Below are 144,179 nucleotides of genomic sequence, written 5' to 3'. Positions count from 1 at the left end.
ATTAAGTGAGTGTGGATATGTGAAATATATATGAATACGTGTGTGTATAACTTTTGTTAAATCAATTCTTGATAAATGTGTTCCATGTTTTTTATTTTCACAGCTTTCAGTACATATTAATAGATAACCTATTCACTGGATAGACTGGAAATCTAGCTCTATAGGGATTTATTTGATCCACAACTTTATGGGAGTTCAAATGTGTGAGCATTACTGAACTACACTGTAGCCATGAGAGATAGCCTAGAGACAGCACCATGGGAGACTATCAGAGACTAAGGTTGGCTTTAATAGGACTGATACAGTGTTAAGTAGACAATGAGAAAAGGCTGATGACAGAGAGAACACTGGGAAGACAATCAACATTCCTAAAGTCTGTATCTGTGAGTCTTTGCCTTGTGGCAACAGAGTCTAGCCTGAAAATGAGGTAGGTGGGCATAGCAATTGAGACTGTGAGGCTTGATGGAGTCTAAATTAAATGGATGAGGTTTAGCTGATTACATGCACATTTTAAATTCCTGAACACATATCCTTAGTGATCATGAAGGACAGCTTAGAGCTAAAGCACGTCGTGGTTTCTGGGGACCTAGGCCAAAAGGGCTGAAATGACATAAGAAATGGGCCTGAGAACTCACTCCATGGATATAAACTAAAGGAATCACAGTACTGGATTTAACTGGGTTACCCTACTGTTACTGCCCTGAGGAAATGTGGAGGCTAGTTTTACCCTCCGTTTGCCAAGCAAGGAGGATGTGAGAGGATAGTATGGTCATCTAGAAGAGAGCACTCTAGAGCCCATAGTCTCCCTAGCATACCAGGAAGTCGACATTGAGCTGTCGTGAATGTGTAGTTTTCTTTCCCAACCACTCTCCAACCCTTGGCCAAGTCTTATCAGGAGAGTAAAACACAAGATAAAAAATAAAAGATTTTATGTATTATTTATCTTCAAGATTGCAAAGCAGGAACTATACCAAAAAAAGCCTGAAATGGGGGGAAGAAAACGGATGAAGGAAGATGGAAAATCATAACAGCAAGTCTGATGCAGGACTGTGAAGCAAGTACAGCCTTGTCATGTACATCCCTTGTCACGGTGACCTTCATGATAAACTCAGGATGCTGCGGGTCTACTGCTTGAACTTGCAGACAAAAGGTAATTCCACATCACAGTGATGGTCTCCCCACTTCAGAAACTCTGGAGAGAGAGGAGACACCTTGGCTCTTAGGACTATCACATTGGGGCACCTTAGAATGTGTCCTAGGCTCAGAGCCTTTCATTCAGCTTCAGTCATTCTCTAGGTAGAAACTGGAACGTTAGAAAGACACAAATCCATACTGCTTTCCCTAGTTCCAGAGTATAATCATAAGGTCAGACTCTGTGGTAGAGGAGAGAACTGAATATATTGGGCAAAAATGGTGTTTATTCCATTTCTTACCCGAGGTAGCTGTTAGACTGCCACAGTTACCACGGTTGACAGTAGAGGAAGGATCCCCATCCCAGTTGAGATAATTCAGTACGTCAGAGTTACTCCACTCCCATCCACCTCCATTGGGTTGTTGACCCTGCACAGTAGAGGTATGAAGAGAGCTTCATGGAACTTTATCCATTTCACCAGGCTACTTTTCCCTTAGAAATTCTGACTTAAAGTTTATCTCATAAGACTCCTCCTTGCCAATAATCACAAGAACAAGAATAATGCACCCACATACATTTAGAGAAAACTTACATACAAAATAAATAAGCCTAATATTTAATAAATAAATATAAATCTTATCTTAATTTAAAATGATCTCAAAATTTTTTGTGAAAGTTACTTGAAGATAAAAGAAGTCATCAATTGACTTTCTTAAATAAAAGAAAAATGCAAAAGTTGAAAATAGGAAAATAAATTAAGCTGAATAATAGGAACCTCCATAGAACTCAGCCTTTCACTCTGGTATTGAGGATGTTCCTTACCCTAATGTCACCCACTATGAGTGCTAGGACATTATACACAGACAGGAGACAAGAAAAATTGTGCTTGGGAGACATTAGCTCCTGGAGATAAAACAGGAAATAATTAGAATCTCACCATTGTTGGATCATGGAGCCCAATCCAGATGTCTTGGTTGTTGTTCACTCTGCCTGTCACCAGGGAAGACACAAAGGAAGCCTCACCTCCACTAAGAATAGACACAAGGTGTCCTGAAGGTCTCTTCTGGCAGGCCAGCTATTTAAGGAAGAGAATGAGAGAGAGACTGAGAGTCCATTGTCTAGTGGTGGGGTAGATGTGTAGAAAGATTACATGAAAAAAGAACAGTTATTCTGACCCCACCACCATGGAGCCATGGGAACAGGAAATCTCTTCTCCTGTCACCAATTTGCACTTTATGTTGGTATCTTCAGCCCCACCCTTCATCACTCACATCTGCTTGAAACCAGGATTTGAGTGTCGTGACCAAGGTATAGCAGTAAGAACGATAAGCCTTGGAGCCCATGGGGCAGCTGGTTCGTGTAGAGGGCACTGCCTTCTGGGAGTCTTCACCTGGATGGAGAGAGATAAAGAGATGGATGGCATGAGATAGAGAGTGGGAGCTGGACAGGGAGAAAAACTCAAGGGAATGTTTACAAAGGCCGTTTTGTGCAGTGGGTGGCTACAATCAAGACAGTGACAGCCCCACTAAACTTCCCTTCTCATGATACTGTTGTTTGGTTTTTTTTATTTGTTTGTTTTTGCTCTCTTTGTGACAAATTCTCTCTGTAGCCTTGGATGTCCTGTAATTTACTATGCAGAAGAAGTTGGCCTTGAACTCACAGATACCCTCCTGCATCTCCCTCCTGAATGCTAGTTTTCAAGGTACCTACCACTATACCTAACTAGGTGCCTCATATTTTTTTTAAAAAAAATGATTTTCGGTGTAGAAGAGCTTCTTTTTTTCGTTTTATACTTTATACACATTCCCCTGTGACACTGTATTCTCTGCAGGGTCCAGCTGTATGCCTCATTAGTGGCCCTCATACTTCCCTACTCCAACATACATACTATCATAATTGAGAGCCTCCTGACAAAATGGAAACCCTCTCACTCCAGTGCTGATGCAACACTGACACTTTTCACTGCCAGCAGCATGGAAGAAGGCAAGCAGATGCATGAGGTGATATTCCTGTGCAGAGACCCCTCCCAATTACCACATGAGACTTCTAAGAACACTCCTTTGCTCCTTTTCTCTTAACACTCACAGATAATTCAGTGCCGGAGTCAGAGAAGACTTACCTCGTACCTGAAATATGAACAGGTAGTAGAGCAGCGTCCAGGACACATTGTTGAAGGACAGACGAGGCAGCATCTTGTCTTCAAGGAAGCAGCAAACAGGGCACAGAGAGTGTAGTCAACGAGAACAAGCAAACGAGGGCCCTCTCTCCCTTTGCCTAGGTCTTCAGGGATACACTAGTCTTAGCCCCATCTCTGCTTTGCTAAGGTCTGGAAGGAAATGGAGAATCTAATATTTCCCCTTGCACAGAAAATCACCCAGGAAGACTTTGCTAATTCTCAGAGTCCTACTTTCCATTAGGACAGAGATTCTCTTGTATCTTTTCTCTATAGTATGAGGGATGATCCCCTGCTAGGCTCTCAGCATCATTCGACTCCCACTTACCTGCCTTGCAGTGATCTGGGATGTTCGTCAGGACAAAACTGACTGCTTTTATGATAGGATTCGAAGGAGGGGCATCAAAGTGAATAAGTGAATGCTTATGTAAGTCAGGATAATGGGTAGTGCTTGGCATACATTCAGAGAGCTTCCCAGCAAAAATTGCAGGAGACTTCCTGGCAAAGACAGAAACTAACACACAAATGTTAGCAAATATGCTCTATCCACAGGTGCAGGTGATGTTTGAAATTCTGCAATTGATTGTAAAATGGCAACATTTAAACTATTTTCTACTTCACAAGCATTATCACTATGGAACATCTGACCATATTTCCTATATATAAATCACTGAAGTTTCTTTGCTTAATTTTTTAAATGCATGAAAATCATGAGTTACAACCCAACTGAACAACATTTTTGTCTTAGACATTGTAACCACTGAGTTTCAATTTTATACTTCCTACACAGCCACACAGACTGTGAAAAGAGATGCTTATAAGCAGGTCTTTACTTCAGTTATAGATTCCATGAAGTCACCAAGTACAAGAGCACTTAGAAAATTGTCTTTTGCTGAACCCCCAGTGAACTAGATTGTTGCGGGGAGGGCGGCAATGGGGGGAGGATGGGGAGGAGAACACCCATAAAGAAGGGGAGGGGGAGAGATTAGGGGGATGTTTGCCTGGAAACCGGGAAAGGGAATAACACTCGAAATGTATATAAGAAATACTCAAGTTAATAAAAAAAAAAGAAGAAAACTATCTTTTGCCAAATGCAAATGCATAGATGTAATTTACCCATGCTGATGATACTAACCCAGTTAACATTAAACAATTACATGTTTAGCCATCTTTCCTTTTCCTCTATGTGTATAAATGTCAGCACAGTGAATAGCTAGTAACATTTAACATATATACTATAGAAATTAGGAGGCTGGAGAGATGGGTCAACAGTTAATAGCACAAAGTGCTCTTCCAGAGGACTGGTTTGGTTCCTAGCATCCAAATCAGGTACTTTATAACCATCTGTATCCAGCCCCAGAAGGTATAATGTCCTCTTTCAATCTAAATGAGCATTTATACTCTCAAACAATGATAAACATTCACATAGACACATGCATGGGCATATTTAAAAGAATAAATCTAGAATAATTTCTGAATGATGCTTGAAGTCCCTATGAATATGTGATCATAGGAAATGAATTAGGGAAATGGAGCAGCTCTGATGGACTAGTAACCTCTCTGTTGCTGCAGAACTCAACTACCGTGTGACTTTGAGTCTCAGGTAGGACAGAGAACAGCCACCTCTGGCTAAGCCAGGTGTGCTATTCTGAAGTATAACTCAGAGCTGACCACGAACTAGCATACTCTCTCTTAGTGTTCACACATGGAGATAGCTAAGAAGCAAATCTATTCAGTTCCTTAAAGTCCTGGCTAAAATGTTCTCTCACTGATTGCTTCACAGTTTATGTCCTGCTAACAGAAAGTTGAAGCAGTCATTGAACAGCTAATTCTACTTTGTATTATATACTTGCTCTCCAGCACTCAATAAATCAAGTTTTAGCACACAAAATTCAGCACTTTTGATGTACCTAAAATTTTATTAGCTAGGCACAAAAATGCACATATATATACAGAAGTCAGTTGATTCTTCAATATAAGTGAAGATGAGTTCTTTGTTTTATACAACTATACACATTTCTTTAAAAATCAAGCATTGTAATGTTTATAAATTGTGATTGTTTATATAAAACTGCATAATTGGTATCAAGAGAATGCCTGTTATTACTTAAATTTCCCAGAACTTGACACCTGGTAGAGGGTAGCAGTTTTGAAACATGATCAGGTTCTGAGGTCAGAGCTGGATTAACAGGAAAGGAACATGTGTAGCAGTTCTCACACTCTGCCATGAATAGTCCTGAATTCTTACTGGAAACTCCTGGCACCCTTGCCAACCACTACCCACCACAGAGAACTGCATGAGCTATACTTATTCATTTGGACACCCTTCCATCAGTTCTTTTTTTAAAAGTGAATTCACCTTTGTCCTGTCAAACCATCCTAGATCTTTGTAAATATAGGTAAGTGGAGCTAAAAGATAATGAAAGGCTGACAGGTATCTGCCTCCCACACTGCAGAAAGAGATGTAGAACTTTTTCTGACCTCACAAGACACATCTCTAAAACTCAGAAGAATTAGGAACTGAAGGGTGAACATGTCCCTACCAGTTTGCTCTGGAACCAGAGAAAACAGTGGGATTAGACTCAAATTAGGTTCTCCTTGCAAAGCTGCATAAATAGGAGTGAAACTCGTTGTGTTCTCCTTTTATTTCACTTCTGACCACACTCTCTTCAGGGACTTATTCCTGATACCTCACAAATATTGTGATATCTTGCATGACCCTCCATAACATGTCCTGGTTGCTGCTGGCTTGCCTGTTGCTCCTGTCTTGGGTACAAGGTTAAGTTCTTCTGTGTCTAGCACTGGATTCCCTGTGAATATGCAGAGCAGAAGAGAAATGAGGACTCTGAAGAGTCTTGTGTGTAAGGTACAAGGAGAATCCACACAGAAAAGTCTTCCACATCCTTCCTTCCTCTGGATCATTGGAGGAGGGGGGATATGCCACAGTGCTTCATTATTATAGATGAAACTTTCCCCATGTTATCAGAAAACTCATGTTGGAAGGTTGAAAAAAGAAAGCTTAAAGGTCTGTAGTGATATCTAAGGAAGGAGAGAGAGGACAGAAGATGAAGTTCCAAACCTGTTATCCCAGAGAAGAAAGAACAAATGACAATGATGACAGGGTAAAATAAAAAAATCATCATGCTTCTCCACATTAAAATGTCTTGTTAAATTAAGAACCTAATGTTGTTGGGCATACAGTATTTCAGCCAGTGAAGTACTTGTTAAGCAAGTATGAGAAGCCAAGTTGAATACCTTGACCCCAGGTAAATTAAACTTGACATGGTGGTGGTTGGTTTTAATCCAAATGCTGGGGAGGAGGGGAGAAGAATTTCTATGGGGATCACTGGATGGCCAATCTAGCAAAATCTATAAACTGGGCTATGTTGGTGAGAACCCCTTTTTAATACAATAGAAATACAGACCAAGAAATCACCTATGGTATCATGTCTACATGCTGTTGCATAGCCCAGCACATATACCATCCCCTACAACATACACACACATAGAAAAATCAGCAACTAGGAAAGTACTAAGTCATTCAGTATTACAATCGTAATTTCAAAGAAGGCTTCAGAATCATTTTCTATGTTGACCTCCTTCTCTACACTCTCCTATTCACTCCATCACTGTCTATATCCCTCTCTAAGCCAGGTGAACAATCACAAATGAATCTGCCTTCTCCACACATCAGCTGCCCCAAGAATCCCAAGCCTGTGGTTCCTATTGCTATTTACTGTTTCTGAAACCACAGACCTGGGCTAATGCAGAAATAAGTGCCAACAAACAGTGTTGGGAGCAATAGAAGAAAGTACTTGTGAGTCAAAAGGGAGTTGTATTTCAATCTCTATGGCAAAGCTGACTGAGAGGCACACAATACCTTACGTATTATCTATCATTTTCTAGGAAGGTTTCATTCACTCTCTCATTCTGTTCTTCACACAGGTGTACTTCCAGAAGCATTTCTCAGGATACCTGGCATTTCTGCTCACTTATGGTGAAATTATCTTTGTGTCCTCCCTGGTGAAAAGGAGTTTTACCCACCACCCATACATCTCGAATGGACTCCATTGTCTTTCACATATGTGATCCTATCTTTGCCTTGATTATTCCCCTTAGTGCCTTTTGTCCCTGTGGAAGAGTACCTGAGACTCGCCCTGAAGAACCAAATAGGCCTTAGAGCTGCAGTGCTGGGTAACATTAGAACAAGCGAAATAACAGCTCAAGAGCTTTGTAGAAGTCTGAGACTTCACACAAAATTCATATGCTGTTGTTGACTTTTCCTAAGTTCTTACTAAAACTTTAGATGACTTTTTCATCAGCCTCAGAGAGTCAGCACATAACAATTGTCAGGAAATGCTGGACAAAGAAATGTTCTGTATTTGTAATTTCTTCATAGAATAGGTTTTGTCCACATGTTTCTGAAGAACTCTCAAATGTAGCACCAATTGTGCTTATGAAGAAGACATACATTTCAGTTTCCCTAATTTCATCCCACAGTTTCTGGAGTTTGTAAATAGGATTGAGGGATTCTCAAATATTATTCTACCCCAATGCAACTGTGTATGATCATAACAAATTTGGGGAGACTAGGCAGAGAATCAGTGAAGATGTCATGGAAAGTGTTAATGAACCTTTGCCACACACTGTTTACAACTTACAGGGCACAATGCCCAATAAACGTAGATGGAGGAGGAGTAACTCTGACCCTCTGACCTACTAAGTGTAGAGGAGAGGAACGCCTCTGTGTGTACAGATGGAGGCTACTGTGAAGCTTTGTCTCAGGCCTCAGGTAAGATAGTGAAGAGTTTTCTCTTACTAAACCCATTTTCCCACATCCAGTTTGACCTCCAGGATACAGCCCGGAGTTGACAAATTCGGTGTAGGCCAGTGACTACCCATTTCTTATGGTTCCTTCTGTGTCTCCTTTCTTTGAAGATGCAAACATGATGAGTATACAGAAGTGGTATCCAAGTCCAGAGCAGAAGATTGAGTTGTCCTTTCTTTATAATCACAAATTTACCAGACTCATTCCTTTTCACCTCTTGTCTCTCTGCAGTTTATCAGAAGTGGAGAGATTATTATTGTGGCACAATATTTACCTATGTCTTCAAATTCAAGTGTTAGGGAAGTTCTGATTTCAAATGCCTAAAAATATTTTGAAGCTCCCATCGACAAAGGAGTGAATATGATGGCTCATCCAGAAAGAGCGGGTCCTTTCCACACTCCCTCACCAAATTCTTCATCCCATCTCTGCTGCTTTTCACCAGTACATTCTCTGGGGATTGTGGTCTTAGGATTCAGAGACCAATAATAAGATGTAGTCAATACTTTTTGATATTGTGCTCCATTTTTACAATAAAGCACAAAGTCATGCAGAGCAGTTACCAAAGGAACCTCTGGAAAGTGCTAAGGGAAATCCTAGTTCTAAGCATTGTTCTGTGAAACAGTGTCTATGATGCATCTACTGGCATACTATGATAAATCTGTAGACAGAGCTTGTCAATGATAATGTTACACTGACTGTCTGTACATGTCCTTCATGCTGGGACACATAGAGTCTGATATTACTTAAGCCCTTCTCTGCAAATATCATCTTTGAAGAATAATATTTGGCAAAATGCAATCTACTTGAACAATCAACCTGTTATAAATTATTGCTTAAACAATTTCTTCCATGTAATTACCATAATGGTACAGATAAACAGTTTTGAACTTTCTTAAACCAGAAAAAAAATCTCAAAATTTAAATGGAAAAGAATGATATCAGGAGAAAGGTAAAAGAAATAAAAAGAAAATAATAGTGAGAACAAGTTCATCCTAAACTAAGTTGGCCATCACAATTGCAGTCACACAAGAAATTCTGCACAACAAGAAGCTACTGTATATATGAAATTCCGTCTAGATTCTCCTCATGTTTTGTGTTTCACATTCCCAGGGCAAGTATCATAAAAGACGGCTTTGTTCAGTGTTCCAAGGTTAAAGATTTCACCATGTCACAGGACAAAGATTAGGCTCTTAGCAATATTTCCTCCATAATCCTGATAGTCCTACATTTGGCTCCAATGCAAAATTAAGTATCACTAATCAGTCCTTTATACCAGGAAATTTAGAATAGCAGACTGTCAGTCTTAGAGTAAATACTTTACATTCTCCTACCAATGATAGTTTGCATTCTCACATATAATTCCTGGTAGATTTGTGTTTATCTTTCCCTGGTCCAAATGACTCTAAAGGAGCCCCCTCTATGCCAGTGCAGGGATTTGATCAGATCTGATCATACCATTCAACCAAGGCATTGTGAACTCAGACAAGGTCACCCCCTCATACAAGTGAACATGCACACTAAAACACAAAAATAAATAAAATATGAATATCAGCATTTATGTGGTCCTACATAACAAGTCAAAACTTGCAAAGTGGTTTCTTAGGTTTCTCCATTTTAGAAAAAGGAGAAAGTATAAAGAATGGAGAAACTGTGTATATATTTTGCTCAAGCTATGGCAAGACTTAAGTGTTTTAAGGTTGACTTCAAAGTCTTCTTTTTCTCTTTGTCTGACCGGGTCTTGATTACTTTTGCCTTTTATCACAAGACTCTGATGTGGGATGTGAGGGAAAATATCCTATAGGAATATTAGTGTCTCCCTAGAAATAGAACCTACAGGAGTACCTTCCTCTGCCTAAGGACCCACACAGAGAGAGCGTTGAGCCTTTCTCCATACAGCTTATAGGTATAGAGAGAAGGAGCTATACCGTTTATTCTTATGAAAACACCAGGAAAGAGATGTTCCCTTCTCCTTTAATTCTCTCATTAGTCCAAAGAGAATATGTTCTAACACTGTCAAATTTTCTTTTTGTCTCATTGTAAAGGGAATAAGAAGGTTCTAGAGTCTTTATGTCTGCACTGCTCTGGTAATTTATTTTTCCCCATTGCCAACAAATCTTAATATCATATAGATTGCATTTTAATATCAAATGTCAAGGATGATAATAACTGAACTGATAAAAATGTCAACAATTTGCCTCCACCTTCAGTAATGACTTGAGAAAACACAATGTCTTTATGTATTACAAGACAACACTCAATGAGATCAATCACAATCTTAGTTACAGTGGAGTGATAAACACATGCCATAAGGCATTGTCTATACACAAGGAACTGAGAAGCAATTGTCATGTCTCCTCTCTCATCTTGACAATCTTTGCCATTGGTCATTTGCTTTAATATTTTTGTTTCAATTTTCATATCTTTGCAAGGGTTGTATCTGGTTTGTGTTGTTTGTTTTTTCAAGTGAGCAAGAAATAAGGGGCGTAGAATTGGGTGGGTAAGAATGAGGGAAGAACTTAAGTTGGGGAAGGAGAAACTGTGATCAGAGTATATCTGATTCACATTTACAAATGCAATTTAAAGAATGGTGCACAGGGCTAGAAGATGGATTGGTAGGTAAAAATATTCTTTCTCAAGCCAGAAGCATTGAGTCCATTTGCTCTCAGGAAACTCGCTTAAAATTAATTGAATGTAGTTATACCTATTGACAAATTCATTACTGATATGGAAAAATGGAGAGGAGATAAGACAATTTCTTTGATGATTGTTAGTTTACTGTGCAACGAATATAATAGTCCCTTTCTCAATAGATAGAAAGCAACAACTGATTTCTTAAAGTTATCCTCTGATCTTCTTGGTCACTCTGTGACATTCAGACACATTTATGTGTGCTCATAACACTAATAGTGATAATATTAATGGAACACAAAATTCGAAGAGAGACTGAGGTTTATTACTGCTTTCCAAGACATGAGGACACAACTTATACAAAATTGGCTAAAGAATGATTAGAGCTCCAATGTGGACTGTAGATAGAATACACTTTTTCTACGCAAGTCTTCATATTTTGCCCCTTGACAGGATGTGCTTCAGGACAAACTAAAGCTGTTTGCTGTCTGGTAATTTTAACCTGTAAATTTGCAGACGTAGGGCAACTTCACTTCACATGTGGTATCTCTCCATCTTAGAAATCCTGGGAAGAAAAACAGGTTGTGTTACTGAGGACCATGAATCTTGGGAAATGTAATAACATACACCTCAATGTGTGGCCTGAATTTGATGATGAAAATGTGGATGCTTCACTCCTTCTTTAAAAGGGAAACAAGAATACCCTTAGGAGGGGATAGGGAAGCAAAGTTTAGAACAGAGACTGAAGGAACACCCATTCAGAGTCTGCCCCACATGTGGCCCATACATATACAGTCACTAAACTAGATAAGATGGATGAAGTAAAGAGGTGCTGGCTGACAGGAACCGGATGTTTATCTCTCCTGAGAAACATAGCCAAAATATGGCAAATACATAGGCGAATGCCAGCAACAAACCACTGAACTGAGAACGGGACCCCCGTTGAAGGAATCAGAGAAAGGACTGAAAGAGCTGGAGGGGCTTGAGATCCCATATGAACAACAATGCCAACCAATCAGAGCTTCCAGGACTAAGCCACTACCCAAAGACTATACATGGACTGACCCTGGGCTCCAAATTCATAGGTAGTAATGAATAGCCTAGTAGGGGCAACAGAGGAAGGAGAAGCCCTTGGCCCTGCCAAGACTGGAAACCAAGTGAATGGGATGGTTGGTGGGAGGGAGGTAATAGAGTGAGGATGGGGAGGGGAACACTCACATAGAAGGGGAGGGAAAGGGGTTGTGGGATGTTGGCTTGGGAACTTGGAAATGGAATAACATTTGAAATGTAAATAAGAAATACCCAATTTAATAAATATGGAGAAAAAAATAAAGAAAGTCACTCCTTCATGCCCACCAGTGTTACAGTCTTGGCCAGGAAGCCAAGAAAGAAGATGAGAGAGAGCAAGAACACATTTCACTTCCTAGCTCAGGGATTTGAGAATAGGAGCATGATTTAGGCATCATGGCTTTCTTTTTGCTTTCTTACCAGAAGATCTTGACAAGCTGCCACAGAATCCGCGGTCTAAGGCAGTAGATGGGTTCCTCTCCCAGTTGACATAATTCATTATGTCATTGTTACTCCACTCCCATCCACCTCCATTGGGTTCTCCACCCTAGTGAGGAGGTATGCAGATAAAAAGAAGGGTCCTGTAAGCTCCGCAGTTGTGAAATCATCAATGAAATCCTACATTCCCTCCCAACCTCTCAGAAATTGGTTTAATATATGTAGCTTTCAAAGCACACCAATAGAAATTGTTGTTGTCTTCACTTCTATTTATAAACACAGAAACTACTGATGGAATTAATACCCATTGATGTGTATTCAAGATATAATTGGTGCTAAATCAGCAATTTAATCTAAAATGGAAGAAAGGTGGCTATTCTATCAAGAGAAAATATAAGTTGTCTCTTTATTCTGTGTGTATTGATCCTGCAGTGTGTAGACTTTCTAAAACTGACAGAGAGTAATTCCAGTGCCTTGTGCAGACCTCTCCAAATGTCAATAATAGGCACATGATCTTCATCTGAAGTCTAGGGCTCCCATAGCACACAACTCTACAACTGTCCATGACAGTTTCCCTGGTCCTGATGTTATGCAGTGTCTGATTCCTGTCTTTTAGGGTTCTTTCTGGGGAGGCATAGACATGATAATAGCATTGAGGGGAAACAGAGAAGAGGGTGTCATACAAGAGTGGGGTCATGGAGTCCAATCCAGGTATATTGGTAGCTGTTTCCAGTGTTCTTGACCATGGATGCCAAGAATGAAGCTTCAGCTACATTGAGCACAGATACAAGGTGTCCTTCAGGTCTCTTCTGGCAGGCCAGCTATGTGAGGAACAAAATGAAAGAGGATTTAGACTTCACTGGAAGACAGAAGTAGGTAAGAGGAGAGGTTAACTTTAAAGTCAGCTCTTCATCTCAGACAGAAGGAACTAGGGAGAATGAAACCTAACATTGCCCCATGATCCACATGTATCTTCCTCTTCCCAGCACTTACTTCTGCATCAAACCAGGTCTGTGGTATCTGAAACAGGGCATAGCAGTAGGAGCCATATGCCTGGGAGCCTTTGGGGCAACTAATGCGTGCAGAGGGTATTTTCTTCGGAGAGTCTTCTCCTGGGGTGGAGTAAGATAAATAAAGCAATGGGTGAGATGAAAAGTGAGATTTAGATGGAAGGTCAAAAGAGGGATATTTTTGTAGATAATTTTTTGGAAGAAAATCAATATCAAGTTTTCCAACAGTTTTTGAAAAAAGTTTTCTAGGATGAACAGACATAGTAAGTGGTGCAGCAGTCTATTTCTCTCCTTTCCTATACATTAATTCATGACTCTACCAGTTCTGGGCAGAGAGTCTTAAATTCAGTTGTTCATAACTTCTCCCATAGAGTTCATTATTAATCATCATATTTTCCCTTTTTATCCTAGCAACATAAATTACAGCATCCTGAAGAAATGAGAAACCCTGTCTTTCCACAGTGACAGACCAACCACTTTGATACCTTCTACAACAATGGCCTGGAGGAAGACAGTATAGTAGAACAGTTGCATGCAGTTTACCTGTGTATATTTTCCTCCTAACTGCCACATGAGACTTTCTAGTCTCAATAAACTTGCAAGACTTATTGTTTCTGACAGAGATGTCTTACCTTGCACCTGTGATAAGAGCATCAGGCAGGAGAGCAGCATCCAGGACATGACTGGGAAGGCCAAGCGATGCAACATCTTAACTGTGAGGGAGGAACAGACAGAGTAACTCCAGGTACTGTGGTTAGTGAGGACATTCAGAGAGAACCAATCCTCCTGTTCTTTGATTAACTCTCAATGGAAAATTATATCACCCTGTCTCTCTCCTGTGATATAGAAATTAAGTGGAAATCAATTTTATTTCCTTCCCCTGAGATCTTCCTAAAAAGCCAGTTACAAAGCTCTGTGTTGTCTGAGGACACAGACACCTGCCCTGTGTGTGAGAGATGAACCAATGCCTACCTCTCATCATCTTTCTGCTCCTCCTTAGCTGTCTTGCAGAGATCTGGATGGTTTGTGAGGACAGAGATGGCTGTGTTTTTATAACGGGACATGAGGGAGGGGCATCATAGTAAATAACTGGAATGCGTATGCAGCCTAGGATGATGGGAAGCACTTGGCATTGGCTCAAAGAGTTTCCAAGAAAGAGCAGGTGACTTTTCTGGTAACAACTGATAATTGTCATAAATATTACCTCTTTCCTGTTAGCAGCCCTGCTTTACCTCAGGTGTGAGTGAAGTTTGAACCCTCCACACCCTTTTCCAGATACTCTGTTCTGGGAAACACAAGGAAAAAATGGTGGCATTGGGAAACACATTTTTCTGTGACATAGTTTTAAAGTTTTATTACCTGATAAGTTAAGAAAAATAAATCTGAGTGCATTTAGAATCAATTTAAAAAGTCTCACTTTTATACAGATTGCTTGAAATTCATCTGGAAGTCTAAAAATTAGTAAGAATTGAGTGGATTAAAAATTGTAGGTGTAATTTAAATGATTCAAAGTTATATATTCATACTAAAGAAAGAAATGATGATTTTAGATATGTTGATAAAGCTTCATATCATTTTGTAAAGTTAGCTTTTATTAAGTAAACATTCTTGCACAAACCTTAAGAAAAATCATATCAACCAACTTACCTTACATACATTTCTCTGAGGTTAAGAATAAGTCTCATTCATTGTCCTCTGTCCAGCTTGGTAATTTTCTGCCTTGGATATCATGTACAGACTGAGATCTCATAGGACCAGTAATCTTCTGGACCCTTTTACAATAACTGTGTATGTCTACCCTTCATTTCATAGTGAGTGTTCCTTTTCTGTTTTCACACTGTGACATTTGTACTCATGGTACCAAAAAAGGTTCCATAGCTTTCCAGGTCACCAGCCTGTGTTCTTCTTGTATACTTATAAATAGCAAATAGCCATTGTCTGGTTCTGGAGCACAGATTTGCAATCCAAACTACTCAGGATGCTGAAGTAGAAGGGTTGCAATGTAGGCACGACCTGTCTATGTGGAAGAATAAGTTCAAGGCCAATCTGGGTATCTTATTAGCAGCCTATCTCAAAGCAAGATCAGAGAGAAGTCTGAGGACAGAAACCCTGCTGTGGGCAAAACCTTGGGATGCTTCCACATTAGCACATGCGCAAGAAGACATCATGGCTTTGAAATACATTTGACTTTGTTAGCAGAAAATTAGTTAACTGAACTAAATATCAAATCTTGTGTACATTTGTTTGATAGTCTTTATGACTAACTGGAAAATCTGCAGACTGAAGGACAGCTATTGCTTTCTAGAAGAAAACAAAAACAAAAACAAGAACTGTAATATAAATGTAGCTAATGGTTTTTTTTTTTTTTTTTATTAACTTGAGTATTTCTTATATACATTTCGAGTGTTATTCCCTTTCCCGGTTTCCGGGCAAACATCCCCCTCCCCCCTCCCCTTCCTTATGGGTGTTCCCCTCCCAACCCTCCCCCCATTGCCGCCCTCCCCCCATAGACTAGTTCACTGGGGGTTCAGTCTTAGCAGGACCCAGGGCTTCCCCTTCCACTGGTGCTCTTACTAGGATATTCATTGCTACCTATGAGGTCAGAGTCCAGGGTCAGTCCATGTATAGTCTTTAGGTAGTGGCTTAGTCCCTGGAAGCTCTGGTTGCTTGGCATTGTTGTACTTTTGGGGTCTCGAGCCCCTTCAGTAGCTAATGGTTTTATGTGAGGCATTTTGCCTCTTACCTGAAAAACAAGTTGACAAATATCAGTTGTTCACCTGTGAAAATTTTATTAACGTATATTAAAAGCAACCAATGCAAATTAGTAAATACATACGTTATAATGCCCCACAATTGAACTTCATTAGGAAAATGTAATTTGGAATGATATTAACTTTTAGTGTTTGAATTAGGGAAAATCTACAAGAATCTGAGAAGAAAGACATTGTAGGGAGACCAGCAATCTCTATTAACCTGAAACCCCAAGGTCTCTCAGACACTGAACTACCAACGAGGCAGCATACACCAGCTGATATGAGGCCCCCAACACAAATACAGTCAGAGAAGATGCATCGAACACTCAAGAAACTGGAGGCCCCAGGGAGTTTAGAGGTCTGGTGGGATGGTGACGTGGTGGGTGGTGAGTCGGGGTAGGGACATCCTACTGGTGACAGGGGTAAGGGGAGGAGGTATAGGATGGGGAACAGGCAGAGAGTAGACAGGGAGGAGAATAAAATCTGGAGGGTAAAAGACAAAGATTAAATAGTATTTTAAAATATCATTTTATTCTATTGAGAGCATTATTAGCCTTCAAAAGCTTTTCATTTTCTTCTTTTTATTATTATTAAATTGAGTATTTATTTACATTTTGAGTGTTATTCCCTTTCCCAGTTTCCGGGCCAATATCCCCCTAATCCTTCCCCCTCCCGTTCTTTATGGGTGTTCCCCTACCCATCCTCCCCCCATTGCCGCCCTCCCCCCAAAAATCATGTTCACTGGGGGTTCAGTCTTAGCAGGACCCAGGGCTTCCCCTTACACTGGTGATCTTACTAGGATATTCAATGCTACTTATGAGGTCAGAGTCCAGGGTCAGTCCATGTATAGTCTTTAGGTAGTGGCTTAGTCCCTGGAAGCTCTGGTTGCTTGGCATTGTTGTTCATATGGGGTCTCGAGCCCCTTCAAGCTCTTCCAGTTCTTTCTCTGATTCCTTCAACTGGGATCCTGTTCTCAGTTCAGTGCTTTGCTGCTGGCATTCGCCTCTGTATTTGCTGTATTCTGGCTGTGTCTCTCAGGAGCGATCTACATCCGGCTCCTGTCGGTCTGCACTTCTTTGCTTCATCCATCTTGTCTAATTGGGTGGCTGTATATGTATGGGCCACATGTGGGGCAGGCTCTGAATGGGTGTTCCTTCTGTCTCTGTTTTAATCTTTGCCTCTCTATTCCCTGCCAAGGGTATTCTTGTTCCCCTTTTAAAAAAGGAGTGAAGCATTCACATTTTGATCATCTGTCTTGAGTTTCATGTGTTCTATTCATCTAGGGTAATTCAAGCATTTGGGCTAATAGCCACTTATCAATGAGTGCATACCAGGTGTGTTTTTCTGTGATTGGATTACCTCACTCAGGATGATATTTTCCAGTTCCAACCATTTGCCTATGAATTTCATAAAGGCATTGTTTGTGATAGCTGAGTAATATTCCATTGTGTAGATGCACCACATTTTCTGTATCCATTCCTCTGTTGAAGGGCATCTGGGTTCTTTCCAGCTTCTGGCTATTATAAATAAGGCAGCTATGAGCATAGTGGAGCATTTGTCTTTGTTATATGTTGGGGCATCTTTCAGATATATGCCCAAGAGAGGTATAGCTGGATCCTCAGGCAGTTCCATGTCCAATTTTCTGAGGAACCTCCAGACTGATTTCCAGAATGGTTGTACCAGTCTGCAATCCCACCAACAATGGAGGAGTGTTCCTCTTTCTCCACATCCTCGCCAGCATTTGCTGTCACCTGAGTTTTTGATCTTAGCCATCCTCACTGGTGTGAGGTGAAATCTCAGGGTTGTTTTGATTTGCATTTCCCTTATGACTAAAGATGTTGAACATTTCTTTAGGTGTTTCTCAGCCATTCGGCATTCCTCAGCTGTGAATTCTTTGTTTAGCTCTGAACCCCATTTTTAATAGGGTTATTTGTCTCCCTGCGGTCTAACTTCTTGAGTTCTTTGTATATTTTGGATATAAGCCTCTATCTGTTGTAGGATTGGTAAAGATCTTTTCCCAATCTGTTGGTTGCCGTTTTGTCCTAACCACAGTGTCCTTTGCCTTACAGAAGCTTGCAGTTTTATGAGATCCCATTTGTCGATTCTTGATGTTAGAGCATAAGCCATTGGTGTTTTGTTCAGGAAATTTTTTCCAGTGCCCATGTGTTCAAGATGCTGCCCTAGTTTTTCTTCTATTAGTTTGAGTGTATCTGGTTTGATGTGGAGGTCCTTGATCCCACTTTGGTTGGGAGACTTTTAATGACTGCTTCTATTTCTATGGAAGTTAGAGGGTTGTTTAAATGGTTTATCTGTTCCTGATTTAACTGTGGTACCTGGTATCTGTCTAGGAAATTGTCCATTTCCTCCAGATTTTCAAGTTTTGTTGGATATAGGTTTTTGTAGTAGGATTTGATGGTTTTTTGAATTTCCTCTGAATCTGTAGTTATGTCTCCCTTTTCCTTTCTGATTTTGTTAATTTGGACACACTCTCTGTGTCCTCTCATTAGTCTGGCTAAGGGTTTATCTTGTTGATTTTCTCAAAGAACCAACTTTTGGTTCTGTTGATTCTTTCTATGTTCCTTTTTGTTTCTACTTGGTTGGTTTCAGCTCTGAGTTTGATTATTTCCTGCCTTCTACTCCTCCTGGGTGTGTTTGCTTCTTTTTGTTCTTGAGCTTTTAGGTGTGCTGTCAAGCTGCTGATATATGCTCTGTCCTGTTTAGTTTTGCAGGCACTCAGAGCTATGAGTTTTCCTCTTAGCACAGCTTTCATTGTGTCCCATAAGTTTGGGTATGTTGTACCTTCACTTTCATTAAATTCTAAGAAGTCCTTAATTTCTTTCTTTATTTCTTCCTTGACCCGGTTATCATTGAGTAGAGCATTGTTCCACTTCCATGTTTTTGTGGGCGTACTTTAATTATTGTTGTTGAAGACCAGCCTTAGCCTGTGGTGGTCTGATAGGATGCATGGGATTATTTCTCTCTTTCTGTATCTGTTGAGGCTTGTTTGATGACTGATTATATGGTCAATTTTGGAGAAAGTACCATGAAGTGCTGAGAAGAAGGTATACCATTTTCTTTTAAAGTAAAATGTTATATAAATATCTGTTAAGTCCATTTGTTTCATGTCTTCTCTTAGTCTGTTTATGTCTCTGTTTAATTTCTGTTTCGATGATCTTTCCATTGATGAGAGTGGAATGTTGAAATCTCCTACTATTATTGTGTGAGGTACAATGTGTGCTTTGAGTTTTATAGTAAGGTTTTTTTATGTATGTAGGTGCCCTTGTATTTGGAGCATAGATAGTTTTGATTGAGAGTTCATCTTGGTGGATTTTTCCTTTGATGAATATGAAGTGTCCTTCCTTATCTTTTTTGATGACTTTTGGTTGAAAATCGATTTTATTCGATATTAGAATGGCTACTCCAGCTTGCTTCTTCAGACCATTTGCTTGAAAATTTGTTTTCTAGGCTTTTACTGTGAAGTAGTGTTTGTCTTTCTCTCTGAGCTGTGTTTCCTGTAGGCAGCAGAATGCTGGGTCCTCATTGTGTATCCTGTTTGGTAACCTGTGTCTTTTTATTGGGGAATTGAGTTCATTGATGTTGAGAGATATTAAGGAATAGTGATTGTTGCTTCATGTTATATTCGTATTTGGGTGGGAGATTATGTTTGTGTGCATGTCTTCTCTTTGTTGACAGTTACGGAAGTCTCTGCTCTATTGAGAACAGGTAGGACTTGTCGTAGCTGTTTGTTTTAAAAGAGAAAATAAGAGAAAGTGACCTGTCATGGCAAATGAAAGGGCAAAGGTAAGTAAAGAAGTGGGTTATATGAAAAAAATGTGTTTTTATGGTGATTCCCAATTAATCACAGGAACAGAGGAGCCCTCCCATGTCATAAACAAATATTTTTACAATAGCCCTCCCCCCACCCCAGCTTATTTCATAAACAATTTCCCTGGCCCTCGGTATCTGCAGTGAAGTAAGATTTATTTTTCTAAACAAAGCATACCAGTGGAAGTCATAGGCCTTCGGGCCATTGTGGCAGTTGATACATGGAGAGGACATTCCTTCTCACATACTTCACCTAGCATGGTGGGAGAAAAATACAGGGATGGTCTAAAAGTAAGTGGACATTCGGTGGAGATATAAGTTTAGAAAACCTTTATAGGTTTCATATTTTGGAATTGTGTTTAAATCTTAAGCATCTTTAAATATTTCTCTCTCAAATATTCTTATTCATTAAATAGGCTTACTTCATAAGAAAATCTTTTTATTTTCCATTTCCCTCTTCTACTTCATTCTAGAGCTTAGTGTTCTATACTGCACATCCTGTTTCACCTTTTCACACTGTATCACTTCAACCTAAGTTTCTGATGATAGACCACTATGCTACTTCCCATTGATAGGACATGTGGCGAGAAGGCAAGATGATAGACTTGCAGGCAGTTTTCTTGCATGGAACATTTCTTATAAAAACTACATGAGAGTCTTAAGAACATTCACCTGCTTGGAACATTCTTAAGGAGGCCAGTGATGACAAAAGAGAAACCTAACCTTGCCTGTAACATAGAAGTATAAATCAGAAAAGCAACACTGAAAACATGCTCGGAATAATCATGGAATGCATAGGATTCAGTATCTTAGCTGTGAGAAAGCAATCAGAGTCACTAAAAGGTGTTGATAATAAAAAAATATTCAAACACCCCACTACCTTGCCTACTTGCCTACTACCTCTTACTCTCCAGTTCCTTTTCATTTTCCTAGTATTAGTATAGTACTTACACTCTCTGTTTCCACTGAGTAAACCTATATCAGCAATTGTTGTTAGAGAATTATTATGTTAGAATTAGAAATTAGCAGTTAGAGAATTAATGTAGACTATACCTGTTCTCTGATAAACACATGGCTTGCATCCTGTACCACAGAAACTCCACCTTCTTCTAGGATTTTCATCATTCTTCATCTCACATGAATCTGTCATTTGTCATCTACACTAGTTTAGATGGGTTTAGTGGAGAATTCTATCAGACCTTCATAGAAGACATAATACCAATAATGTACAAACTATTCCACAAAATAGAAACAGAAGGAGCACTATCAAATTTCTTCTATGAAGCCATAATTATGCTTACACCTAAAACACACAAAGACCTAACAAAGAAAGAGAATTGTAGAACAATTTCCCTATGAATACCAACGTAAAAATACTCAATAAAATTCCAACAAACCAAATCCAAGAACACATCAAAATGAGCATCCATCATGATCAAGTAGGCTTCATTCCCAGGGATGAATATACAGTAAGCCAGTAGCCAACAGCAAACTAAATGGAAGCAAACGTGAAACCATCCCACTAAAATCAGGGACTGGACAAGGCTGCCCACTCTCTCCCTATTTATTCAATATTGTACTCAAAGTCCTACTCAGAGCAATCAGACAACTAAGGTAGGTCAAAGGGATAAAAATGGGAAAAGAAGTCAAAATATCACTATTTGAAGAAGATATGATACTGTACTTAAGTGACCCCAAAAGTTCCACCAGAGAACTACTAAGTCTGAGGAACAACTTCAGGAAAGTGGCTAGTTATAAAATTAATTCAAACAAATCAGTAGCCTTTCTTTACTCAAAGGACAAACAGACAGAGAAAGGAATTAGGGAAATGAAACCCTTCACAATAGTCACAAATAGCATAAAATACCTCGGTATGACTCTAACCAAACAAGTGAAAGATCTGTATGACAAGAACTTCAAGTCTTTGAAGAAAGAAACTGAAGATGATCTTGGAATATGGAAAGATCTCCCATGTTCATAGATTGGCAGAATTAATTAATATGGCTATTGTACCCTAAGCAATCTACAGATTCAATGTAACCCCAATTAAAATTTCAACTCAATTTTTCATAGAGCTGGAAAGAGCAATTTGCAAATTCATTTGGAATAAAAAAAAACATGATAGCAAAAACTATCCTCAACAATAAAAGAACTTCTGGGGGAATCACCGTCCCTCATCTAAAACTGTATTACAGAGGAATAGTGATAAAAACTTTATGGTATTGGTACAAAGACAGGCAGGTAGATCAATGGAATAGAATTGAAGACCCAGAAATGAAGCCACACACCTATGATCACTTGATCTTTGACAAATGAGCTAAAACCATCCAGCGAGGAAAAGATAGCATTTTCAACAAATGTTGCTGGTTCAACTCAAGTTTGGGATGCAGAAGAATGCAAATCAATCCATTCTTATTGCCCTGTACAAAGCTCAAGACCAAGTGAATCAAGGACTTAAACATAAAACTAGATGCACTCAAAATAATAGAAGAAAAAGTGGGGAAAAGCCTCAAACATACAGGCATTGAGGAAATTTTCCTGAACAGAACACCAATGGTTTATGCTCTAAGACCAAGAATCTACAAATGGGACCTCATAAAATTGCAAAGCTTCTATAAGGCAAAGGACACTGTCATTTGAACAAAAGGGCAACTAACAGATTGGGAAAAGATTTTTACCAATCCTATGTCTGATACAGGGCTAATATATAATATAGACAAAGACCTTAAGAAGTTAGACTCTAGAGAGTCAAAAAACCCTATTAAAATGGGGTACAGAGCTAAACAAAGACTTCTCAGCTGAGGAATATTGAATGGCTGAGAAGTACCTAAAGAAATGTTCAACATCCTTAGGCATCAGGGAAATGCAAGTCAAAACAACTCTGAGATTCTACCTAACACCAGTCAGAATGGCTAAGATCAAAAACTCAAGTGACCACAGATGCTGGAAAGAATGTGGAAAGATAGAAACATTCCTCCATTTTTGGTGGGATTGCAAGGTGGTATAACCACTCTGGAAATCAGTTTGGAGGTTCCTCAGAAAATTGGACAAAGTACTACTTGAGGAACTAACTCTCCCACTCCTGGGCACATACCCAAAAGATGCTCTAATATACAGGAAGGACACATGCTCAACTATTTTCATGGCAGCCTTATTTACAATAGCCAAAAGCTGGAAAGAACCCAGATGTCCTTCAACAGAGGTTGGATACAGAAAATCAGGTACGCTTATACAATGGAGTACTACTGAGCTATTAAAAACAACGACTTCATGAAATTCATAGGCAAATGGATGGAAGTAGAAAATATCCTGAATGAGGATGACTGGAAAGGCTTGGAGGAGAGGAGAAAAAGGATGATCAGAGTATGGATGCTTCAGTCCCTCTTAAAGGGGGTAACTAAAATATCCATAGCAGGTGATAGGTCGACAAAGTTTGGAGGAGAGACTAAAGGAATGGTCATCCAGAACTTGCCCCATCTGTGGATCCAGCCCATAAATATACAGCCACCAAACCCAGACAATGTGCTGATTCCAATAAGTGCATGCTGACAGGAGCCTGATATAGCTGTCTCCTGATAGACTCTTCCAGAGCATGACAAATAGAGAGGCGAACGTTAGCAGTAAACAATTGAACTGAGAATGGTGTCCCCATTGGAGGAGTTAGAGAAAGGATTTTATGAGCTGAAGGGGCTTGCAACGCTATAAGAACAATACCATCCAACTAGATCTCCCAGGGGCTAAACCACCACCTGAAGAGTACACATAGACAGACCCATGGCTCCAGCTGCATATATAGCAGAGGATGGCCTTGTTGGACACCAATGGGAGGAGAAGGAAGCCCTTGGTACTGCTATGGCTGGACCCACCAATGTAGGGGAAAGTGAGGTCAGGAGGGTGGTTAGGTAGAGGAACACACTGATACAAGTAGTGGGAGAGGGGATGGGATAGAAGGGTTAGGGATGGGAAACTGGGAAATGGGATAACATTTGAAATGTAAATTTAAAAAATCCAATTTCAAAAAAAAAGAAAAGGAAAAAGACAGATAATGAAAAATTGGTACCAGGTGCATATGAAGTAGGATTAGGCGATTTTAAAAAATGATAGCCCACATTGGATGATTATTCTATTTATTGCTTGATTAAATTTTTAAGGGCAAAAAAAATAGGTACTGTTATTTCATGAAGAAAAGGCACTGATGTGCATGAGAAAAATGCATATAATAAGGCCATGGGTAAGGTTTGTCATTGCTTCCAGAAAATTTACATGACTGTTGGGTTTGGCTTGTTAGGAATACTTCCTCTTTCCAGTGAGTTTGTCAGCTTTTTCCAAGGTCAGGGAGGATTGTTTTTTTCTTAGCTCCTTCCTTATTGTTTATTTTCTTTAGCTCCTTCCTTATTGTTCATCTGTGTGTGATATCAATCCTTATACTAAATATTCAAAGCCCATATAAAAATGCCCTCTCAAATGGCTAAGATCAAAAACTCAGGTGACAGCAGATGCTGGGGAGGATGCGGAGAAAGAGGAACACTCCTCCATTGTTGGTGGGATTGCAGACTGGTACAACCATTCTGAAAATCAGTCTGGAGGTTCCTCAGAAAATTGGACATGAACTGCCTGAGGATCCAGCTATACCTCTCTTGGGCATATACCCAAAAGATGCCCCAACATATAAAAAAGACACGTGCTCCACTATGTTCATCACAGCCTTATTTATAATAGCCAGAAGCTGGAAAGAACCCAGATGCCCTTCAACAGAGGAATGGATACAGAATATGTGGTACATCTACACAATGGAATATTACTCAGCTATCAAAAACAATGACCTTATGAAATTCGTAGGCAAATGGTCGGAACTGGAAAATATCATCCTGAGTGAGGTAACCCAATCAAAGAAAAACACACATGGTATGCACTCATTGATAAGTGGCTATTAGCCCAAATGCTTGAATTACCCTAGATGCCTAGAACAAATGAAACTCAAGACGGATGATCAAAATGTGAATGCTTCACTCCTTCTTTAAAAGGGGAACAAGAATACCCTTGGCAGGGAATAGAGAGGCAAAGATTAAAACAGAGACTGAAGGAACACCCATTCAGAGCCTGCCCCACATGTGGCCCATTCATATACAGCCATCCAATTAGACAAGGTGGATGAAGCAAAGAAGTGCAGGCCCACAGGAGCCGGATGTAGATCTCTCCTGAGAGACACAGCCAGAATACAGCAAATACAGAGGTGTATGCCAGCAGCAAACCACTGAATTGAGAATAGGACCCCCATTGAAGGAATCAGAGAAAGAACTGGAAGAGCTTGAAGGGGCTCGAGACCCCATATGTACAACAATGCCAAGCAACCAGTGCTTCCAGGGACTAAGCCACTACCTAAAGACTATACATGGACTGACCCTGGATCTGACCTCATAAGTAGCAATGAATATCCTAGTAAGAGCACCAGTGGAAGGGGAAGCCCTGGGTCCTGCTAAGACTGAACCCCCAGTGGACTAGATTGTTGGGGGGAGGGCGGCAAGGAGGTGAGGATGGGGAGGAGAACACCCATAAAGAAGGGGAGGGGGGAGGGGGATGTTTGCCCGCAAACCGGGAAAGGGAATAACACTTGAAATGTATATAAGAAGGGGCTGGGGATTTAGCTCAGTGGTAGAGAGCTTACCTCGGAAGCGCAAGGCCCTGGGTTCGGTCCCCAGCTCCGGGAAAAAAAAAAAAAAGAACCAAAAAAAAAAAAAAAGAAATGTATATAAGAAATACTCACGTTAATAAAAAAAATGCCCTCTCAATTATTTTAAGAACTTATATTTAATTTAGTTAATATAAGTGATCTCTATGTAGAATTCTGTATCTTAAATACAAATGAACTACTAATTCATTTGTAGTTGAGCAAATGAATTAGAATTAGTAACAGCATTTAAGGTTACATGAAAAACTAAGGTTTAGAGCAATCATGATGAGTTAATTATGCTGAGTCAAGTATGCTGTCTCTGATGAATAATGGCATAATGACCAAACTGTTGAAAAAAAGGCAGCCATCCAGAGAATTTAACATTTATGGGGGCTACAATGAAATGATATATGTGGAGGGAACAATGCATAAACCAAAGAAATGTCAGAGACAGCAGCATACACAAGGCTTCATCCATATAAAGCACATCTCTACCTCAGTAAGACATAGTCTCTCTTGAGCTCTCTTGCAAAATGGTCATTTGTCTAAGATTAAAACCATTACCACCTCATTTCCATTGAGAAAATAGCCACGAAATTGTAGATGTGCTTAAATGAGAGGGTGTGTGTGTGTTTTGTTTGGTTTATTTGGTTTGGTTTGATTATACAGGAATGTCTACAAAATTTGACCCTCATACTGTTATTCCCAATGCAACTTGTGAATGAAGGTAGACATCTGTATTGATGTTGTAAATTTAAGCTCATAATTTATGGACTCCAGTCTGCAAAGTCCAAGGAAACTCTTCACGTTATCTAATCATAAGTATAGACATCATATTCTTTTCCTAAGAGGAAAAATTCATTCTTTGTTACTCATTTTATTTGTTTAATTTCAAATGATATCCCCCTTCCAACTTTCCCCTCAGCAAACCTTCCACTCAATCCCTTCTCCCCTTTGCCTCTACGATGGTGCTCTTCCACCCACTCATCTACTTCTGCCTCATTTCTGTAGCACCCCCCTACACTGGGGCAACAAGCTTCCACAGGACCAAGGACCTTCCTTTCCTTGCCAAATAAGACCATTCTTTGCTACATATGTAGCTGGAGCCACGGATCCCTCCATGTATATATTTTGGTTGCTGGTTTAGTGCCTGGGAGCTTAGGGTGGTCTGGTTAGATGATATTGTTCTTTCCTATGGGTTTGCAACCCCATTCAGCTCCTTCAGTCCGTCCCTTAGCTCTTGCTTGTGGTCTCCAGGTTCAGTCCAACGGTTGACTGTGAGTATCTGTATATGGATTAGTCAGGTGCTGGCAGAACCTCTCAGGAAACAGTCATACCAGGCTCCTGTCAGCAAATACTTCTCGGTATCAGCAATAGTTTCTGGGTTTAGTGTCTGTTTATGTGATGGATCCCTAGGTGGGGTCGTCTCTGGATGGCCTTTCCTTCAGGCTCTGTTACATTTTTTGTTCCTGTCTTTCCTATAGACAGGAATATTTCTGAGTTAAAAATTTTGATATGGGTGTGTAGCCCCATCGCTCAACTGGGGGCTGTGCCTATCTACTACAGGTGGTCTCTACAGGTTCTATCTCCCCTTTGTTGCATATTTCAGATAATATAATCCTCGCTGAGTCCTGGGAGCACCTCACGCCTCTGGGATATGGGACTTTCCAGTGGCTACACTAGTTCCCCATTCCCCACTACTACATGCTCCTGTTCATTTATCTGACCTTTTGTTTTTCTCTTCTGACTCATCCCATACCTATTCCTGCCCTCCTCCCTTTTTTCCCTCTTCCTCCTTCATGAAATTCATAGGCAAATGGATATAACTAGAAAATATCATCCTAAGTGAGGTAACCCAGACAAAAAAGAACAGATGATATGTACGGATGGATCAATGGATATTACCCCAAAAGCTCAAGATACTAATGGTGCAACTCACAAATCACATGAAGTTCAAGAAGAAGAAAGACCAAAGTTTAGATGCTACAATCCTACATAGAATGGGAAGCAAAACAATCACAAGAGGTAGAGGGAGGGATGGACCTGGATAAATACATTTTCATAAAATAAATGCAGAACTATATAAGTAAAAAGGCAGTGTAGTCATGAACTTTGCAGAATCTTAGTAGAGATATTTTAAAATCTAAAATATCAGAAGACAAACTTTGGGATATGATCTGAGGGGAATTCAGAAATGGTGATAGATATAATCATTTCACTGCAAATATGCATTAAATTCTCAGAAAGTAAAAAAAAAATAATTACAGAGTGAGAGTGATGGCTTGGAAGTTAAAAGTATAAACTGATCATGCAAAGATTCACAGTTCACAATATCCAAGTTGGACAGCTCAAAATTGTCAGTAACAACAGCTCCAAGAGATCCTTTGTCATTTTACATTTTAGCTTTCACACCTCTCTCTCTCTCTCTCTCTCTCTCTCTCTCTCTCTCTCTCTCTCTCTCTCTTCCCTCCCTCCCTTTCCCTCTCCCTCTCCTCCTTCCTCCTCTTCCTCTCCCTCCCCATCTCTCTCTTTCAAACACACACACAAAAAAAACTAAAAGTAATAAGAAGAAATTAAGAAATACTTTCAGATAATTATATATTAAAATAATTATTAAATTAATAATTATTATTGAAATAATAACTATTAATTATTAAAATAACTAAAAGAATTGTTTTGGAACAAGTGAACACTAGCAAATGAAGCAAGAATGGAATATATTGCAAACTAAAAATGATCAGTGAAGACAGAAATAGTTTAAGATTGAAAGAACCCAAAGGGCTAGTACGGTGAGAATTGGCCTAGCAAAGTGCTTGCCTTACTTATAGTCATGAATACCTGAGTTCATTCCAAGAACCCATGTTTAAAAACAAAAGCTGGACTGAGGATCCTCCCTTTTAAGCCCAGTGCTGGGAAGGAGGAGGCAGAGACAACTGAATCTCTGAGGTCCCATATTCAGACAAGTACAGCTTATAAATCAATAGTACTATGAATACTAAATGTTTTTCTGAGTCTTTAAGTGCTAGTTTAGCATGTGTGAGTCCCTGTCCAATCCCTACCAGAAAAACAAGGCTGATGATGGCGTGACACTTACAAAAACAACCCAAAGGCTATCCAATGGCCACTACATGCCTGTGCATACAGCTACATACAAAACTACACAGACATATATATACACAGATGATCAAAAAATATTTTAAAGAATACAAAAACAAGATCTAATAAGAAAACTCACCGAGTTTTTATTTAACAAGATGTCTTCTGAGCAACTATGAATATATACCAATCTTTAGTTATTTAAAAATTTAAATTTTCTCTATTGTGATTAATTTGTAGATAAATAAGGTAAGTGTGCAAAACTTCTCAGTATATAGAAGCACTGGCTAGTTTGCCTAATGACATGAGTTAGATCTTAATAATTGACCATCCCATACAACATTGTCCTCCAACTTAAACATACAAACCTACTTTAGCACATGTCCACATCTTTTCATCCCATATATATATATATATATATATATATATATATATATGTATATGTATATGTATATATATATATGTGTGTGTGTGTGTGTGTGAAAGGAGAGCAAATTTCCTGTACTATGAATGTTTATTATTAAAATAGTATCTCAAATATCTTGTACCTATGAAACATGGTAAAAAGGATATATTTGCCTTTCAAGCAGTTCAAGACAAAAGAGACAGAGTAGGACTGAAAATAGACACACAAAACAAATACCCTAAATTTTAAAATGTTATAATCCAAAATGTAGATATGAGAGCATTTATATTTGTTTTCCACTTTACTGTATGTTTAAAATTTTCCTAAGAGAATCTTCCAATTTACTATACACACTCCTATTCAATGAGAAATGTAGCTTTCCTACCACCATGATAAAAATAACCATACATCAGAGTAATATTTAATATATAGAATTATATAAAATATAAATATATAAAAAATATATATACATATATTCAAAACAATATGCATAGTTGATTCTTCTGTGTGAACTCATTAAGTTCACCCATAATTAATCTCAAAAATACAACAAATAATTTTAAAAAACCTCAGTCAAATTTTGTTTTTAATTAAATAATATAATACTTGTAATAAAACTTTTGTTTATAATGTCTCTAACTCCAATTTAATGCCTTTGTTCCACTGCCAACTAGCTCAACATGAAAAGTTGTTCAATTTCTTTGCTTGCTGAATTGGCCTTGGGATATTTACAGTTCAGTTCTTGGCAAGGAAGGAATCCTTGCTCTTGGAATGACCAAAGCTAGATTTTAATGTCTCCTCTGTCAAAAGATAAGATATCCCCTTTGTACATTTTATATATTTTCTCTCCTATTTCAAATAATATTTGGATGGCTTCATGTAATTATATTTAGAATATGAGTGGGAAATGATCCTTTTACCAAGAGCCTGATATGCTTATTCCAAGCATGACATATGTGGAGAATTACTGGAAGATGTTGTATAAGGCTCCACGTCAAAAATAACCTTGAGCTGGTTTTTATTGAACAGGGGCCAGTAAAAACACCCTGCTTTGAGATATAGTAATCTTATGTCCAGGGTGTTACTTTTGGCTTTTCATCTCGTTTTAATGTGATCAGAAACAAATGACAGAGAAGAAAATGAGGCTATATGCGCCATGTAAAACTAGATTGAGTTATAGACTTCAAAATCTCTGAGATCAATAAGCAAAACTAGTAAATAACTGGAATGTTGACATTCATTACTGGAATTGGGGCAGTCACAGGCAGTCATTTAACTGTGCTTATCTCATGACCTGTGCCATTATTGAACCCAATAAAGTCTATATCAGAAAATTGTGGCAACTCCTTTTGATTTCTAACTCATATTTTGAACCTGGGACAGTTCCATACTGTATCTATCATGTTAGCTGTAATGCTAGGAAAACACCTATAATTACATATTTTATAATGGTATTGCACATTGCTCATTTTTATTTTAGGGAAACTAGATTTAATATTAAATGCCCATCACTCAGGAAAAACAAAGGTTATGTTTCAGTCTCATGATCTCATGTTTACTTAAACAGCTTCCTCAAGTCAGCCTAACTCTGTACTTCTGAAAATTAACCTTTCCATAGGAGATAAAAGTAAGCCTAATAAGTACTTCCTTGAGCATGCTGCTTTTCTTTTCATTAGAAATTATTTGACAATGAACAATCTAAAGTAATAGGTGATTGAATATTACCACCATTCTTGAGTTACGCAGGGACTCGCACATGCCAAGCAAGCACATAAGTACTCAGATAAACACCCAGTCCTCATTTTACCATTTACCTTTGAGGCAGAATTTCACTCAGTTCTCGGGCTGACTAAAAATTTGTGATCCCCCTGCCTTATTTTCCTCAATAGCAGGGTTATAAGCCTGTGTCACTAAGCCCAACTTATATCTTCATATTTTTCAAGGATAATAAAGAGGAAAAGGGTAAGAAATAACACAATAGATATCCATTTTTCTTGTTTTGTTTTGTTTTTTTATTTTCCTTTTTTTTAGACATCCATATTTTTTATTGAAAATTTTTCTATTTTTGTTTTACTGAGAATACATTTTTTTCATATGATGTATTCTGATTAGGGTTTCTTCTCCTGCTGCTACACTAAGATCCTTTCCACATCTCCTCTCATACATATCCACATCCTTTCTGTATTCTCATCAGAAAATAGACATCTGTAAAATAATAAACTAAGGTAAGATAAACAAAGACCAACAAACTGCAGCAAGACAAAACAGAAACAAACGAGTCAAAGAAAAAGCACAAGAAACATGGATACAAAGACATATTCATACACACAGGAGTCCCATGAAAACAAAAAAAAGAAGAATACTAACTATGTTCACAAAGGATCATTATAATTAAAATATATAAATTAATTAATTAATAAACAAACAAATAGACTTAACAAAGCATTGTGAGATAAAGCACCTCCAAGATGCCACTGGGTTTGATTAGTGTTGGCCATCTACTGTTAGGCATGAGTTCTGACCTTAAGAGTAGTTTTTAACGCACAAAGCTCCTAGTCCAAAATATACAGGAAATCCAGGACACAATGAGAAGATCAAAACTAAGAATAATGGGTATAGAAGAAATTAAAGACTCCCAACTTAAAGGGCCAGTAAATATAATCAATAAAATTATAGAAGAAAACTTCCCTAACCTAAATAAAGAGATGTCCATAAACATACAAGAAGACTACAGAACTCCAAATAGATTGGACCAGAAGAGAAATTCCACCTGTCACATAATAGTTAAAACACCAAATGCACAAAACAAAGAGAGAATATTAAAAGCAGTAAGAGAAAAAGGTCAAGTGACATATAAAAGCAGACCAATAAGAATTACACCAGACTTCTCACCAGAGACTATGAAAGCCAGAAGATCCTGGACAGATGTCATACAGACCTTAAGAGAACAAAAATGCCAGCCCAAGTTACTGTATCCACCAAAACTCTCAATTAACATAGTTGGAGAAACCAAGATATTCTATGACAAAACCAAATTTATGCAATATCTTTATACAAATCCGGCCCTACAAAGGATAATAGATGGAAAATTCCAACACAAAAATGGAAAAGACACTGTACAGAAAGCAAGAATATAGTTTCCATGTAATGAAATGTAAAGAGAGACAAACAAACATAATTCCACCTCTAACAATGAAAATAACAGGAAGTGACAATCACTATTCCTTAATATGTCTCAACATCAATGGACTCAATTCCCCAATAAAAAGGCATAGAATGACAGATAGGACACTTAAAGAGGACCCAGCATTTTGCTGCATGCAGGAAACATACCTCAGAGACAAGGAAAGACACTACCTCAGAGTAAATGACTGGAAAACAATTTTCCTAGCAAATGGCCCAAAGGAAAAAGCAGGAGTTGCCATTCTAATATCAAATAAAATTGACTTTCAGACAAGAATCATTAAAAAAATAAGGAAGAACCCTTCATATTCATCAAAGGAAAAATCCACCAAGATGAACTCTCAGTCCTAAATATCTATGCTGTAAATGCAAGGGCACCTACATTCATAAAAGAAACCTTACTAAAGCTGAAAGCACACACTGCAACTCACATGATAATAGTAGGAGATTTCAACATCCGACTCTCATCACTGGACAGATCATGGAAACAGAAATTAAACAGAGATGTAGAGAAACTTACAGAAGTTATGAACCATTAGATTTAACAGATATTTACAGAATATTCCACCCTAAAAAAAAGGATATACTTTCTTCTCAGCACCTACGGAACATTCTCCAAAATTGGCCATATAATCAGTCACAAAACAGTCCTCAACACATAGAGACATAGAAAACATAGAAATAATACCATTCTTCCTATCAGATTACCACGTACTAAAACTGGTCTTCAATAACAACAATGATGACAAAAAACTCACATATACATGAAGGTTGAACAATGCTCTACTCAATGACAACTTGGTGAAGGAAGAAATTAAAGACTTCTTAGAATAAAATGAAAATGAAGAAACAACATATCCAAACTTATGGGACACAATGAAAGTGGTACTAAGAGGGAAACTCATAGCTCTGAGTGCCTGCAAAAAGAAACAGGAGAGAGCACATGTCAGCAGCTTGACAGCATACCTAAAAGCTCTAGAACAAAAAGGACTAAATAAACCCAATAGGAGTAGAAGGCAGGAAATAATCAAACTCAGAGCTGAAATCAACCAAGTAGAAACAAAAAGGACCATAGAAAGAATCAACAAAAGCAGGAGCTCGTTCTTTGAGAAAATCAACAAGATAAAACCCTTAGCCAGACTAACCATAGGTCCAGAGAATGTATCCAAATTAAGAAAATCAGAAATGAAAACAAACATAACAACAGAATCTGAAGAATTTAAAAAAATCATCAGATTCTATTACAAAAGCCTATATTCAACAAAACTGGGAAATCTGGAGGAAATGAACATTTTTCTAGACAGATACAAGGTATCAAAGTTAAATCAGGTACAAATAAATCATGTAAACAACCCCATAACTCCTAAAGAAACAGAAGCAGTTATCCTCCCAACCAAAAAGAGCCCAGGTTCCACATGGGTTCAGGGAAGAATTCTATCAGACCTTCATAGAAGACCTCATACCAATAGTGTCCAAATATTCCACAAAGTTGAAACAGACTGAGCACTACCATATTCTTTCTTTGAAGCCACAATTACTCTTATACGAAAACCACACAAAGACACAAAAAAGAAAGAGAACTTCAGACCAATTTCCCTTATGAATATTGACACGAAATACTCAATAAAATTCTTGCAAATCGAATCCAAGAACACATCAAAATGATCATCCATCATGATAAAGTAGGCCAGGGATACAGGGATGGCTTAATATACGAAATGCCATCAACGTGATCCATTATATAAACAAACTCAAAGATAAGAACCACATGATCATTTCATTAGATGCTGACAAAGCATTTGACAAAATTCAACAACTCTTCATGATAAAAGTTCTGGAAAGATCAGGAATTCAAGGCCCATCTCTAAACATAGTAAAAGCAATATACAGCACCAGTAGCTAACATCAAACTAAATGGAGAGAAATTTGAAGCAATCCCACTAAAATCAGGGACTAGACAAGGCTGCCCACTCTCTCCCAACTTATTCAATATAGTACTCGAAGTCCTAGCTAGAGGAATCAGACAGCTAAAGGAGGTCAAATGGATAGAAATTGGAAGGGAAGAAATCAAAATATCACTATTTACAGATGATATGATAGTGTACTTAGTGACCTCAAAAGTTGCACCAGAGAACTACTTAGCCTGATAAAAAACTTCAGCAAAGTGTTGAGGTATAAAATTAACTCAAACAAATCAGTAGCCTTCCTCTACTGAAAGGATAAACAGGCTGAGGAAGAAATTAAGGAAATGACACCCTTCACAATAGTCCCAAATAACATAAAATATCTTGGTGTGACTTTAACCAAGCAAGTGAAAGATCTGTATGACAAGAACTTCAAGTCTCTGAAGAAAGAAATTAAGGAAGATCTCAAAAGATGGAAAGATCATCCATGCTTGTGGATTGACAGGATTAATTTAGTAAAGATTGCCATTTTGCCAAAAGCAATCCACAGATTCAATGCAATCCCCATCAAAATTCCTACTCAATTCTTTATAGAGATAGAAAGAGCAATTCGCAAATTCATTTGGAATACCAAAAAACCCAGGATAGCAAAAACTATACTCAATAATAAAAGAACTTCTGGGGGAATCATCATCCCTGACTTCAAGTAGTATTACAGAGCAATAGTTATAAAAACTGTATAGTGTTGGTAGAGAGACAGTCAGGTAGATCAGTGGAACAGATTTGAAGACCCAGAAATGAACCCACACACCTATAGCCACTTGATCTTTGACAAAGGAGCTAAAACCATCCAATGAAAGAAAGATAGCATTTTCAACAAATGGTGCTGGTTCAACTGGAGGTCAGCATGTAGAAGAATGCAAATTTATCCATTCTTATCACCATTAACAAAGCTTAAGTCCAAGTGGATCAAGGACCTCCACATCAAACCAGATACATTCAAACTAATAGAAGAAAAAGTGGGGAAGAATCTCAACACATGGGCACTGGAGAAAACTTCCTGAACAAAACACCAATGGCTTGTGCTATAAGATCAAGAATCGACAAATGGGACCTCATTTAACTACAAAGCATTTGCAAAGCAAAAGACACTGTTATTACAACAAAACGGCAACCAACAGTTGGGAAAAGATCTTTACCAATCCTACATCTAATAGAGGGCTAATATCCAAAATATACAAAGAACTCAAGAAGTTAGACTCCAGAGAGCCAAATCACTCTATTAAAAATGGGATACAGAGTTAAACAAAACATTCTCAGCTGAGGATTATCAAATGGCCAAAAAGCACCTAAGGAAATGTTCAACATCCTTAGTCATCAGGGAAATGCAAACGAAAACAACCCTGAGGTTACACCTCATACCAGTCAGAATGGCTATGATAAAAAACTCAGGTAACAGCAGATGCTGACAAGGATGTGGAGAAAGAGGTACACTCTTCCATTTTTGGTGGAATTGCGAACTGGTACAACCACTCTAGAAATTAATCTGGAGTTTCCTCAGAAAATTGGACATTCCACTATCTGAGGACCTTGTTTACCTCTGTTGGGTATAATGCTCCACTATGTTCATAGCATCCTTATTTATAATAGCCAGAAGCTGGAAGGAACCCAGATGCCCTTCAACATAGGAATGGATACAGAAAATGTGGTACATCTACACAATGGAGTACTACTCAGCTATCAAAAACAATGACTTCATGAAATTCATAGGCAAATGGAATGAACTAGAAAATATCATCCTGAGTGAGGTAACCCAATCACAGAAAAACATACTTTGTATGCACTCATTGATAAGTGGCTATTAGCCAAGAAGCTCAAATTACCCAAGATGCAATCTACAGACCACAGGAACCTCAAGAAGAAGGATGACCAAAATGTTGATGTTCCCACTCCTTCTAAAAGGGGGAAAATATATCCATAGGAGGGGATATGGAATCAAAGTTTAGAGCAGTGACTCAAGGAATGGCCATTCAGAGCCTGATACACATGTGGCGCATATATATACAACCACCAAAACTAGATAAGATTGATGAAGCTAAAAAATGCATGCAGAAAGGGACTGGATATAGACCTCTCCTGAGAGACACATCCAGAGCATGTCCAATACAGAGGTCAATGCTAGCAGCAAATCACCAAACTGAGAATAGGACCCCCTTTATGGGGATTTAGAGGAAGTACTGAAAGAGTTGAAGGAGCTTGCAACCCCATAAAAACAACAATGCCAACCAAACAGAGCTTGCAGGGACTAAACTACTACCCAAAGATTATACATGGACTGACCCAGGGCTCCAACTGCATATGTAGCAGAGAATAGCCTTGTTGGGCGCCAATGGAAGGGAAAGTCCTTGGTCTTGCCAAGGTTGGACCCCAGTGCAGGGAAATATGGGGGAGAGCCAAAAGGGGGATGAAAAGGGAGAATACCTGTATGGGGGAGGGGAAGGGGAGGGAATGGGTGTTTATGGACAGGAAACCAGGAAGGGGAATAATCTTTGAAATTTAAGTAGAGAAATATATAATAAAATTTATTTTTTTAAAAAAAGAGTAGTTTTTAATTCAAGTAAGACTCTATATGAATAAATTAATGTCTAATGTTTCCTTTGTAAGTTGTTATCAATTGTAGTTATCCCCTGGGCTAGGGATGGGAACTGTGTCCATTTCTTTTCACAGCTCTGGTATCTCGTCTATCATAGACACATGCAGGTCCTATGTGTGCTGTCACAGTCTCTCTGCACTGAACCGTACATGAGACATGGTGTGTTTGGATGAACTTTCCTTGGTATCTTCCATTCACTTTGTCTTACACTTTTTCTACCTCCTCTTTCACAAGGTTCTCTGAAACCTGAGGGGAGGAATTTTATAGAGATATTCCATTTAGGACAGTGTGCACCAATATTTCTTACTCTCTACACATTTTCTGGCTCTGGGCCTCTGTTGTTTCCATACAATGTTTGAGAAATCTCCTCTGATGATTGAGTAAGGCAGTGATCTATAAGGTTTAGCAGAACATCATTAGGAGTCATTTTATTGCTGCATTTCTTTAGCAGGATTATTTGGTTTTCTTCTAGGTCCCTAGCCTATCAAGTCTTGGATTCTCAGCCACCCAAGCAGTATCAAGTATGGGTTCAATCTCATAAGGTGGCCTTAAGTCCAGTCAGTTATTGGTATATTACTCTCACAAACTTTATGAAACTATTGCATTAGTACATCTTGCAAGCAGATCATTTTATAGATCAAAGGGTTTGTAGCTGGGTTGGTTTTTGTCTCTGGTAATATCCAGAGTACTTCAGAGTACCATGAACACTAATCCATAGGGGTGGGTCTCTAAGTAGGTACTAGTTTAACTTTTCTATATTCAGTGAATTGTATGGATGTTGTATTATGTAATATAGGCTCACGGTTGGTTTTTTGAAGAGCAACCAATAGTTTTTATAGCCTGGATTGTTTGATGGTTCCCATATGCCCCATTGGCCAACAACTTGATTAGATATAATATATTCTGGATACTGGAAGCTTTAGTGGCAAGAAATATCTGTTGAGGTTCTGTTTCATGTGTTGTTCCGTGATTTTATTTAAATTGACTACAAATATGTATATATTTTTCAGAAGATGTAAGATTTTAGTTTTCCACTCTAACCCTCAAATGCCCCTTAGTTTCATCTGACTGGAGGAACTGAGGGGGTTTGCATCCCCAGAAGAACAATAATACCAACCAACCAGAGCTCCTAGGGACTAAACCCCTACCCAAAGACTACACATGGACAGACCTATAGCACCAGCTGCATGTGTAGCAGAGGATGGCCTTGTTGGTCATCAATGGGAGGAGAAGCCCTTGGTCCTGCCAAAGCTGTACCTCCCAATGTAGAGAAATGTCAGGACAGGAAGGGGGTGCTTGGGGAGGGGGTACACCCTCATAGAAGAAGAGGGAGGGGGAATGGGATAGGTGGCTTATGTATGGAAAACTGGGAAAGGGAATGACATTTGAAATGTAAATTAGAAATATCCCATAAAAATTTTACATCTGTGTTCATAAGAGAAATAGGTCTGTAGTTTTTTGTTTTGTTTTGTTTTTGGTTAGGTCTTTATGAGGTTTTGTGAACTATGGCCTTGTAAGATGAATTGGGTATGGGTATTGGTACATCTGTTTTTAATTTGTGGAATAATTGAAAGAGTATTGGGGTTAATAACTTAAATCTTTCTAGCCTGCATTTTTGTGGGAGAGGGATTTTAAATTACAACTTCTATTTCCCTATATTATCTAGATCTCTTTTACTTGTTTATGTGATCTTTATTTTAACTTTGTTAAAATACAGCAACAAAATTATTCATTTCTTTTAGATTTTTCATTTTGGAGAGTACAGGTTTTTAAAGTATGTCCTTATGATTCACACTGGAGTTCCTTTAAGTGTTGTTTTCATTTCCTTTTTAGTCTCTAATTTTGTTAATTTGGATTCCCTCTCTTTGTCTTTTATTTAATTTGGTAAGGGTTGGCCAGTCTTATTTTATTAAATGTTCATCTACTTATTTTATTGATTCTTTTTAATTTTTTTCTTTCCAATTTTACCTTAGTTTTGGATTTTTTAGTGAATTTACTTCTACTTTTGTATCTTGAACATGTTTCCCATTTTATTCTTTTTTATATATGCTTTCATAGATTCTATTAATTGATTTATTTATATCTTCTTTAAGTCCTTGAGTATTTTCATAATGTTACTTTGAAGGTCTCATCTTGTGCTTCATTTGTGTTGCATTTCTCACGGCCTACTCAAATATGGTTGATGGACTCTAGTGCAATTATTATGATCTTGATATAATTGGTTGTGTTTTTAACTTGTCATCTAGGCATCTGGTTTAGGATGATTATAGCCCTCAGTAGTTATATCTGGTCTGTTGTCCTGTAGGGTGGATTTTCTATTCCTTGGTTTTTGTTGTGTCTTCTAGATAATGTGATGACTGTGGTTGCCTGCTTCTGAGAACCTCCCATGTGTGGTCACTAGAAGTCCTAAGTAGAATGTGTTTCTAGATATTGGTAGATGACACCAAGGAATAGGTATGGACAGAAAGGAAAGGGTGTTTAATAGGAGCAAAGATGGGTGTAACCAAGAACTATGTAGACCCCTGGGAATAGGGCAAGAAAGAATAGGAGCTGTCAGCAGGTAGACTGGTACATGACTTGGGAAAATGGACCATTGGAATTGGAAATTAGGAAAGACTGAAAAATCACAGACCTGATTCCCTGGCCAAGAGTTCATGTTTTCTTCATCTCTGTTTTATAGAACAAGATTATTTTCTTTTACTAAATCAAACATACTGAAAGGCGCAGAAGTAATGCTTAAAGTGTGTGTTCAGTTTTAATGTCCATATCCAGGAAAAATTAGGTTTAAGACCTAGAAAAAAAGTTACTTATTGGAGAGTGGTCCAAGTTTGAAAACAGTTTAATTTAAAAGTGAAAAGACAAAAATTCTAATTTTAGTAATGATATTTGGTATAGGTATATGTTCCATGACCACAGGTCCTATTCATACACAAGTCCTTGGTCAGTTTGAAGGTCATGAGTGAGATTTCAGTAGAAAGTTCTGGTTGTGTTTTATCTTATTCCAATTCTAAATTCTAAGTCATAGTTCTAAACTTTTCTTCCATGTGCTACTTTACTGTAGTAAATTTTCCTAAGTTTTACTCTCCTTTTTCATCTTCTATCTCCAATGTAACATATGTATATCCTCCAGAATTAATCTCCATTTTTGCATATTAAATGTTTGACGTCTGCTCTTACTTTTTATTGACATCTGCTAATTATTTTCAAATAGACGTTCTTTTGTTCCTGTTTCAATGTACACTGATTCTCAGCTTCATGGTTAGCTTTATAATATAAAGTATTGACATAAACCTTTTTCTCAAATTCACCTTTTCATAATTTTTGATTTACATTTTTGCAGGTACTTGGAGAGGACTGAAAAATCAAACAGAAAACAGGAAATCTCACCTGAGTACATGTGCACTTAGATTCATGTGTGGCACAGGAACAACACTGTGATAGACATACCCATAAAATGTAAAGATATGCTACCTCGCTTCAAGAACTCGGTGCTTGATGAACTCTAATCCCATGGTTCTGTATTTCACTGTCACTCATGATTGATTTGCTGTTTTCATACTTTTGAATATTATATTTGTGGATTCACTGGCCAAAGGATCTTACATCTTATCTTTTGCATAGATCCGTACAGGATATGGCAACCTCCATTGGAGGTAAAAAACCTCTGCAGTTTTTCTAACTGGTAAGATGATGTGGTAAAAATTAGAAATTGGATTCATAATTAATGCATATGAATAATCGGAGTTCTTTGAGAATATTACAGAACACACACATGAAACAGTAACATTAATCATGTTTTCTAAAAATAAAGCAAAGAAAAACAATTAAAAAATATAAAACCTCCTAAGGCAAGGCTGGAGACATACATTATAATTTATAACCAACATATTCCTATTACATAATTGTTTTCTTAAAATCAAATTAGTGAAACTAGCAACTCAGCAGGATAACATAGCTGGGAATATGAACATACAGGCAATGGTAAATGAAATACAGCTTTCGAACATATAAAATCCTGGTCAAGTTATTATAAATTTTATATGATAAATTTCATAATATATAACTATTATAAATTAAGTCATGTTGTACCATATGGAAATACTTGATTTTTATGCTCCATTTTACTATAAACCTGTAACATTAGAATATAGTCTATTAATTCACATAAAACTGTGCTGAGTCTGTCAGACTAGAAAGGTCTCGAGGTCTAATTACAAACTGTGTGAGGAAAATTTCTGGGAAATAGAATTCTTATACATGAAAGGAGGATGGAAAAATTGGTGTCATACTTAATCTTCTGTAAGGGCAATTTGATTATATTTATCAAAATTAAAAATGTGTGCTCCTTTTGCCCTAGAAATTTCCTTCTAAATATTTATTTAACAAAATTGATTATTTGCATCTAAAATTAATTATGTTGAAGGTTGTTCATTGACAGAGTTTTAGTGATGGAAAATGAATGGAAATAACATATATATATGCATCAGAAAAAAGGAATAAATACATTGAATATTTATTCATTAAAAACCAAGACAGCCTTCTCAGAACCAGATTTGTTGTTTTATTCTGAACATTTTCAATAGAAGGCAATATAACAGCATATATCATGATGCTTCTGAAGAGGTCTAAACCAGATCCTCCATATCAATTACATCAATATGATGCAGCAATATGTTTGGAGAAAAATACATTAAGTTATAAGTATTTATACTTCCTGTCAGTAGCTGATCAGTTCAGTTAAGACAGGGTGAGACATTGACAGTATAGGAGAATATGGAATCTAAAAGACATCCATGTCTCATTTCCTCAAAAGTATAAGCTCCAGCTGTGTGCATTGTATCACTGGGTTAAATACAAAGGGGACTTTACAGATGTAATTAATGTAATTGACACCAATAAGGCACATTGTCATGCAGCTTCTACATTTGCCAAATCTAACTTATTATCTAAGAGATTAAAGATAGAATAGAATGCCAGTGCAGAAGAGAAGAGCAGAAGTGAAAAGCATGAGAGACATGGAAGAAGGACAAGTCACAGAAAGATTCTATGCTCACTTCCTGTCTGAGAGTAGAAAGCTACAGAATGTAAAACAGCCCCTTGAAGTATACATATACTTTTACCTCAGTGATACACCTAAATGTGATGCCATATTTCCCTACAAATCAAACCTTTAAAGGTTTAGCAAAGGGAAATCTTTCAGTTTCCCTTTTTCACCACATCAACAAGGCTGTCTTTGTCTGTCTAACCAAATTACTTCAGCAGACATTTATGGGTTTTTTGGTTTGTTTGTTTGTTTTTTTAGATTTTTTTTAGTTTAATTTTATTTATTTACATTTCGAATGTCGTCCCCTTCCAGTTTCCCCTCTGAAAACCACCCAACCCATCCCACCTTGCCTTGCCTCTGTGAGTGTGCTTCCACCCACCAACCCTTTCCCTCCCTCTTCTTCACCATAGCATCCCCCTATGCTGGGGCATCACTCCTCCACAGAACAAAGGGCCTCTCTTCCCACTGATGCCAGATAAGTCAATCCTCTGCTACATATACGCCTGGACCCACCGGTCCCAGTGTTCAGTCTGATGGTTGGGTGCAAGCACCCTAATCTGTATTGGTCATGTGCTAGTTCTCACAGAGAACAGCTATACCAGGTTCCCATCCACAAGTGCTTCTTGGCATCAGCAATAGTGTCTGAGTTTGGTGTCTGCAGATGAGATGAATCCCTTGGTGAAATGGTGTCTGGATGGACATTCCTTCAGTCCTTGCTACACTCTTTTTCCCTGCATTTCCTTTAGACAGGAACAATTCTGGATTAAAATTGGGTGGGTGGCCCCATCCCTCAACTGAGAGCCTTGCTGTGCTTATCCATGAAACATGGCCTCTACAGTTTCTATGTTCCTTTTGTTGGGTATTTCAGCTAATGTCATCCCCGTTGAGTCCTGGGAACCTACTGCTTCCCTGCATCTGGGACTTTCTAGTGGCTACACCTAGTTCCCTATACTCCATCACTACACATCTCTGTACTATCTCCTGACCTTTGTACTTTTCCTCAGTCTTCTCCCACACCTGATTGTGCTCTTTTATCCATTCCCCTTCTCTTTCCCTTCAAGGTCCCTCCCTCCCATTGCCTCCTGTGATTATTTTGTTCCCCCTTCTAAGAAAGAAGTCATATGGCCTGTTAGTTTTATCATAGGTATTCTGACGTGTTGGGCTTATATCCACTTGTCAGTGGGTATATACTATATGTGATGTTTTGTTACCTCACTCAGGAAGATATTTTTTAGTTCCATCCACTTGCATGTGAATTTCATGAAGTCATTGTTTTTAATATCTGAGTAGAACTTCATTGTGTAAATATACCTCCTTTCCTCCATAGAGGGACATCTATGCTATTTGTATTTTCTGGCTATTATAAATAAAAGCTGCTATGAACATAGTAAAGCATGTTTCCTTGTTGGATCCTCTTTTGGGGATATGCCCAGGAATGGTAAAGTTTCATCTACTTAAAGGACAAACAGACTAAGAAAAAAATTAGGGAGTGGACACCCTTCACAATAATCACAAATACTATAAAATATATTGGTGTGACTCTAACCAAGCAGATGAAAGATCTGTATGACAAGATATTCAAGTTTCTAAAGAGAGATGTCAAAGACCTCAAAGATGGAAAGTTTTCCAATCCTCATGTATTGGCCAGGTTATCATAGTAAAAATGGCTATCTTACCAAAAGCAATCAACAGATTCAATGCAATTCCCATCAATATTCCAACTCATTGTTTCACAGATTTAGAAAGAGCAATTTGCAAATTCATTTGGAAAAGCAAAACACACAGGACAGTGCAAACTATTCTCAACAATAAAAGAACTTCTTGCGGAATAACCATCACTGACCTCAAGCTGTATTACAGAGCAATAGTGATCAAAACTGTATGGTATTGATACAGAGAGAGGCAGATAGATCAATTGAATAGAATTGAAGTCCCAGGAATGAACCCACACACCTGTGGTCACTTGATCTTTGACAAGGGAGCTAAAACTATCCAGTGAAAAAAAGATAGCATTTTCAACAATGTTACTAGTTCAACTGGAGATCATCATGTAGAAGATTGCAAATTAATCCATTCTTATTTCCTTGTACAACGCTCAAGTCTAAGTGGATCAAGATGAAGCCAAACACACCGAATCTAATAGAAGAGAAGTTGGGAAGGAGCCTCGAACACATTGGCACAGGAAAACATTTTCTGAACAGAACACAAGTAGATCAGGCTCTAAGATTAACTTGTGGCAAATGGGATCTCATAAAATTAAAAAGCACCTGGAAGGGAAAGAACACTGTCAATAGTACAAAATGGCAACCTACAGATTGGGAAAAGATCTTTACCAACCCTATTTCTGATAGCAGACAAATATCCAATATATACAAATTAATCTAGAAGTTAGACTCCAGAGAACCAAATAACACCTATAATGGGGTACAGAGCTATGAAAAGAATTCTTAACTGAGGAATCTAGAATGGCTGAGAAGCATCTCTTTAGATGTTCTAGAACCTTAGTTCAACATCCTTAGTTGTCAAAGAAATGCAAATCAAAACTACCCTGAAATTCTACCCCATTGCAGTTAGAATGGCTAAGATCAAAAAATTCTGGTGACAGCAGATGCTGGCAAAGTTGTGGAGAAAGAGGAACACTCCTCCATTGCTGGGTGGTACAACCGCTCTGGAAATCAGTCTGTGGGTTCCTCAGAAAGTTGGAAATAGTTCTACTTTTGGTTTTGTGTTTCTTCAAGATTTATTATTTTTATGTTTATACCTATAAGGTATTTATTTACACATATTTTCTCTGCAAGCATTCCTGCCAGGTGTTTGTCTAGCTTTTGCTTACAAGCCTCTAGTAGAAGGGGAGGTCATTAGTGTCTAAATGAGCGCTGATTGTAGCATCATGAACAAAAAGATAGATTTGAGAAATAAAGAATTAGAAGAGGAGATGGGTGATTGTAGCGATGCAGGATAGCTGAAGTGAGCCATGATTGGAACTCTGGACTCATGGGGTATGCCTAGCATGACAGAAGTTGCTGTGTTCCCATGGAAGCTCAGACTTACTGTGCAGACAACTCCCAGCCAAGCAAATCTTTTTTTTTGTAATTGGATATTTTCTTTATTTACATTTCAAATATTATCCCCTTTCTATTTTTTCTTCTGGAAATCCCCCATTCCACCACCTAACCCCTGCCTCCATGAAGGTGCTCCCCCACCTACCCATCCCTTCCCTCCTGCCTCCTGCCCTGGCATTTCCATACACTGTCGCAACTAGTCTTCACAGGACCGAGGACCTCTCCTCCCATTAATGACCAACAAGGCCCATATTCTGTTACACATGCTGCTGGAGCCATGGGTCACTCCATGTGAACACTTTGGTTGGTGGTTTAGTCCCTGGGAGTTCTGAGGTGTCTGGTTGGTTGATACTGTTGTTCTTCTTATGGGCTTGGGAACCCCTTCAGCACCTTTAGTCTTTTCTCTAACTCCTCCATTGGGAACCCAGTTCTCAGTCCGATGGCTGGTTGCGAGCATCTACCTCTGTATTTGTCAAGCTCTGGCAGAACCTCTTAGGAGACAGCTATATCAGACTCCTAACACCATGTATCTCTGGTCATCACATTAGTGACTGGGTTGGTGACTACATGTGGGATGGATCCCCATGTGTAGCAGTCTCTGGTTGGCTTTTCCTTCAGTCTCTGTTCCACACTTTGTCTGTGTATTTTCCTATTTTTTATATGAGTACACTGTAGCTGTCTTCAGACACAACAGAAGAGAGCTTTGGATTCCATTACAGATTATTGTGAGCAACTATATGGTTGCTGGGAATTGAACTCAGAACCTCTGGAAGAGCAGTCAGTGCTCTTAACTTCTGAGCTCTCTCTAGTGACAGTTACTCTTTTAACGTATACCAATTGGTGCTTTTATTTTTTTCCTCAACATTGGCATACTTGATATAGAAGGTCTAGCTTAGATTCTTCTAAAATGGATGGATAGATAATACCTGGATAGGTACCCATATATATATGAACAGAGAACAAAGTGATAGATTAGTACACTGATAGATAGATCAATGATAGACCTGAAAAATTTAGAAATGCCTGTCTTGTAGCTGAAAGGACAAACACTTGTTTCCTCTTTGTAATATGGATTGCCTCAGCAGCCTGAGCTCCTCAGATGATCAACTTCATGACCACTAGGCATTCTTGCCTCCTAATCTCCCATGGTTCTCTTGTTGAAGCATAAGAAAATATATAGGCCTACACTCTGCTCTCACATAAAGTCAAACAACACTGTGACTGTGAAAGTGGTTCAGTGATGCCTGGCCCCAAGTCAATGTTCAATAAAAGCTTGTACCAGTTTCTTCCAATCAGCATCATAAATCTGACTTCCTCTGCAGAAGGGACTGTCATAATTTATGGCTGCATTTCAAAGAGAAAACAGTCAATATACTGTGGAAGTCTTCCCATTCATTTCTCGTAAGGCATGCATGCAATTTATGACCCTTCTAACTTATCATCACTCCAAGAATGTATTGATTTATCTTTTTTAAGCTGCATAGCTGGCAACTGTGATTTGTGGTTCCAAGTGAAACTGATATTTAAACACTCCAATTCATTTCAGCCTTCATATTTGTAAGGGGTCAGTGATTCTCATTATTGTACCCTACTTTCTGTAGTCTTTCAGCTGAGATGGTGTGGGATTTTCAGCCTTTGTGTTGAATGAATAAATGAACAATTCTCAATTTTTCCAATATTTCTTAAGATGTTCAAATCAATATTCTCATCCCTATTTTCAATATGACACTAATTCAGATGCCGTTACAAAAATGCTTTGGAAATGTAATTAAGATTATTAATCAGCTGACCTTAAGATACATATATTGTTTGGATTATCTGACCAGGTCCAACATATCCATAGTCCTCAAAATCTGAGGACAAAGACAATGTCAGGTGATTAGGAATGGTAAGAAAGAGGCAGTATGGTGCAGAATATAAAGCCATAGACATTTAAAATTGATAACTATTATACTCATTATTATTGGTTTGAAAACAGCCATCAGAACTAGCTGCCCTTCAGAAGCTGAACTCAACCTCCAGATGCAAAGAGCAAAGAATGAGGAGCCATTAACCTTAGCTGGCTCATTTGAGCCATTTTGGTGTCCACAGAGAAAAAATGTAGCTCTGAAGACAAGTGGGTTTCCCTTCCATTTCTTTAATTTAACACATATTTTTCATTTTATTTTACTTCTATGAATATGATTAGTTGGTTCATTTTTTGTTGATGTGTTCATTTATACAACATATTCAGAGATACAAAGCTAAGATGTCTGTACTTTTTAATTTACCTGTGAACAAAAAGATATAATGACTATTACAATTAAAAATTATTTTATTTTACATGTATGAGTACTTTGCCTGTATATATGTAAGTCCATTGCATATGTGCCTGATGAAGAATACAAAAGAGAGCTAGATGGTTGTAAGCCATGGTGGGTGCTGGAAATTAAACCTAGGATTTGTGTAAGAGCTGCAAATGCTCATAACTGCAGTGTAACCTCTCTGTCCCATTATGACTGTTATTCTTGCTCTTGACAATGGGTTGGAGGATGCTCTACATGGGTTGTAGGTTGACTCTTCTGTGTATTCCCTAGATACTTTCAATTGTCTTCTCAGTGTCTGGACTGGAGGATGGTTCTTGTTGATGTGTAATACGTTATTCTTGACTTGCTTGGGTGTAGGAGTTAGCAGCAGCCTCTAGAGTGAACTGGTAAAATCGAGCAGCTGGCAGCTGCCAATTCTAATTTGGGTAAGTCCCTTAGCATTTGCCAAATTGGAAAAACCATCTGCCTAAGGGCTGGCTCTGCGTGCTCTCCTCATTAGAAGTATTGGGCCACCCGAAAGTTAACCCTCTGAGGAGAGCAAGTTGCTTTTTTTGGAAAACAAGGAACTGTGAAATTTCCTCCATTCCCAACTTTGTGCTACTGGTTAATTTATCCCAACTGTTATCTCAGCCTGCAGATCTGGGCCTCAGCTCCTTTCCAATTCATTACTTTGCTTAATTTTTATATCATCTAAGATATATGCAAATGAACTTTTCCAAGTGGCTTTTACAATAGGGCTTTATTTTGTTGGGAGTTTGTTTATATTTATAAAACTACAAAAGCAGGTAAATTTTTTGTACAAATTTATTTATTACCAAACAAGCCAGAATGTTTACAAATCTCATCTATTTGCTTTCAGTTGAATATTTTAAGAGTTTACCATTAATTTTAATTCTGTTGGTGGGCTTGTGGTGGTGGTGATGGGGTGCAAATAAATGCAGTGCCCTCAGAGACCTGAAGAGTCCAGTAGATCACATAAAGCTGGAGTTACAGGTTATTGTGAACTGACACAGGTGCAGAAAAAAACTCCATTGTTCTGCAAGAGCAGGGTGGACGCTTTAGTTTTGAGCCATCTCTCCAGCCCCTAATAGTTCAATATTATTAAAGATGGGAGGTTTGCTTTATACTTGCTTAATTTTTTAGAGTAAAATTAAAACAATATCTCAGCAGGGAACTCCCTAGGTATCTCACCCTTTCCTCTTCTCTTACAAACATTAGCTGGTTCAATGAGATGGCTCAGTGGACAAAGATGAGTACTGTGTAATCCTAATAACCTATGTTTGATCTCTTGAGCCCATCAGAAGATCGAAGGAGAGAATCTACTTCACAAATTAGTCCTCTGTCCCATATATACATGCTGTGACAGAAATAGATGATAAATAGATTGGTGTAAAGATAATAAATGAATAGATAGATAGATAGATAGATAGATAGATAGATAGATAGATAGATAGATAGATAGATAGATATTGATAGATAATGGATAAATTATCAATATGTGATAGATAAATTAGAGACAGATGATGTGTAGATGATAGACAGACAGACAGACAGACATAATAGAGGATGAAGAGAAGATAGAGAGAGGAAAGGTGATAGACTCAGGAGAGATTAAGGGGTAAAGAGATAGATGCGGTGAGGAGAAGACCACCACCCAGAATCTCAATGAACCTCTAATATCAGAACTTTTATATATTTTTGTCTATGATGGGTTTCTTTTCTCTCTTAGATTGACCAACATGGGCAAGAATGGAGAATTGCATAATCCTGATGAGAACCAAAACCATATTTTGCACCATAAGAGATCCTTGCCCCACAATATTATTTGGGAAGTTCCACTAAATAGTTGCCTGGAGAGAGGGAAACATACATTCATGATGACATAAACTACCTGCCCAAAGCTACCACTATCTATAAGTAGTATTGCAGTGGGGTTAGAACTTCAACATAGTCATTTTAAAGGAACAAAGCCCATCCCACAACATTATCCAACACTTCTATAGCAATGATGACTTTTAGCCAGTAGTTGTCATATATTGACTCTCTTAAGCATCATTACCCACTTGGCATTATTTTACAATGGAGAAAAAACTGGGTGACGACTTTGGACAAACCACATAACTAAGAGATAGTGGATTCATGATGTGAACCAAGACTGTTTAGCAGCATCTCAAAACCCTTATTTTGGAAACCTACTAATTGCTCCAATATGAGTATATTTTGCAAATTTTGAAATGACCACTGTGGTAGTTTAAATACTTATAGCTCTTATAGATTCATGTGCTTGAATACTTGGCTCATAGGGTGTGGCACTATTATGGCCTTGTTGGAATCATTGTGGCCTTGTTGGAGGAAGTATGCCATTGTGGGACCATCTTCCACTCCTACCCATCTTGAGTATTGAGATCTCCTATGCTCAAGCTATGCTCAGTGTGATTTCTTCAGCTGCAGAAGAAGATATAACTACTCTCAGCTCTTCCTCCAACACCATGACTACCTGCATATTGCCATGCTTCCTGCCATGATGACAGTGGACTAAACTCTGAAACATTAAGCCAGCCCCAGTTAAATGGTTTGTTATTGTTTGTATGTATGTTTGTTTGTGTGTATGTGTTATAATAAAACTGTCCCTTCACAGCAATAAAACTTTTACTAAGAAAGCCACTTTCATTGATATTGTACTAGTATCGTTGAAGAAACAAATTGTAAATGGAAATACAAAGACCTTCATAGACTTAAAAGAAAAATGAATGCTAACCTTACTGTATAAACAGAGCCTCTGTAACTATACGTTAGCTTAATTTATGGGGTAAATGGGGTACAAAAAATCTCAAAGACCATGAGCAACTTGTAGAGATGTTGACAGCCAATAAGGTCCAATTACTCACTATTTTACTTTTCCTGCGTTTCAAATTTTATTAGGAAACAAAAATTGGCAATAGAAGAGTGGATCCTATTTCTATTCCCATAAGTTTGTGGACTTATGACTACTTATACAAAACTTTGATACAAAGGCCAAATCGTAAGTAAATTTTGCCATGAATGAGGATTTTAAAGAAGCTTTCCTGATGTGAGGTGTCTGAATCCTGCGTAAGTTCCATGGTTTATGGGCTCACCATAAATAAGTACAAGTGTCTGGTTAGAACTTGAACTATCTACTCTCTCTTTCTAAAATCCCTTGGAGCATAGCTTATATGTTTATAGAGAGCCACACTGCTCAGAAGGATATATGACCACAGTGAGTACATTTTAAATGAGCTATGGTTACTTTCACTGTATTGAACATTTCCAGTAATTCATTAAGCAATAAACACTAAACAGGTTGAGCTTCTCCCTTTCTTAACCAGTCCTTTTCAATTTCACTTTCACCTTTATTATATTCAAATGGGGGAGGGCTGTATGTGACCATCAAAGAAATAGAAAGAAAGAAAATGAGACATTTTATTGCATTTTATCCAATGAAGATATGCAAAAATCACCTCTCCATTCCATTATCACTTGAATTATATAAAAGGTTTCAGCAGTCTCTTCCCAGTGTCACCTGAGGGGGAAATGTCTGTCATGTCTCATGATATCTCTAGCTGTGGTCTCTCTCATCATCAGTTATTCATATCGAGTCATGAAATGTTGGCAGTGATAATATTAAGAGCCAAAGGTTAAGGCTTTTAATTTCTTGCCTATTAAGGAGTGTTTCAGTAGTTAAAGCAATAATAATGGGATTTCAGAATGGCAGTGCCAAAAGGAGCTCTAGAAATTATCAAGTTCAATATCATATTTTACAAATGTAGACACAAATGTCCCAGAGGAAAAGCCTGACACTGTGAACTGGTGACACAGGGCTCTGAAACTTAGGGTGTCATGGTAGCAATCTCTCTTTCCCTCCCTATTTCCTTATTGTTGCTCCTACAGTTCATTTCCTTCTCACAAACATTGTCTTCACACCCCTGACATTCCTGGCATGTAATTCTGAGTTCTCTGTTAATTTATTGCTAAATGAGGAACTATTCCTGGGTAAACAGTACTGCATGAAGTTGTTCCCTCTATATGCACACTATAGTGAACACCATCCCCATATCAATCAATAAATGAAATTTTTAAAATTTAAGAAATAATGAAAGCCATGTATATACATCAATAGCTTATAATTCCCTGTACACATCTAAATGTATCATTATAATTAAAGATAATAAAACTTAAGGGTCTTTCATAAGGAGGAGGGATTTGGTCTCCTTGGGCTCCTCCTCACTTCAGATGATCTCAAGTGGCTAAAACAAAAACAAAGTTTTCACTTCTTTTCCAAAAATATATCTTTGAACTTAAAACACAGGAAAAAAGATTTGTGTACCCACTGCATTTCTCTATTCCTTCCTTCAAAAGGCGTTTGTGTGTTTTTTACAGATTTTAAAAGATTAGTGTGTATGTCTCTCTCTCTCTCTCTCTCTCTCTCTCTCTCTCTCTCTCTCTCACATCTCTCTTTGTCTTTCTCCTTCTCTCCCTCTGTCTCTGTCTTTCTCTGTCTCTCTGTCTTTCTGTCTCTCTTTGTCTTTCTGTCTCTCTGTCTTTCTCTGTCTCCGTCTCTCTGTCTCTCTCTCTGTCTCTCTCTGTCTCTATCTCTGTCTCTCTCTGTCTCTGTCTCTGTCTCTCCCTGTCTCTCTCTGTCTCTGTCTCTCTCTGTCTCTCTCTTTCTCTCTCTCTGTGTGTGTGTGTGTGTGTGTGTGTGTGTGTGCGTGTGTGTGTGTGTCTTGCATGCTCCACAGCATGCATGTGGAGGTCAGAGAACAACTTGCAGGAGTTGGTGCTCTCCTTCCCTTTTGTAAGTTCTGTGTATTGAACATGAGTCATCAGGCCTGGTGCAAAGTGTCCTTATGCACTGAACTATAGACAATTTCAGAACAAAGCAGTTCAGAACTGGATTCGTCACTATCAAATTTATTGGATCTATGCTAATTTGAAGAATATAGAGAATAATTCAGTAGTTAGGGAATCCTTATAATAACAATTAATTTTCAAAGAACCTGGATAGTTACCCATCAACACACTAAGAAACAACAGTCATTTAGGACACCATAGCCGTATATTTCATTGCTTTTTTTTTTTTACAAACTAGGGTGAATATAGGCAAGTACAGTTGTCAGCTACATGCTGTAACCACCACAGATTTCTTTTTTACTTGATGAAGGATAAAACAGAGCTTCAATAAAAATACATAAGGCTATGAATTTCATAAAGTCATTGTTTTTGATAGCTGAGTAGTATTCCATTGTGTAGATGCACCACGTTTTCTGTATCCATTCCTCTGTTGAAGGGCATCTGGGTTCTTTCCAGCTTCTGGCTATTATAAATAAGGCTGCTATGAATATAGTGGACCATGTGTCTTTGTTATATATTAGGGCATCTATTGGGTATATGCCCAAGAGAGGTATAGCTGGGTCCTCAGGTAGTTAAATGTCCAGTTTTTGAGGAATCTCCAGACTGATTTCCAGAATGGTTGTACCAATCTGCAGTCCCACCAACAATGGAGTAGTGTTCCTCTTCTCCACATCCTCATCTGCATCTACAGTCACCTGAGTTTTTGATCTTAGTCATTCTGACTGGTGTGACGTAGAATCTCAGGGTTGTTTTGATTTGCATTTCCCTTATGACTAAAGGTGTTGAACATTTCTTTAGGTGTTTCTCAGCCATTCGGCACTCCTCAGCTGTGAATTCTTTGTTTAGCTCTGAACCCCATTTTTTAATAGGGTTATTTGTCTCCGTGCAGTCTAACTTCATGAGTTCTTTGTACATTTTGGATTTAAACCCTCTATCAGTTGTAGGATTGGTAAAGATCTTTTCCCAATCTGTTGGTTGCTGTTTTGTTCTAACAACAGTGTCATTTGCCTTACAGAAGCTTTGCAGTTTTATGAGATTCCCATTTGTCGATTCTTGATCTTAGCCCATAAGCCATTGGTGTTTTGTTCAGGAAATTTTCTCCCATGCCATGTGTTCGAGATTCTTCCCCACTTTTTGTTCTATTAGTTTGAGTATATCTGGTTTGATGTGGAGGTCCTTGATCCACTGGGTAGCACCAGTGGAAGGGGAAGCCCTTGGTCCTGCCAAGACTGAAACCCCAGTAAACGTGATTGTTGGAGTGAGGGCAGTAATGGGGGGAGTGGGAGGAGGGGAACACCCATATAAAAGGGGAGGGAGAGGAGTTAGGGGGATGTTGGCCCAGAAACCGGGAAAGGCAATAACAATTGAAATGTAAATAAGAAATACCCAAGTTAATAAAGATGGAGAAAAAAATACATAAGGCTTACCTAATACCCAATTTTTCTTTATCTGCCATCTATTGTGTAAGCTAGCATGGACTGTGCATCCTTTTTTACCATTTATTTTTTAATTATGTGCCTGTGTCTATGTATGGAATTATGAACTTGAATATAATGCCTACAGAGGCCAGAAGAGAGAGTATCAGAACTCTTGGAGCTTGACTACAAGCTCTGTAGATGTGAACCACCAAAGTGAATGCTCACACCAAACTTGAGATCTTGGCAAGGACAATGTGTGTTTCTTATTACAAAACCATCTCTCCAGCCCATGCCTTGTTTTGCAACCAAAAGAATCCCACAGTTCAATAACAACCATACATCTCTTCCCTTAGAATACTCAGCAAAGGTTTTTCTTCTCATAATATGGCCGAAGACATTCTTCAAAGTAACTCTCTGATAGAAAACAACTAAGAGTTCCAGATGTCCACTGGAAAACACCTGATGACAAAATGATATGAAAATATTATGGCAATAAATTAGATGAAATCTAGAACCCAAGCATAGAAGCCCCTTTATCCTGAGAAGACAGCAAAATAGACAACAGTTCCCAAGTTTGATTACTGCTTTGAGAATTGCAAAACTCAGAAAGCCAGAATGTGTAATCCAAATACCCAATCAAACCAAATATAACTTAATAGTAGATGATCATATCCATAATGCACTAGAGACCCAGAAGTAGATGCTCCTCTACTCATCATCTTCAAGGATATAGGAAGAACTACCTTGTATTTGCATTGTATTAGGATTGAGAGTCTTTGAGAGTTTGGGAACACAGACAGTACTCATTGAAATATGCAGCCTTAGTTACCACCAAAGAAAAGTCTTTTCTGAACTTGAAAGGACAGTTCATATAGAAACACAAAAACCCAAGGTAGCTAAAATAATCCTGAGTAATAAAAGAGCTGCTGTCAGTACTATCATCCCCACTCTTCTATTTACTACAGGGCTATAAGAATAAAAAACAGCATGGCATTGGCATAAAAACAGACACATTGATCCATGGATTTAAATTGAAGACCTGGGCATAAGTCCATACACCTATGGACACCTGAGTTTTTATAAAGAAGCTAAAAATATACTCTAGCCAGAAATAGTGTCTTGAACAAATAGTTTCCTGTTTACCACCCTGTACAAAAGGCAACACTAGATGGATCAAAAACTCAACAGAAGACCCAGATATTCTGAATCTGATAGAAGAGTTGGAAAGTCTTTGGCACAGGAAAGACAGTTGAAAACTCAGTGGTACAGCAAAGGATTTTCTGAATAGAACACAGTTCTTAAGAGCCATAATTAATAAATGAGACCTCATGAGACTGAAAAGCTACTGTATGGCAAAGGACACCATCATGTGGACAAAGTGGTAAGATAAAAATTAGGAAGATATTTTATCCAACTACACATCTGACAGAGGGCTGATATCTAAAATATCTGAAGAATTTTAAAATGGACATCAAGAAAACAAATGGCACGCACTAAGAATGGAGGTACAGATCCAAACAAAGAATTCTCAAGAGAGAAAATTCAAATGACCTAGAAGCACTTAAAGAAGTGTTTAGCATCCTTACTCATCAGAGAAATGGAAATCAAAACGACTTTAATATTTCATCTTATACCAGTCAGAATAAACAAGAGCAATAAAACTTGCCTATTTTGGCAAGAATATGGAGTAAGGGGAGCAATTATCCATTGCTGGTGGGAAGGCAACCTTGTACAGCCACTATGGGCATCACTGTTTTCTCAGGAAGATGGGAAGTAATCTACCTCAAGATCAGCTAGGCCTCTCTTGGTCCTGCTTCATCCTACACAGAAATACCTGCTCAGCTCATTCCAGAAACTAGGAAGAGTCTAAACATCTGCCAGTGGATAAATAGAGAAAGTATGACACATTTACATAATGAAGTATTACTTATTTATTAAAAAATGATGAAATTTTCAGATAAATTGGTGGAGATTGAAAATCCTTAAAGTAATCCAGGCCCAGAAAGATAAATATGAATGTTAGCTATTAAGTATTCAATAAGCAGGCTACAGTTCATATAACCACAATGGATAAATAATAATAACAAGAAGAAACTTGGAGAGGGTTGAATTAACCTAGAAAGGAAAATAGAATAAATAATTATGGATGTAAGGAGGTAGACTAGAATGAAAGGACCAAAGGAGGAGGGAGAAGGAAGAGTGGAGTACAGGAGTGACACAAGGAAGGACAGCTAAATCTAAGGATAATTTGGGCCTGCACATTTCTGTGCCATATGCCCAGTGCTGAGAGGAGAAGTGGACACAAGCACAAGTCCCTAGCCCAGAAGATGTCTCCAATTGATAACCACAGTTTACTCTAGTAGAATCTCACTTGGTACAAAAACCACTTCTAAGGCCAGACTCCATATCCAGCAGTTTGTGGCCAACACCAAACGAACTCAGTGCTATCTTTGTCTTATAATGCTTTGCCAGGAGTTTTTTTGGTTTTGTTTTTGGTTTGTTTGTTTGTTTGTTTATTTGTTTGCTGTTCTCCCTTAAAGTCCTTAGTGTATATATTATCATTTCTATATTTCTGTGTTTTTATTGTATTGTTGCAAATGTCTTTGTATCAATATACTTTCTTGAGCTTTTCCTTTGGCTTCTTTTCTTCTCTTTATTTGTATGTTCAGTTTAATACTGATTAGTTTGTTTTATTTTATCTAACTTTATTACATAATTATTTTTAGCTGCCTATTTATATCCTAATGCAAGGTAGACAGAAACCATGTTGATTCATATGGGAGGAGAAATGGGAAAGAGCTGGAAGGAGTTAGGGAAGAAAAAAAATCAGAAGATACTGTATAAAAGACTATTTTCCATAAAAAATAAATTTACATATTTGAAGTCCAAATTTTATATAAGTCAAAATGCAGCACTAAAGGAATGGGTTAAACAATAACATGTCAGAAGAATGTGTTATCTGACCTGGTCATGAAGTCAAAATTACATGTACTAAAGTGCTTTTGGTGGGAAATTGTTCTATGTAAATAAACCTGTCGCCAGCAAGAAAGAGCATCCAGGCTGAGATAGAAACCCTCTTCCCTTAATTACTGTCCACACTGGTTGATTCACTGAGGATGAAAAAGAGTGTTTGGAGAACTAAGGGAAGACATGTAGTGACCTTGAAGTTTCCAGCATGACATGGAGCCCTGCAGCGCTTCAGGAAGATCTCCACTGTAGTGTAGAGAGCACGGTTTGAGGGGCAAGGTGTTCGACTTGACTGGAAGGTTGAGTCTTAAGTAATCTCTTAGCCCTCCTATGTTCCTGGAAATGGCTACTCACAGAGGTTCACTCCTCCCTCAAATCTTTGTTAATATGTTAGTCTCACTCTGTATTCTACTTTCCTTTCTTTTTCTATGATAAAGTATCGAAGGCAATCAGGGAAATGAATTATTTGGCTTACATTTGCATGTCCCAGTTCATAATTGAAGGAAGTCAGAGCAGAAACTCAGTCAGGAGCACGAAGACAGGACTGCTTTCTCTTTGGTGCAGCATTACCTGGAACCATACTGCACACTCAGACAAGGAATTATAGCAGAAACTGTGAAGGAATGTTGTCTGAAGCCGTCCTTGAAGCCTCACGTTCAGCTAGCTTTCTTTTACAGCCCAAGTTAACATGGCTAAGGATGTCACCCACAATGGGTTGGGCACTCTCCAATTAACAATCAAGACACCCCCCCCAACATGGTCACAGGTTAATTTAATTTGGACAATCCCTCAAGTGAGATTCCTTTCTGAGGTGACTTTTGGCTATATCAAGTTGATACTCAAATAAAATGCTCATTATCTTGGCTAGCCTTTGGTAGAGAGCACACCCTTATTTTTAAAAGTATTTTTTTTTTGGTTCTTTTTTTCGGAGCTGGGGACCGAACCCAGGGCCTTGCGCTTCCTAGGTAAGCGCTCTACCACTGAGCTAAATCCCCAGCCCCAATTTTTATATGCCTTCATAAACTCACAGATTTCATTCATTTTTGCAAACTATTCAATTTTAGTGAATTCTCCTATGGTGACAGAGTAAATGAAATCATCTCCTGAAAAATATTGTACACTTTCTTTCAGAGTAGTAAGTAGATAAATTTTGTAAATGATATATGGACCTTCAAGGCATATATCAATATCTTCAAACAATGGGTTCATGGTTGAGAAAAAAATACTTCTCATATAGATAGAAAGGATATGTTTTGCTAGAAGTAAGCAGATCCAATCCTCAGAACAATTCTTTTAGAATATTTCCAGTTAAGTCTATATTCTTGTTAGTTAAAACATCACGTTTTAAATAAAAAGGGGAAAGAATAAGAAAGAGTATTGAAAATCACCTGTAATTGGTATCAAGACAGCATTACAATAGCTGGTTCTGTGGCTAAATCTGCTGAGGGATTTGGAATGAGATGGTATAATCACTGTTCTTAGTAGAACCTTCTAGTCTTTTAGCTGAATCCTGACTAAGTTTCAAATCACACATCTTCTCTCAGGCCTTTTTCAAGGCATTGAGTGTTTGGGTTCAACCCAGGGTTCTCTCAGCAGAGGACAGCAGAATCTGTCAGGTTCTGCCTGGGCTGAGTAATTAAACCAAGTACCATTTCATTGGTGACTTTTTTTGAAGTGAAAACAGGTTGATCAAGAAATTATGGCCTTGTCTTGGTCTTGTTTTCCTCATTTGGCAGACACTGTAGATCATTGAAATGCGTTAGGATCACAGATATATGGCTAGTATCATTTATCCATGGAACTTGAGGAGACACAATAATGATCTCTGAGATGCATAGTAACAAACCTAGAAAATGTGAACAATCAATATTCTTTTGTTGTTGTTAAAATTCATCATTGATCTCATTATTTTTTCCATTTTTATTAATCATTTTATTCATTTACATTTTAAATATCCTCCTTGCCAGTTACCCTCCACCAAGCCCCAATCCCACACCCCCTCAACCCCTTCCATTTTGCCTCTATGAGGATGCTCCTCCACCCCTTTACCCACTCCTGACTTACCCCTCTAGCATCCTCTATGCTGGGGCATCAGAGCCTCCCTCACCTCCCATTGATGTCAGGTAAGGCCTTCCTCTACTTTATATGTATCTGGAGTCCTCCCTCCATGTCTCCTCTTTGGTTGGTGGTTTAGTCCTTGGGATCTTGGAGTGGTCCAGTGAGTTGATATTATTCTTCCTAGGGGGTTGCTATCCCCTTCGGCTTTTTCAGTTCTTCCCCCTAATATTCTTAAATAATTCTAATGTTCCGGTGTGGAAGGTCTAAATTGTCTACATTATGGTCCATCCTCTGGATTATCAGACTGTAGGTTTCACTATCTCTAAACTGTCTTTTAACTTTGCAAATTGATAGATGTAAAAATTCTGTGTAGTCCATGAGAATAGTGACTGATTTTCTCCTGTTTCATGGAGAAATCAATTTTGTCTCTATATTCAATCCATTGCTTAACTCTGCATCTGCAGCACTATTTTTTTATTGTTTTTATTTTTAACAACTATATCTATATGTATTTTGTATACCATAACAATTCAACTATTTAATGTATACACCTCCATGCAGTCCAGGTTATGTAACTCTCTCTATCCACAATACAGTTTCAGAATGTTTTTCAATCTCACACCTATTAGTTCCCTGGGCTTCACATTCCATCCCTCCTTCACCACAGGCAGCCATTTATCAACTTCCATTTCTATATATATGTTAATTCTGAATCCTTCATTTGAAAAATCAGAAATATATGGTTTTATAACAGACTACATTTCATTTTCTTTTTAAAAGATCTCCTGGATTCCTCAGGCGTCAGCACATATGTCACATGTACACACACACACACACACACACACACACACACACACACACACACAAAAACACCATTCAAAAGAAAGTAGAATATTCTGAAAGACGTAAAAACATAACTCTTATAGTAGTAAATATGAACATTCTAGAATATTCTAATTGCTTCCTGGAGTAAGAGGACCAGAAAGCTAATTGTAATGTTCATTTTTTTTTCTTCCCAAAGTTCAGATGTTATATTTCTGCAGGATGAGAATATCTGGCCACTTTTTTTTCATCTTTATTAAATTGGATATTTTTTATTTACATTTCAAATGTTATTCCCCTTCCCAGTTTCCAGACCAACATCCTCCTAATCCCTCCCCCTCTCCTTCTATATGGGTGTTCCCCTCCCCACCCTCCCCTCATTACCGATTTCACCCCAAGAATCCTGTTCACTGGGGGTCCAGCCTTGGCAGGACCAAGGGCTTCCCCTTCCACTAGTGCTCTTACTAGGCTATTCATTGCTATCTATGCAGTTGGAGCCATCAGAGCCTGCCCCACATGTGGTCCATACATATACAGCCACCAAACTAGGTAAGATGGATGAAGCAAGGAAGTGCAGGCCTACAGGAACCGGATGTAGATCTCTCCTGAGAGACACAGCCAGAATACAGCAAATACATAGGCGAATGCCAGCAGCAAACCACTGAACTGAGAACGGGACCCCCGTTGAAGGAATCAGAGAAAGGACTGAAAGAGCTGAAGGGCTTGAGACCCCATATGAACAACAATGCCAAGCAACCAGAGCTTCCAGGGACTAAGCTACCCAAAGACAAGCATGTGATGCCAGGTATACCCACAGCATGTTTAATGTAAGGGGTAAGAAGCATTGTTAACTTATTGATATCTTCATATTAAGACACCCCTGAAATCTTTCAAGATTTGGGCATCTTAAAGGTATTCGCACTTCATATTACTTGTGGCATCACCATTTTATAAATCACAACTTTAAAACTCACAGGATATAATAAGTCTCCAGGCCAAAAGCTGGTATGACGCAGATTCCAACCAACCTGACCAGGTTTAAGGATCCTGCTGCTGACTGGAACTCAGGGCTCCTTCACCTGTCCGGAGGCAGGAAGTGCAGGAACCTGAAATTTGTTTGCAATAGAGCTAGAGTGGGGTTTTAGTCCGCCAGGGGTTGGATGCTCTCTGCACTTTAAGTAATCTCTGTCAGTCATGGAAGAAGCAATGTCTGTAAGTACATAAACACTTACAAAGACATAGAATGGCTGGGTGAGAACCTCCCTGACATTGTGAAATGTGTTGTTGCTAATTTACTTTTTCATGTTTGAGCAGAGAACATGACATTGGGTGCAGTACCTATTCTATGCTTCCCTGCAGGGAGAATCCAAAGCCACTCATATTCGGCCCTTCCTGAGCAGCAAGGAGCAAGTTAGTCACCCTGAATGCTTCGTTGATAACAAGAAGTAAACAGATTTCCAGAATCTTCTCAAACCTACTGTAGCTTTTGTTCAAGGGTTTTTTGTTTTGGTTTGGTTTGGTTTGTTTTGGTTTGGTTTTGGGGTTTTTTGTTTGTTTGTTTGCTTGCTTTTTGTGGGTTTTGTGGGGGGGGGTTGTTTTGTTTTGTTTTGCTTGGCATCTCCTGTGGGTAATATTCTATCCCGACCTTAGACAAAGATTGAACATGAAGAAAATTCCAAAGGAAAAGCCTAGGATTCTGTAATTTCTCCACCAACTTTTAAACATCAGTAAGATCAAAATGTTTACTTAAATTTTGTGTCTAGGCATGCATAAAGCTTTTATGTAATCCTGTAAGATTATTTTAAAGATTTATTCTATGTATATAAGTGCATTGTTGCTATCTTCAGACATACCAGATGAGAGTATCGAATCCCACTACAGATGGTTATTGAGTCACCATATGGTTGCTGGGAATTGAACTCAGGACCTCTGGAAGCACAATCAGTGCTCTTAACTGCTGAGCCATCTCTCCAGCACTCCTTTAAGATTTCATATCTTTTATAGATTGCATAGAATGTGCTTTGGTCATCATATCCAACTCTACCCCTTCGTCACCGACACCTCCCGAATCCCCCATGTCTTCCTCCCAACTTCCTGCTCCAGTGTTCAGCCCTACACACATACACATACTTGCAGTAGTAATTGGACTCAATGGGTTAAAAATTATGTGTATTATTTTACTCTATTTTCTATATCATTAAAATTATATCATGAAAGTTTGCATGCATACTAAAAAATCCCATTTTTAGTAACTTCCTAATACTCTATTACACATTGCCATCACTATTGAGATGATCAAAATTTTATCACTGAATATTAACTTTCCCTTTTTATCTAACGCTATAAATAATGAGAAGAATCAGTGTTTCCTAAAAACCCTTACAAAATTTCAATGGCAAACAAAAGCCTAACATAATTCAATAGCTGAAGATTGGGAGATTGGAAAACAAGTTCACCTTCACTGTAACTGAGTTCTCTTTGTGCCAATGATTCAGCTACAGAATTACAATTGTCATTAAAGTGAACTTACATGAATGTGAATAGCCACAAGTGGTTAGTGGATTCTGAGAAGAAACCTGTTAGGTGAACACTATGCTTGTGTGTGCAAACACCCCCACCTTGTGGCTTCTTATATTATTGCTTCCAAAAGAATATTCCAGGCCTAGACATGTCCGGAGCTACTGACTAGCATACCTTGCTTGACCTTATTGTTTTATGCTGTGACTGACCATAAAAGCTAACCCAGTAATCTGTAGGAAGTATCTGCCCATTTAAAGACTGATATATCTGAAACACAGCCATTGACCAACGTATTAATGAGATCACTACTTGGTGAGCATATGCAACATGCGTGACTGACTTGCCTTTGCTGTGTGCCATTCCCCTAGCTTTCTTTCTGTATCTACCAATATATCAGTGAACCTACCTGTCATGTGGAATCCTTCAGTGACCACAGTGGACATTCCATTAGTCTATCTTCACTGTTGAATCAACTCTTGGCAAATCTCTCCCTGAGTTATTGTACACAGTTCTGAAAAAAATCTAGAGAAGGAACACACACATGCATATTCACATACCTGTGCACAGTCATATACATGCAAGCTCAAAAAAACCCATACGCAAATACATACACAAATTTTTATATAGACATATACATGAATTATGATGTCAAGACATATATAAAATATTCACATGTATATATGTGCATTTTTAATTTTCATGTGTAAATTACTTGTGATACTTGGCAGAAATAAAAACCTCCTTTCCCCTTGACTTAATGCACTTGGAGCAACTAATGACTGTCTACAGAGGAAGACAAATGAATTAGACAATGCATACGTTGTTATTGACAAAGCAGTTCAAGAATGTGGTTTTGTGGTGCATCTAGGATAAAATTCCAATAGTGAAGCTATAATTAGACTCTCACTTAATAAAAATTGGAAAACTGTAGGCCTCTGTCTAGAGATATGTCCCTGAAAGAGAGGCAAGCTAAAGAGGACATTTAGCAGAGCCAGCTGAATGGAGGGAGGGCACCAGTAATAATTGGTGGTAACCTTATGTTCCCTAAGGTTTCTATTTCTGCAGAATGACATGTGACCGATGAAAGTTTTCCTTCTAGAATCTGAGAAAATATTCACAAAAATAGAACTGAAAAATTAATTCACATCCTAAGACACTATTCAAATGTCCAAAGTGAGTTAAGATTCACCTACAGTGTAAAAAATGAGTATTCAATTCATCATTACTGCTAGACCACACAAGCTCATGTTTCCCAACCAAAATTCAGATATAGATAGAAGCCTATAGTTTTCCAATTTTGATTCAGATTAAGTAATGATAATTAAAGAAAAACTACTGAAAACAACAGAATAATACTTTTGTCAATCTTGTTATCAGAAAGTATTTGGCTTCGGTACTGTGAAGAACTCTGCTAGCCCAATGGTGACTGAACCTCACTGTATTATCCATTGTTAGGAAGACAGGCAGCTTAGAGGTAAAGGGAGAGAAGAATATATAATTTCATTGCATCAACAATAATGTAATAAAATACAAGGATAATATTCCATTCATAGCAGCAAATGAAAATACCAAATTCTGATTGTAGGAATTCACCCTGAAGGGTTTTTCTGCAGTTCCGCAGAAGAGTTTCCTATGGGTATGTTCATTGTAGAAATGTTGTAACCAACCTCATAAGACGGTAATAGATTCCTTTACAAGTGTTAACTCAGCAGCTTGTACAGAGAGAGCAGGGAGACTCAACATTGTCTCCACTACCACTCTTCAGGTCATGAAACAGTAAATCTTAGACACTGTTGTTTGCTTTACCTAGGTATCACTCCAGTACATGCAAATGAGAGGCAAGATATTGCCCATATACAAAATGCAGCCAAGTCAGACAGAGGTAATCCTCTCTAATAAGAAAAGGTATCAGTCAATTTGCTTTGGACTGAGTCACTGAAAGTGAGCACCCACCCAGCATACTGGGAAGTTCATCTAAGGACCAGTGGCTGTAGAAGACAGCCTCTGTGTTAGACATGAAGTCCAGATTGTTTGAATGTGCAGTCTTGTTGTTCTGTTTGTTTGTCTACAAACAGAATAGGAGTCTAGAATGAGTTCTCTGTAGCTAAGAATGTTTTCTGTTCAAGCATGAAGACCTAAGTTCAAATCTCAAGCACCCATGTAAAAAATCCTTTTATGACAGTATGCATGTTTGAAATTCTAGTGTACTTGAGGCTGAAGACAAGAGGACCATTGGGGTTTTCTGGTGTTCAGCCTAGCACCAGGTTCACTGAGAGACCCTTTCTCAAGCAGAGAAGAGGGAGAATAATCATAGAATAAATACCTAATCTCTGCTTCCACAGAGTGCCCAGGGAAGAACACCCACACACATTCTTGAACATATATTACACACTACCACATTCTCTCTCAAACTCTTACATATCTCTCTCTATCTCTCTGTCTCTCTCCTCGCTCTGCCTCTCTCCCCTCTCTCTCCCTCCCTCACCTTCTCTCTCTCTCTCTCTGTCTCTCTCTGTCTCTTTCTGTCTCTGTCTCTGTCTCTCTCTCTCTCCCTCTCACACACACACAGACATAATTTCTGTATAAAGAAAAAGAAAATAATTTAATTGTATATAATCTATGTTAAGAAATTAATGCTGAATTTGCCCAGACCCTATTACCTATCCAGGCAGGGAAAGGAAGCTACATCCAGCTGTAGAACAGTGATCTGAGAATTGGAACTTCACTGTTTGAGAATTGGGAGTCAATGCCTCCTGCTGCTTCCGGTTTAAACCTGGCACCAGAACGGAATTATAAAAAATACAAATATGCAAGACATTAAACAGGCAGTACAAAGATTTGGCTCAAGCTTTGTGTAAAACAGAGATGGTAACAATAGGCAGAAAATATGTGGTGTCAACTAAACCTCTCCAGGGGGTTGCATTTAGCCCACTGGCAGATGGTTTCTGATCCTTGAAAGAGGCAGGGAATTAGTCCTCTTGCAGAGACTATAAGAAAAGTTGGTTGTAAGCATTCCCCATGCAGAGCCATCAGGTCTGTCATGTTGCAGGGCCATTTCAGCAGTGATGTTACAGTGCAGTGAAGGGCAGGGGTGAGTATGACCTCTTCCAACTCTCCCTGGATCCTTGAGCTTTTGCTTACAGAGCAGATGAAGAAGCTGAGAAATAGCTAAGAAAACCAGAAAGAAAATTATGCTTAGGCGACATAATATTTGCGAATATTTTTCCTTTGCCTTCCTTTCTTGTTCCCTTCCTTTTCTTTTAACCTCTTTCTCTTCCTCTTCCTCTTTTTAACCCCTGTTTTCTCCTTTCTCTATCATTCTTTCTTTCGATTTATGGATTGAATGTTTACATATTATATATTTTATATGTTCACATCCTAACTCCTAAAGTTGTGGAATTAGGAGGTGACTCTGCAGAGGGTGGTTGGGTGATAAGGACAGAGCCTTCCAAATAAAATCAATACCTCCTCAAAAGAAACTTCAGCATTCTCATGGTATTTTTCTGCACTGCAACGACACAATGAGAAACTGACAATCTATGGTCAAAAAGATGTCATCATCAGATTCTGAGCATGCTGGCGCCCTGATCTCAGACTTTCTGCCTCCAAAAGCATTAAAAAATGTATATATTCATATATATGATATCTGAATACCCATTGTTTACAGGCCACTATGTCTACAGGACTTTGTCATAGCATCAAGAAGACACTGAATCAATGTATGTTTTTAATATAAGTGTTATCAGTTAGTGGATTCTTTCAGGGAATATATTGTGAGCTGGAAATGCAACAGAATGGATATTATGTGTCCTCAATTTAACTTCATAATTGTTGAGCCTGAGAAATCTTCTTTCATTCATTCTGCCTCTCCCTCTTCCCTCCCTCTCCATTTCCCTGCTTCATTCCTATATTTCTAGAGGTACTACAATTAGCCTCAGAATACATGAAGCATGAAGACATCTTTGTCCATACATCCACTGATTGTTTCTTTCTGTTCTACCTTCATACCCTCATTTTGCTATTTTTTTTTATTTTTTTTTACAAACATACAAGTACAACATTGGCAGCTGGTAGGAGAGCTAAGCAGACAGTTGGTGGCACTGCTTCTCAGCAGAACTCCCTGAAGCATTATGAAAGGAGTGCTTCTCTCTTTATTTTCAAAAGGTTGACAAGCCATAAGGACATGAGAACTGCTGCAGAAGTTGATTTCTTAACCTCCAAAATACAGACAAGTAGAGCAGGTCTCCGAAGCTACAAGTTTAATTAATATTCCTCAATAGCTCCAGAGTGAGTTTCCTTATATTATAGAAGTATAGTTTAGAAAAGAAAACAAAGTGATAGGGCTTTGAACCTAAGAATGGATTGGAATAAAAATTTCTTTGGGATGTAAATCAGCAGCTTCTCAAGGCACAAGGAAATATCTGTACTTGTACCAGTTTCCCCTCCAAATTCCTAATGGTTTTAGAGATTGTCTGTTGGAGCATTCAATATTATACATGTTGATTTTCAGAACAGTCTAGATTATACTCTCCTTCCCATCCAAGAGGAATATCAGAATGACTCAATAATTCTAGAAAACCAATGAATGGCAAAATACATAGACAGAACTAAGGAGGGGTAAATAAGCAAGTAGATAGGGATATGTTAGATGGTACACAAAAAAGTATATTTATTGACATTGTTCCTAACATCTAATAATTGATATTTTCAGACTTACTAATGAATGAGAGGATTTATCATGAGAGGCCAAACACCTGAACCCTGAGGTCTATGGTTAGTTATTCATTCTTATTTCCTTAATGCATCATTCAAATAGAGATTAATCCATATTATATTTTGACAAAGTCCCATGTATAGTAGATATATCAGTGCAAGCACTTCACTAGACATTCAGCAACTGGAACACAAAATTTCCTAATGATCTTCATGTAAAATATGTGCTATAATATAATTCTGCCTCACAGTTGTCAACAAACCAACTCATATTAACATACAAGTTGAATAACCCAATGATTTGTCAAAATATAGACCATGAAGATGAAAAATAAAAGAAAACAAAAGTATTATGTCTGGAGTTTCATATACTTAGGTTTACAGTTAAGTATTTTGTTATGTGTAGGGATACTTTTAATTAGCAAAGATTTCTCACTATCTACCTATGTGTGTATTTCTTTTTATTGCTGAATAATATTACAGCCTAGAATATAGTACAATTCACTTATTATTTATGTTTCTTTTTTCAGGTTAGTATGAATCAAATAAAGACATGATTAAAAAACATTTTGAAGCAATACAGTTTGAACTTTATTAGGTAAATATTTAATGATAGATTCTCTAAGCCACACACAAAGTGTTTTATTGTTTTATTTTTTAAATGTCAATTTTTATTATTTTATTTATTTATATTCCAAATTGTGCTCCCTTCCTGGTCCTTCTCCATGAGATCTTCATCCCATTCCCTCACCCCTATGCTTCTAAGAGAGTGCTCCACCACCCACCCACCCTGTCAGACCTCACCCTGTTAGCATCCCCTTCCCCAGGCATCACATCACAATTCTAAAGGATCACTAAGGCCAGACAAGGCAATCCTCTGCTACATATCTAGTGGAAGGCATGAACCAGCTGTATGATTTTTGGTTGGTAGCCCAGTCTCTGGGAGCTCAAAGAGGTACTGATTAGTTGATACTATTGATCCTCCTGTGGGGCTGTAATCCCCTTCAGCTCCTTCAGTCCTTCCCTTCACTCCTCCATACGGGTTCTGATCTCAGTCCAATCATTTGCTGTATCTGCATCTGTCTCAGTCAGGTGCTGGATGAGCCGGTCAGAGGACCATACTAGGTTCCTTTCTTCAAGCACAACTTGGCATCAGTAATAGTGTCTGGGATTGGTTCCTGTGCATCAGATGGATCCCAAGTTGGGCTGGACTCTAGATGGACTTTTGTTCAGTCTCTGCTCCACTTTGTCCTGAATTTCCTTTAGACAAGAACAATTCTGAGTCAAAAAATTTTGAAGATGGGAAGGTGAGCTGATGCCTCAAATGGAGGCCATGTCTATCTGCTGCACATGATCTCTTTGGGTTTCATCAGCTAAAGTCATCCCCATTGGGTCCTGGAAGCCAAAAGATGCTCCAACAAGGACACATGATCCACTATGTGTCCTCTAACATCCTGGTGTTTGGAACTTTCTACAGCTTCCCCTACACTCCAGATCACACTACCGCATATTTCTATTTATTGTCCTTGCTCTTTGGGCTTCCCTAAGAAGTTAGACTCCAAAATCAAACAATCAAACAAACAAACAAATAACCCAATTAAGAATATGGGACACAGAGCCAAACAGATAATTCTCTACTGAGGAATATGAAATGGCCAAGAAGCACTTAAAGAAATGCTCAACATCCTTAGTCATCAGGGAAATGCAAATCAAAACAACCCTAAGAGGCCACCTCATACCAGTCAGAATGGCTAAACTCAAGTGACAAGACATGCTAGAGAGGAGTTAGAGAATGAGGAACACTCCCCCGTTGCTGTTTCGATTACAAACTAGTACAAGCACTCTGGAAATTAATCTGCCATTTCCTAAGAAAATAAGAAATAGTTCTACCTGTAGTCTCAGCTCATGGGTATATTCTCAAAAGATACTCCAACAAGGACACATGGTCTACTATGTTCATAGCAGCCTTATTTGTAACAGCAGCTAGAAGCTGGTAAACAACCCACATGTCCCTCAACCAAAGAATGGATAAGAAAATGTGGTTTATTTATACAATGGAATAATACTCACCTATTAAAAACAAGGACATCGTGAATTTTGCAGGCAAATGGATAGAACTAGAAAATATCATCCTGAGTGTGCAACCTAGACACAAAAGCATATGCATGAGATGTACTCACTGATAAGTGGATATTAGCCAAAAAGTTAAGAATACCCATAATACTACTCATAGAAGGTCCAAGTGTGGATATTTCCATCCCACTTAGAAATGGTAAAAAATATAATCATGGAAGGCAGAGGGAGGGAGTGATCTGTGTCGAAGAGAGGAGGGGGAGAGAAAAGGGAGACAGAATCATGTATGGGATAGAAACAAAAATGTCAGTGTTTAATAAAAATGTTGCATCATTCAAATATTTAACACTCTATTGTTCTCATTTTGTCTACAGTGCATATCTTAAAATATGAAGAATTTTATCTGTCTTTTTGTAAGCTGTGTTTGAATCATAGTTTGCTATAGTTGAAGTCATTTGACAATAACTTCTCAAAGCATGTTGATTATTAGTTGTAGGTTGATGTCTATATGCAGGGGAAGGGTGAAAGCTGGCACCAGTTAGGTCAAAGCCATGATTGGACAGAAAAAAAAGAAAAGTAGGGACAAAGTTTTTGGTGTTTTTTTTGTTGTTGTTGTTTTGTTTTTTGTTGTTGTTGGTTTTTTTTTTTTTTTTTTTTTGTAACATGGGAGAGAAGGAGAAGGAAGGAGAATGAAGATGGAGGTGGGAACGTATGACCCAGATCCAGCTGGTCCTGAATGACCACGGTAGTTGGGATAGATTTCTGTAGGCAAATATATGTTATCTACGTGGGCAGATTACATCCTTATCAATTGGTTGTGAGTTTATTGTGTGGATGAATTGTGGATTGAGAATTTAACGCATAAATCTGATTGTTGAGTTACAGTTGAGTCTTGATTTTAATGTGTTGTTGTGAGTTTATACCATAATTATTAGGAGGCATTTGTTAGGAATATAAACAGAGCAGTGGTAGAGAGTTACTAGGGGGTAGTGACTGGGACCAGGGGCTAGATGCTGGGAATATAGCACAGTAAAAGAGCTGTGATTGAGGGCAGGACGGCTTGGCAGGGTGCTGAGCTGGAATGGTTCCTGCAGACCACCAGAGTCAGAGTACTTGAGGACAGCTTAGAGCCACTAAGATAAAATAGCACTAGTTCCAATGGCCTGCTGGAGCTGAAACTAGCAAGAGTATGACTGACCCACAAGGTATACTCAGGGGAACCAGTTCCACCATTTTTTATTGTTACGAGAATAATAAGTCTTATGTATAAAGTTCTTAAGAGGTGTGTAGCAATTAAAATAAAAAGAAAACTGGAAAGCAAGGCATTTTATACATGAAATTCCAGCCATGGGGAGTTGAAGGTAGGCAGATCCTGAGGTTCACTGGCCAGAGAGCTAAAACTACTTGGCAAGCCCAAGCCCACTGAAAAAAGATAAACCTGAAAAAACAATGTAGATGGCACCTGAGGAATGATAATCAAAGTTGTCATTGGGCCTCTGCACCACAGGCAGTCTCATAGACATGCATGCACACACATCTATACACATGCATGCATCTGAACACACTAACACCTGCAGACATTAACATGTATACACATACACACACAAAAATGGGCCTCTGCCCTTAGAAACCTTGTAATGTTAGCATATATAACATACAAATTTTTTATAAAATCATGTGACTCAGCTTCACTCAAGGTGTCATAAGATTTGAATAAAAAAATGCTCATTTATGAGGCTCAACTTCCATGTATATCTTTAATCTGACAATTGAAAAAAATCTGTTTCTTGAGTTTTATATTTAAATATTCTAACACTTGAGTTTTAGGATAAAGTACAATGAGATTTCCTTCTGCAAGGAAAATATTTAGAATAAGATTGCATCCTTAGATATGGGAAGAGAACAAGGTATAGATTTAGCAAGATATATAAAGAGAGGAAAATTCTCCCACATAACCACATATGGACATTAGCAACACTCAATAAGGCATTCACAACTGTAACAACTCTGTGAGCTTACGTCCAAGTTTCATTGATCTAGCTGATCTTACTCTTTTACTAAAATTTTACAATTAACTTTTTGTTCATGTTTAAACTTGTAATCGAAAATTCAAACTAATGTCTTGATCTGACATTAGATAACAAAGCCTGATTCAACATGGGAAAGTAACAGTTACCACACTTCTATAATGTTCTAATTAGAACTCAGAAGCACCATGGACAGCTCCCGGTGCAATGACTAACAGTCCTTTTTAAGACAGAAAGCATTATTCCCAGGAGCTCTGACACAACAGGATTTCAGGAGCTCTGTCACACCAGGATTTCAGGATCCCAGTGGGATCTTGACACCCAGGAGTTCTGGCACACCCAGAATCTCAGGAACATAGAATCAGAGAATCACAGGATCACAGAGACAGCTGAACTCTGAGGAGATCTGACACAACAAGGATCAAAGAAGGGGCAAGCTCCAGTCAGAAAAAGCAAGGGCAGGTAGCACTAGAGATAACCAGATGACAAGAAGAAAGCACAAAAATATAAGCACCAGAAATGAAGGCAACTTGGCATGATCAGAACCCACTTCTCCTACCAGAGCAAGCCTTGGATACACTATCAAACCAGAAAAGGAAAATTTGGATTTGAATTCATATCTCATGATAATGATAGAGGACTTTAGGAAGGACATAAATAACCCCCTTAAAGAAATATGGGGCAACACAAGTAAACAGGTGGAATCCCATAAAGAGGAAACACAAAAATCTCTTAAAGAATTACAGGAAAACAAAACCAAACAGGCAAAGGACTCCTGGATCTAAAAATGAAAATGGAAATAATAAAGATATCACAAAGGGAGACAACCTTGGAGATAGAAAACCTATGAAAAAGATCAGGAGTCATAGATACACACATCACCATCAGAATACAGAAGATTGAAGAGAGAATCTCAGGAGCAGAAGATACCATAGAAAACATTGACACAATAGTCAAAGAAAATGCAAAATGAAAAATGCCAAAAGCTCCTAACTCAAAACATCCAGGAAATCCAGAACACAATGAGAAGATCAAACCCAAGGATAATAGGTATAGAAGAGAGCTAAGATTGCCAATTTAAAAGGCCAATAAATATCTTCAACCAAATCACAAAAGAAAACTTCCCTAACCTAAAGAGATATCCATAAACATAGAAGAAGCCTACATAACTCCAAATAGACAGGACCAGAAAAGAAAGTCTTTCTATCACATAATAATCAAAACACCAAATGCATAAAACAAAAAAGGAATATTAGAAGCAGCAAATGAAAACAGGTCAAGTAACATATAAAGGCAGACCTATCAGAATTAGACCAGACTTCTCACCAGAGACTAAGAAAGCCAGGCAATCCTGGACAGTTGTCATACAGACCCTAAGAGAATAAAGATGCCAGCCCAGGCTTCTGTGTCCAACAAAATTCTCAATTAACATAGTTGGAGAATCCAAGATATTCCAAGACAAAACAAATTTACACAATATCTTTCCATAAATCCAGCCCTACAAAGGAAAATAGATGGAAAACTCCAACACATGGAGGTAAACTACACCCTAGAAAAAGGAAGAAAATAACCTAATTTCAACAATTACAAAAGAAGATAGCCTCACAAACATATTAACAGCAAAATAACAGCAAAAAATAATAGGAAAAAACCATCACTAGTCCTTAATATATCTTAACATCGATAGACTCAATTCCCCAATGAAAAGACATAGACTAAAAGACTGGATATGTAAACCGGACCCATCATCTTGGTGTCTGTCTTAAGGCTGTGACAGCATACACAAGGCTGGAAAACTCATGAAGAAAAGTAAATCCAAGCAGTGATTCTGGAGAATGAGAAACGAAAGAGCCTTAAGCTTCTTTATCTCATTGTAGACAGGGAAATATTATAACAAGAGGCTAGGCATGAAGTGAAGTCTAGCTTTACAGAGACCTGTCTGGTAACTAAAACACTGATGTAATACTGTCAGACCACAAACTCCCACAAGAAACCATTAATCCATCAATCCAGACACCTCCTAAGTGGCCTCTCTCTCACTTCGCTCAAATTACAATTTAATCCTTAACAAGAACTTTGGTGGAGACGAGTCATGTTCTAATGTTTGCAGGTGTTTAACACAGTCCTCAACACAAGCAGCCTTAGCTCCTCTTCGTATACTTTCACTTTCAGAACCTGTGTGATCTTTTTAATACAATGGGGACTATTTATTTTATTCTAACTAATATCTACTATTTCAGGGATCTAGACATTTTAGCCCTATTTTCCATATGAGATCATAAAAGATGAACAACAGAAGTTATCTTTTGCAATATTCTGCATATGGTGCTAGCCCAATAACACAGACAATGTGGTGGAAACGATTATGAAACAGCAAATTGTCACAAGGAAGAATAGAGACTTATTAGTTAATTGGAGTGAGCAAAAAATTTAAACAAGGCCATTAGGAAGTATATCATACTGGTCCATTATATGTCAAGGTTCCCTGAAATGGAGAACTGTACTAAGACACAAAGTACTTGGTATAGTACTTGAATATTACTGAAAGAAGAGAGACTATAAAACATAATAGGTTAGCAACTCATGGCACAAACAAATGAAATATTGAGAAACCTACCACCATATAGAAATTATAAGAGAAGCAAAAGATTATAGATCTTGGGAAATCACAGTTTTCTGAATCATTCTTTTGTTTATTGATCATTAACTTCTTAGTTAAACAACTCTCATATTTCTGAAGATACATGTTAAAACATTCCTGCTTACTAGTGAAGTCAAGATACACTGGTGAGATTTGTAAGATAAATGAACAAAGTGCCTTAGGAAAGGATTGAATGATGCTCCCCAACCTGTGTCAGGTCACAGACTGAGGTCTGGGGGAGATGAGGTATATGTGGTTTGTGACTAAAGAATAATGAAAATAGCCCTGAGTCTGGAGATGTGAAAACAGTTTATTATTCTTGAACATTTTGCACCTCCTTTGTTGGTTTTCTCCTGATAATCCTTTTCCAGAAACAAGTTTGACTCTTTGCCCTTTACCTTTCTGCTACAATCCTCCTCTATTCTGATGTTCTGCCAACTTCCATAATCTTTAGTTTTCTGGAATCTAGCCAATTTAATTCCCTGTAGTTAAACATAATGATTTTTCACACATAAATAACTTGATAGGCAAGCTATCTCTTATTCTCAATAATATTTTATAATTTCTACCTGCTAGGAAAAACTCTCCTAGAAAAATCACATGGGTAATTTTTATAATTATTAATAATAGTTAACACTCTAAGACATTTACTATCTGGGTTTATGTTCAATGATTTTTTTACAAACAATATGCACCCAGTTCAGTCTTAAATGCTGAAAAGTCCCTCAAAGGATTCAAGAAGCTGTAGTCTGATGCCATGATGTCACAGGGAAAACAGAAGTTACAACTCCATGCTGCAAAGATGGTGACTATAGAAAAGTGTGTGCATAATCAAAGAATTACAGCATTAATTTTTTTTTGGAGAATGACTGTTGAAGGAGAATTATTGATAGAACAAATCAAGTTATCAAATACTATTAAATAACTATTTGTGAAATAGTGGGCCAGCTGTAAATCTCTGATCTGGAAGAATAGGGAGAAAATAATTATCTGTTCTCAAATAGTTAATGGGTTATTAAATGGCAAAGGGGATTACCTTTAGTCATTGTATTCAGGGAAGTGGAAGAAGAATGAAACATCTTGGAGAAATAGATTTTAACTCAATACAATAAACAGTCTCTAATCAATGAAATTGTCCAAAGATGGCATGCTATCTTTCTTTACTTGATGCTTTTTAGGTTTTCTATTTCCTCAAGTGCCCAAGTCAGCATTTAGGACTTGCTAACAACTATAAAATTTTAGTCTTCAATCACATCCTAAAATTTATTTTTATATTTTCCTTCCATCCTTCTCCTCCTAGAATTAAGAACAAGAAATTTACTGTGCACCTGTGGAGATCTGCCTGCTATGTTGATTCTCATCAGTAGACTCACATGTATGTAGCTGGTTTCTTTCAGGGAGATCATGTTTTTTCAGGATTCAGCCATGCCGTAGCAAGAATCAATACTTCATTCCTTTTCAGATGCATACTAGACTTTTGTATGAGCATTCCATTTTTATTTATTATTCATCAGACATTGACTATGCACCCTACATGTGAGCAGTAACATCCCACAAGCTAAGATCTGGAACCAGAAAGACACTAAGCTGACCCTCAACATTCATCCTTCTATGCGCCCAGAATGTGTGTCACATGACCAGACACCTCACATTCCTACCATGGTAATCAATAAAGCGCTCAGAGATTCAGGTCTTTGGATCATTTGATATCAGTACTACTTCTGAAGTAAAGGTGCTTAAATTTGAGTCCAATCAGGTCAGTTTATCACAGGTGAGTAATGAAGTCTCACAGGAAGCATGCAAGCTCAGTTAAACTTGACAAGTTGACCTCACTATGTATGCATCATCACATTCATGCCAGGAGGATATAGAGCATCCTAAAGATGTTGAAAGTTCTACATTTATTTTGCAGTTATTTTTATCTGAGCCCTTGTGGAAGTTCTACAGAAAAACAGAAGTAAATATAAAAGACAGCATTATATGGAAATTGGCTCATACAATTTTGAGAGTTTAAAGTCCCATAAAATGCAGTCTTCCCTCTGAAAAAACTAGAAAAGCCAGTGGGACAATCCAGGCACATGGATGGGGTTCATGGAGTGTGGGGCTGTCGCTCCTCATCTAGTGTGTTAAGCTTCTAAAAGAGTTTGTAATATAAGTTCTGGAGTCAAAAGGTTGGAGATCCAAAAGCTAATATGAGAGGGCAAGGGAATATGGATATTCCACTGAAGGAGGCTATAATCCCCCCAACCTTTTTTTTTCTTTTTCTTTTTTTGGTATTATAGTTGGTCCCAAATGGAATGATTAGCATCCATCTGATAAAAATTCAGTCAGGCATGCAATCATTCACATAACATAAAATAATAAATCTTTTAAATAAATTCAAAAATATAAAAAACTAAATGATGTCTAGTGTAAGTGATTTTCTTTTCTTAATCCATAAATTAAAACATCACTCTCTTACAGACACATCATGAATTGATGTCCTGTCATGACCTGGATCTCCTTGAACCTTCTTGTCAGCAGAGCCTCACTCTGATCTAACTCGCAGGTCTTTATCTCTGTGTAAGGATGAGACACTGAGAGACTGATAGAAGATCGTTGGAGTCTACGGCGGAGTTAAGTACAGTGATCTTAAAGAGTGAGAATTGACTATGACTTACTTGCATTTTAGGATTTTGTACTATTTCTAAAGTCCCTAGCCTGGGAAACTTTCTCTTAGAGGTATTTTCAAGTTTGGGGGATTGACAACTTTTAAGAGAGAGGACAGTGGGGTGTCCTTTTTCCTTACCAGAAAGCCTTGCACTATATAGCAATCTTATGACCTTCTAGTTAGTTTTGCCAATGTCAAGTCTCCAGGTACAGCAAAAGAAGACTCAGATCTTATTCTTTTGAGTGATAATAAGATTCTACAGTTTCAGTTGGTGTTTTTCAAACCTGCTGGTACCTAGGAGGCAGACATCCATCTCTAGTGACCTTGAAGCCTGATAATATCTGATTATCTACCTATCACCATCAAAGAAAGAAAGAAAAGCAGCCATCACAGGGATAGTAAGCAGATTATAATCATAAGTAAGAAGTTTCCTTAGTGCTATGAATTGTTCCCCTCAATTGTTGAACTTGGTTGTTTGACTTTAGTGTGGGAGAAAAGGTTCAAGAGAGGTACTAAGTCAAATTGTATTTCAGGCCAGAGGCCTATTCATGAAGGTAGCAACACAGCAGGAGTCTAAGGGAATGTGCACTTCACAACACCACATATTGAGACAAAAGAGTTCATCTCCTCATGAGTCTCTTATAGAAAGAAAAGGTTCTGCAGCGTGAAGAAGCATAGTTGGTGAAAACGTGACCTTGGTTGTTTGTCCAGTCACTCTTCCTCAGCTAGATAAATTGGACCAGACTTTATAACTTGTCCTAATATGAGTAGCACTTTCTCTGAGTAAGGGAGGTCAGCTGGGTTAACATGGGATCCACATTACATGACAGAGGTCATTTAACCCACCCTTAGTGCAACCATTTAGGGTCTAGTTACATCACTAACTTGGTTTTAGGACTGGTAAGCTTTTTTGACAATGTGGTATGACATTTCAGGAAATTAGTCATTGTGGACTAATTTCAGGAAAACAATTTTGATATTGATGTCAGAAATGAAAAAAGTGTTATGGGGACTTATTTATCTCCTGAGGTTTGCTTAATTCTTGATGCTACTTGAGAATAAAATCCTAATTCCTCAGTATCTCTCATCACTTCAGTACTTGTGTTTTACAAACAAAAGAGTAGATTGCCACAAAGTAGAATAAAATTACCTGCTGCCAGTGCCCTGGACTACTGAGTACCTGATCCTACCTGCCCTTGGGGATTGGAGGTGAGCTGGTACTAGAATCAATGACACAGATTCTAGAAACAGGTGAGAAATGCCCCAGCAAGCTTATCTGAACACTGATGCAAGCTCCTTTAATACTGTCCACCTGTCCCTCATTGGTCCAAAGAAAGCATCTCTTCTAAAGAGCAGTTCCCAAATTGGCCGGGACTGTCTGGGTCAACAATCCTAGGTCTCTAAGGCAGTCTTCAATTAGGTCATCCTGCAGGAGATGCCTTTGCAGCTGCATAGCCCCAAGCATTAATATAGAGGTTGCCATGGCATTCCTCCTAAAATTATCTAATATTTAGCTATACTGAAATGACTCCAGCACTAGGAGGTCTCTGGATTTTTCTCAGTTCCCTTCTCCCGTAATCACTGTGAGAAGAATTTAGATGAGAAATGGATAATGTAATGTAGGCTATAGATAGACTTTATGACAAATAAGCAGGGGCACCCTTAAAGGATGAGAGTGGGTGATGGTTAAAGGTACAGTGACAAAAGCACAATAATGGGGTGAGGGGTGAGAATAGTCAGCAACAGGAAAGACCATCATGCAAACTTACTTTGAAATCTTACTTGAAGTTTCTGCAGCAAGTATATTTCCTTAAGGATGCTTTTCTATTCAGGTGATCAATCTCATTTGGTTGAGCTTTGAGTTAAAGGCAAGGTAGTAGTATGTTTTTGTTGTTTCCCAGGAAACCTCTGCTAAATGGGAGCCTTGTGATCTTTGGACAGATTTTAATTTTGGGCCTATGTCCAAAATTGGGCCTATGTCCAAAAATGCCCCTGACTATGGTCAGTGTTATTACTCAGATTTGTTGCTTCACTTTTTCAACAAAAATAAAAACAATCTTATAACCAAGTGGGTTAAAATAAATAAAAGAAGAAAATGAAAGTCTATAAAATAGCTATACTTTACGAGGAAAAACGTTCCCTTCCCGTAGTGGTCTTCAACAGAGCCCTGCTCCCTCCATCTTCCTTGCTTGCAAAGGAATACTAAATCTGAAGGAGGGGCAATTCTTTGAAATTTAGTGTAGTGTTGCAGAGATAGTACAGTGGGAGCTAGAGCTTGTATTCCCAGATCCCACAGACAAGCTGGACAGACATGTTTGACCTTGAATCCCAACTTATAGGACAGCAGGACAAGAGACAAGCTATGTTCAGCAAAAATTTGGCCTCGGGAAAAAGAACAGAGAATGAATAACAAAACACTGGATGTAAACTTTGGGTCTAGACACACACACACACACACACACACACACACACACACACACACACACACGTAAAGGAAAAATCCTTAGTGTGTTACTAATATAGGAGATGGGAGTCCAAAGCTCATTATGAGAAAAAAGTCCATTCTTAACTGTCAAGCATTTCTAAATACTTATGTAACATAGCACTACCACAAAAATATTTGAGATTTATCCTAATGAGTGTTTTTCTTTTCTTTTTATCAGTACTGGCTAGAACTCTGGCTTTGCACATATACTCGACAAACATTCTATAAGTGAGCGAGATGCCTAATCTTTTTAAAGTTTTATCTTGAAACAAGGTCTTGTTAATTTTCTTAGGTTGGCCTTGAACATGTAATCCTACCCCAACCTCTAATGTAGCTGAGATTATATGGATGTACCATTCTACCTGGCTTCCAATGTTCTAATGTATCTTGATAATATTTATGATAGAAAGTATAAAATTTTATAAAACTCAAGGCAATAGTATGGTTTCAGTTTTTGTTCTCTATCTTAGTTTGTAGGCAAATCTGAAGAGTAGGAATGTGGGAGAGCAAAGGTAAGAATGAGAGCTTTGGAGTAGAGCTACTGAGAACAAAGCGTTTTTACAGTAAGCCTAGTCAAGAGAATATATCATAGCATATTCCTGGGTATAAGGAAAACAGTGCTGCAAGGCAAAGAACATCATAACTAAGGGGACAACACAAACCATGTAAGATTTGGAAGCCTGCACTCGGAAACTCATTTTGCTAAGAAGCAATGACCACTGGCTTGTACCCCTTCCCCTCAGCTGTGAGAGTATTGCTTTTCTTTCTCCTGCAAAGTTAGTATGTGTAACATAAATTTAAGGGTAGAAGTGTGGAAGTTGATTTCCCAGAAACAAATAAAAGTGGTTTTAACTCTCGTCTATCAAGAGAGTGGTTATGGACAAAAACAAAGCAAACAAGTGCAAACAAATAAATAAACAAATAAAGAAAGAATAAGTTCTACCTAATCTATAATGCATAAAAATTTTATAGCCCAGAAGCCCCAAATCATTTCTCTTTCAAAATAAAGAATCTTCCAGATTTTCTCTCTTTCGGGATTTGAATGTATTGTCTGGAGATAATGAGGGACCCCTTCAGTAAAAGCCTTTTTTATTTTAACTCACAGCTAAAGTTACACATGTTCTAACCTTCAGCTCATGGATATCTATAAGACTTGATGCATGGGAATTATCTCACACCTTCTAACACAATCTATGAAGAAACCCATTTTAACCCCATTAATCTAATTTCTACAGTTGGAACCTGGCAATCCATGCTGCCTGTGATGACAAACACCAAGAAGCGGAGACAGGAATTGAATCTCTGGACCATACTATATTCAGAGGCAGGAACTCTGGTAAGCCAGCAAACTGCCACTCCCAAATCTGCCTTCTCAGACGATCTGCAGTTAGCATATTTTAACAGAGAATGTAAACAAAAGTACATGAAAATAATCTGCAATTTCAACATCTAACTGACTGATTGGTGCAAAGTCCCAAGTCCAGAAATAAATCTTCTTGACCTATTGCTATCTCTTCTAATAGCCATTTATTGCCTACCTCTACATCTTTATGATTATTGGTCAATGTGGTGGTTTCAATATGCTTGTCCCAGGGAATGTCACTATTAGGAGGTGTGGCCTTGTTGGAATAGATGTCGCCTTTTCGTAGGAAGTATGTCACTGTGGTGGTGGGCTTTGAGACCCTCCTCTTAACCCATTGGGAATCAGTCTTCTTTCTCCTAGGGCACTTCAGATGAAGATGTAGAACTCTCAGTTCCTCCTGCGTCATGCCTGCCTGGATGTTGCTATGCTCCCACCTTGATGATAATGGACCAACCACCATCTGAATCTGTAAGCAAGCCTCAGTTAAATGTTGTCCTTCTAAGAGTTGCCTTGGTCATAGTGTCTGTTCATGGTGCCCTAACTATGGCAGTCAGATAATCACTAATCAAGACACACTCTTTGTATCTCTTTCTTTACTTTCATAGTACAGAAAGAGACATCCACCCTACCAAGGAGCTCCTGTGTACATTTATTAGCCTCTAACAGACTCCTTAGGTGCCTGGATTCTAGGAGAATGGCAAATGTTTTTATTTTCTCATAGCAATTACAAAACTCCGGTTAATAGACACTGGGTTATCAGAGGGCTTAAATTACAAAATCTAAAAGTGTCCCTACCACTGCCTCCTGTTCTTTAATATAAATGCTTAATAACACTTTTAATAATAATAAACAATTTATTTCTGAGCCATGTGGTTTTATTGTAGAGGATGTAGTCACAGCGTGTGAGAATGGAAGCCATGAGATTTCTAGATTTCTGTTTTGGGCATTTTCTTTATTTGGTTACCTGATTTTGTTTTCAACAAAAATTTACTGAGCCTGCTATATGTGCTTAGCACTGTCCAGATGTTAAGTTCTGGTGGTGAAAACATAGGTAAGATTTTTTCCTGGAACTCACTTTTAAAGATGCCAGTAACAATAATAGAAAGAGAAGAAAAGAAAAGAAAAATGCCACTTTGAATAATTATAGCAACTATCTAGTGTTTAAAGTAGAATTGCATCTACAGTTGCCTTTAATGAGCATCTTAATGAAGGTGATTTAGTTTTCTGTAAGCTGAAACCTACAAATTTTAAATTACAACAGGTATAGAAGAAACAAAACAAAATAGCATTTCCAAAGCGGGGGTGGACAATGATTACATGGGAAACCATCCCATTTGGAAGGGTAAGTATTCAACATGAATGATTTAGTCAGTGTCTCTTAACCATTGAGCAGCTCCTGTAGCTTTCTATGGCTATAATTTTTCCTTTCAAGAGTAAAGATATTCATGTCCCTCCTTGTGCAATCAGACTGTTAAAACTATAGTCCCCAAGAACTTTGAATTTCCCCTGGAAGGGAAACGCTGGAATCCTGGTGCCAGCCAGAGAAAAGTTACATCCTAGCAAGAAATTCAAAACAGCTCTCATAATATGTCAGATCAGTTTGCAGGAAAAAAATGTAGCCGAAACAACAATGGGCTCATAGAAGAATAGACCACACTTTACTATAAAGAGAGAAGAGCATCAAATATGTGGAAAGGAGCTGAGAAATTACTCTTCAGAGTGAGTAATTAGGAGACAGAGACATTCACTACTCAGGTGTGAGGGTAAGAAAAGATCTTCGAAAGAAAGAGAGAGACTTCTCTTCAAATTCCAAGAGGAATTACTTTAGGGGCTAGGGACTAGGGTTCAAATCTCAAAAGCAATAGGGCTTCTGGCGTTGTAGGTTTTCAGGATGTGGCAGGAACTTCTTTAGCACAGACTTAACCCAGCCTCTGCCTCGACAAGGGACTCATGGATGTGGTTTGAATGTGTCTGTCAAGGTGTTACAAGAATCAGCCAGCTTGCAGACCCCTTCAAAGTCATATCTCATTACCTATTTATTTCAAACAAATTCAAATAAAATTCTCCTCTTAAACTTTCTAGTATATCTTAATAGCACCCCCATCTGAGACCAAGCTCCCAGCAAATGAGTTTGGAGAAATTTAAGACCCAAATTACAACTCCTCGTCTTATATTGACCTAAGAAATCTTTTGGAATGACATACAGACATTGGAATTTGTGTACCTGGAGTCATTGAACCCTGTGTACTCTCCACTTGCAAAAACCTATCATTTCCCACAATGCATCTAGGTCCCTGGTTTCCCTCCAGCCCAACCTGTCCTGCTTATTTCCTCTGCTTTTAAATTTTAATCTAAAGCACTTTAGACTTAAAAAAGAGTTGGTAGCTTCATTGGATCTTGAAAGTGTGAAATGAATTAAACATTAGAAAACAAATCTGAAGAGTTTAGAAAGTCCCTTATTTAAGATACCATTAAGTGTGCTCTTGCCACAGTATAGTATGGGAATACCCTTTAAACTTAGTTTAGAGTAGTGGTTCTTAATCTGTGAGATGCAATCCTTTGGGGTTGAACAAACTTTTTCCAGGGGTGGTGTTTCAAATATACTGCATACCAGACATTTACATTACAATTATCACAGTAGCAAAATTACAGCTGTGAAGTAGTAAGGAAAAGAATTTCATGGCTAGGGATCCCCATAACATAAGATATGAATGGGTCACAGCATTAGGGAGGTAGAGAACCACAGGTTTAGGGCATTATAATTGTTTGTTTTCTCTCTTGCTACGTCAGGATTTCTTTTTACTTTGTCTCTTACTTTCTAGCACAGTGGAGTGAGGATGTTTAAATCAACCTGTTCTGTCCTGGCCAGAAGCCCAGAAAGTCCTTGTTTCTACTGGCAGTCCTCTCTTGGCTAGAAGTTCTATCTTGGATGGAGGCCCAAAATGCCAGAAACTTTTTGGCATGGGACACTGGTTCATGTCTTAAATTTTTGACATGTTTAATTTCTCATCTTGTTCACAGCAATCTAATGACCACAGCTGCCTGAAAGTTATATGTAGGAAGACACTTCACTGGCCTTTAAAGAGTATGGGGATAACCCAGTCTTGTCACATGGATGGAGAGACTCATGGACACCGTACACTTTGGGTCAGCTGTGGTGAATAGCACACATCAACTATCACAGTGTAAGCACTTCAAAGAACAATTTATTTCCTTAGTGAAAAAGACTAATGTATAGATAAGTGTCCCTTAAAAAGCAAACATTTCTTTTGAAGAACCCCTTCAATAACTCAGGATCCTAATCTTTAAGGAAACTCTCTCTTGGGTCCTCTCAACAGTTTTTTCCATATTTTCTCCTTTTATAGTTTCTCTGTATATAATAAGACTCCTCTTAAAACTCACATTTCATGGTCCACGAAGTTCATCTTAGTGGATGTTTTAATGACCACGAGAATCTATCATTCTTACTCCTGAGTTAAGTCAGTAAGTTCACCTGCAACAAGTGTTCATGACATTCTGATTAATGGGTAAAACTGGCTACTATTAATAAAAATGGGGTTTACTGGTATGATTAAGACTTAAAAGAGTGAAATTGGTCGGCATGATTCAGGTGGAGCCAATGTATAGCTGTCCTTATAAAAAGGAATAGGAGAAAGACTTAAACAGCAGGGATATGACAGAATGTGAACATGACTGAAGATGTCATGTTGCTGATCTCAAACGTGAAGATGAAAGATAATGGCATACAACTGTAGTTCTGACGTGTAGGAAAGATGGACAAATGGAATACAAGTGGACTGTCCGCAATTGGATGAAAGTCACTTCAGACAACTGGCCTAATGGAAGACAGAAGAATAAATTTGCATTGTTTTCTGCCCCCTATTGGCAGTAATTTCTTCCATCAACAATTCTGAAACACAAAAGAGCTTGTTCTTGTGACTCAGAAGCTGACTTTAATCCTAATAAGCACAATGGTGAATAGTTAACCTCTATCCTCTAGGATGGGCTTTTTATTCTGAGTATAACATGACTGCCCTATCTCAGTGTCCATCCTTTCTTAGTAGGACCAAAACAAGCACTTCCATCCTGAGAGCAATTCAAGATCAATCGTTTCCTGGTAAGAAGATATGTAAGGTGAGTTTAAACTAGGATAGATACAGAGTGAGAGACAATGTAGCCATGAAGCAACAAGTCAAAGGGAAGCTCGTATTTGCTATTTCAGATATATGAATGATGAGATGCATGCATTCATAAATCTATGAGATGTATGTCCTTTACAGCTAAGCACAGGTTCACACCATGTTATATAACAATCCACCAATCTGACAGGGTTAAGATCCACCCAATTCCTGCTCTTGGCAATTTCCTTCTCCTTTCACCTCTACTCATAAGAACAGTAGGAAAAATCTTGTCCACATGAGCCATCTTGCCCTTGATTGCTGTTCTTTTTCTCATTAGAATTATCAGCTGGCTACCAGTTGTGGTAGTTTAGATGAAAATGGCTCCTGAAGGTTCATATATTTGAATGTTTAATTCCCAGTTAGGAAAGATTGAGTGTGCCCTGTTAGAGCATATATGTCACTAGGGGTGGCTTTGAGGTTTTAAACACATATTTAGGCCCAGTATCATTTTCTCTGCCTGCTCCTAGTGGATCAGTATATAATCCCTCAGCTACTACTCTATAGCAATGCCAGCCTACCTCGTGCCATGCTCCCTGCCTTGATAGCCAAGGACTAACTCTCTGAAACTGGAAGCAATCTCCCAATTAAGTGATTTTCTCATACAAATTTCCTTGTCATGATCTCTCTTAACAGAAATAGAACAGTATCTAAGATACCAGCAAAATCCTCATTCCCTTTTGAGTTTGTTCCCTTAATAAAAGTATTTTAAGATAAATTGAAGAGGAAATTTGATGATAATTTTACCATCGTCTAAGAGATACACAAAAGAGCAGAAAAACTGTAGAACTCCACAGCTACTAATAGGAAACAGATGAAGAAGAGAGAAAAATACCTTTTCAAGTTAAGGTGAATCTGAAAATGTTCGGCAATGCAGGTACGAAAGCAAGCACATGTTAGAAAGAGAACAAGACTGCAGAGAAAATGGGAGAAAATTTTAAGTCTCGGGGAATGCATGCTTTGGCCTTTGTCTAGTATCTGGTTGGGGGAGGGGCTAGAATAGAAAGTAAAAAAGAAAAAAGAAAGTTACTCTTGGCATTTCTGAGTTAGAACATAGGATAAGTGAATGAGTTAAATGGTACTGCCGAGAGAGGCTGTATAAACTACTTATGGGTATGGATGTGTTTTCTTGAAACCTCAAGTGTATTATGTCATTAGAGGGGTAATTATTTGCTAGCAAAAACCTTTCTGTCCTAATGCTGCACATTGTCTCAAGGGATTCCATTTTTGACATAGTCTTGGATTCCATTTTAAGAATAGAGGGTGATAGTGAGACTTGGTGAGCTTGTGAGTAGCACCATTCATCTGGCCCCACCCAGGTAATACTAACAAATTGCTGGCCCCTTGGAGTACAAAGAACTTTATCCTGCTAATTTATAAAGGTGAACTGAGACTGTTGAGAAATATAGGCAAATTAAAATTATATCAGGAACACCAAATAGACCAAACAACATATCAAATATGTCAGAGAAGAGTGTGTGAATTGGTCCTCTGGTCCTCATGAAGCGGTGGACTAATATCATGCTATCAAAGCCCTAGTGATCTATCATTTGATACGCATTATGCATCGAGGAAGACAGAAAGAGAACTCCCAATATCCCTGGAGGTTAATTTCAGATCTGTTCTCCTGCTTCTTTGCTAATATGGCTCACTCAGCTGACATTTGCTTGGCTATCCACCTGCTCACTTCTCTGAATCCAGCTTACAACTTCTTCTCTGAAACTAAGGAAATGTTCTTTCTCAATTGACTCTGAGGAGGTCTAACTTTCCCTGAGGCTAACTTATGTTCAGTCTCCTGTCAATACATACTGTATTTGCATTTCTTTGCTTCCAACTGTGAAGTCTTTTAAACTCGACCATGGCCTTTTTAACTTGTGTTTATTCCTAAACCACATACATACATAGATATATAGACATATTTACTATGTGCTGCATGGTGTGTGAATTGGGAGTAGATGTTAATAATTAATATCATGGTAAAAAGAAGCTTCTCTTGCCTAGGGCAGATCATTAAAGTGGCAAGGATTATTTGGTAAAAATCCTTCGATTTCTGTACATTGTGAAGTAATTATTATTCAATAAATTCTGACATTGTGGAAAGATGTTCATTTGTAATTTTGGCATAGCTCAGTAAGACCACCACCAACTTCCTAGCATCTTCTCTGGTGAATCACTTTTAGAGGAGATGAACTCATGAGCAGCTGATTGATAAGCCTAGCTGTATTGACTCTTAAAGCAGAAGACAATAATACCTAATGCTTTACTCTGTGAAGAAAATCAGAACACCATGTCTCCATCCAGGACCTGATGTAGGTTCAATTCTTTCAAGCAGAATAAAGTATTTTTCTCTCCTTTCTACCATGCAAACCTCTTGTATCTCCAATTTTAATATGGTGAAGTAAATATTAAGAGGGTAATTGTGATAGCTCCTATTTTTGAGTTAAAAAGCTATCTTAGTTGATGTTGCATTGCTTTGAAGAGATAGATATGAGAGCCAAGGCAACACTCATAAAGAAAGCAGGTAGAGGAAGAAAGCCTGGGTCTAGCATGGGTTTTGAAACCTCAAAGATCATCCCCAGTGACACACTTCCTCCAACATAGCCCCATCTACTTATCCTCAATTTGTAATATTCCCTGAAGACAAAGCATTCATTACATATGAACCTATGGAAGCCATTTTTTATTTAAACTACCACAAATGGAAAGGAACAAGAGATACAGTCTAATGTGGACCATGTCATAGGGGTACTTTCTTAATGGAATCCAAGATAATCCCTGCAAATCTGTTTTTTTATGTTCTTTCTTTGTATGCTTCTATAAAGTAGCTAAGATGTTGGACCACTGACCAGTTGCAGAGACTCACAGTTACAAAAAAGACTTTGTTGGCTGAGATGCCAGAATTATAAATATTGTGTTGTTCTTTTATGTAAAATCCTGGGTACAGAAGATAGAGCCTTATTCTTTGAGCCTATGTCTTCAAATGAGGCATATAAGTTCTTGGATCTCTGTGTGGACCCTACCTCAAAAGCCTATTATGGAGCTAAAGGGATATGCAATTGATACCACCTTCTTCAGGCCTGTGGTTTCACATGTGCCCACACTGTAGACAATAGTCAGATTCAGACATGTCTAACATGATATTCATATAGTTTTTTCTTGGATCTTTGTTCAGATACTATAACTAGGTGTGCTTCTGAAACTTCACAGTCTCTATCACTATCTATTAGCCATCTAGATTTAGGTGTAACCACAGTCTATTTTACCCCTCTGAGGTTTAAAAATGAAAACAGTTATTTTAGACTCATGTTGGAATGAAATGAGTTTATTTGAACAAAAATTATTTACTCTGAGATCAAAGTACTCTGTTTATGGGGTTGGAGTTAATATCAGGGGCTTTCTACAAGCTCTTTTTGATGCCATGTCTTTCATTACAAACAAATTTTCACTAAGCTCAACTCAACTCTGCTTTTCTGCGATGCCACCCAGGCCCAATGCTGATTTCTATGATGTGGTTAACCAGAAGAACATTGAACTTTTACATAATTGCATTGTGATTTCAATCCAAAGGCAGGCCAGAAGTAGCAGTTTATGCTGAATTACTGATCTATGGTTCAAAACTGGTTGCTTCGGTTAAAAGGCCATCATACTTTTCTAAAAGTTGTAAAATACCCAACACCAGAAAAAGAATGAGGTGGGACATTTGGATGGCAGCAGTAGATACTAAGGTAATGGCTCCTTCGGAATGCCTCCTCCCAGGTATAAATATCCCATATGATCCCAATTGTTCATGTTTTTGTTGTTATTTAATGAGCCTCTCATTGCTGGCAGTCCCAAGGTGCTTAACAATCAACATAACTCAAAGTCACCATGGGCCACTATCTTCAGGTTTGTTGTCATGTGCCAAGAAATGTAGACAGGGAAAAGGCAGAACAAATGTATATCTACTAAGGAAAAGTGAGAAAGATTCCCCAGAACAGCAGGGGTTCTAGGAGGGATGCCACTATACTGCTCTTCCCAGTGGCTTTCTATAAAACTTATGGAGGGGTATTTCATAGAGAGGGAAGCAATCTTGAGCAATTTATTCAAGCAGCAGCATGACTACATGTGTAGTCACCTTAATCTACTTCCTTACTCCATTTGGCTCATTAGTTTTGACTATTCCTTTTATATACTTTTTTTAGAGATTTGTTTTTATTATTTTAAATCATACATTTAGTTATTTGTGCAGGTGTCTGTAGCTCTCACAGGACAGTCATATCCCCAGAGCTGGAGTTACAAACACTTTTTGCTCTTTCTGGGATAGATTCAGGGAACCAAACTTGGTTTGTTCTCTGCAAGAACAGCAGATGTTTTTGACCACTCTGCTATCTCCCCAGCTTCCCCTTCTTGTTTTGAGGCACATTACTAGCTTATAATTCATCATAGTCATTGTTCTGAGTTCTTAAGTGAGGCTGATTCTTTGTCCTGACTCTTAACTGAAGGTTTATTTATTTTCTTTGAACATATAATGGATTTACCAAGTTACTTCTAACAAAGTGCATAGAGCAGAGTATTGCAACATCAACTTACACATTAGAGTTAAAATAATATGAAACGCCCTTGTGCTTTCTTTCTCACATAGATTCTTTGGGCTGGAGAAAGACAAGTGATACGTTGTGATTGGTATTTTTCAGAGCTCCACGTGAGAACAAAGTGATGAAGATCAATTGTCTTGCCAACTGTGGTATGAACTAGATTTGAAGTTCTATTTGAACATTGAGATAGCCACAGTCTTTACTAATAATTTTTAGACATTTCAAATGCTAAGTATAGCAATTATTTATCTGTCACGTGCTTCACTGCAATCCCAGAGCATGGGAAAGAAGTATGTGATAAAATAAATGTTTAGGAGATAAATTCTTATTTTTCCTGTTGCTGTGGCAAAATTCTTTGAATAGGGCAACTTAAAGAATAAAGGCTTCATTTGTGCTTTCTGCTTGAAGACACAGTGTATATTGGAAGGCAAGTCATGCAGGAGGAGCGATTAAGGTAAATATTTTGTACCCAAAGTTTGGAGGCAGAGAAAGATAAATAGCATTGTTTATCTTGCTTTCTTCTTCTTAGGTTGTCCAGACCCAAGATGTAGCTATCCATGTTTAGGGTGGGTCATCATACTTCAATTGAAGTAGCACAGAGAATCCCTTACAAACATGCTTAGGGGTTTAGCTGCACACTAATCCTAAATCCAATTAATCTGAAAGTCCAGAGGAACTATCACTGGGACAGAAATAATGTAATCTCCCCCACCAGTTGTGCTCAGGAATCAGAGGATCTGTCAAAAATTTAGTATTCATCCAACTCACTGAACAGTGACTCCACACAGAAAGAAATCTGGTCTAGAATGACTAGTTCAAGACCATTCTGAGCACCACAATGTCTCCAACAGATAAGACATTTCAAGAACTGCTTAACCCTCATCAAATTGAATTCATTTCCCTAAGCTGTTACAGCCAGGTTAGAAGAAAATGTAAAACAAAAACTGTAGATAAAGTTTTTCTGTGATTAAATATCTTATTTACTTAATAATGTGATGCTTAATTTTATGAAAATCCAAATGAGATCAGTTTTAACCTTCAATTTTGTAGTTTTCTATTGAGCTTCAATTTTTCATATGCCAAGTTTCAAATGGCTGTAATATTGTAAAATGTACAACATGATAAATAGATATAATCAGATTTTTAACTCCACTAAGCCAATTTTGCCCCACCATTTTCAGAACAATTCAGGCTTCCTCATTTATCTGGAATTGCTATCAACAAAATTTTAGATATCTACATTCTCCTAAGGTTTTTCTAGGTTTCCTTGTGTTTTGACTTGATCGGTTTGGTTTAAAATTGAGACAGGGTCTTATGTAGTACAGGCTAACCTCAAAATCCTTGTGTACCCAAGGATGACCTTGAGCTCCAGATCACTCAGCCTTTACCTCCCATGAGCTGGGGAGAAAGGCATGACCCTCAGCTCAGCGTCTTCCACTGTGCAGTGTTTTCTTGCTCCAGACAAGCTGGCCCCTGATATGATCCAAATTACTTCATTTCCATCATTGCAGTGTTACAAGTTTGTAATGCATTTTGTAATTGGTATGTCAGTGTGTTCTTCATTGCTCTCATTTTTGAAAATGTTCTTGGTTATTTTCTACTTTTTTTAATGGACTTTAATTTGGTTGAGAACTGACAGTGAAATCCAGGTCAGTCTGACTGCAAAACTGATACATTTAATCATTACAAAATATTAATTCTAACTCCCTATTCTGATTTCTCAGCAGTGAACAGAGAGAAAATAAATGGGGATAGCGCAGGTTGACTTAGGTGAATGCATATTCTAAAGTGTCCCTTAATGCCACTGTAAGAGAACTTCATTGTGAATATGCATTTCTGTGTGTGGTGTGTGTGTGTTTGTGTGCTTGTATGTGTATCTCGGTCTGTGATATGTTTATATGTGTATGTTTGCTTACCTATATGTGAATACAATCAAGCATTGATGGCATCAGTGTGGCATTCAGAAAATAAGAGTTGGTTCTCCCTTTCTACCTTGCCTAAGACAGGGTCTCTAGGCTAGCTGGACTCTGAACTTTTGGGTATTTTCCATGTCTACCTCCTATCTCCCCACAGAAATTCACAGTTACACAGGGATTATAAATATTAATGGTAGCTCATCTAGTTTTCTCTGCTCTAAAATCAGGCTGTTTGGTGTGTATAGAGGCACTTTTACCCACAGAACCATTTCCTCAGCACTACATGATTCTTTTAAAATTAATTATTTTATTTACTTACATTCTAGCTGTTGTTCCCTTTTCTGCCCTTCCCCCCATTTCCTCACCACATTCCTCCTTCCCCTTGCCTCAAAGGGGAATGTAGTCATTCTGGAAGCCCAGGTCCCAGGAGTGTAACTGGTGATGTTGTCTCAGTTCCCCAACTCATAAATTAAAATGCTTGCTCAGATGATTTACAGATGTGACTGATACATTCTATAACTCAATATATACTTAAATAGAAGAAAGGAGGCAAAGCTCTCACAATTAGCCTGGTCAAAGGTAGTTAATCTGTGTGCATGTGGAAATATTTACTAATATTAATGAGAAATGAGACCTGCATACATTGAATAACACACATTATGCATTTATGCAAAACCTACTAATTAGCATGAGCAAACAAGAAATACATGTCCAGGGAAAAGACTGCCATTTGTTTTCTCAGTAATATATAGTAATGGTCAAAATAAGATTTTGAAATTGCCCTGTATCTCTCTTCCAAGGTTAATGTTATAATTTGGCAAGCTTTTAAACAGCTTGATCTGTATAGCTGTGCTGGTAGGCAGCCAGGAAATCCAGTTCAGCTCAATAGTATCTAGTGATTTAAGACATGATGGTATTTGTTACACATTACACAGAACAATAATTTGAATGGAATAAAGAGAAGTGTAGGTGTCAATTCCTTTATGTAACTTTGTTCACATTCAGTTGTACAAATTGAAGGAAAAAGTAATATCTGGATCTTCCTTCTAGCCCACAACTCAATTTGGGGAAGAGCTGGTGCTTTTGACACAATCCCACACACATAGAAAGTTTAACTCCCAGAAATTTCATCAAAACCAGGCTCACAGGCTCACAGAAGGGAAAAAATCCAGTCAGAGAGAGCAAGACCAATTAACACCTAAGATGACCAGATGGTGAGAAGCAAGCCCAAGAACATATGCAACAGAAACCAATGCCACTTAGCACCATCAGAACCCAGTTCTCGCACCACAGCAAGCACTGAATACCCTAACACATCTGAAAAGCAAGACTCTGACCTAAAATCCTATCTAATGAAGATGACAGAGGACATTAAGGAGGACATAAATAACTCCCTTAAAGAAATACAGGAGAACACAGGTAAACAGGTAGAAGCCTTTAAAGAGGAAACATGTAACTCCCACAAAACACCACAAAACAAAAGAAACAAAAGAATATACCTTAGCATCTCATGATGCCCTGTCCAAAATTAATCATATAATCAGACACAAAGCAAGACTCATCAGATACAAAAAGATTGACATAATGCTGTGAATTCTATTAGATCATCACAGACTATGGCTGGAAATTCACAACAGAAGTCATCAATTTCTACTATAAAAGCCTATACTCAACAAAAATGGAAAATATAAATGAAATGGATGATTTTCTAGAAAGATACCAGATACCAAAGTTAAATCAGGACCAGATAAACTATCTAAACATTCCTATTACAACTAAGGAAATAGAAACACTCGTTTTAAAGAAAATCTTAACAAAAACAAACCTAGGGACAGATGATTTTAGTTCAGAATTCTATCAGACTTTCAAAGAAGAACTAATACCAATACTTATCAAAATATTCCAGAAAGTAGAAACAGAAGATCTACTACCTAATTCATTCTATGAATGAACAGTTACACTACTACCTAAGCCATACAAAGACCAAACCAAAAAGAGAGAGAGGGAGAGGGAGAGGAAGAGAGAGAGAGAGAGAGAGAGAGAGAGAGAGAGAGAGAGAACTTCAGACAAATATTGCTTATGAATATCAATGCAAAAATACTCAGTAAAGTTCTTGCAAACCAAATCAAAACAATAATAGTAGGTTTCATCCCAGGGATGCAGGGATGGTTCAATATACAGAAATCCATCAATGTAATTGACTACATAAACAAAGTTAAAGAAAAACACCCACATAATCATCTCATTAGATGCTGGAAAAGTCTTTGACAAAATACAACATCTCTTCATGTTAAAAGTCTTGGAAAGATCAGAAATTCAAGGCACATAACTAAACATAATAAAAGCAATACACAATAAGCCAGCAGCCAACATCAAATTAAATGGAGAGAAACTTGAATCAATCCCAATAAAATCAGGAACAAGACAAAGCTGTCCACTTTCTCCCTGTTTATTCTATATAGTGCTTGAAATCCTAGCCAGAGCAATTAGACAACAAAAGGAGATCAAGAGGATACAAATCAGAAAGAACAAAAGAAGGCATCATCACAATTTGCAGATGATATGATAATATACATAAGCAAACCCAAAAATCCTACCACAGAACTCCTAAACCTGATAAACAACTTCAGCAAAGTAGCTGGATATGAAATTAACAAAAACAAATCAGTAGACATTCTCTCCACAAAGGATAAATGGACTGAGAAAGAAATTAAGGAAACAACACCCTTCGCAACAGTCATAAATAACATAAAATATCTTGATATAACTCTAACCAATCAAGTGAAAGATCTATGTGACAAGAACTGTCAAGTCTCTGAAGAAAAAATATCTCAGAAGATGGAAAGATATCTCATGCCCATGGATCAGTAGAATTATCAGTAAAAATGGACATCTTGCCAAAAGCAATCTACAGATTTAATCCAATCCCCATCAAAATTCCAACTCAGTTCTTCACAGAGATAGAGCAATTCTCAACATCATCTGGAATAACAAAAAAAGAACAAATAAAACAAAACAAACAAACAAAAATTTTTTTCCCTTATCAATTCTCAAGGGAATTCAATTCTTAAGAATAAAAGAACTTCTGGGGGAATCACCATCCCTGACTTCAAGCTGTACTATAGAACAATAGTGAGTGGGAAAGAAAGACCCTCATGTTATTGGCTCTCAGAAGATGGAAAGATCTTCCATGCTCATGGATTTGCAGGAGTGACATAGTAAAAATGACCATTTTGCCAAAAGTAATCTGTAGACTCAATGCAATCCCCATCAAAATTCCAACTCATTTCTTCATAGAATTAGAAAGAGCAATTTGCAAATTCATTTGAAATAAAAAAAAACCCAGGATAGCAAAAACTATCCCCAACAATAAAAATCTTCTGGGAGAATCATGATCCCTGACCTCAAGCAATATTACAGAGCATCAGTAATAAAAGCTGCATGACATTGGTACCGAGACAGGCAGTAGATAAATGGAATAGAATTGAAGACCTAGAAATGAACCTATACACCTATGGACACTTGATTTTTGATAAAGGAGCTAAAACCAATTAGTGGAAAAAAGATAGCATTTTCAACAAATGGTGCTGGCTCAACTGGAGGTCAGTATGTAGAAGAATGCAGATTGATCCATTCTTATCACCCTGTACAAAGTTTAAGTCCAAGAGGATCAAGGACCTCCACACAAAACCAGATACACTCAAGCTAATAGAAGACAAAGTGCGGGAAGAACCTTGAACACATGGACACAGTGGAAAATTTTCTAAACAAAACACCAATGGCTTGTGTTCTAAAATCAACAATAAACGAATGGGACCTCATAAAGTTGCAAAGCTTCTCTAAGGCAAAGGACACTGGCAATAGGACAAAACAGCAACTAACAAATTGGGAAAAGAATCCTATATCCAATAGAGGGCTAATATAAAATATATACTGAGAACTCAAGAAGTTACACTCCAGAGTATCAAATAACCCTATTAAAAATGGGCTATAGAGGGCTGGAGAGATGGCTCAGCCGTTAAAGGCTAGGCTCACAACCAAAAAAAATGGGCTATAGAGCTAAACAAAGAATTCTCAACTGAGGACTATCAAATGGCTGTGGAGCACCTAAAGAAGTGTTCAACATCCTTAGTCATCAGGGAAATGCAAATCAAAACAACCCTGAGATTCCACCGCATACAAGTCAGAATGGATAAGATCAAAATCTCAGGCAACAGCAGATGATGGTCACTATGTGGAGAAAGAAGAACACTCCTCCATTCTTGGTGGAATTTGCAAGGTTGTTTCAACCACTTTAGATATCAATCTAGTGGTTTCTCAGAAAATTCGAAAGAACTCTACCTAAAGACCCAGCCATACCACTCCTGGGCATATACCCAAAAGATGCTTTAACATATAAAAGGGCACATGCTCCGCTATGTTCATAGCAACCTTCTTCATAATAGCCAGAAGTTGGAATCCACCCAGATGTCCCTCAAGGAAGAAAGGATACAGAAAATGTAGTATATTTATACAATAGAATACTACTCAGCTATAATAAATGACATTTTCATGGAATTTTAAGCAAATGGATGGAACTAGAAAATACCATCCTGAGTGAAGTACAAAAAGATCCAAAAGTACATGCATGATATGTACTCACTGATAAGTGAATATTAGCCCAAAAGCTCAAAACACCCAAGGTACAATTCACAGACTATATGAAGTTTAACAAGAAGGATGGCCAATTTATGGATGCTTCAAACCCACTTTGAAGGAGGAACAAAATAATCATGGGAAGGAGAGGCACAGAGAGTCTTGTGTGGGAGATGGTAAGGGGAGGAAAGAATGAGGACAGGACCCTGTATGGGAAGAGACAGGAGGGATGTCCAGAGGGCCAGGAAAATGAACCGAAATATGCAGCAGTTGGGGGAGGGGATGCTGAACTTAGAGAACCACTTGAATGTCCAGACATCAGGGATGTGAGAAGCTTCCAGGACCCAATGTGGATGACATTACCTAAAATACTCAACAGGAGGGATATAGAACCTGAAGAGACCACCTCTACTTGATAGACATGGCTCCCAGTCTAAAAATTTTTAATTCAGAATCGTTCCTGTCTAAAGAAAGTGCATGGAAAAAAATGGAGCAGATACTGAAGGAAAGGCTACCCAAAGACCTCCCCATTGTGTGATCCATTCTATCTGCAGACAACAAACCCTGACACTATTGCTGATGCTAAGATGTGCTTGCAGGCAGGAGCCTGGTTCGGCTGTCCTCAGAGACTAAGACAGCCAACCACTGGACTGAGCCCAGGGACCCCAATGGAAGAGTTAAGGGAAAGACTCTGAAGGAGCTGAAGGAGATTGAAACCCCATTGGAAGAAAAATATTATCAATTAACTCAGAGTCCTTCAGAGCTCCCAGGGACTAAACCATCAAGGAAAGAATATACATGGCCTGGTAATCCATGGTTCCCACTATATATGTAGCAGAGGACACCTCATCTGGGATCAGTGGGAGGGGAGGAGCTTGATCCTGTGGAAGTGTTATGTCCCAGAGAAGGAGGATTCTAGATGGGTGAGATAGCAATGGGTAGGTGAGTGGGGGAGCAACCTCTTAGAGGCTAAGGAGAGGGGCTTGTGGTGGGTAGTTCACAGAGGAGATACCAGGAAGGAGATACAAATAAAATAATTAATAAATGAAAAGAGTTATATCTGTCTTTATTGGTAACTTGACATCTTTGATCATTCTGTGATTTGATAATTATTTTTTGGAAAAGATGAAGAATTTGTACAATTTCAATAATAAAATCCATGCCTATAGTTATCAGAATTTTTTCTTAATTCCTGTAGGGTTTCCTGTGGAATAAGGAAAGCATTTACAGTGTGTGATTTGACTGGAGGAAGACTTTCTTTGTTAGCTTTCTGATGCTGAGATAAAACATCACAATCAAGAACAACTTAGACATGAAAAGTTCAATTTAGCTTAAACTTCCAGAGGTATAGAACTCTTCAGGTTGGAAAAGTCATGACAGAAAGATTGCTTATAACATTTCCTTCTACACAAGTGAAGCAAATGGTGAGTGATCAAGGCAGCAGCGATCAAGGTAGAAAATAAATAAATCTATTTATACTCTCAATCCCATTACCATACTTCCTTCACAAGGCTCTATCTCTTAAAGGTTCTGTAACATTCCCAAACAGCACCAACAACTGAGGACCAAATGATCAAGTACAAGACCTATGGAAGACATTTCTCATTCAAATCACAATGACTAAGACCAAGATAGAGATATTTCAGCAAAGAGCTCACAGCTTTAATCAAAGTCAAGCTTTTAAGTGGTTTGGTTTGGCTTTAGTTGAAAAAGTCTATGCCAAACCTCTTTAAGATTAAAGCCCTGCTGGACATTGTCTTAGGGGCTGTACTGGAAAATACCATAATCAAAAGGAACCTGGGTAGGAAAGGGTTCATTTTGCTTTTCAGCATGTAGTCCATAATTCAGGGAAGTCAGGTCACACACTTAAGGCAGAGACTGACACTGAGGCCATGAACTTCATACTGGCTTGCTCTTTGATGTTAATTCAGTCATCTTTGTTATATGCCTTACATTCACTTCTCACACTATGCCAGTCCTACCACATCAGTCACTAATTCAACACACACTTGCCTACAGACATAACTGCTGGGGATATTTTCCCTTCCAAAATGACTCTAGTTTGTGTCAATCTGATATAAAGCTAGCTAGCACAGATATTCACTTGTTAAAAAATGCAGCAGAAAAACATGGTCATATTCATTTGGGAATCATAAAAGCACCTCTCAAGCCAAAAATTGTGCAATCCTGTTCCTATCAGTGGCACAAAGTGAATTGCCTGGGGACTCATTCTATTACTTGTGTGTCAATGCCATACTTCAGACAGGAATGTCTGTACAAAAAAATATCTGCAGCAAAAAGGTCAGAGCAAACACATGAATTACCAACATATTATGCCTGTGATGACAAAATTATTTATATTATAAATGATAACCTCCATTTATTATAGTTTTTCTTGTCCATAAATAAAAAGAGAATTCATTGAACTCTCCCTTATAAGAAAGAGCTATCAGCCTCAAAGGAGGTGGGAAAGAGTGATGTATTAATCCTATGGCTTAAGAAGAGTAATCCATTGCTTAGCTAAAGAAAAATCACTTCGTCATATAGGACTTATCAAGGGCCTAAGAGAAAGGAAATGTAAAAATATAAATAAATTTCCCACTTTAAAAGTTATATTTAACTATTTGAGAATATTACATATGAAAACACTATTATTTATCCCTGTTTCACTCTTCTCTGTTACATCTCGATGCCTCCCATTGTCTCCCTCTTCAGTTCTTTCTCAAATTTATGCCGTTCTCTAATCATCATCATTATTATATATATGTAGATATGTTATATATACATACATACATATGCACAGATATAAACTATTAGGTTCAATTAATATTGTCCATATGTACATGGGTTCAAGGCTGCCTGTGTAGAGTTGAGCAAGCTATCAGAGGCTTATCTCTGAGGGAGACTGATTATGCCTTTCTCAGAAGCCATCAACTGCTTAGATGTCTTTACCTAGTGTTGGGACATCAAAAATGTTTCCCCTGTCTGTGTTGGCATGGTGTGATTTTGTGCAGCTATATTTCTGAAAGTTCATGAGGGCAACATCCCTCTTGGGTCCAGAAGATATTTTCTTATCACAGTCCTACAGAATTCTTGGCTCCTAAGATCTTTCTGACCCTCTTTAATGTTCATGAGCCTTCACTGTAGAAGTTAGGTTATAGATGATTTGTTTAGAGCTACACATTTCGCTATTTATTCTCCACATTTTGGCCAGTTCTGATCTCTGTAATAAACTACATCTGCTGCAAAAAGCTTCTCTAGTGAGGATGAGGAGCTTCACTTTTCTATGTGTATGAATATTTAGAGAGAGTTAAACATAATATTCATTTAGCAAAGTGGTAGATTTTCCCTGGAATCCATTGCTTATCCAATGTCTTGGGCTCTTGGCTGACTGGGTTTATATTACAGGCATGAGTACTCTCCTCCTGATGAGGGTCCTAAATATGATCTGACAGCTATTGGTTATACCCAAAGATGTAAGTGCGACTAAAGCACTGTTAGAGATTAATAAGCAAGCCAGTAATCATTGCGGTTCTTAGGCTCTAGAGCTGAGTAGGGCTGTTGATAGCTTTTCTCCCTTGAATATTTGCATTGAACATTTGAATAGAGTACAATGAGAGCTAGCCCTAAGGAGAAAGTTTTCAGGTCAGTACAAACTTTATTTCTTCAAGTGTTGTGATCTAAGTATGCAGTGTATTCAGCATAGGATCCTATGCTCGAATATAACCAAAAAATAATTTGGTTATGTTCATAATAGTTATGCCATTGCTGTACTAGGAAGCACATATGAGAGATTATATGTAGAACATTAATGGCCTATCTTGGATTGTGAAAATAAGGCACTGACTTGTCCTATGTTTTCTAGGCACTGAGAAAAAATGAAGTAAGAGAAATACATTATGACAGAGTTACAACTGGATAAAGACACAAAGAGTGAGATAAGAGTTTGATGAGTGTAAACAAAAAATAGTATATTGAAAGAGCAAAAGACATAGCATAAGAAACAGAAAACATTTTTAAAATTTAATATCTACATTGAACTACCTGAGGATCCAGCTATACCTCTCTTGGGCATATACCCAAAAGATGCCCCAACATATAACAAAGACACATGCTCCACTATGTTCATAGCAGCCTTATTTATAATAGACAGAAGCTGGAAAGAACCCAGATGCCCTTCAACAGAGGAATTGATACAGAAAATGTGGTACATCTACACAATGGAATATTACTCAGCTATCAAAAACAATGACTTTATGAAATTCGTAGGCAAATGGTTGGAACTGGAAATTATCATCCTCAGTGAGGTAACCCAATCACAGAAAAACACACATGGTATGCACTCATTGATAAGTGGCTATTAGCCCAAATGCTTGAATTACCCTAGATGTACAGAACAAATGAAACTCAAGACGGATGATCAAAATGTGAATGCTTCACTCCTTCTTTAAAAGGGGAATAAGAATACTCTTGGCAGGAATAGAGAGGCAAAGATTAAAACAGACACAGAAGGAACACCCATTCAGAGCCTGCCCCACATGTGGCCCATACATATACAGCCACCCAATTAGACAAGATGGATGAAGCAAAGCAGTGCAGGCCGACAGGAGCCGGATGTAGATCGCTCCTGAGAGACACAGCCAGAATACAGCAAATACAGAGGTGAATGCCAGCAGCAAACCACTGAACTGAGAATAGGAACCCCGTTGAAGGAATCAGAGAAGGAACTGGAAGAGCTTGAAGGGGCTGGAGACCCCATATGTACAACAATGCCAAGCAACCAGAGCTTCCAGGGACTAAGCCACTACCTAAAGACTATACATGGACTGACCCTGGACTCTGACCTCATAGGTAGCAGTGAATATCCTAGTAAGAGCACCAGTGGAAGGGGAAGCCCTGGGTCCTGCTAAGACTGAACCCCCCAGTGAACTAGATTGTTGGGGGGAGGGCGGTAATGGGGGGAGGATGGGGAGGGGAACACCAATAGGTAAGGGGAGGGGGAGGGGGATGTTTGCCCGGAAACCGGAAAAGGGAATAACACTCAAAATGTATATAAGAAATACTCAAGTTAATAAAAAAAAATTCAAAAAAAAACCAATGAGAAAAAAAAACATTTAATACACTTTTGAAAGAACAATTTTCTTTTCAAAAAAGATTGTTTTCAATATCTGTAAATTGTACCCAAAATAAAACAGGGAAAATAAAAAATTAATATCTATAATATTTATTTATACTTTAAGTTATACTTTTAAGTATCATAATACAATTTAGATTTTAAATAATATTATAATAGAATGAACAGGTATCTTTGAACAGAACAGAAGTGGGAAATTCAAGTTATAAACCACTCTTCCAAGAACAAATTTTTTCTGAGTGTTCAATGTGAATAATTATATCTATGACTAGTCATGACTAGTTCCAATTGTGTTGTTGACCAATGAAATGAATAAAGGAAAGCCCCATATTCATAATCCCTGTCCCAATGGAATGATATTCTGAATCTTTTGGATGCAAAATGTTTCTTGATACTTCAATATATAACAAGCTGTATCTTTCACAAGAGCAAAGATATTGTGGTGACATTGAGAAAGCTTATTTTTGAAGGAAGGAATTCTAGAGGAAACAGAAGAAGTTTGGACCATATACAAAGCTGTAAGGCAGAAAATATGCTCAAAGGTCTTTTACACAAATGTTCTTAAATTCTCTCCTTTTTGCTAAAACTCAGACCCAGGTAAATATCAGATCTGACCATTGATATTGATCATGCAACGAAGTAAGGAGAGTTTCTTAGCTTCAATCTACAATCTAAAGAAGGTTTGCTCAAACTCAAGAACAAATTGCCAAAAGTGTAGGTTGAATTTGTTGAGAATAAAGGTTCTGGAGACAAACAGCTGAGGCCAGAATTCTGTCCCATTAAACTCAGTCTGAGCATCACAAACTAGAACATGAAGATAATACTCATGGCTACCTTCTGGGATTATTATAAAGACTAAATAAGTAAATCCATGCCAGGGACCAGAACATACAACTACCATACCACTCGTTCCTACCATCAGTGTTATAAATGAACAACAAATAATATAAAGGATGGAGGTGAGTGAATGCCTAAGAGAAGATAGAACACAAAAGTCTTATGAATTTCACTCTTCCATATCAATTCACAAATGAGTACTCCTCTGCTCAATGACAAGTTTTATATAAAGGTTTAACTCAGTCCTCTTCTAGTTCAAGTGTATTATGATACATAATTTACAGAAGACAGTCACTAATAACCATGAAATGAATGAAAGCATGGATGTATTCATGAATAAAAGCAGCTAAACTCTGGTATAATAATAATTATACCAGATACTGTACTAGCATCAACACTAATAAAAAGCTGAGGAAATATGAAAAGCAACTACTATATATTTTATTTATTACTTGCTCAAGAAAAATTCCTGTCAGGGTAGTTTGGAGGAGTAGATGAATCGAGCCCACTCTGTGATATCATGGAAGGAATACCTTCCCAAAGTCATCAGCCTAGATCCAAAACTATTGAGTCAACTGTTTAATTCTTCAACATTGATTATCAGCCCATCTTTATAAGCCAAATGTTCATTATTAATAGAGTATAGAAATTGTTACAATAGTCATTTTTTCCTTGCAATCCTTCCTATGGCATGTGTCATACATGTAGATAAATGCATACTTATAGCTGTGTGAGGTTGCTGGTGCATGTGGAAGCAGACGGTTGATGTCAGGAGACATTCTTCAGACCTCTTCCACCTTATTCATTGAGGTAGGTATTCTTATTCAGTCTCAAATACCACAAGTATGGCTCCACTACAGAGAGCTTCCTCTGAGGATTCCCTGTCTCATCTCTGCTTTCAAAGACTGGGGTTTCAAAGGCTGTAGTACTTATATGAGCTCTGGTCCTTACCCCTGTCCTCTGTGTCCTTTAATAACCAGGACATTTTCCAAATGTCCAAAATATTTAGTAGTAATATTTTCCATGTTTGTAACAAAATGTATGTCACAGAGTAAACACTCTGTTCAGAAAATTGTTGGTCTATTCCCCAAAATGCCATTAGCATGCAAAATTTACAAACCACAAAAGAAATGCACTATGAAATAGGATATGTACAAACACTACTTAATCAATGAATTACTGGTTTTGAAAATTGTTTTTTTTTACTTGACTATTTTGAAACAATTTATGATAGCTTGACTGGCCTAGAACTAACTATATAGACCAGACTGGCCTTGAACTCACAAAGATCTGCCTGCTTTGGACTCTCAAGTACTAGAATTAAAGGCATGTACCACCAAAGCTGGTTAACTATTAGATTTTATGTGTAAAGATGCTTTTCATGCATTTTTTTGTCTGCCTACATATATGCAGTGCCCACTGGAGGTCAGAAGAAAAGGTCTGATACCGTGGAACTGGAGTTACAGATATTGGTGAGCCACTGTGAGGGTTATGGAAACTGAACCTTGGTCCTTTGAAAAAGCAGCCAATACTCTTAAATAGGCATCTCTCCAGCTCCTTTTCCCCCCAATATTTTGGTGTCTCATATTTATATCTTTATGGAAATCATTTATTGACTGGAGTTATAAGGTGACATATTAACTGATGGGGGAAATACACTGTCTTGGGACTGTTTCAACATCTGGCCTTAGAATGCATGCAGAAACAAAACAAATGGGTCATAATTAAAGACTGCCTCACAAAGGTTTCACTGCATCTTTGCTTGCAGATGTATTGGAGATTTTTCCATAGTCAACATTAAAGGTAGTAGTTAAATATTTGCCAAACGTAAGCCACATGTAAGCCACACATATGCCAGAAAGAACATGTTAAGAGTCCTCCTAGTCAATGTAACTACTCTTATCTTATGTCTACCTCTAAAGAGCTATTGGGCATAGTCAACTGCAGACAATAGAGAAGTGTACTTACATACAGTAAATACACAGGGCATATTCTTCCAATGGTTCTGATTATCACAGTCATAAGTGACTTGTTAGCACAAGTGACAAGGAATGATGAAGAAGAGGACAGGCAAGAGAAACCCTTCCACAGGAAGGTAAAATTTAAATGAAGTCATGACAAATGGGTGGGATTTCAAAAGAAGTCATAGAAAAGAGACAAAAAAGATAAAGAGAAAAAGAGGAGCCACCTCTCACCGAGAACACATCAAAGAGAGCCTGGATCAAAAGGTACAAAGATCTTTAAAGAGATTAAAAGGGCTATCAAGAAGAAGTGAATGATTCAAATTATTTTGAACAATTGTAAAGAGGATTTTGGAAGACAGCTGCTTGAGTTTCCAGGGCTCTCAAAAAGGTTGAAGTAATGCATCTGAAATTTTCTGTTTTTTGGGGGCCAGAAATCCAAAATCAGGGTATTTAAATAGCTATGCTTCCTTTGAAGCCTCCTGACAATCCTTTGCATCTTCCTAACTTCTAATTGTTTGCAGGGAGTGTTTAGTAACTCTTGGTTTCTAGCTGCACAAAACTCATTCCCTTACTAGTGACTATCTTTGAAGAAAGGACAATAGTACCATAAGATTAGAGGTCAATATTCTCGAATATCATTTCGTCATGAATTTACTAATCTCCTTAATAAAATTTTATTCCAGAGTTAGGGATATGGCTCCGTGAAGTGCACATCTTGTAAACATAAGGACTGAAATTCAATCTTCAAAAAACATATAAAAATACCTCTCATAGCAGCACATTCTTTTAATCCCATCATGGGGGAGGTAAAGACAGGGGTTCTTGAGTATCTAATCTGGACATCTTAATAAGATTCAGGTCAAGTTTCAATGAAAATCAGTGGGCAGTACCAAAGGAATGATATCTAAGCATATACTCTCGCCTTTCCTTGTATATACACTTATGTGTATGTGCACCCACAGTCTTAGTCTTATTTCTGTCATTGTGTTAAAATATGTTGAAAACAAAAGCTTAGGGGAGAAAGGCTAATGTTGTCTAACTCCAGGGTAAAGTACACAATTGCCAGGAACTAAGATTAGAGAAACGTGGAAGCATCTAATTATATTACATCGACACTCAAGAGAGCAATGAATTGATGCACACTTGTACACCAGCTTGTCTTGTCTACTCTTATACAGTTAAATCTGCCCAGAGGATGGTGCCACACACAATGGGCAAGTCTTCCTACCTAAATTATAACAATCACAATAATCCTTCCTATACATATACATAGACAAACTGACCTAGAAAATATCTTCTTGCAAAATTTCTTCCTGAGTGATCCTAGATGGTGTCAAATTGAAAATTATAGGTAACCGTCACATCCTACACACACACATACACACACACACATACACACACACACATACACACACACACATACACACACACACATATACACACACACATACACACACACACATACACACACACATACACACACACACATACACACACACATATACACACACACGCCTAAAGACATATGAACATGTAAATACACACACATTAAAATCCTATTTCTGAGTCAGATGGCATTATAATGATATTAAGAAATTAATCACTGTATCAACTTTATCCATTTGTTTATCATCTCTCTGTCTGTCTGTCTCTCTCTGTGTGTGTGTGTGTGTGTGTGTGTGTGTGTGTGAATTAGCAAAGAACGGGTACAGGTCTCAGAAAACAACTTGCAAGAGCTTTCTTTCCACCATGTGGATCTCAGAAGTCAAATCCCTGAAAGTAGCCAGGGCTCTACATCACATACCTTTCTTTATTCACTGAAACATTTCACCCATCTTCAGTCACATTTAAAGGATGTGTATAGGACATTTTCAGTGTTAAAAACTATTGGGGTTGGGGTTTAGCTCAGTGGTAGAGCACTTGCCTAGCAAGCGCAAGGCCCTGGGTTCAGTCCCCAGCTCCGAAAAAAAAAGAAAAACTATTAAAGCAGAAATCTTTCCAAAGGGAGGATCATGAAGTACAAATCTATAATGTTATATGGTAAATCTCTGCAGGCAACTGGGCTATTTGGACTATGTACTTGGTTTGACCAATACTCATCCAGGTGACCTGTTTGTACAACTGACAAAGGTCTTTGAGGATGAAATAAGATGAAGTTTCAAATTACTTTAAAAACACAGGTCTTAGGGGCTGGAGAAATGGCTCAGTGGTTAAGAATATTGGCTGTTCTTCCAGAGGTCCTGAATTCAATTCCCAGCAACCACATGGTGGCTCACAGTCATCTGTAATGGGATCCAATGCTCTCTTCTGGTATGCTTAAAATCAGAATATTCATATGCATTAAATAAATAAATAAATAAATAAATAAATAAATCTTTTTTTAAAAAATCAAGCAAACAATCAACCAAAACAAACAAACAAACAATCATCCTCAACAACATCATCTCTGAACTCTAGAGTTGCTTTTGGCCAGTCATCTTACCGTGTATATCTATAACCGGTCCAGCAGAAATGAGTTGAAATTCCCATGGCGTTATGTGAAAGACTCTCTGAATGTGGCTGTAACTGAATCTGGCAGCGAAGGAAGGCAGGAGGCATCACCCACCTTCCTTCTTTCCTGTCAGCTGGAGGAAGTGTTCGCCTGTAGCCTCCCTCCTACTCAGTAGCACCCTCTTCACTTTCTTCCCACCAGGACATGAAGCAAATCTGTTCACTGTCTGGGTGCAACCACAATACAGAGTGGGTGCTGCCTTTAGGCAGAGTAAAGACTGTCTAATTATCTCAAGAGCGTTTCAAAAAAACCTGGTCTTTTCTGCCTGCCTTGATTACTCACTGTTCCTTAGTCAGCTGGGGCTTGTAACAAGAGTATATTACTATTTGTGCCATCTAAAATGATTCTAGATGCACAGTTTATGATAAAACTCTGAAGCTGCTTTGTTATTTTTGTTTCCTTTAGGTATAGTCTCTAACTTATGAGCTTACTAGTGCCTGGGTTTCCTGAATACTGGGATTACAGGCATGAGCCACTATTGTGGCTTCAAAGATAATTTTTCCACTATGTTGTTGATTCTGTAAAACACAAATCACCAAAAATCTGTCTCAAGAGTCCTCACAATCTAGAACCTGATATGAAGAAAGAATTCTAGCACTTAGCTAGCTAATGATGGAGACATAAATTTAAGTTCACCATGGCACACTAAATATTAAATAGAAAATGACTATAAACCCAATGACTGACTAACCCTTCATCCTCAATCCTTATGACTGGCACAACTAGGCATTAACATCAACTGGAGATTGAAAGTGGTTGAGTTAACTTTAACTTTCATCTTCGCGCAGACTAGAATCCACCTGGGAAAGGTCTCTCAATTGAGAGACTTCTGAGTTAAACTCACCTGTGGCCATGTTTACTGGGAATTGTCTGAATAGTTCAATAAAATTGGAGGGGCCTAGCCTACTCTGGGTGGCATCACACCCTTAGCAGATTGTCCAAGACTGGATAAGAGAGCTAGCTAAGTACAATCTTTTGAGTAAGCTAGCTAGTAAGATCTTCATAGTTCCTGCTGAATTTCTTGACTGTGAAAAGAGTTTCATGGCTAGAGATAATGACACATGAAGTAGCAAGTGGTACGGCCTTTAGATTCGTGCCTTGACTTTCCTCGGTGATGAAAATGAGAGTTGAATGTAGAAGCTAAGTAAATGTTTCCTCCCCTACGTTACTTTTGGTCAGAGTGTTTGATCATAGCAAAGGAATGAAACTACAGCAGAACTTTAACCCAAACATGAAGAAAAAAGGAAACATTCAAGTCATAAGATAGTATAATTCATTGTCCCCCATATTTCCCTGTGTGGAAATAAATAAGAAACAGTCTAGGATAACACTGATAATAGTAATCTGTGGATAAGACTGGAATTATGTTGAGAGTAGATGTCTTAGACTTCACATTACAGTGACAAAATCACCAAGGGAAACATCTTGAGGGAAGAACCATTTATTTCTATTCTTGCTTTCAGAGTTTCGTCCCAGAACCTCTATGTTCTCTGTGCCTGTGATGGACCAGGACATCATAGTGGAGCAAAGTTCTTGAACTCAAAATGACAAGGAAGCAAAAAGAATGTCTGTACCAGGAGGCTTTCTCATCCCTCCCTCTTTCATCCATCCAGCCCCCTGCATATTTGGTGGCCCACTCATATTCAGGACTATCCATCTCTCCTTAGTTAATCACCCCTATAAACATTCTCAAAGGTATACTGAGAAGTGTATGTCACCTAGGTGCTTCTGCCTCCATTCAAGCTGACAACTAACTTTACTAATGCATTTTTTCTCAACTTCATATCTAAACAGACTACCTTTTTAAAGCACATAACGTCCAACAAAAATAATGAAGCATTTCAAATTCTGTCTAACCTCAGTAATCTTCACTCAACTTAAGTAAAACTAATTTCTTTCCCCAAAACATAACCTTTCAACAGCCCTTCAATGCTCAAGTCCAGTGTTTCCCCGACATTCCAAAAAGTGCTGCCAATGCTTCTGTGGTAGCTGCACAGAACTAGGTCTCTGGCAGAACATTAAAGCCTTAAGTATTTGGGTTTCCAAGGCCACAACAACAAAAACCTGCCACTATAACCTTCTCAAAGATCAGAGTGCTGAACTCTCTGAAAAGGAAGCCTGGGTTACCCACTTTTTCTTAATGTGTTCTGGAATGATTTGCATAGTAACATATCTATCAAGACAAGGTAGCTTTCAGAAGCCCATCTGAAGCCATAGCATCTGCTCAGGTGTAGTGCACTAGGGTGTGAGGAGAAGTGATCCCAGTAGTCAGCCTACATTAAATTCTGCCTCACCTTGTCAGAATCTTTTTCACATTCATCACATAAGCTCTCCCCCCACCCCCACCTTCCAGGGACCATATGTTGTGCTACTTCCCAGCCCTCACACTGCATTTTTCATTAGCCTTTTAAAAGATCTATAATAACAGGATAAGGAAGACTTAGCCTCCCATCCATATTAAAATGCTTCAAGCAGAGCTGAATTGAACCTTGGGGAATTGTTCTAAAGAAGAATCCCAATGCAATTTCACTCACAACCACTTAGCTCTTCTCTGCCCCCAAATTGCCTATTGGAAACAAATTCACCAGTCACCACAAATATTAGCAACAGATAACACACAGCATATGGAAGGAAGCCAGAATACTTCACAAATCTGAGTCAGGCGACTCCAGTGATTAGTGAGACATAATATATTTTCATCCTAGAGATGAGCTGGAATGAGCTACCCAAACAGGGAAACTAGAAAGCAGTTCGATATGGTGCCAAGATGGCCAGACAGGGATGGGGGAAGGGGTGAGGGAGAGATTCCAAAAATTACTGCTTCAGAGAATGCCATGACTGGCAAAACTCTAGCATCATTGAAAAGAAAAGCCTTAGGGTTGGCCCCTTTTTAAGTTTTAAAACAAGTGTGGATCCTAGGGAATCTCTCTTTGTGTCTGCAGATAAATGGTGCGACTATCTATCATTTAGGAATTGGGAGATATCGTGACACAAAACTTACAAACTTAGAAGAAGAAAGATTGAGCCAAAGCTAAGGGTTTCTCTCACTATATTGGATTATAATCAGTTTAATGTTTAAATTCAGATGACCCCATTATCAGAGACAGGAAGAATGAAAATGACTCTAGATATCACAACAAATATAACCCAATCTTTATGTGTGATTAATAAAAGGGGACAGGATTAGGTGTGGAAGGAGATGGGTGAGATGGACAGAGGGTCAGGAAATTGAACAAAAATATGCAGAAATGAGGGAAGGGGAACTGGGGGTAGCCACCAGAAAGTTCCAGATACCAGAAAAGTCAGAGGCTCCCAGGGTCCAACGAGGATAACATTAGAAATATAGGGTCAATGAGTGGAGCAGAGACTGAAGGAAAGACCAGCCAGAGGCTGCCCCACCTAGGGATCCATCCCATATACAGTCACCAAACCTAAGCAGTTGCTGATGCCAAGAAGTGTTTGCTGACAGGAGCCTTACAGGTACAGATGTGAATGCTTGCAGCCAACCATCAGACTGAGCATGAGAAGCCCAATGGAGGAGTTAGCGGAAGGACTGAAGGAACTGAAGGGGTTGCAATCCCATAGGAAGAACAAAGATATCAACCAACCAGACCCCTCAGAGCTCCCAGAGACTAAACTACCAACCAAAGATAAACATGGAGGGACCCATGACTCCAGCTGCATATGTAGCAGAGGATGGCCTTGTCTGGCATCAGTGGGAGGGCAAGCCCTGGGTCCTGTGAAGGCTAGATGCCTCAGGGTAGGGAAATGATAGGGTGGTTGGGCAGGAGTGGATGGGTAGGTGGGGAAGCACCCTCGTGGAGGCAGAGGGAGGACAGGTTTAATAGGGGGTTATCAGAGGGGAAAACAGAAAGGGGGATAACAGGAGTTAGAATAGTCAAATATGCAAACTTAAGCAAATAATAATGTTTATCCTTTGCTATTCTATAAAATGGACGTGGTTTGCTATAGATTTGTGGACTTAACCTATTTCTGAATAAGAAATTGTTATAGCAACAAGTTGAACAGTAGTATAAAATATATTGCCCAAACCATTGTAGAGATGCAGGCGGACCCTGCCTGCATCATTTACCTGTGACTCTTTGATACGTGTCACCCGGATATCCAGCTGTCAGCACTCCTCATCTATGCCTCACTGGCTCCTACAAGAGGCTTGGGCCAGTTCTACAGCAGAATCAAACAATACTTTTCTGGTTCTGATGAACATAGCCTCCCAGTTCTGTCCAATGCCAAGACGCAGGTCTTTGTTGAACTGAGTGAACACAAACTTTAATGTTTTGATAAGAATTTTTTCCCATTCTCATTACTTTTCTCGCTGCTGTCACTTAACCACCAAGCTATTTAAGGAAGGAAAGCTTTATTTTGAATCATAGTATCTGGGCACAGTCCGTGATGACAAGAAGTCACTGTGAAAAGAACTTGAGGCAGCTCTCCACATTGGAGCTACAGTCAGTTCACACAGAGAGGCACACACTGGTGCTCACTTTACTTTCTCGTTTGTTTGTTTGTTTGTTTGTTTGTTTGTTTGTTTGTTTAGAATCCAGTCCATGAAATGGTGCTGTCCACATTCAAGATGGGTCTTCTCATCTCAACTAGCTTAATCTTAAAAAAGTTCCTCATAAATAGAGAGGCAAAGATTAAAACAGACATAGAAGGAACACCCATTCAGAGCCTGCCCCACATGTGGCCCATACATATACAGCCATCCAATTAGACAAGATGGATGAAGAAAAGAAGTGCAGGCCGACAGGAGCCGGATGTAGATCTCTCCTGAGAGACACAGCCAGAATACAGCAAATACAGAGGCGAATGCCAGCAGCAAACCACTGAACTGAGAATAGGACCCCCGTTGAAGGAATCAGAGAAAGAACTGGAAGAGCTTGAAGGGGCTCGAGACCCCATATGTACAACAATGCCAAGCAACCAGAGCTTCCAGGGACTAAGCCACTACCTAAAGACTATACATGAACTGACCCTGGACTCTGACCTCATAGGTAGCAGTGAATATCCTAGTAAGAGCACCTTACTAGGGAAGGGGAAGCCCTGGGTTCTGCTAAGACTAAACCCCCAGTGAACTAGATTGTTGTGGGGAGGACGGCAATGGGGGGAGGATGGGGAGGGGAACACCAATAAGGAAGGGGAGGGGGAGGGGGATGTTTGCCCGGAAACCGGCAAAGGGAATAACACTCGAAATGTATATAAGAAATACTCAAGTTAATAAAAAAAAAAAAGGAAAAAAAAAGTCCCTCATAGACATGATCAGAGGTGTGTCTCCCATATAAGTCTAGATGTTTGTAAAACAATAGTAACTAACCATCATAAACATCATACTGTCTTAATCTTTGCTTATATTGGTGTGTATTGAATTTATATTCCCAGTAAAAATCTTAAACTCAAATATTTCAATACAGCCTCCGAGAATGCTCAGAATTGTGAAAACAGCTGAATGGAGAGAAGCACTTGTCTTACTGTTGGTAATTTCAGAAGGCAGGGCAGAACATTGCAGGCTGTCACACCAACCTGACTGACACCCTATGAGTGCTGGAACCCCAGATCTTCCTAATATCTCCAGTATATGAAAGACATGATTATAAGCCTCTTACATGATGATAAAAGCCAGAGAATGAAAACACAGTCTTGAGTCAGACAGTATAAGACACTGCATCACAGAATGACAGTGGGCTACAGGATGGGACAGAAGTAGACTCATATTTCTAATAAACCAAAAACAGACGAAAGTGAAAATTAGATGTAGCACTTCAGCCTAATACCTGGTTTGGGAGTCACTAAAATATAAAGTGGGTAAGTCCCAGAGAATTTCATATGCCACAGTGAAGACCCTAATGACAGAGTGAAACTTAGAATCTTAATGTGGAAGGACATTCAAAATTAGCTACGTTTGAGATGCTTGAACACCCAGACTCATTTGCAAGGAGATTGACCCCTAAGCTTTTTCTAGAGCCTGGCATCCTTTCACTCCCTGCAGGGTTCCTGGGAAAAGACTTTGTTAAGACAGTAAAACTCAGTCAGTATCCTGTAAGCATCAGAAATGCACTTTTAGCAGTTATGCAGGTGCTAGCAAATTCAGTGTTTGCTGATGGCCTAAAATCTAGTCTGACATAGCAGAAGCTGACACAAAGTTAGAGCAAAACAGTTCTCTGAAGTCTAGCACAAATTTTATTTATGAGGACTGCACTCTCCTAACTTTCTTACCTCAAAAGGATCCATCTTAAAAGATCATGATATTGAGAGTTACATTTTAATGGGTATATTTAGAAGACTCATAAATATACAGCCAGACCATAGCAGATAGCTGATAAAACACTAGAAATCAAAACACACATGGTATGCACTCATTGATAAGTGGATATTAGCCCAAGTGCTCGAATTACCCAAGATGAACAGTCCACATGAAACTCAAGAAAGATGACTAAAATGCAGATGCTTCACTCCTCCTTTAAAAGGGGAATAAGAATACCCGTAGGAGGGGATAGGGAGGCAAAGTTTAGAACAGAGACTGAAGGAACGGCCATTCAGAGCCTGCCCCACATGTGGCCCATACAAATACAGCCACCAAACTAGATAAGATGGATGAAGCTAAGAAGTGCAGGCTGAAAGGAACCGGATGTAGATCTCTCCTGAGAGACACAGCCAGATATGGCAAATACCAGCAGCAAACCACTGAACTGAGAATGGGACACCCGTTGTAGGAATCAGAAAAAGGACTGAAAGAGCTGAAGGGGCTTGAGACCCCATATGAACAACAATGCCAACCAACCAGAGCTTCCAGGGACTAAGCCACTACCCAAAGATTATCCATGTACTGACCCTGGGCTCCAAATTCATAGGTAGCAATGAATAGCCTAGTAGGGGCACCAGTGGAAGGGGAAGCCCTTGGCCCTGCCAAGGCTGGACCCTCAGTGAACGGGATTGTTGGTAGGAGGGTGGTAATGGGGGGAGGATGGGAGGGCAACGCCCACATAGAAGGGGGGGGAGAAGTTAGGGGGATGTTGTCCTGGAAACCTGGAAAGGGAATAACATTTGAAATGTAAATAAGAAATACCCAATTTAATAAAGATGGGGGAAAAAAAGAAAGCAAAGGCCTTCTCTACATAAGCCAATACTTATAGCCATGTTTCAGCTTCTTTTGCCTGGGTAATTCTTCATCACTCACCAGAAAACTGTAGCATCAACTTACTACAGTTGAATCCTCAAGATTCATTCCTAGCAATGTTCTTGAGGATGTTCGATAGATATATAGTCCAATGGTCCAAATATAATGAAAGGGAGCTTCTCAACATGGGACAAAGTTCGCTGACTCATATTTTATTCTTTGTATATTTGTTTGCTTTATTTTTTATTTTAAAGATCTCTATATTTTATTTTATTTTTATGTGTTCTTCTCTCATGCAATACAATCCTGGGCACAATGTCCTGGGAACTACTGAAAAATGATTTAAGCATGTATTTGTGATGACTCCTTGGAGCTTAGAAAGAGGAGGATCTGTGCAGTATATGTGACAAGGATGAAAGTACTTCCCTCACAAATATCAGAGAAAGTGACTAAATACTTCAAAGATTGGAGCTAGTCGGCAGCACATTCATTATTACATGCAAAATAATAAATAGTGAAGAGGAAACTTATCCTTAAAAACACTAGTAAATTAATTAGATTAATTATGGAGAGATATGTCAGCAATATTTGAAGAGTAAGAAAAATGCCAGCAGTTATTGGAGGAAGGAGAATCATAGTTCTTTGTGAGTGTGACCACTGGGGAGTTCCTGTGCTTGGTGTACGGTCACAGTCCTGTGTGTGAATGGGTGTTCTTAACTAAATTTTAGTGGGTTGTTGAGCAAAGACAGAGGCCAAGAGAAAAGAGGAAGAAGAGATAAACTGGAAAAGGACGTGTGTGTGTGTGTGTGTGTGTGTGTGTGTGTGTGTGTGTGTGTGTGTGTGTGTGTGTGATGGGGAAACAGGAAGAAGTAAACAGGAGGTGATTTGACCATATTTATTGTGTATATGCAAGAAATTGAGTAAAAATAAAATTTAAAAATAAAGAAAACTAAAACGTAAGTATGATCTGGTTTATGTCAAGATGTTAGGACCAGTGCAGTAAACGTTAAGTCCTATCCACTCTCTGCCTCATGAGACACTTCTCCTTTGCTTCAGCATTTCCCAAGTGCTCATCATCTTTCTAGATTGTTCTCACACATCTTTCTCTCAGTCCTAACTGCAGTAGCTACTTTCTGCTGCTGTAGTAAAATACATGGTCAATAACAACTTAAGGAAGAAAGTTTATTCTGATTTACCATTCCTGAGGGCCAGAGTCCATAATGTCAATAGCAGTATGAAAGTGGGAGAGAAAAGCTGGATAATCACATTTGTTACCACAAAAGAATCAAGGTGAGCAAACTAAAGTAATGAGAAACTAAAACTCCAAGGCTGCCCTTGGTGATGCATTTCCTCTAGCAGATGCCTTAATCTAAACATTCTGTAACCACCCAAAAGAGTAACACCTTCGGGGGACCAAGGATTCAAACACATGGGATACATTTCTCATTCAAACCACAGCCCTAGCATCATCACAAATGACAGCTGCTAGTCCATGGACCCTTTACCAGGTTTCTATCCCTTCCGTGCATAGCCAGTTCTTAGTAATCTAGTGCACTTGCCCTAGCCCATTTCCAGTTCCAGAGTTAGATCCCTGACCCCCACCCACCCAAACCTTTCTGGGCAGTAGTTGTACAGTCCCAGAAACATATTCACTCAGCCACGATGGACCTTGACATAACTGCTTTTCCCTACGTAGTTCCCAACTCTTAGGGCTCTGGTTCTAGAGAATGGCAAAATCCTTGTGAGCATGATCTACTGTATCTCTCTGTGTACATGCACTGGAGACCATAGTTCACTACCTCAGGTAAGTTCTTCATGGAAGAAGAGTGATTTGGCAGAATATGAAAAAAATACAATTCTTATTCATTAAGGGAATTTTCAGGGCTGAGGAGATGGCTCACTTAATATAGTGCCATGGAAGCATAGGGATGCTGTTCTGGATGCCCAGCACCCACTCAGACAGTACGTTACAATGTGCTTGTGAGCTTTTCATTGAGGAAGTTGTAATGAGGAAGAGCATTGGTTATATATGGCTAGCCAATATAGCGAGAACAAGAGCATTCATGTTCTTTAAGACATTCTGTCACGAAACAGGAGGTCCACAGTGATTGAAGAAGCTGCAATCAATCCCTGCCCTCCGAGTGCATGTGCATACATGCATGAACATGCACAGCCATATATCCCAAATTATTTTGAAGGGTTTATTATTTTAGTGTGAGTTTTTTGTTTTGTTTTATTGTGTGTGCATGAATAATTTTAGTGCTTCCATGTCTATGTCGTGTACTGTCAGAGGCTAGAATAGATCCCCTGGCAATAGAGATAAAGACAATTGTTAGGTACCACATTGACGCCGGAAACCTGCAAGAGCTCTAATTTGCTCTTAACTGCTGAGCAATCTCTTCAGCTCCACAAGAGAAATTTTTGAAAAGCACATTCACAGCCAGGAGTAGTAGTTTATGCTTATAATGCCAAATCTTGGGAGGTTAAAGCAAGAGGAGTGTCATGCCTTCAGGACAGTTTGTGTGATTTCCCCGTCAGCTTGAAACACAATGGGAGAAGCTATTGTTTGTTTAGAAACAAACAAACAAAATCAAGAAGCAGAAAAACCAACCCGCCTCCACACGGGGGAGAAAGAAGAAACTACAAAGTGTTTTTTGCATCCAGGACAAAGAGATGGAATGCACCTGTCCTCTTTACTTCCTAAGGAACCCAGTCTACTTGCTACTTAGATTCTAATCACTTCTTTCTCTGTGGCAATGAAGCCAGCCTCCCTTAAGAAACAAGGAAACTGGAAATTGTTTAAAAGTTTCCTTATTATAAAAACCTGATCCAGTCAGAAATGGGGAATAGGCTATGTCTCAGTGTGTTGAACTTACAGTTGTGGAGAAATACAGCTGTCAGGCTAGGTAGGAGTAAGCTACCCATCAGATCTGAAGGGGTTTTGTATTATGAGACACTGTGAAAAGAGAGATCAAAAGAGAAAGAGGATTTTAAGGGAGTATTCTGTGAAATAAATATGCCTCTGCTGGGCTACTCATTTAATAAGTAATGGTTGTTCTTTTTGTCTGTACTGAGGATTGGACCGGTCCATAGTAATCAGTTTTAGTACTTTTGAAACAGTACAATAGTAGAGCTATGGCAAGGGGCTGGGCTCTACATGGGTTACAGGAACATATCTAGACCTGGAAGCTAGTGCTCTCAAGAGGTTACACACCTTCTTGATGTGCACAGGTGGGCCCCTGCACTCAGGGCAAAGTGTGCCTGCGACATAACAGGTAACACAAACAGAATTCCTGGAGAGAAGGATAGAGAATCGTTTATTGGCTAATTCATGGGGAGACAAGAGGGGAAATCAAAGTGAAGAGGAAATAACAATTTATTACTTATGAAGTGGCTAATGTGATTAGCTTTTGGGTAGTGTGTGCGCAGAGGCAAGCAGCTGGAGACGGCCTTTTGATCTCTGGCTGTCTGTCTGAGAGATCACACATAGGGTGGGGGCAGCTCTCAGATCTCCAGCTCTGGGCACAGAGCCTAGCTCTTTGAAGTGATTCCCTTTCCACATTTCCTGCTAATAGACAGTGAAGAAGGAGGCCATGTCCCTGGAGGAAAAGAGGGGCCTTGAAGTTTCCTCAGTCATGGGAAGTTAACAAAGATGACCACGGGGCAAAGTTGTAGGTGGTACAATCTGCATTTCAAATCTCTCCGATGCTTCTTGGCTCCATCCTCACTTGGGTCGGTAGCAGGCTATGGCTAGCATCTTTCTGATTGCAGAGAGTTCTCTAATCAACCTAGATTCGACTCTATGCCATGACTCCCTGCTCTTCTGTCAAAACTGTCGTGAATGCGTGCGTTCCAAAGGGATTCAATGTGAACTGAATTTGTACTGTGTTCCAAACCCGGTAGCAATACCTTACCCTGTGGAGAACAGCTATGTGGCAGACCTTACTTTAAGGTTTTATCTCTATTCACCTGTTCTCAGACTTACAATTACTCTGACAAATCAATTAAAGGACACGAGTGACTGTTGTGGTAACTATGCTGCTGGTGTAAAGGTTAGAAAACAAGAATTACATAATAATTCTTTGTAAACATAGTGGTTATTTCCCCCAGATCTTGGGTGCCTTCCTGAGCTTCTATATATTCCCCCGTTCATGCGCCTGCCATAAGCAAAAAAGAGAAGAAATAAGGAAAATAAAAATATATTAGCTCCAACCTGTTAAAAACCAAACATTAGAGGGTGTGCACAAGCATCCCCAAAAATAATTTGCATCTTCCACTGAATCTGTTACAAGGCTGTTTACTGATGGGAACTTTTACCGTTGTGGAGATGCTGAGACTTGTAAATCCTGGGCCTAATTAAAACTTATGCTAGGCTATGTTTAGCTGGTCTCTGCTCACCTGTTTCTGACCTAACATCCTGTGACGAACAGATAAAATCTTTTAGAATATATTATCTTAATAACATCCTAGTTTCTACCAACCAAAGGACAAAGAGTGTCATCAGATAGCATCTGAGACCCATAGCACAGATTTCTCTCCTAGACTATAGTCCTCCTACCTTAAATTTCCACCAACGTATTTGAATGTGCTGTAAAAACATCCTCAAAACATTACCATAAGGAAACATGGAATTTTAGGAAGCACAAATCTGTGTTCCTGGGCCAGAGTCATTGATATTTGGCTTTAGAATGAACTACCCCTTATCCATGTTGAGGAGAGATGTGTGCTGTCTGCATTGACAAGGATATGGAAAAATCCTTTGTAAATGCTGTACAACGCCATATATTCCAGACACAACGAGTTAGGTGTACATATGAATTCATAGTGGCTGCGGTAGCATGCTTAAAGCCTGCACAGGTTCAAGCCGGCTGAGATATCATCAGCGGGAGGTAGAAGGACACAGGGTCTCACCAAGAAGTCATTTGCAAATCATACCTTCTGATAATGAAGTGTCACTGGGAATATCATCCACACATCAAGGGATGCCCCATGCCCAGGAGTAGTTGGGCAACCCAAAGACAACTCCATGTTTTGCTTTGATTGTGTTGGAACTTTTTGTTTCATTCTGTCTCATGGTTTGTTTGTTTTTTGTTTTCATTTCTGTTTTTATTTTCATTGCGTCTATGGTTGTTAGAAAAAGAGAAGAAAGAGAGAGCACACAGAAAGTTAAGTTGGGAGAGAGGTGGGAAGAGCTGGAGGGAGCTGGAGAAGGGGAGAACCCTGTTGTCCAAAAAAGTTTTAAATGCTAAAGGAGAAAAAAAATCTGTAAATAGTTTATAATACAAAGTTCTCCCCTTAGGTTAAATCCTTTTCTTTTTTCTTTAGAATGAAAAGATACTTTGTGGCTGCCATTGCTCTGTCATAGTATTGCAGAAAATTGTACATTGGATGACAAGGACAGACATAATTCTAGTCTTAAGGAACTTAAAATTTAGTGACTGTTTCTTGGGAATCACTTGATATAGCACCTACACGCGCGCGCACGCGCACATACACACACACACACACTAGTTAGTTAGTTAGTTAGTTAGTTAGTTAGTTTTCAAGACAAGATTTCTTTGTGTGACTATCTTTTCCAAGATAAGATTTCTTTGTGTAACTGTCCTAGAACTCACTAGTCTAGCCTCAAACTTACAGAGACCCACCTGCCTCTACCTTCTAAGTCCTAGGATAACAGGTGTGTACCACCACCACCTGGAGAACCTCCCTCTTTTCACATGGCACTTTTTCTTTTCATCTTGTTAAGAAAAGTCTATATTAAGCAGTGAGACTGGCTTTCATCATTTAATTCTAAATTATTGTGCATCTTCGTTCTTTCTATCCAATGTTGGACTTTCATATGGGGGTTTACTTGATATTTCATCTACTTGCTCTTAACTGCAAATTTTACTCTTTAAATTATGTTTTTGACTATTTGCATATATGTGTGTCCATGTGAGAACATTGTGCATATACGTGTAGGTACCTAGAGATTCCAGAAGAGAGTCCTCTAGAGCTGGAGTTACAAGTGGTTGAGAGCTACCTGACCTGGGTGCTAGGGACCAAAATTGGGTCTGACATAGCAGTGGTTGCTGTTAATCTCAAAGCCATCGTTTTCATCTCCTCTATTGTGAAAGTTACCATCTAAGTTTACTGATACACAGGTACTAGTTCTGTAAATGTGCCGTATGCTTCACTTTTGGTATGGTCCATCAACTGAGACTTTTTTTTTAAAGAAGAGAATTAATTGAATTAATTTGATGTGGATCATGAGGTCAGCTATTAATTTAACAAAAATATGAAGTCAGGGGGTCTGAGAACGATTTTCGTTATACTAGGATATCATGGTGTCAGTTTTTCCAACATTAAGTTGATTTACTCTTCCTTTCAGGGTGGTGTCTTGGCCAATCAGCACAGAAAGTCATTTTTTTTATATGACCACACCATAAACAGTAGGAATCAACAAATAGTACTGGTAGAGCACTTATTTTGTATCAGGGCAAATCCAGAACCTTTATAACTACTGACCGACTTCACCCTCATTACAACCTAGAAGGAGGTGGGGGTTCAAAAGCATTCAGTTGCTTTGCTTCTCTTCATGGAAACCTGCAATGCTATTTTTAATCTCTACTTTAGGCATGAAGACACAAACATGAAAAATAAGTAGTAAAACATTGGGAAGAAAGAAGACGGTGTTGAACAGCCAGGCTGTCTGAGAGCAGGTTCATACTTGGCGAATGAACACACCCTTGATTTGCCTTCTCCTCATTTTGCTGTAAATATCCCAGGACTTGTTTTCTTATCAGTATCTTTGGAGTTCTCATTTCAGTTTCATTTTTCCACACGAATGTTTCCATCTTCCTTCTGACTTCTGAAAATGGTAGATATATGTGCATCGTATGATGAGCTTGCTTCCCACTGCTACTGTGGATAGCTTCCCTTCCAATATTGTCTGTTTTCTAATGGCTGGTGAAATTTTGGATGAGTAAGCAGGATGGTTTGGCTCTCATTCAACTTTCTAGAAAAAAAGTCTGCCTTACCATTTTAAACATAGCAGACAAGCCAAGAGAGACTCTACATGCTCAACTCAATCAGCTTAGCAGAGTGAAGGTATACTGCTTTGTCAGGACTATACACTGCAGAGAGGATGCTTGTGGGGACTTCTAGGCTGGGGCTTTATATCTCCCTACAACAGATTTTGTCTTCAAACCTTCCATTTAAAAATTAAACAACGGTTTTGATTTGGTTCAATTTTGTTTTTCAAAAACATCTTTGTAGTCCCAGAACATTCTACCACAAAGACAGCCTAAATTATAGACAAGTAGAAAAACAAAATAAACAATTTGCTGTCTTAGTATTCATATATCCTCTTTGTTTTTAAAGGCATCAGGTCTTGTTATGAAATGATGCACAAAAATTACTAAAGAAAATTTGTAATACATTGTATTTTATTGTTTTTCAAAACATTCAGCTTTATGAGATGTTACTGTGTATTATATATGAATCCCAAAATATGACATATCTTGAGTAAGAATGAATAAAATTGACAGGGTAAATTATTGTTTCTAGCTTATAATTATCTCAACATGTCAGCTTTGTCTTAGCTCAACTTAAAGGGTACTGGGCACCTGGGCGAATGCTGAAGTTGGTTATTCTTTTAGAGGCTCCAAGCAGAGCTACAGAGCAGGTGAATGCTTTCAAAATCGTTGTTGACATCTCAGCTGGAAAACGTTCTGTGCTTTCAAAGGGTCAAGCTATACTCTGGGCATTACCTTGAAGGACCAGAGCTTCACTATCACCACCGGAGAGGACCCAGCTATTTTCTTGAAGCAAAGAGATCAAAAGTCTGGCTGACACTCACTGGCAAATTCATAAATTTCTAGATGCTTTATGAGAGGCAAGAACACTAGAGAGATGCTGTGTTGCAGGTATGTGATCCACACTGCATCAGGAACAAGGATGGCAGAGGAAACTGGATGCGGTTTACATTCTGACCAAGAATTTTTTTTTTTTTTATTAACTTGAGTATTTCTTATATACATTTCGAGTGTTATTCCCTTTGCCGGTTTCCGGGCAAACATCCCCCTCCCCCCTCCCCTTCCTTATGGGTGTTCCCCTCCCAATCAAGAATTTTTAACCAGAAATGTCTAGAAGGGAACTGGGATGACTCATTTTAATTGTTGTCTTGCCTAGAGTTGGAATCACCCTACAAGTGCTTTAACCAAGGAAAAGATTCACCCTGAATGTCGACGCAACATAGCTTTACATCCTGGACTAAACAAAGAAGGGGAAAGGGGGAAGCCAGCTGAGCACCAAGATTTTCTATCTGTCTCTGCCTACTGATCTGGGATGCAATGTTTCCTCTATCATCTCTTTCTTGTCATAATGGAGTCTGTCTCCCAAACAATAAACCACAATAAACTTTTACTTTCTTTGTGCATCTCTTATCAGGCAGTTTATCATAACAATGAGAAAAGTAACTAAGAACAGAACAAAAATTCTGTAAAAGAGAGTCTGTCGAGGATGGGTTGTTGTGGAAATGGCTACACAGAAAAAGATAGATGCATAACAGAATGTGTACATGAATTTTCTCATGGGGACATAGAGCAAAAAAGGTCAACTTAAAGATCTTATCTTGCCCTTCTTCACTCTGAGGGGATCTGGAGGCCAAATGGCCAGAATGGAAAAAGTAGGAACTCTTGCTTTCCTGGCTTTGCTCATCATAAAGCCTAGGTGGAAGAAAGGAGAATTCATCATTACAGCAAATTAAAACTTGGATTACAGCATGAGAGGAGGGATTTTCATTGATCTATGGAAATTCTCTTACAACTTTAAGTCAACAGAGACCTCCTAATGCCAGCATAAGCCAAGGTCTCATGGGAACCTCTAAAGTTTTACTCAAAGGGAATGAAGCAGATAAAATTTTAAATGATAAAAGACTTCTCTCTCTCTCTCTCTCTCTCTCTCTCTCTCTCTCTCTCTCTCTGTGTGTGTGTGTGTGTGTGTGTGTGTGTGTGTGTTCCTGAATTTCATGAATGACCTGAGTTCATTATGTCAGCTGCACAAATTTCTCTATATCAAAAATACGTTGAGTGTGTGTGCAAGGAATTCTCTGTGAATATCCAGAAAAATATAATTCTTTAACTAAAATATTAAAAATATTTTCTGAGGGGTTGGGGATTTAACTCAGTGGTAGAGTGCTTGCCTAGCAAGCGCAAGGCCCAGGGTTCGGTTCCCAGCTCTGAAAAAAAAAAATTTAAAAAAAATTTCTGAATCAAAGGACGTACTGATTTTGAAAGTTTGTCTCCCCTGTGCATTGCTAAATTATCTTTAAAATTCCTAATGCCACCTCATGTGTCTATCAGAGACATAGGGAGACTCATAATTTTCCAGGTGAACATAAATATAGCCTAAGATTCTGTTCTTGTGCCTTAAAATTTTAGAATATCTGTTATAGCTTCATTTCATTAAATTATCATTAAGGCAAAAAGTTTGGTTGGGTGTGGAACCACACACTTCTAGTTCTGGCACTTGGGAGCCAGAAGCAGGTAGATCTTTACAAGTTTGAGTCCAGCCTGGCCTACATAGTAAACTCTTGATAATCTAGGGATACACAGAGAGACTGTCTAAAAACAAACCACAAAAGATAGTGTTGTTATCAGACACTTCACTTTTTCTCATAAAGGGTATTTTAGGGCAGTATGGGGTAATGCTTGCTTGGTTGTGCCCCCGCCAGCGGAGACTCAGTTATTTGTAGGGTTCGAGGGGGACCCATACCTGTGGGAGAACGGACGAGAAAGAGGAGCGAGACCAAGCAGTGTCCTTGTCAAGGTCTGTTTATTGAGAGGAGTGTACAGCATTTAAAGCTCTGAAACAGGAACTGGAGCTTAGGGCTGGGGGAGGTGGGGGGGAGTACTGGGAATTGCCCAAGGACATAAGGAGAATCATTAAACTCCAAGGTGTTCTTTGAAAAGGTCAAGCCCTTCTCAGGAATCTGCTCAGGGCAGGGCTCTAGCTTTGCCCAGTCCAGCAGTCCGTCCCAGACATGGTTGTTTGTGTTTTTTGCTGTTGTTGTTGGTTTTTTTTTGTTTTTTTTTTGTTTGGATCAGCATGGTCTAGGGTGGCCTGGTACCCATTTAAGAACTCGACCTGACTTAGAATTAATAGCAATTCTCCTGCATTAGTGTCCTGAGTGCTGCCATTGCAGGTATACATTTTATCTCTTGCTTTTTAAATTTTTCTTTCCAGTGATGTAGTTGTTAGGGACTGAGAATAGAACTTAAAACTTGGCAGTCCACCAGCACTGAGAAAGATAGATCTTTGGTTCTCCTGTGTGTGTGTGTGTGTGTGTGTGTGTGTGTGTATTTCAAATTTGGAGGAAACAGTTCCTTGCTAAGTTGCCCAGGCTAGACTTAAAATCATTCAGTATTCCAGACATGATTTAAAATGATTATCTTACTGCCTCAGCCTCCTGCATATCTATGATTGTGAATACTTACAACAAATATGATTTTAAGTTTCTCTTTCTATATATATATGTGTGTGTGTGTGTGTGTGTGTGTGTGTGTGTGTGTGTGTGTGTGTGTGTGTTTGCATGTGGAAGTTGGAGGTTGACATCAGGCATCCTTCTCAGTTTTTCTCCAAATATTTCTTTGGACATGAAGTCCATGGAGTAGGTATGTATTTACCCCCACATGCATGCATAAGATCAAGAATTACAGGTGTGTGAGTTGCTATGTAGTTGGGAGCTAACCCTGGGTTCTGTACAAGATATCATGTGCTCTCAATCACTGAACTATCTCTCCAGCCTGAGTCTTCCAGTATTCCTTGAAGACTTAAGTAGCTTGATATTGACTCAACATGTGGTGCATAGTATCTGCCACAATTTTTCCCCATCTCTTAAGACTCTCACTCTGAATCCCCACTTAGAAGAGAAAAAAAAAAGGATATAGCATGTGGGATGCAGGTTACAACATGGAGTTTAGGAAACTCACAGTAGGCAGATAGCTTTGTACATCCTAACTGAAAGCAAGAACTCTTGAGTCTGTCTAAATGGATGACTGGAGAGCTGAAAGTTAAGCTTTCAGCCACATTTCTTTTGTAGCCTGTTTTCCAGATGACTAAATGTGGGAGTTTGTAAGAAGAACAAAATGTAGTCCCTTTTCTCTGGAAATTCCTGTTTTATTTCATTCTCAAAGAACACTTCATTTCTCCATCTTGTATTTTTGTTGAGGTCATCTCAGATTTAACTAGAATTTGATCTCCTTGATGGAGAATCTCCTGGAAAATTGCTCAACTATTCTGGGAAGTCAAGGTTAAGATGCTCCAACCAACTTAGTTTAGTTTCTATTAAAGTGCATGCTTGTGCAAAGCTCCTCCTGCAGCAGTCAAGCAAGATACCAAAATGTGGGTTTTACCTCTAAAAGCCTCTTACTCTTTCTCTAAACACTCAGCCTTGCACGTAGGTCCCAGATATATGAACGTAGTCCCGGTCAGCTGGAATAAACACTTCCAATTGGCTAAAAGTTGTCACCCATGTTGGTCTCTCTGTAACAGTTCTATGGCTACTTTAGTCGGTTTTGCATTGCTATGACAATAGATAACTTGAAGAGGAAAACTGGGTTTGGGGGTTTGGTTTCCTTTGGTTGGGTTTGGTTGTTCAGAATTGATGAAGTTCCAACTCAATGTCAGCTGGTTCCATAGCTTCAAGCTGTGGAGAAGTTGAACTTTGGGTAAGTTGAAATGCATGAAGGGGGTATCTTTTCATGGGGCAGCCAGCAAAGCAGGGGTGTAGATATAAAAGACAGAGAAGGGAGGATGAATAAAGGAAAGAAGGAAAATATTCACGGAAAAGATAAGTTACTCCCCTTGCCATCTGCCTCCTCCGAGTAGGCCCCACTGCAACTGGCCCAACAGAAATCAAGATACTAAAGAAATACTTGTGTATCTCAGCCTATCAGATTATTGAAATATTGAACTGTGACTGGATGTGGTGGCACAGATCTGTAATGCCAGTACTCAGAAGGAAGAAGCAAGCACATCTCTGTTGGTTTCAGGGAATGCCAGGGCTATATAGAGAGGCCCTGGGAGGTATGTCTCACTTTGACTGAGTCCTTTGTCTTCTCTCAGAAAAAGGTCCTTGGGAAATTTCCATTTCTTTGGGGTCCATTATTTTTCTTGGCTGTTTTTTGTTGTTTGTTTGTTTGTTTGTTTGTTTTTGAGACAGGGTCTGTGGTGGTCTATTGGGAAGTGGCACTATCAGGAGATGTGGCCTTATGGAGGAGGTGTGGCCTTATTAGAGGAATTGTGTTACTGTAGGGGTGGACTTTGAGGACTGATAGTGCTGAAGCTGACATATTTCAACGATGGGCATTCCACTTTGTGCTACTTAGGAAAGACTGATTTGACTCTGTTAACACATACTCCGCAAAGCCATGAAAATGTGTGAGTCCTGGGGATTTATACTACCTACCAGCATGACCACCACACAAGGAAAGCCCAGAGGCAAAGACAAATAGGCACTGTACTGTGAACTCTTGCTGAGACTCCACTTACACCCAATTTCTTGCATAAGTATCCTGCTGAAGCTATAGTCAGCCTCACTCTCCCTATAATAAATGCCAGGTTTACTTTGTCTTCTTTGTAGTACTATCCCCTAGTGTCTCTTGTTTCTGCAGCAGCACTGGAAGTATCATTAGTGTGCATGTCCTTATCTCAGGGTGTACTTCAGAAGAATGAGGGCACAAAGAAGAGCCATCCTACCATAGTCACAAACAAGCTCCTTGGGGTTGTTAGAGATGGGCACCTCCCTGAATATGGGCACAGAGCCAGCCCAGAGGTACATAACTTAGCTGGTACTATATCAAATCAATCTGAAAACCAAGACTGACTAAAGCTCTGTTTTCTGTGTTCCTTCATTTCCCTCTGTTGGCCTACATACTTCTAACAAATTATTATTTTTGTTATTGTTATTGTTATTATTATTATTATTATTTTTATTATTATTATTTTCACACTGTGATTCACAATCAGACACTGAAAATCTGTGCACTTTATATTTGTGACCTTAGTTTTGGCATGAGTTCCCTGAGCACATTGATTTTTAGCTTCAAGTTATCTGTTATGGCGTCCCACAATTAGAGGAGAAATCACAATTAGCTAATGCCTCAAGGGTTACTTGTGATTAAACATTCAACAAACATGGGCATCATAAAAAGAGGTTTTTCTAGGCTGTGAGTATTCTCTGAGGTCACTTTTGATCATCGTGTGAACATTCCCCCTTTACTTCTACTGTGCCGTTCCCTGTATTGCTTTATGAAACATTTCCAAGGACACCTGCGCTTGACTTCTTCCTGTTTTATTGGTGCATATCAGGGATTCTGGAGTTGACATCTAAATGTTCAGAGCCTAGCAAAGATAATGGTGCATACTGGGTCAGCATACTGGGTCAGCATTTTGTTTACCTGATGCCTAAACTAACATCAACCATAACAAGACACTGCAGACCTCTGCACTTTAGTTTTGTGAACTTTATAGTTGGCGTGGGTTTCCTGAGCACATGGATTTTCAGGGACAAGGTATCTGTTATGACTTCCTACAATTAGAGGAGCGATCACAAATAGCTAGTGCCTCAATGGTCCATGGTATTTTGACTACCAAGCCTAATATCTGGCTTCATAACTGTAAGCTGCAGCAACCAATTTTTTAATAAAAATATGAATAATAACAACTTTGCTTCTTGGTACAGGATCTCACTATGTATTGCACACTGTCCTCAAACATATTTTTCTTGCCATATTCTCATTAATGCTGGGATTTTCACTACCATATCCAACCAACCAACCAAAAGAAAAAAAACAAAAAACAAAAAAACAAAAAACAAAGACAAAAACAGCACAGAGACTTTTCCCCCCTCTCCCTCCCTTCCCTTTCCTTCCTTCCCCCTTCTCTGCCTTTCTCTGCCCTCACAGCCCTGCCTTGTCCTTCCCTGACCTTCCTTGCCTTTCCCTGCCATGACTTTTCCTTTCTTCCTTTCTTTCCCCTCTCTTCCTCTCCCTTCCCCATAGTCTTTTTCTCCTCTCCTTTCCCTGTCTTTTCTTTCCTCTATCTCTCCCTCTCCCTCCGTGTTTTGACTTTCCATCATAACTGTTCAATTTCTTTTTCTTCCCCCCTGTTATTTTCCTTTTTTCTTCCCCTCATCACCCCTCTAACCTTGTCTCTCTTGATTTCTTTTCTTCTGCCTGCTCCTTTCCCCAATAGCTATACCAACATGCAATCTGGGGATAGGAATAGTTGGAGCCCTAAAACCACCACTGGACACCTGAGGAAAAGTCCATGTGGAAATGAGAGAGAGCTGGGCAGGTGAAGGGGGAGTAGGAGGGGGAGGGGGAGAGAGAGCAAAATCTTTTTTCACCTTAGTTTGGGGCATTGCATTTTATGTGTGGAAATAGATAATCCAAACAGATGGTAAAAATGTAAATGACCAAATACTTGTCATTTTAATAACTGTAGTTCTTGTGCTGTTGTGACCAAAGTACTTGAGAAACAGTGCAAGGAAGGGTGGGCTTATTTTGACTTCTTTTAGAGACCCTGAATCCATCATCTTCTGTTGGGTGAAGTATTGCAGAGTTGCTCAGATTCTAGTTGTGAGTGTTGCAGACCTGAAGGGGATGTTTTCCCCTACAGAGGTTCTGCCCTAGGCTGCAAGAAAGTTTCCTCAATGCCCTGCTTCAGGCTGTAGACAGTTTCTCCACTGTGAAAGTATTACAACTCTGCTCTGGAGGGGAAGGTTTCCTCACTGAGAGCCCCAGTGAACGTATTACAGCTCTGCTCAGAAAGATATCCTGGGAAGCTTGCTCCTAGTTCCTTTCTGACTTCCCTCAATGATGGACTGTGACCTGGAAATAAAATATGAAATTAACCCTCCCCCAGAGGTCTACCAAATATTTTATCACAGCTATAGAACGAAACCTAGAACAAGACATCACTATCAGCACCTACACACAACATACACACACACACACACACACACACACACACACACACACACACACACAGAGAGAGAGAGAGAGAGAGAGAGAGAGAGAGAGAGAGAGAGAGAGAGAGAGACTTCTTCATAATACGGCAAGATTCCAGTCAACATATTTGTTTTGTTTTAAAATACAATTAGGGTCTAGAAACTTCTGTTGCACTGAAACCTGTCACAACTGGCACACCGAGGCCTGTCTTTCTATTTCAGAATCAACAACCAAACCTCATTTTCCTAGGACTACATCTACAGTCTTCAAATCTGAGGGTTTGTTTTCTTCCATGTTTGACTTCCACTTCTCGGTGCTCTGTCACGATTGTCTTTGGGACTCAAGAGGACAGACTACAGATCCCATATCCTCAGTTGCATGTGGCAAAGATACAGAGGACAAATTCTGACAGAAGCCGGAAAAACAAGCCTGGCGCTTTCCTCCTGCAGTTTTCTTTAGAGGGTTGTTTAGTTTTGTGATCTGCCAGCATGCATTTCACACGACAAATACAGGTTGAATGATGACGGGGAGAAAAGATGTGTACATTTGTTAAAGAGATCGAAATCATATTCTAGATTCCTGGGGACAGATTTGGGTGGTGCTGGGATGATGAGTGGCTTAGATTCCTGAACCACTGCAGCCAAAGCTGGTGTGGTAACTCCCTGGTGTTCCTGTTTGCTGAGGGGAGGCACTGTGCCATCAGACACCACACTTAACTCTGAAGACGGTGATACGGTCACCCAATTGTGAACTTCACTGATTATGTGCTGTGTAAATTTTTATAATTTTTTAAACCTCTGTATCTGTATTTGCTCTATTTGTTCTTCTTTGACATGGAAAACCCATGTCACACAGTTGGATGGCAACATGAGGATTAAAAAGATGTGCAGGCCCCTCTAAAAGTCCAACAATCAAGAGCAGCGTTCAGGCTGACAACTGTTCTCATTCATGACTTCAGGCTTACCCTAAATCCCGCAATAAGCTGAAGGCATGGGGGTGCAGAATTTGGAAAAGACAGTGGAGGAAGTTGTCGTCCATTGTCGGTGGGTTCAGAGGTAAAAAATGATGAGACCATGCATAAGCACCTTTCAGAGACTCACCCTTCTGTACCTTGAAGCTGGTCATTCACAGGGCACTAAACACTATAAATAGAGCATGTTAGTGACAGGGGCACTTGCTGAAATTAAAAGAATGCAGCGAAGAGACAGCTTACATACAGGAAGTACATTCAGAGGGATTTTCTAGAGACTGACAAGAGGATAGAGGCCACTTTCCAGTACTCATTCCTGGCTTAGTCCCTGCTTCAGCTTCAGGAAAAGTCAGCTTTCTAATATCAAAAATTGTGTTCCCCACTAAATTTTGGAACCAGAGATGATGTAGAGTTTAGCCTATATGCAGTGTCTGTATGAGACCTTTCTATTACACAGGCACTCCATTTTAATTTTCCCCTAGATTCTCTTTTGTTAGGAAATGTCAGTGTGGACAGTGCATTGAATCACCAAGTTCCTTCTCCATTTGAATTCCAGGTCATAGGAATGACAGGACCAAGGAGATCCATCAGGAATATTTTGTGTGCTCTCTGAAACACATATGCCCAAGGGATAGTAGTGAATGCTGCTGAGGAAAGAAACTATTGCAAATGAGCACGGAATTTAGGTTTGTTATGATAACAGGGGCCACTGCTTTTAGTTTAATTAAGGAAAGATTATCAATTATCCCACAAGTCTGTGGTGTTTTTAATTTTTATGTGTATTTGTGTGTGCACAAGTTTGTTCATGTGTCTGTAAATTTGTGTAAAGGTGTTTCACATGCACCCATCTGCATGTATGCATGGCCAGAAGGCACAGCCAGCTGTTTCTCAGGACCATCATTCAACTTGTTTTGGAGACAGGGTCTTTCTGTGATCTGCAGTTCTAGGACCAGGGTAGCTGGTCAGCAAGCTACCTCTACCTTCCCAGCCCTGGGAATTCAATGTGCCATCACATTGGACTTTCCAAAGTAGGTCAACGAAAGGATCAAATTCAAGTCTTTGTAAGACAAATACTCTACTGATGACACTGTCTTCCCTAATCCCCTGTTATTAGGTTTTAAAAATTAATCGTCAGACCCAAATCTGCCATCACACAGCCATGCAGTGAGACATAGAGAGTCACAAAGCACCTGCTGCAATATATTGACTGTTCTCTACACTTTGGAAGGCTCTCTAGATTTCACACTCTTACTACATACTACATACATATCAGGTCTGACTGCAGCAGACACAAAACCACTCCAGAGACAAAAATCTGTGTCTTGATGTCCATTTCCAATAACTACAAAGCCTTCTTGAAGAAATGTTAGGCCAGAGTAAAAGGCATTGCTACGAGCACCTTATTTCCAGCTGCCCACCATGCATTTGCTTGTCTCTGCAAAGGTGAGATGGCTTACATCTTGCATTAGAGATTCCTAGTCATCCCTATGCATCGTAATCGTGTCCTACACTGACAGTGTTTACCCTGTGAACGTCCTCACTGGTCTGCATTGATTAAGCAACCACAGATTCAGAAGCCAGAAGCCCACAGTAAAAATTCCATAGTGACTGACTTTTTGTAATAGGATACTAGTTACCTCCTACTCTTGAATTGTGGAGTATGGGCAGGGTGGGGACATTTCTCTGGACAGTGGGCAAGTGATCTGAAAGCCAAAAGAGTAAATTACTTAGCCTATGCAATGGTTTACACTGAAGTATTTTAAATCTAAGCACAGACATTGTAAGAAATGTGATGTTCCAAGGAGGTCATCAGATATATACTGGCTTCAAAGAAATTTCCAGGAAAGCAATGTAATACAGATATATCTAGAAAACCTTTCATCTTCTTTCGTAGAAACTATTTTAATATAGCCTGTTTCCTGCATGAGTCCTGACAGGTTGAGATGTAATGGTAACAAGCACTTAAGCTTATGTGGGCTCCAAGATGCCAGGCACCTACCTTCTCTTTGTTTTTCTTCTGCTATTTCTTCATTATTTTCAGTTGCAGAGGATGGACATTTTTTACAGTAAAATGCAATGTGTTCCTATTTACTCAGATGTTTGGCAGTCCATGTCTCTCTTTTGTTGCTAATTCTAATCCTTGTCTCAAGGAAATAAATTCACAAGGTAACCCTCAAACATGTCAATGGCTTGGCTAAATTATATATTAAGATTCTGTTCCAAATACGCTGAGTTAAACCCTGGAAAAGATGTCTCTTCTGAATTTCTTTTTTATATCCTATCTACTTACTCAGAAAGAAATTGTTTACTTGCTTGTCTCCATGGTTCCTATTGCTATGGGAGCCAAGGGATTGTATTATAAAGCTCTGTGTGTGTGTGTGTGTGTGTGTGTGTGTGTGTGTGTGTGTGTGTGTGTGTGAGAGAGAGAGAGAGAGAGAGAGAAGAAGAAGAAGAAGAAGAAGAAGAAGAAGAAGAAGAAGAAGAAGAAGAAGAAGAAGAAGAAGAAGAAGAAGAGAAGACAGAGACAGAGAGACAGAGAGAAAGGCAGAGAGGGGCGAGTATGCAGGATTAAGGAAAATGATTTCAGGCCCCGGAATAAATAACTTTTATAACTAGGGCTTTAATTGGCAGAGCATTGTCACAGAACCTGATTGCTGTCTGTCTCTCAAGTCATATTGAAAGAGAATGAGGAGATAAGATAAGATGGAAATACAATTAGTTTGTCTACAGGAGTTCACCTCACAGGTGTTGGTGTTTTTAAAACAAACAAAACAAAACAAAAAACCAGAAAAAAAAATGAAACAAACAAAAACTTGATGGTCCTTTGCTTGCTTAATTAAAGTATGAAATGACTGTTGCCTTCATCAATCATTTCTGCTTCCAAAAAGCAATGATGGCTATGGGTAACTAGGGCTGCAGTCAATTCCCTGGGGCTGAAATGGAATGCTATTTACCAGAGCACTTGAAGGACATTTTCTATGCTGAGAGCTATATTTCACTCTGCAGCCATTGAAAGTCAAGAGAGTTCCAGCTGATGCTTTAACTGGCTGGTCTTCTTTGAAAGGCAAGCTGGAAGAGAAGCACAGGCTGAATGACAAGGACTGAGTAGCGTGACTCATCACCTAGGTGATCCACTGTGATATTTGTCTCTAAGGGGCTAAAAGGTAAAGCTTTCTTTTAAAATTACCAATTAATTTTCCCAATATGTTTTAGGGTCGGTACAAGTACTCCATTTCCCAGAGCTGGTCACTGAGGCCTGGAAAGCATCACATTTTCAGAACCATTTAGCAAATAAACAATGGAAATGGAGAGAGAGAGAGAGAAAGACAGACAGAGAAAGAGAGAGAGAGAGAGAGAGAGAGAGAGAGAGAGAAAGAGAGAGAGAACAAAGGAGAGACCAAATTTTGGATAGAATGAGGATCTCAGCTAGCAAACTGGGCTTTTATTTCCTAAGCATTTCTGGCTTCAGTGCAAGAACTGAACTGAACAAAAGCATGTGGGCTCCTATGACCCTCGAGCTTGCTTTGGCTGCAGTGCTTCTGGGTGGGAACATTTCTCTGGACAACCTGAATATCTCACTGGTTAATCATTACCTTCTCATGGGTACTTCCTGTTGTAGTCACCTTATTCTTTTTTTTTTTTAAATATAGTCAAGGGCTACTAGCCAAATGTTGCCCCCAAGCTCCCTGAACCAATCACATTTTCTTCTCTCTCAGTTTCAAGGGGTTTTTGGCTCAACTCCAAACCACACTCACCCAGGCAACTAGACCTTATACCCTCAGTAGTCAAAACGAAGCAGGTGTTTGTGGAGTCAGCTCTTGGAGCTAACCTCCTCTTTGAGACATCAATTTGCATTCACAAGGCCACTGATGACATCAGCAGTTTTGTGCTATGGAGGTACATTTCGGAATTCACCAAGAAGGTGTGCAGAATTTAAATGTTTTTCATGAGGTGTGTGGGCCAACTTCTCATTCAGGAGAAGAAATGTGGTTTTGAAAAAAAAAAAAAACAGAAAGAAGTGGGAACAGAAATTGCCTGACAGCCTTTCTCCTCAAGGAGGTTGCTCTCTGGCCAGAAGGGAAATGAATATAACACAAATGTGAGTCCACACAGCATGAACAATATGGATGCTCCATGGGATTTTAAAGGCACAAACAAGAAAATGTTGGAAAATATTTTTACAGGAAATTGCCTTCATCTGCATGAAGATTAAAAGATAATCAAATGTGCGTAAGATTGTTTATGTAATTAGAAATGCATATATGTAACTCCACTATTTTATAACTTATTTATAAGTAATGTAGTAACAACAAACTCTTCATCTTTTAGAAGTCATCTTCTACATGGTGAAACAGCTAAGCTAGACAGAAAGAGCCTGTGCCTGACTGAACTTTTACAGAAAGAAAATGTAAGTTTTCTCTCTCAGCATAGCACTGTTATCATCAAAATAGTCATGTCAGTATGCATGCAAAACATGCTGTTTTAAATTTTTCTTCATATTAAATACTAGATTCAAAATTATGTTTTCATGGTATTATGTAATGTCCTTTCTAAGAAATAGATCAAGTAGAGAGATAGCATTTTACAAAGTCCTTGTTATTGAACATTTTATGTTCTTCCAAGTTTTCTCTAATTAACAATGCTGCAATAAAAATTATAGACAGACACACAGACAGACAGAGAGATGTATACAAACACATATATCACTGTCTCTCATATACTTCCTTTCTCATATCAAAGATGTTAGTATGAGTGATTTTGAGGACAGAAAACCGAAAGGAGCAAATGCAGGGTAAATAAAAAATGAAGTTTAGAAAAAGACACTGTATAAATTAGTGAATAAATGTGTTATGAAAGCTTGGAATATCCAAGATACAATTTACAGACCACATGAAGTTCAAGAAGAAGAAAAACAAAAGTGTGGATGCTTCAGTACTTCTTAGAAGGGGGAACAAATAATCGAAGGAGCAGATACAGGGACAAAGTATGGATCAGAGATTGCCACACCTGGGGATCTATCCCACATGCAGTCACCAAATCCAGTTACCATTGAGGATGCCAAGAGGTGCATGCTGACAGGAGCCTGATATAGCTATCTCTTGAGAGGCTCTGATAGAGCCTGGCAAATACAGACGCAGATCCTTGCAGCCAACTATTGGACTGAGAATGGAGTCCCCAATGGAGGAGTTAGAGAAAGGACTGAGGTAAATGAGGGGGTTTGCAATCCTATAGGAAGAACAACAATAACAACCAACCAGATACCTCAGAGCTCCCAGGGACTAAACCATCAACCAAGGAGTACACATGGAGGGACCCATGGCTCCAGCCACATATGTAGCAGACAATAGGCCTTGTTGAGCATCAATGGGAAGAGAGACCTTTGGTCCTGGGAAGGCTGGATGCCCCAGTGTGGGGGAATGCCAGGGCGGGGAGGTAGGAGGGGGTGGGTCCATGGATAGGGGATCTCCCTCATGAAGGCAGGTGGTGGGTAGGATGGGATTGGGGGTTTTCCAGTGGGGAAACCAGGAAAGAGGGTAATATTTGAAGTGTAAATAAAGAAAATATCCAATAAAAGAAAAAGAAAAAAAAGAAAAAAATGTGTGTAACGTTTTACTGCTGTGAACAGACACCATGACCAAGGCAACTCTTATAAAGGACAACATTTAATTGGGACTGGCTTACAGGTGCAAAGATTCAGTACAGTATCATCAAGTTGAGAGCATGGCAAGCAAGGCAAGTGCCAGAGGAGCTGAGACTTCTATATCTTCATCTTAAGACTGCTAGAAGACTGGCTCCCATGTGGTGAAGAGGAGGGTCTCATTGCCCATCCTCACAGTGACACACTTCCTACAACAACAACCTATTCCAAGCAGGCCACACCTATAAATAGTGCCACTCCCTGGGCCAAGCATATTCAAACAATCACAAAATGCAAATAACTCTGTGTTCTATTTTACATTTAATGATAATAGATATAAGAAGGAAGACAAAGAAACAAATAGGAAAATAACAATCAGCAAATTCCAAACAAAAACAATGGACATTCAGAGACTGTATATTATTTCCTGTTGCTGTGATAAAGCATCATAACCAGAAGCAGCTTACAAAATAAAGAGATCATTAGGGCTGGGGTTCCAGAGAGAGTCCAGAATGATCAGAAAGGCATGGGCGGAGCAAGAAGCTAAGAAGTCACATTCCAACCACAGCAGAGCAGAGACAGCAAACTGGATGTGGAGCCAAGCTACCACTTCTCAGAGACCAAAGCCCCATCTTATTTATTTTGAGGCAAGGTCTCCCACTAAACCAGTGGTTCACATTTCATCTAGACAGGCTGGCCCGCAAACGTCCAGGATTTGTGTATATATCTCCATCTTCCCGTGCTGGCATTACAGGCATGAACCAACACACAACTATCTTTTACATAGGTGCTGGAAATGTAAAATCATGTCCTCACAATTAGGAAGCCAGCACTTTTTCATTAAGTTATCACCATAGCCACCTTAATCATTTACATCTTCTATGTCATAAGAACCATGTGCTGAAAGCAGATTCTACTGCATGAGACCATAAAACAAATCAAATTAGAGTGTGTTCAGAGCCCTTCCTAACTGTAAATTTGACTCAGAGGATATACTCCAGAGAAGATGAATTAAGAGGATGCATAGAGTAAGAGGAATACATTTATTATAAGGTACTACTAGCTCATTCAATTTTGGAAGCTGATTCATCCCAATGTGTGTTGTAAGCAAGCCAGAGGCTCAAAACAGAAAACTATATAGTTCCAGTCCAAATCCTACCAGATCTGAGAACCAGATGAGTGGATAATACACTGCAGGAACTAGCTGGCATCTCAGCTCAAGGTAGTCAGGCAAGGAGGCGGGCTACCCTCTTGCAGGATCAGCCATTTTGTTCTTGTCATACTCATTGTCTAGGTGAAAACCACTCAGAAGAGGAAGGGCAATCTGTTCTATAGACACTCCTATCAAATACCCAAGTCATGCAGAAATTTTCTCACAGACACAGTCCAAATGATAGCTGAGCAGGTGAGTGGGAACCACACGGAACAGTCTAGTCAGTCCATAGAGTGACACATCATATATCTATTGCTTCTCAGCATAACACCAGACACATCTTAGAAGACAATCTCTAAAAAGCCAAGTAACATGGGTATTCTTAAAAGCAGATATAAAAGAACTTGGACCCCAAAGTTGAAATAAAGAACCAAGGAAATGGTATTTTAAAAAATAAATAAAAAATAAAAGCAGATGCTGAACATGGAAAAAAAGTATCATCCCATCATTCTAGAGATAAGGCAGATTGATTGAATACCCTTGTTTCCACCTGAGTCAGAAACATCAGCAGTAAGGGAGCTCAGAGAGCAAAGACCACTGCTGATGACCTGAATGAAATGTCTGCAGTCCGTATGGTAGAAGGGGAGAACTAACTCTTGTGGGTCATCTTCTGACCTCTACCTGCGGTAACATATGCCTGTTCTGTCTCTCTGTTTCCCAGTCTCTGTCTATGTCTCTGCCTCTCCCCCCCCCTCTCTCACACACAAATTATTAATAAATACATAAATAATGTGAATTTAAAAATTTGTAAAAGGAAATGTAACACATCTAAGGAGCGTTACTCTCTGATTCTTGTACTTTTTGAAAGCTCTTAGACTTGGCAAGAAACAGACATGACTTTCAACTTCACACTCAGTCTTTATGAGGTTGAGTGAATCTATAAACCATGCCTTTTCATTTATTTTATTTTATTAAATTTGCCAGCAATGTATTAGATAGCATCATGGCATTTTGAACAAAGTGTGTTTTACTAGATTTTCCTCCTCACTCATCTTCTTGCCCACCTCACAAACTCCTTATAACTTCTCCCATCCTCTCCTTTCATGTCTTATGGATCCTTCCTCCCTACTTTCTCAGCACCTTTTTCTACCCTCCCATAGTCTCATCTCTAGGTTTCTGGATTTGCCTACAATGGATTAAACCATTTGCATACCTACATGTATACAGTCAAAGCTAGAATATACATATGCAAGAAAGTATGCAGTTTTGTCTTTCTAAATTCACATCTTCTTACCTAATATATAAATTTTAACTCTATCCATGTTCTGAATCTTTCATTTTTCTCTTCACAGCTGTATAAAACCCCTATTGCACACATTTACTATCTGCTCATCTGTTGGGAGATGTCTAGGTTGGTTTCAATTGCTTACTATTGTGAATAAGGCAGCCATAAATTGAGATATGCAAGTGTCTCTGTAGTAGAATATTTAGTTCTTTGGGTAAGTGCACAGGAGCATAGCTGGCTCATATTAAAAAAACAGTTTTTGAAAGGGCAATACTCTTGTGTAGGATGATAATAATGGAGAATATAGAAAATTACTTGTAGAGTTGAATTAAGAAATGTATAAAAGTATTGATTTTAATTGGCATTGTCTGCTATATCAAAAGGCAGTTATGGGGCTAGAAAGAAGGCTTAGCAGTTAAAGGTTGTTGTTCCTATAGCAGAGAACTCAATAGCAGGACTCAAGTCTGATTCACAGAAATCACGTTAGGTGGCTTACAACAACTTGCAATTCTAGCTGCATGGGGGATATGATGAAATTATGGGCACGCACATATGTTTTAAGTCTTTTGTTACAAAGTAGCTCAATAATATTTTTCTTAGTTTTCTAGTTCTCTAGAGTGAAAGTCCAAGATCAAGGTCTTTTCCAGAGAGAGAGAGAGAGAGAGAGAGAGAAAGTGGGGGGGATGGGAGAGAGAGGGAGGAGGAAGGAAGGGGAGGGGAGGGAGAGAGGAAGAGAGAGAGAGAGAGAGAGAGAGAGAGAGAGAGAGAGAGAAGACAGAGAGACAGAGAGACAGAGAGAGACAGAGACAGAGAAACAGAGACAGAGAGACAGACAGAGAGAATAAACTTTATTCGAAATTCCTGAGAGGCATTGATTTTATAGTATCAAGGCCTGTCCTTATAGTCCTTTAACTTTGTAGGAATTTCTTGCTAATCACTGACAGAGAACTAAGCAGTTAGTGTTTAATAATGAATTGGGGGAGGTGAGCACAATTCAGTGCACAACAAATATTTAGTACAGCTTCACAAAGATGGCAAATATTCTAAACTAGTGGTCTCTTTCCCAAACACAATCCCTACATAATCCTTTTTCTCCATGGTGCTAAGCCAGGAGGAGAATATCAATTAGGGAACTTGGATTGAAAAGTAACTGACAACACCAATTTTACAGATTGCCAGAAGGATTAAACTCAGTTTGCATTTTGCATGAAAATTCACTTACTCTTTTCATGTTGCTTTGCAGTCTCCATTTTCTATTCAACATGTCAAGAACACAATTGTCCATTTTGCTAAATGTAACTGTGGGCCCCTTAGTTGGTACAGAGCATTCTAGCTTTTGTAATGACTCTATAATTTATTCATCTGTTCTTCTGTTTTGGACATATCTCTGATTGATTCATTATTGTGTTAAAGCTACAAGGAACATCCGGCTACACACACACACACACACACACACACACACACACACACACACACACTTGTATATGCTTATCTTAGGCTTGATCAGAAAATTTAGTGAAAGGCCATCCACACAATTCACTATGCATCACTTTGGAAGCATTCTAAATTACTTTAGAAAGCATTCTTTGACTTTCCACCATTCTCTCACCCAGGACCTTTTTTTTCCCCCCTTCTCCAGGCAAAAGCCACATTTTGTTCTCTTTCCAGGCTGTTACTTCTGCAGATAACCTTGGCACTTACCTTGCTGGGAAGAAACTATCCACTCCTGCAAAGTCACTTATTCAACAAGCAGACTTTTAAAATTAAGCACAAGAATTGAGAGACTGTAGTTGATGTGTGGATTCCTCATGTTAATAAGATTCAAATTAAATGCAAGCTGTAGGCCAGAAATAAAAGGCCACCAACGAAGAGTGCCAATCCCCCTTTCAATCAACAGGGAAGGTGCTTGCTCTATACCTGGCTGGCTTTTCTGTTTGATTGTTCCATACCCAGCCCCCAACTCCCTGCCTCATCACCCCCCAACCCCCGCCATAATTGTACCTTCTTTTCTATCCTTACACTTATGGCTCAAGAGGACATAAGAGATTAAAATTCTTTTTTTTTCTGGCCAGAAAAGATGTGGAGAATGAAATAAAATCACAAATTCTATACTTTGAAAACAACTGTGGGAAAGGATCCTGGTTTACCTTTGTAAACCTCCACACAGTCAGACAGTGTGCTACCTACTGATCTTTACAGCATCTCCTGGAGGAATTTTCCACCTAGACGGAACTTCCTAAAACACATCATTGATAAATAACCTTTTTTCAACAATCTTTGCCAAATGCTTTGTGAGACCTGCGTCTTGTTTTCCCCAACAAAATTGTTTCATACTGCTAGTCTCCGATGCCCCAATTTCTCATTTCTCTCTCTCCTCCTCCTCCTCTTCCTCCTCCTCTGTGTCTCTCCCTTCCTCCCTCCCTCTTTCCCTCTCTCCATATCTCCCTATCTTGTGTGCCCCACTATAATTATAAACAATCCACACTAAGGCTTCTAAAATACTAGGGTGTAGGCTGGTAAGATGGCTCAGTAGGTTTTTGGCAAGTCTTACTAAATTGAGTTTGATGCCTGGGAACTACCTGGTAGGAGGACAAAACTGATTCCCATCAGTTATCCTTTGACTTTCCCATATAAATCAAGACTCATCCCTCCACCCAAACATGCACATAAATAAAAATGTAATAAAAAATCAAAATGGTTAGTTGTTAACACTCGTAGAAAGACATAAAGTGAGATACTGGCTTATTGGCTTATCGCAATTTCATAAAAGCTGAGTGGATTCAAGAAACAAGCAAAAGTACTTCAAAGATCCTTTCTGCACAGCATGTAACGAGCTACCATCATGTTAGGCTGCGGAATGGAGGAAGGTCAGTTGGCTGCGTTTCTCGATATATGCCACTGTCTACTAATTTCATGTAATTTATAAAGAGTTTATAAAGTTTTGATAACTTCAGTGTCTTTGTAAACTCTTCAAAGGGTTTATGCCAACACACACATTCCCTCATGAAAGCATTTATGCTTAGTCATGCAAACTTCCTGTTGAGTAAGCAGCTGTTGAATATATGCTGCACGTTTTTCTTACGAAGCAAGCCTATTGCTTTTCTCTTCTTATACCTACTTTGTTTTGTTTTCGGGTGTCATTTATCCTGTGTACAAGTGACAGTGTCAGGTAGTACATTGAGCACTGAGGGTGATACCATAAGAAAAACAAAGAACCTATGCTTCTTGTGCTGACTGCAGTCAGAACGGAAATTAGAAACATACATGACATACATTTACACCAACAACCTCCGCCCACTAACACCCTGGATTTTGTTATTACCTGGATGTGTTCTACTTCTGCTGTGTTAAGCATATTCCCCAGCTTTAGGAAACAGCAGCCTTTCCCTTCTGTATAACAACTTATTTATTTGTTTGTTTATTTATTTATATACTTGTTTATTTATTCCAGAAATTTGAAACAAATTCCCAAAATACCGACTCTGACCACGTCAATAATATGGATTTATAGGTCTCCCTCTCATTCATCTGAACTCCATCTCAGAGAATTGAGAGCAAGAGGAAAGAGGCAGGAAAGAAAGCTGCTTTGCAGATTTTGTTACCAGGAAGAACACGTTGTACCACACTAGCACTCAACACATGGCCTTTGGAAATCACAGGTGAGGTTTATCTGGAGGTTTGTAAAGTGATGGGACAATCCAATGCTTGGATTTCCCCCCCTTAGTTTGCTTAACATTTAGGGTTATTCTGATTGTTTAGTGCTTTTGCCAAGGCTACAAAATACAAAACAGGTGAAGCAGCTAATAAGGTAAGAAAACTCTGATTAAGTTCTGTGAGGATTCAACAAGCATCGTCCAGGTTAATTGAATTTTTATAGATTAATTCCCTCTTCTGTATTTGAAGAGGTTTTTCCATTTCGGAGCCCACAGCCAAAGCAGTGATGGGCGAAATGAGAAACCCTAAACTAGATAGATGGTCTCCGCATCATCCCGGAGATCACGGTCCTCTAGCAGGAGACAGGAACTGTCGGGAGGAGACAGAATGGATTTCCAGCCACTTTTGAATATATCAGTAGGAATTCAGTACAAGTGTCTGACTCAGTAGCAGAAAGTCAGCCAAACTGAGGCTTAACAGACTTCACTGCTGAAAGAAGTTTAGAAAGATTTAGCTCAGTGGTACAGCGCTTGCCTAGGAGGCACAAGGCCCTGGTTTGGTCCTCAGCTCAAAAAAAAATTTTTTTTTTTGTTTTAGGCAAAAGTCCAGATAGTCTGAGCTTTTCACATTCGAAACCCATGCAAACCAGGTGCTGTAGGAAAAGAAGGTCAAGGTGTCAAGGTCATGCTGCTCTGAACCCAGGGCTGCTCTGTGTTGCTAAGTCTCAAATTCCAACCCATGTAGTGGAACATGTATGTTTCAATGGATATTTCTTCTGAAAAGTTTTTGGTTGACAAAAATTGGGGAAAGAGTTCAGAGAGTCCACAAGCACACTTCCTTTCTATCTTTCATACACCCATTTCCCTCTGTTTCTATTTTGAACCCATAATTTTGTTACCATTGATGGGTCAAATTTAAACATTAGAGTAACCAGTGTGCTTTCTATAGGATAGCTATTGTTGAACATTCAATGGATTTTGAAAAATGTATTATGATGTCAATCCAGCAAGACAGTATCCTACAGAATTACCTCATTGCTCTTAAATCCTGCTGCTTAAACCCTTGTCTCTTCCTCCTCATCTCCACATGCTGCCCCACAGCAACCCAGTGTGTCCTTGCTCATAATGTTGCCTTTATGAGAATGCTATGGAGGTAGAATCACACAGATCAGATTCTCTGTAGACTGGACAGGTTCACAGGAGGCAAGATTTCTTCCCTTCCATGTCTCTTCATGATTTGATAGCATCTTAGTACTTGAGTTTTTTTGTATTGCTGTTATTGTGTTCTGAGAAAAATCATTTATTAACATGATTCCATAATTCTTTAACTTTACAATTAAGACTATTAAATAATATTGTATCAATTCTTTGGTAATTTCTTATAATGTATTTCAATCATATTCATTCCAATTCATCCTTCTAACTACTCCAAATTCCACCCATATTTAGCCCTCAACAGTAGGTTTTATTTTACTTTTTAATAACCATTTAATCCATTTTGTGCTGACCATATACATACTCATGAATGCAGCCTTACCTATTGGTGTATTCTGTTCCTATTAGGAGCTGTACCCTTAAGAAAACTGACTCTCCCTCCCCAAGACAACACCAACTGCCAATTGCTTCTTAGTTTATTCCCATTAACTTATCCCCATTCAATGATAACAACTTTTATTTTAATACAACAGCTAAATAATACTAAGCTGTATAAAAAATGTCTATTTTCCCATAAGACTAAAGGGTACTCTCAAAGCCTAAAGACTATTTCCAAGTGTTGACTCTTCTTTCCTTTTGCTCCAGAAGGGACATGTGTTATCAAATTCATTTGTTGAGAAAAAAAACTGGATTGCGTATGGCAAAATTTTAGCATATGATTGACAGAATATTTTCTACCTTTTTCCAATCAGGCATCAACACAACTTCCTTGCATCTACACCTCTAAGGCATGAAGAGTCTATTTCTTAAGTTTTTGAATTTCATAAAGTCATGAATTTTTTCCAACCACCTGTATGGAAATGTTCATGACATTCTCATTCTCCACAAAGTGTTACAATATCATAAACAACCTGTCTTGCAGGAATGAATAAATTCTAAAGAGACACTTATGTTCTCCTCTGGCAACATAACTTAGGCAGGAGAAACTTGTAGCCATAAAATTGATATTATAAATGTTTTACTAATAAACTTGCTTAGGAAATATTAAGTTATAGGAAGTTGAATTTAACTAAAGGGTTACTACCTCTAATATGACTGGGAGATAAATAGTACACTAACCAGACTTGTTAGAAACCTTCGAAGAAATATTTTGTACCATAATTGAAGTTTACAGTTGCTGGGAAAGTTTCTGCTAACGTTTGTTTAGAAAGATTGAGCTCCAATTAGAATCCATTCCCACAATGAAAGGAGAAAGTCCTGACACACAAAAACCAGCAATGTACTGGCTGGTTTGTGTGTCAATTTATACAAGCTGAAGTTATCACAGAGGAAGGAGCCTCAGTTGAGGAAATGTCTCCATGAGACCCAGCCATAAGGCATTTTCTCAACTAGTGATCAAGGTGGGAGGATCCAGCCCATGTGGATGGTGCTGTACCTTGGCTGGTAGTCTTGGGCTTTATAATAGAGCAAGTCAAGCAAGCCAGGGGAAGCAAGCCAGTAAGTAACATCCCTCCATGGCCACTGCATCAGCTCCTGTTTCCTGCCCTGTGTGAGTTCCAGTTCTGACACCCTTTGGTGATGAACAGCATGTGAATGAGTAAGCTGAATAAACCCTTTCCTCCCCAGCTTGCTTCTTAGTCATGCTGTTTGTGCAGGAATAAAAACCCTGACTGAGACAACACTGGAACTCAGATCAAAGAATATAACTCTAAGAGTCAAACCAACTCCCACCCGCTCCCAGCAGGGTTGCAAGCATCACTAACTCCAAGTCTGCATTAAGTCCTCTGTACTCTTCTTAGGAAAAACATAATTTTCCCGGTGGGCAAGACTACCCTGCAAAACAACTACTTGAAAAGAACAACAATCTTACACTTAATAACACTGGCAGAATCTTGGATATGTAATTCTTTCACATGTACTAGTGACCAGATTTGCAGTCTCCTGTCTATTTAAATAGTTCAGAGTGTAACTTTCAGTGGTAATTTGAAGGAAACTTAGGAATGAGAGTGTACATGGAATGGGTAAGTCTAAGGGCTACAAAATCCAGTAAAACTTTCTATGTGAGACCGCTTGCTTTTGTGTATTTTCCAAAACTACTCATTTTCCTTCATTAATCTCATTAATAAGTGTGTGGATTGATTTCTCACCAGGAAGGTATATCAATTCTACAATAAAACTCAAGAAATAAAGGACATTAAGGCATTAGAGTTTTCTCCAGAAATCTTTTGCTGGGAGAAGAAATGGTTGAAACTTTGTGGGTTTCTTTTTTTTTTTTTTTTTTTTTCACTTCCAAAAGGTATTTATGTAATTCTCCCAAAGGGAGACTATTCTCTCAGACACCGAGGTCTGAGAGAACAGGTGAGGTACAGGTGAGGTCCTTAGAAGAGCATGGGATCTTGAATTAGTGGTCCCAGTCTCTGCAGGGCCTGTCTGCCTCTGGGCGGCAGTTCCCTGGGGATCAGGGGGCAGAGTCAGCGCTTGGAAAACTGACCCCTCTTGGAAGCAAGGCTCTTTAAGACAGTGCCTGATATAGTCGCTGCTTCTCGATGAAGAACTGAAGAAGTAAGTTACGGCGGGAGGCCACTCTTCAAGAAGTAGGTGGACAGTGTCCAGTGGAAT

The 144,179-nt window shown here is 38.7% G+C and overlaps 2 protein-coding genes, 1 long non-coding RNA gene and 1 pseudogene across 4 annotated transcripts; 1 reads left to right on the top strand and 3 right to left on the bottom strand.

The window, feature by feature from the left end:
• Nucleotides 1-915: 915 nt before the first annotated feature.
• Reg3a (regenerating islet-derived 3 alpha) lies at nucleotides 916-3,682 on the bottom strand. Of its 2 annotated transcripts, none has more exons than NM_001145846.2 (6): nucleotides 3,634-3,682; nucleotides 3,252-3,329; nucleotides 2,404-2,522; nucleotides 2,070-2,207; nucleotides 1,434-1,560; nucleotides 916-1,192 (listed from the first exon to the last, which is right to left on the bottom strand). In NM_001145846.2, exons 2-6 carry the CDS (start codon nucleotides 3,322-3,324, stop codon nucleotides 1,125-1,127), a joined length of 525 nt encoding a protein of 174 aa, NP_001139318.1. In that variant the 5' UTR covers nucleotides 3,325-3,329; nucleotides 3,634-3,682; the 3' UTR covers nucleotides 916-1,124. The 2 variants fall into 2 exon arrangements, with proteins under 2 accessions (NP_001139318.1, NP_742074.2); NM_172077.2 differs by having other exon boundaries at nucleotides 3,252-3,458; nucleotides 3,634-3,655.
• Nucleotides 3,683-6,004: 2,322 nt separating this feature from the next.
• On the top strand, nucleotides 6,005-8,432 carry Reg3b-ps1 (regenerating family member 3 beta, pseudogene 1; annotated as a pseudogene).
• A 2,632-nt stretch (nucleotides 8,433-11,064) lies between these two features.
• Nucleotides 11,065-14,303, bottom strand: Reg3b (regenerating family member 3 beta). Its single transcript, NM_053289.1, has 6 exons — nucleotides 14,250-14,303; nucleotides 13,910-13,990; nucleotides 13,261-13,379; nucleotides 12,951-13,088; nucleotides 12,250-12,376; nucleotides 11,065-11,326 (listed from the first exon to the last, which is right to left on the bottom strand). The coding sequence occupies exons 1-6, from the start codon at nucleotides 14,257-14,259 to the stop codon at nucleotides 11,259-11,261; spliced, it is 543 nt and encodes a 180-aa protein (NP_445741.1). The 5' UTR covers nucleotides 14,260-14,303; the 3' UTR covers nucleotides 11,065-11,258.
• Nucleotides 14,304-67,114: 52,811 nt separating this feature from the next.
• LOC134486802 (uncharacterized) lies at nucleotides 67,115-138,580 on the bottom strand. Its single transcript, XR_010066192.1, has 3 exons — nucleotides 138,454-138,580; nucleotides 68,618-68,692; nucleotides 67,115-67,807 (listed from the first exon to the last, which is right to left on the bottom strand). It is a non-coding gene; the product is annotated as an uncharacterized LOC134486802 (long non-coding RNA).
• Between the last annotated feature and the right edge of the window lie 5,599 nt (nucleotides 138,581-144,179).

The sequence above is a fragment of the Rattus norvegicus genome, chromosome 4 (genome assembly GCF_036323735.1).
Source record: "Rattus norvegicus strain BN/NHsdMcwi chromosome 4, GRCr8, whole genome shotgun sequence".
Lineage (NCBI taxonomy): Eukaryota > Metazoa > Chordata > Mammalia > Rodentia > Muridae > Rattus > Rattus norvegicus.
The sequence above is the reverse complement of the archived record's forward strand: the minus strand, read 5'-3'. Positions and strand labels throughout refer to the sequence as shown.

Excerpts from the sequence above, each read along its gene's own strand:
- Reg3a (NM_001145846.2), bottom strand. The coding sequence starts at position 3,324 with ATGCTGCCTCGTCTGTCCTTCAACAATGTGTCCTGGACGCTGCTCTAC. Across the intron at positions 1,561-2,069 it reads GGCTCCATGATCCAACAATG|GGTCAACAACCCAATGGAGG; the intron begins GTGAGATTCTAA and ends TCTACTGTGCAG. Across the intron at positions 1,193-1,433 it reads CAGTCTAACAGCTACCTCGG|AGTTTCTGAAGTGGGGAGAC; the intron begins GTAAGAAATGGA and ends CTCTCTCTCCAG.
- Reg3b (NM_053289.1), bottom strand. Across the intron at positions 13,089-13,260 it reads AGACCTGGTTTGATGCAGAA|CTGGCCTGCCAGAAGAGACC; the intron begins GTAAGTGCTGGG and ends TTCCTCACATAG. Across the intron at positions 11,327-12,249 it reads CAGCTTGTCAAGATCTTCTG|GATTTCTAAGATGGAGAGAT; the intron begins GTAAGAAAGCAA and ends TTTTCTTCCCAG.